Below are 144,179 nucleotides of genomic sequence, written 5' to 3' on the forward strand. Positions count from 1 at the left end.
ATTTAGTTTAGGTAATTTATTTAATGATAGTGTAGTGTTAGGTGTAATTGTAACTTAGGTTAGGATTTATTTTACAGGTAAATTTGTATTTATTTTAACTAGGAAGTTATTAAATAGTTAATAACTATTTAATAACTATTGTACCTAGTTAAAATAAATACAAACTTGCCTGTAAAATAAAAATAAACCCTAAGATAGATACAATGTAACTATTAGTTATATCTTATGGTTTATTTTATAGGTAAGTATTTAGTTTTAAATAGAAATAATTTATTTAATAATAATAATTTGATTTCGATTTATTTAAAATTATATTTAAGTTAGGGGAGGTTAGGGTTAGACTTAGGTTTAGGGGTTAATAACTTTATTATAGTGGCGGCGACGTTGGGGGCGGCAGATTAGGGGTTAATAAGTGTAGGTAGGTTGCAACGACATTGGGGAAGTCAGAATAGGGGTTAATAAATATAATGTAGGTGTCGGCAATGTTGGGGGCGACAGATTAGGGGTTCATAATATAATGTAGGTTGCGGCGATGTTGGGGGCGGCAGATTAGGGGTTAATAAGTATAAGATTAGGGTGTTAGATGTAGACATAAAAAGTCTTTCCCCATAGGAATCAATGGGGCTGCGTTAGGAGCGGAACGCTGCTTTTTTGTAGGTGTTAAGACTTTTTTTCAGCCGAATCAGCCCCATTGATTCCTATGGGGAAATCGTGCACAAGCACATTTTTCCAGCTTACCGCTACCGTAAGCAGCGCTGGTATTGAGGTGAGATGTGGAGCTAAATTCTGCTCTACGCTCACTTTTTTGCGGCTAACGCCGGGTTTGTAAAGACCCGTAAAACCAGCGTTGTCTGTGGTGAGCGGTGAGGGAAACTGTGCGTTAGCACCGCACACCATTACCGACAAAAACTCGTAATCTCGCCGATAGTTTGTTAACCTTAAAGGGACAGTCAACACCACAATTTTTATTGTTTAAAAAGATAGGCAATACCTTTATTACCCATTCCTCAGTTTTGCATAACCAACACGGTTATAATAATACACGTTTTACCTCTGTGATTACCTTGTATTTAAGCCTCTGCAAACTGCCCCCTTATTTCAGTTCTTTGACAGACTTGCATTTTAGCTAATTAGTGCTCACTCCTAGGTAACTTCACGTACGTGAGCTCAATGTTATCTATATGACACACATGAACTAACGCCCTCTAGTGGTGAAAAACTGTCAAAATGCATTCAGATGAGAGACGGCCTTCAAGGTCTAAGAAATTAGTATATGAACCTACCTAGGTTTAGCTTTCAACTAAGAAAACCAAAAGTACAAAGCAAAATTGGTGACATTTCTCCAAGACGCTGCAGAGGGGAAGCTAGGAAACTAGTGAGGAGCCTCGGGACACCTAATACAGTGTAAGCAAGAATTAATACCGAAAGTGCTGTCATAGTGGTGACAAGTATCTTCTTGTCTTGCATGATATTGCAGGAGGATTGTCTTATCCCTGACATTACAGGTAAAACTCGAAAAATTAGAATATCGTGCAAAAGTTCATTTATTTCACTAATGCAACTTAAAAGGTGAAACTAATATATGAGACTCATTACATGCAAAGCAAGATAGTTCAAGCCGTGATTTGTCATAATTGTGATGATTATTGCTTACATCTCATGAAAACCCCAAATCCACAATCTCAGAAAATTAGATTACATGCAATCAATAAAACAAGGATAGTACATAGAACAATATCGGACCTCTGAAAAGTATAAGCATGCATACTGTATGTACTCAGTACTTGGTTTGGGCCCCCTTTGCAGCAATTACTGCCTCAATGCGGCGTGGTATGGGAGCAATCAGCCTGTGGCACTGCTGAGGTGTTACGGAAGACCAGGATGCTTCAATAGTGGCCTTCAGCTCTTCTGCATTGTTCGGTCTCATGTCTCTCATCTTTCTCTTGGCAATGCCCCATAGATTCTCTATGGGGTTCAGGTCAGGCGAGTTTGCTGGCCAATCAAGCACAGTAATCCCACGGTCATTGAACCAGGTTTTGGTGCTTTTAGCAGTGTGGGCAGGTGTCAAGTCCTGCTAGAAAATGAACAGCATCCCCATAGAGCTCGTCTGTGGAAGGAAGCATGAAGTGCTCCAAAATCTCCTGGTAGACGGCTGCGTTGACCCTGCACTTAATGAAGCACAGTGGACCAACACCAGCAGATGACATGGCTCCCCAAATCAAAACAGACTGGGGAAACTTCACACTGGACTTCAAGCATCTTGCAGTGTGTGCCTCTCCATTCTTCCTCCATACTCTGGGTCCTTGGTTTCCAAATGAGATGCAAATTTTGCTCTCATCAGAAAAGAGGACTTTGGACCACTGAGCAACAGACCAGGTCTGTTTTTCTTTAGCCCAACGCTTCTGACGTTGTTTGTTGTTTAGGAGTGGCTTGACAAGAGGAATACGACATTTGAAGCCCATGTCCAGGATCCGTCTATGTGTGGTGGCTCTTGATGCACTGACTCCAGCCTCAGTCCACTCCTTGTGAAAGTCCCCAACACTTTTGAATGGCCTTTCCCTGACAATCCTCTCCAGGCTGCGGTCATCCCTGCTGCTTGTGCGCCTTTTTCTTCCACACTTTCCCTTCCACATAACTTTCTATTAATGTGCTTTGATACAGCACTTTGGGAACATCCAACTTCTTTTGCAATTACCTTTTGAGGCTCCTTATGGAGGGTGTCAATTATGTTTTTCTGCACAACTGTCAGGTCAGCAGTCTTTCCCATGATTGTGATTCCTACTGAACCAGACTGCGAGACCATTTAAAGGCTCAGGAACCCTTTGCAGGTGTTGTGGCTTAATTAGCTGATTAGAGTGGGACACTTTGAGCCTAGAATATTGCACCTTTTCACAATATTCAAATTTTCTGAGATTGTGGATTTGGGGTTTTCATTTAGCTGTAAGCCATAATCATCACAATTATGACAAATCACGGTTTGAACTATCTTGCTTTGCATGTAATGAGTCTATTTCATATATTAGTTTCACCTTTTAAGTTGCATTAGTGAACTGTGAAATAAATTAACTTTTGCACGATATTCTAATTTTTCGAGTTTCACCTGTATACTGGAGTTCTTTGGACTATATGAACTTTTAAATGATGAACTTTTAATGATGAGTTTCTGATTTAAATAAATTGAATTAATAAAAAGTTTGGTCAGATAGATAGCACATACATTAAGTTATCTATGATAGCACCACTGCTCATATTGACTGCATAAGGAAATGTTTCTTTGTGAATGTTTAGGTGTTCGGAGTTATAGAGAATCCCTTTTAAATATATTGCCGCCTTGCAGCACTTTTGATCATCAGGGCCTTAGAGAGAACAATAGAAAATTAACATTTCATTAATCATCTCTTCTACACCCCACTGGGAGAGTAATTTCTTCTGCTGGTTGTGTTCACATTTCTTGTTAATAGCCTAGACTTAAGTATAGAAACTTTGAGTATAGGTGGGGATACCACAAAATCAGGGGAGAAATTTTTTGGGTAAACTGTCCCTTTGGGCCCGATATTCAAAACTTTGCCGGCATGGACAGAAATCACACAAAATCTTTTGGATTTTTTTTTAGACTTTATATTGTAACGTAGTAGTCTCTGTTTCACATAAAGAACACTACATAGCAACATAAACATTTCTCAAGATAACAACAAGGCTTCTTTGATCATCTCACCTGAGCGGAGAGGTTTTGAATATCAGGTTCTCTAACTTTGCTTTTGCTGTCTTTTTATCTAAATTGTTTATTCACCAATGAGTACTTCTCCCTTTTGTAAATATTTCTATTTATGTCAGCTCCTATAACCAAGAGGGCAATGTTGTTAGTAAATAAAAAGTATACCTGTGAAACATGCAACTATAGGGTATTAGACACACCACTGGAAGGATTACAAACTCATAATTGTGTGCTCTAATTTTTTTTTAATTCAAAGCTCTTTCCACTCACCCATGCTTGAAGCTAACACGACAATAATATACTGCTCACAGAGCTTAAAGTCATACTTAGGCACTGCAGGAGTAAAGAGGCTGTAATCAAGCTCTGCAGACAGGAAGGCAAAAGAAAACAGTGCTTACTTTTGTTTTCTTTTTGAGTGACGCTTTGGGGGGTTAAAGAGACATTGTACAGTATTTTTTTGTTCTTCAATATAGGGCTAGATTACGAGTGGAGCTCCCACTCGCACACTAGTTGCGCAAGAAGTACTTTTTTTGCTCACTTCTGGTAATGCTCGTTATACAAGTTGAAAGTAAAAAGTTATCTCTTGCGTGCTAACTCAATGCACCCAAAAATCCATACCCCCCCAACTGTCCTGATTTTCGCGGGACAGTCCCGATTTTAGGGGTCTGTCCCCCTGTCCTGGGTTGCTAGCCATCTGTCCCGATTTGCCCCATGCATTAGAAAAAAAAATAAAAAATGTTTTAAATTCTATTGGGCCCATACTCAGAAGCAGCTGGCTTTGCTCTCACAGGGTTAGATACCTGTTAGATTCCCTGTGGAAAAGGAATGGTGTGTGGGTTAAGCAGGAGTAAGAGGGCTGTATACACTCTGACCACGGGTAATGGTGACCTCTCTAACCTACCTCTGGTAGTGATGATATCTAACCCCTGGTGATAATACGAGCATGCCTTCAGTTTTATACAATGAGCAGTGCTAATACCAGGGTAACGAACAGTGGCAGCCGCAGACTGCCAGCTAATGTGCTTGCCAACCCCATGACCCGATACAATGAATTACAGATACCCATATATGATGTAGTGTGTGTGTCTATCTGTATCCATAACTGTGTGTGTGTATCTGTATGTATAAGTTTATGCTATGTAGTGTGTGTGTCTGCATGTATAAATGTAAGCTATGTAGTGTGTGTGTGTCTGCATGTATAAATGTAAGCTATGTAGTGTGTGTATGTGTATCTGCATGTATAAGTGTGTATCTGCATGTATAAGTGTATGCTATGTAGTGTGTGTGTGTCTGCATGTATAAATGTAAGCTATGTAGTGTGTGTATGTGTATCTGCATGTATAAGTGTGTATCTGCATGTATAAGTGTATGCTATGTAGTGTGTGTGTGTCTGCATGTATAAGTGTATGCTATGTAGTGTGTGTGTGTATCTGCATGTATAAGTGTATGCTATGTAGTGTGTGTGTGTCTGCATGTATAAATGTAAGCTATGTAGTGTGTGTGTGTGTATCTGCATGTATAAGTGTGTATCTGCATGTATAAGTGTATGCTATGTAGTGTGTGTCTGCATGTATAAGTGTATACTATGTAGTGTCTGTGTATGCTGCATGTATAAGTGTATGCTATGTAATGTGTGTATGTATCTGCATGTATAAGTGTATACTATGTAGTGTCTGTGTATCTGCCTGTATAAGTGTATGCTATGTAGTGTGTGTGTATCTGCATGTGTAAGTGTATTTTTTTAAGCCCCGCCCACCACATTTCATTTTTTTGCCGGGGGGGGTCCCTCTTTTGAATTTTGAAATGTTGGGAGGTATGAAAATCCAAAGTTAGAATATCAGTTAACGTATTCCCCCATAAAAGCCAATGGAGCAAAAAAAGGGGGAAAACCCTACTTGAGCTCTAACCCAATCGCATATTCTCAAGTACCTTAACCCTGCATGAAAATATGAATATTTCACATTCCAATGTTATTCAGTAGAATATTTTCTATTTATTCAAAAATACATATTTCTACATATATGTGATGGTATTTTGGTACTATATATATATATATATATATATATATATATATATATATATAAATTATTATATTTAGTTATAGATATATACAGATATATATAGGAATGTCTATTTAAAAATACATAGAACATATTCCCCTATGTGCAGAGCATTGGAATGTGAAATAGTTGCAGTAAATACTTAGTTATTAAATATGAATATTGCATACATGTTGTTTCTTTCATGCTTTTATGTACTTGACTGCAAATGACGCTCCAATGCACCATTTGCATCGGACGCACATCAGGAGAGGGGGTGGTAAGGGGAAGACCACCAAGAGCCAAACGCAGAATGTAATAAATGATATAGTAATCAACCTCAGCTCATACCAGTTGTCAACATTGGAGATCAAGATACTAAATAAAGGCTTGTCATTCATCCCAACAGCTTTCTACAAACCCTTTGATATGTATATAGATATGCAAAAGTTTGAACGGAACTTAAGACTCAAGGAGCATTTTGGCATGGGACTTGGGGATACTACTGTGGAAACTGCTAACATTTCAAAATTAAAACCTAAAAGCACTTATGATTGTTCAAGTACAAATCCTAGTATCAAAACATATAGTAGACTACTATTGGATGACACAGATAAAATGTGTACATCGGCAAAATCAGATTGCAGAAACAACTTGACCAAAGAAGAGAAGAGGACACTGGATAACTTGAGCACAAATAAAGATCTGATCTTTAGGGAGGCCGATAAGGGAGGCGCACTGGTCATAATGGATTATACTTATTACCAGCAAGAAATACTCTCCCAGCTGAGGGACACGGCTACATATAAACAACTGACCTACAATCCTACTATATTGTTCAAGAAACAAATAGATGAAGTTTTGGATCGAGCATTTGGGAATGGCTGGTTGACTAAACAAGAAAGGAACTTTATGGAAGTGAAGTTTCCAAGGGTTCCTGCTTTCTATACACTGCCGAAGATCCATAAGCACCCAAACCGCCCACCGGGCAGACCTATCGTGTCCTCCATAGGATCCCTCTTACAACCGTTAGCAGTATTTCTGGATAGTATACTCCAACCATGTGTCCGCAATATGCCTTCGTTTCTGTTGGACTCTATTAGTCTGATCAAAGAGATCAAATCGTTTCCCACAATCAATCAACCTATCATACTGGCAACATTGGATGTTGTTAGTCTATATACTTCCATCCCACACGATCAGGGGATGGTGGCAGTTCGCAAACAATTGAACCGATACCCATACGTGGGACCACCAGTAGAGTTAATCCTGGAATTATTGGATCTTTGCCTCAGTAGAAATTACTTCAAGTTCGAGAAATCATTCTTTTTACAACTACAAGGGACGGCGATGGGGTCGAACATGGCCCCATCGTACGCCAATTTATTTATGGCGGAATTTGAAGAAAGAGATACGGATCTATTTCTACACCAACACATTAAATATTTCAAACGCTACATAGATGATCTGATCATTCTATGGTCGGGTACGGAGGAAGAATTAGATGATTGGCATAGTGTATTAAACACCATTAATCCCAATCTACAATTCAAGATGACCAAAAGTTCTACATCAGTAGATTTCCTCGACCTGCGAATATTTATGGAAGATGGTATGTTGGGTACAACTTTGTACAAAAAGGAGACGGATAGGAACTCATTGTTGGAGGCTACTAGCTGCCATCCTCCATCACTAAAGAAGGCTCTACCTATCTCTCAATTTAAGCGGGTTATGCGAAATAACAGCAAACAGAGTAATGCCCAGCAACAGTTGATAGAAATGAAAACACGATTCTTACAGAGGGGCTACCAAGAGAAACAGATCAACCAACACTTCCAGAAATTTGCCTCCATGGATCAAGATACAGCTTTACGAACTGTGCCAAAAGGGGATGAAGAGAGAAGGATGATACTGACGACCACGTACACTTCAGACAAGCAGAACCTACAAAGATTGGTAAAAAAGAACTGGAATATTGTGGAAAGTGATAAAAATCTGCCATTCAAGGGTTCTAGATACCCACAAGTAGGCTTTAGAAGATCACGTTCTCTACGGGACATTCTGGTGAAGGTTGACCCTGTACAGTGTTACGAAAAATCTAACTGGCTACAGACTAAAAAACCTGGATGCTATAAGTGTGCGGGATGCACTACATGTAGTGGTTTGTCTAACGCAAAATTCTTTGTTCATCCTACCACCAATCGTAGATATACTATCCGACATAGAGTAACCTGCACGACGACACATATAGTGTATTTATTACACTGTCCGTGTGGGTTATTCTATGTTGGGAAGACTATTGATGACTTGCGCACCCATATGGCCAATCATCGTGCAGCCATTCGACTGGCCATAAAAAACAAGGGGTCTGACCAACCCGTGGCACGACATTTTGCGCTGACTGGCCATACGGTTGCTGACTTGAGATACGTGATCATAGATCACATTCCACCCCCGACTAGGGGGGGTGATAGAGATAGACTCCTGTTGCAGTGCGAGTCCAGGTGGATCTTCAATCTGGGCACTTTGGTGCCCGGAGGTTTGAATACCAACCTGGACTGGCACTGTTATTTGTGAAATAGATTCCTACTTATAACACTATAGTGGCAATTAGAATAGTATTGGAAATAATAAGTAATAAGTTTAGGGAGTATTATCTTATGTTAGTAATAATCTGAATATTGTATTATGATTGCTAACACAGCCATACGTAGTGGTAGGTTTGATATAAGACTAGGAATTAAATCCATACCAATTCCCAGCTTCATAGATATTAACAGTTATGTAACTTTTGAAAGGGATATTAACACGCATCGTTGGGATGTTAAGTGTTTTAGTTATATAACTCTTGAAATAGATAGTAGTACGCATTGTTAGGATGTTAAGTGCATTGAGAATATTGCAACAATTGAATAGCTCTGTATTGTAACCATTTGTATTCACATTTTTTGTTTTTAGTGTACACCGCGGCCGGTTGCCATGCCGACGCTCTGGACATGCGCAGTTTTGCGCACAGGACGCCGGGTGACTTCCGGTATCGCGGTGATAGTCGGTGGAGGGTTTAAAAGAACTGAGGTATGTACACAACTGTAAAGTCTGAGGACGAGGTTAGAATCCTCGAAACGTCACTTTGTTAAAATAAAGCTGTGATTGCTTTAAAGTGTTAAGTCCTGGTGAGTGCTCTCATTTTTTGGATATTTGTGAAGGCACACTGTGGCATTGGATGCACCCTGGGCGGTTGTACAGTGGAGTGAGTGCAGAGTTCATTTGGAATTTTGTATATATATATATATATATATATATGTACATATGTATTTATATGTGTATATATGTCTATCTAAAACTATAATAATAATGATATGTGTGACACATACAATATATTAGTATAGATAGCTGCGCACTCAATAGGAAAGCAATAAGTGAAGGAATCAATATTATGAAAACAAAAAACTTGAATATGCAACAAATTTGCTGTGATATGCAATGAATATGCTGGTATAATGACCCTGTAAGGGTTAAAAACTGCAAACCAAAGATTAAGTCCAAAAATAATGATAATTAAAAAAAGTCTTATCCTTTGGAAGATTCTCTGTGGATTCCTTCTCACTGTGAGGCTGACGGCTGCTTGTTGAAACAAACTCTCAAGGATCCGGTAGAGGGTATTAGCAAATGATATCTAAGAAAACAAGCGCACACAAACACTCCTCATAGTGTAGAAAGTTTTAATCGAATTAAACATATAAAGAAACAGATAACACAATCCCCCTGAGTAATGCCTACTCACAAGATGGGACCTTAATCATATGAGGAAAGGTATGCATCCTGAGTGGTAAGTTTAAAGGTGTCCAGACCGGGCAAACCAGAACAGCAATCTGATGGATCCAGGATACTTGCGTCTGTGTTAGCAAAGCCCTGTCCTTTGATCTGAGAGCACCACAAAGACCAATACTAAAAGCTCAATTGGCAACAATAGTAACACGCTGGAAATCCACAACCGAGCATGGAAAAACAAACCAGCATGTGCTGCAACGTGACATAAGGTGGGCGTGGCCTAACACATTTCACGGAACTCGTCCTCTTTCGTCAGAGGCTTGATAGACACCACCTTACTAGCTGCCTAGTTACGGACGAGTTTGGTCATGCCTCCCTACGTCACTCCAATCCTCCAGCTGCTCACCTTAAAATAGATACAATCACTCAATATGGTGTAGCACAAATGGGGAATAGCAGTAAAAAGTGATGGCAACAGTTACTTATGTGTCTTAGCGAATACAAACAGATCTTACTTGTATACCAACTGATTTAGCTATCTGAGAGTGAAATATAAGTTAATGATTTTTCTACAACTCAAAGATAACAATTATTTAAAAGACACATATTCAAAATGAATTGATAATACATTCATAATACGAAGTATCGAACCTATCTAATAAACATTAAAATTCTACAATTTCTAAAAATATAATTAATAATTAGCAATAAAAATAATAATAAAGAAGAGGTAATTAAAATTACCTATACAAACAGATATTCATGTGATGCTAATATTTCATATTCATGTTTTAGAATAATTCATTTTTTAATAATAAATTTAATTTATTTCATAAACTATAATTGATGCTATCAAAAAAACTTAGATGAAATTAGATCTATACTTAATACTGTCAAATAACCTCAGATTAGGAATGCTTGAATATCCACTTCCCTGTTCATCCCCAGGGGTTTGAGTGTCTGGAGAGTGTGGATCCAGAATGTCACCCTCTGTCTGAGAAACAACATTCTGTCTCCTCTTCTCTCATCCAATACTATCTGCTCTATTGCCTTAAAGCGTAAGCAGGAGGGATCATTTTGATGGAATTCTCTGAAGTGGTCAGTTACCCCATGAGACACATCCCCCCTCTCGATATTTTTAATGTGCTCCATTATCCTTCTTTTGTTAGTCCTCTTTGTTATACCTACATATTGATGTTGGCAAGAACATTCCAAAACATATACCACATTTTTGGAGTGGCAATTCATAGATGATTTTAGTTGTTTCTTAAAACCATTCACTCTAAAAACAATTTGTTTATTGTCTTTGTCAATAATAGGACAGGTATTACAACCCTTTCTATTGCATCTGAAAAAACATAAGTGGACTTATTCAACCAATTTGTGTCTTTGTTGCTCCTTAGGTTACTAGGTGCTAAAATATCCTTTAGATTTGTATTCTTCCTAAATACTACAGATGGTTTCTTATCGAAAGTTTTACCTAGCACTGTCCTGTAGGATATGCCAATGCTTATTAATTGCCCTTTTTATTTTCCACAATTCCTTGTTGTATTTAGTTAGAGATATATTATTTTTCATCCCCTTATTATTAGTGTCCCTTTTGATTTAGTAAAGACGTTCTACTCAGATTCATTGCTTTTTCATATCCTTCTTTAATTATTCTGTCTGAATATCCCTTAGCTTTGAATTTGGTTTTTAAAATCTCAGATTCTTTGTCAACTTTGTGGACTCTCCTCTTTAGTTCACCCACAGGTTTTCTATGGGGTTCAATTCAGGTGACTGGAATGGCCATGGCAGGACCTTGATTTTGTGGTCAGTAAACCATTTCTGTGTTGATTTTGATGTATGTTTTGGACTGTTGTCATGCTGGAAGATCTAAGCACGGCTCATTTTAAGCTTTTTGGCAGAGGCAGTCATGCGTTCATTTCATATCTGTTGATATTTGATAGAGTCCATGATGCCATGTATCCTAACAAAATTCTCAGGTCCTCTGGCAGAAAAACAGCCCCAAAACGTTAAAGAACCACCACCATATTTAACTGTGGGCATGAGGTACTTTTCCATATGGCTACCTCTCTGTGTGCACCAGACCTGATGTTTATTGCCCCAACTCTCTATTTTGGGTTCATCTGACCACAGAAACCAATCAAATTTGAAGTTCCTGTAGTGTCTAGCAAACTGAAGATGCTCGAGTTTGTTTTTGGATGAAAGTAGAGGCTTTTTTCTTTAAACTCTTCCAAACAGCTTGTGGTGATGTTGGATTGTAGTTTTGGAGACTTTGTGACCCCAAGACACAACTAACTTCTGCAATTCTCCAGCTGTGATCCTTGGAGATATTTTGGCCATTCAAACCATCCTCTTCACAGTGCATTGAGACAATATAGACACACATCCTATTCCAGGTTGATTCATAAAATTTCCAGTTGACTGGAACTTCTTAATTATTGCCCTGATGGTGGAAATGAACATTTTCAGTGCTTTTGCAATTTTCCTATAGCCACTTCTCATTTTGTAAAGCTCAACAACCTTGTGCCGCACATTACAGCTATATTCCTTGGTCTTTCCCATTGTGAAGAATGGCTAGGGTAATTGGGACTATGTGTTACCTCATATTTATACCCCTGTGAAACAGGAAGTCATTATTGAACAATTTCCTGTTCCTAGTCACCCAGATAAGCAAGAAATGTAGCTGGGGAGGAGAAACAGACAAGAAAGGAACGTGAAGAGAAACATAGCATTCTTTCCACATATTTGTCTCTTCTGTCTCAGAAAACAAAGCCCTGGCCGGGACTTACCTTTTACAACACAGTCATAAAAATGTGACATAGCAGAAAATAAGCTGCAACATGTGTTTTTCATGTGCTATTTTTTATTAATTATTTTTCATTTTCCCCGTAAAGCATGCAGTTTTAAACAACTTTTGAATTTGCTTCTATTATAAAAAGTGCTTTGTCCTTTTGATACCCTTTGTTGAAGAATAGATCTAGGAAGGCTGATAGGAGCTCAGGAGTTGTCTATGGCAGCAGTGTTTGCATAACATTACTGTAAACAATGTTGCAAACACTGCTGTCAATGACATGCACGCTCCTAATCTTACCTAGGATTGCTCTTTTAGAAAGGATACCGAGAGAACTAAGCAAAAATGATAATAGAAGTAAATTGGAAAAGTTATTTAAAACTACATGATGTATCCAATCAATTTAAGTTAAATTTTTGAATTTGCTGTCCCTTTAACTGTATAATAGCACACCTTTAGAACAAACATCTGTCATGGTCTCTTCACAAACTTTAATTCCTGACAGGTTCATGGCCTTTCAGAATTAGGCCTCATGCAATACAGCCCAAGAGGAGCTCTTAAAAGCTAAATAGAAATAAGGATTTCATATAGAAGTATTATTTTAAAGGAATATTACACATTACATGCATTTTATTAGCATAACATTAAAGGGACACGAAACCCAAATTTTTTTCTTTCATGATTTAGAAAGAGCATTCAATTTTAAACAACTTTCTAATTTACTTCAATTATTAAGTTTGTTTTTTTTGTCTTGATATTCTTTGCTGAAAAGCATATCTAGACTCAGTAGCTGCTGATTGGTTGCTGCACTTAGAAGCCTCATGTGATTGGCTCACCCATGTGCATTGCTTTTTCTTCAACTAAGGATATCTAAAAAAATGAAGCAAAATAAATAATAGAAGTAAATTGTAATGTTGTTGTTTACATTTGTATTCTCTATCTGAATAATGAAAGAACATTTTTGGGTTTATTGTCCCTTTAATGTCATGGGTGCTACCATGTTGAAATCTAGCTTTCACTGCATTCCAGTACTGATGTGTCTGCACATGTGCGGCTAATCGCATTCAGATACCTGCAGTGTAACCTAGGTTACTGTACCATGGCACTTTTGAGACTATGGGCTCTATTAATCAAGGTGCATCTGCAGTTTTGGAGTACCTCTAGTGCAGGGTCACATATGCAAACCTTGTCCGTCCAGCCGTTGTTAAATAGTTCTTGCATGTAACTATGCTATTAAGCCCCGCTACCCAGGCGGACCTATGCAGGACATGGTTGGTAATTATTTGCTATTTGTGTATGCTGCTCTTGTATGGCTTACAGGATGTGTCCCTTTTGCAAGCATTTGTACAACAGTAATATGTTCTAATGTATTAGACCAATTATTGCAATATTACATCTAGACGTGTGCATTCACAAGTTTTTTGATACCTTCAAATGTGGAAGAAGATGGTCCTTCGGCAGTGCCGGACTGGGAATAAAAAGCAGCCCTGGAAAATTTGGAGACCAGCCCTATTTTATGTTGACTCAGTATAATACACACACCATTTTTAGCAAAGGGGATTACTGGGATACTCCTTCCATAAATATTTTATATTAGAATTATATTATATTAGTTTGTATTTAAAAATGTGGCAGATTGTAGCTATAAAAGGTACCCTACAACCCAATTGCATCCATTAATCACCCCTTTAAGTTGTAGCTTTCCAGCCCCAGCTGCTGCAGCCCTCCAGGAAATCTCCCGGTAGGCCAATCCGACCTTGTCCTTCGGCTATTTTTGAAACCAAATTTATACTTGTGAAACAGCAACACACTAAAATCCGTGCAAATCCAGATTTTAATGTGTTGCTGTTTTACAGGTATAAATTTGGCTCTGAAAATAGATAAACGGCACAAAGGGCCACCTTGTTCTGCATTTAGAGATATCCAACACCTCTGACTACATCACTTTAGTCCGTAAGCAAGTGCAGATTGCCACAAAAACCATGTATGACAGGCAATGTTATAACGCTGCGGAATCTGTTGGCGCTCTACAAATAACCAATAAAATGTTGTGCCCTCAGTTATCATTTTCACTGGTTCCCCATATATCTATGTATTGTACTATGTTTTTCTATTTTGTATTTGCTGCTTTATCATTTTGAAGAGTGTGAAGGTTAGAGGCCGGTTTTGTTTCTGCACAAACTACTTGGGCCCATGGCTAGAGGAGCCAGTAAAGGTATAAGCTGTAGCAATATAGGGCGAGGATTGACTTTGCCCCAACACCAGTCTTGCTTAAATACCTCCAACTACTGTATAGGGAATCCAGAGTCACAACTTTATTCTGTGGCTTCCTTACTTTGACTATATATAAATAGTAGGATTTATTACAATCAAATTACAGTTAAAGGGACACTGAACCCAAATTTTTTTCTTTCGTGATTCAGATAGAGCATGAAATTTTAAGCAACTTTCTAATTTACTCCTATTATAAAATGTTCTTCATTCTCTTGGTATCTTTATTTTAAATGCAAGAATGTAAGTTTAGATGCCGGCCCATTTTTGATGAACAACCTGGGTTGTCCTTGCTGATTGGTGGATAAATTCATCCACCTATAAAAAAAAGTGCTGTCCAGAGTACTGAACCCAAAAAATCTTAGATGCCTTCTTTTTCAAATAAAGATAGCAAGAGAACGAAGAAAAATTGATAATAGGAGTAAATTAGAAAGTTGCTTAAAATTGCATGCTCTTTCTGAATCATGAAAGAAAAATGTTGGGTTCAGTGTCCCTTTAAAAGTGCATGCTATATCTGAATTATGAAATAAAAAAAAAGTGGGTTTAGTGTCCCTTTAATATAAATTAAATTGTTTTATTATAGGTAGTAAAATAACTTCATAATATACTTTCATTATTTATTTTGTTCTCCTTTACTGTAATTTAATTCTGAATGTTGTGGGATTTCCAATTCATGTTAAAGGGATACTAAACCCACATTTTTTTCTTTCATGATTTAGATATAGGAGTAAATTTAGAAAATTGCATGCTCTAGGAGCCGGCACATTTTACCTTCAGCACCCTGGATGGGGCTTACTTATTGGTAGCTACATTTAGAAAAAAATTGTGTTTAGTATCCCTTTAAACATAAAGGTGCATACACAGCTATAGTCCACACAGTCATTGCTTGCACACTCTAGTAAGTCATTTATAACCATTCCTAACTGGCATAAGCAGAAAAGGTAACCACAGTTACAATATGGTGGTGCACACTGCTTTAAGAACATTAACTTAACCTTTATTTTTTTTAAATAATATAATTATTAAAAATATGTGTACAAATTATTTTTAGGTTCATTTTTGCTCTGAATACATCATTCAAGCCATTATTTATTTAGTGTTTAATGTCCCTTTAAAAGGAGAATAATAGTGACTGATAGGGAATGAATATTGCCCATATGTCACGTACAAGATCTGTATACGCCATCACAAAAATAGCCATGCTGGCATTTACTAGAAACACAGAACAAATAGCCTATAGCTTTGAGTTTACTTTATTCTTAAAGGGACACTGAACCCAAATTTTTTTCTTTCATGATTCAGATAGAGCATGAAATTGTAAGCAACATTCTAATTTACTCCATATATCAAATTTTCTTCATTCTCTTGGTTTCTTTATTTGAAATGCAAGAATGTAAGTTTAGATGCCGGCCCATTTTTGGTGAACAACCTGGGTTGTCCTTGCTGATTGGTGGATAAATTCATCCACAATAAAATTAAAGCTGTCCAGAGTTCTGAACCAAAAAAAAGCTTAGATGCCTTCTTTTTCAAATAAAGATAGCAAGAGAACGAAGAAAAATTGATAATCGGTATAAATTAGAAAGTTGCTTAAAATTGCATGCTCTATCTGAATCACGAAAGAAAAAATTTGGTTTCAGTGTCCCTTTAAAGTGTTGAAAACATTCACCTTATCCATACGTAGATATTACTTTATTCCAGTGTTGTAACCCAAGTCCTGGGGTCACAATGCAGCCAGTATTTTTCATTTTGTTTTATAGTTCAACATAAATGAGTTTCCATCTATAACCCCTTTGTGCAACACAACACCTAATGATGTTTTGGTTTTATTTGTTTGTGTATATGTAACTGGGTAAATGTAAGTTTAGGGAAATATATTTGTTTATATTTAGATATTCCAATGTTTTCATCAGCTCCACATTTCTTTTGTTTAAATCGATTTGAAAAAAATGGAATATTCCTGATCTAGCTCACATTTACAATATAGATTACTTAAAGCAGGGCTCGACAAACCCAGGAACCAGGGAACCACTGGCTCCTAGAATTTTACCTATGGCTACTAACTTTTTGTATTATTCTCCATATATCTATATACAACTACCACTGTCTGGCTCCTAAATATTCTTACTAGCTCCTAATTTTTAAACAGATTTGATGAGCACTGACTTGAAGGGCCATAATAATCTAAAAATGACATGCTCTTTATCCAGAGCAGAAACTGTAATCAGCAGCACTAGCTACACAGCTGTGACGCGAGTAGTGCTCTCCGGATCCCAAGCAGTACTTATACTATGTGTTTAGTCCCTTTGTGGGGGGTTAAACACATAGTAGAGACACATTTTTCTCTTGTGATTGGCTAGCTAGATGTGTTCATCTTGCTGCCACTAGTGCAATGCTGTTCCTTTAGCAAAGGATAATAAGAGAACGAAGCAAATTTCATAATGGAAATAAATTGGAAATGTGTTTAAAATTGTATGTTCTATCCCAATCATGAAAGAAAATATGTTGGGGTTTCCTGTCCCTTTAATCTTAAAATTACATGCTCCAACAAATGAACACATGCCATTATGGTTATTTAATTTATATTCATTTTTTGGTATGGTTTATTAGCTGTGTTAACTTAGGAACACACAATATAAGCCTCTCACGATGGATGGTTTGGATAAACATAAGTTTTAAAACTCTTCGCTTAAAATTTATAGTAGACGTGTGCATTCCAATCCTTCGTTAGGAACTGAATGCGAAAGAAGGTGGATGCTTGCAGAGATCGACTCTTTTCAGAGCCGGATTTCTTCTTGTGAATTTCCAACACACTAACATCTGGATTTGCAAAGATATGTGCGTTTAACTTTCACAAGACAGCTGGCGCTGAAAAACGCCAGATGCCGCAAGCGGCTGCCTTCTTCCACATTCGGATCCTAACAAACGATTTAAATGCACACGTTTTAACTTATAAGTTTAATAAAAATGGAATTACATGAGAACGAATCTAAAAACTTTTAATTACAGTGAATTAAATACTACAATTAGAAATATAAAAAAAAAAAATTAAAAAATAAATCAATCAGGTTTTGTAAGAATTTCAGATAGATAAATATAAATAAATCACATACATTCAGCGCAACTTGTGCTGCACAGTGCACTTAGAAAATCAGTTAGTAAAGTTAAAGGGATACTAAACCCAAATTGTTTCTTTCATGATTCTTTAAGCAACTTTCTAATGTACTCATTATTAATTTTTCTTTGTTCGCTTGGTATCTTTATTTGAAAAAGCAGGAATGAAAGAATAGAAGCCACCCATTTTTGGTTCAGACCCTGGATAGCACTTGCTGATTGGTGGCTACATTTAGTTGCTTAAAATTGTATGTTATATCCGAATCATGAAAGAAAAGAAATGTGAGTTTAGTATTCCTTTTGCATAATTATTACCTGACTGCTAAAGTTAAGGCACATTGTATAAAGTCATATTTTTTTTTACACATTTATAGATCTAAAAACATGAAATCATTTATCCCCCATGTTATGTATTGGTATTGTCATCAGGACATCTTTTGTATATTCCCTTCACCATGTAGATTGTTACAATTAAATAATATAAATTGGGACAATGTATTTTCTAATAAAAATACAGAGAATAAATGGATAATATTTAAAAATGTGTTAAATAAATATACATATCAACACATACCATATGGTTATAAAAGTAAAAATAAAAAAACAAAGCCATTATGGCTAAATAAAAATGTGTTAAGAGAAATTAGGAAAAAACGTAGGGCATTTAAATTATTAAAAGAAAATAGTACAGACTCAGCATACAATATTTATAAGGAATGTAACAAAGCATGCAAAAAAGCAATCAAATTAGCCAAAATTGAAAATGAAAAATTAATTGCTAAGGATTCTAAGTCTAACCCTAAAAGGTTCTTTAAGTACATAAATAGCAAAAAATCTAAGAAGGATAATATAGGTACATTAAAATGTGTGGAGGGTAGCATGATAAATAATGACAGGGAGAAGGCTGAGGTACTAAACCAGTTTTTTTCTTCAGTATACACAAGAGAAGAACCATTGAATGATACTTTTGAACATAATAGAACATGCCAGTCCATACCACTAACTGGGTTTTGTTTAGAGGATATCAGGAAAAAACTGGAAAATATTAAGGTAAATAAAACTCCAGGCCCAGATGGAATACACCCAAGGGTGTTGAGGGAACTTAGCACTGTTATAGACAAACCTTTACTCTTAATTTTTCAAGACTCATTATCCTCAGGCATGGTACCCCAGGATTGGCGTAAAGCTGATGTGGTGCCACTCTTCAAAAAGGGAAGCAGGGATGATCCAGGAAGCTATAGACCAGTTAGTCTGACATCAATAGTGGGGAAGATATTTGAAGGGATTATAAGGGATTATATTGATGAGCATATTCGTGTAAACAAGATTATGAGTTCTAATCAGCATGGCTTTAGGAGAAATAGATCATGTCAAACTAATCTGATTAGATTCTACGAGGAAGTAAGTCAAAATATAGATAAAGGGGAATCAGTGGATGTGATATACTTAGATTTTGCAAAGGCATTTGATACAGTGCCACATGAGAGATTAATGCACAAAATTAAGGGACTGGGAATAGCTGAAAATGTTAGCTCATGGATAAATAACTGGATAAAAGATAGGGAGCAACGAGTAGTAGTAAATGGATCATACTCAGATTGGACAAAGGTAATCAGTGGCGGCCCCCAGGGATCAGTACTGGGCCCTGTTCTTTTTAATATTTTTATAAATGACTTGGAGCAAGGATTAAATAGCGACATCTCTATTTTTGCAGATGATACTAAGTTAAGTAAGGTCATAAGGTCAGAGCAGGACGAACTGTCTTTACAAAGGGATTTGCTAAAATTAGAACTATGGGCAAGTGAATGGAAAATGAGATTTAATACGGAAAAATGCAAGGTTCTACATTTTGGAAGTAAAAATAAGCAGGCTACGTATTTTTTAAATGGGACAAGACTTAGCCAAACACAGGAGGAAAGGGATTTGGGAGTAGTAATAGATAACAAGCTAAAGATGGGTGCACAATGCAGGGCAGCGGCTTCAAAGGCTAATAAGATACTAGCATGTATTAAAAGAGGTATTGATTCAAGGGAGGAAAGCATAATTCTGTCATTATATAAAGCCCTGGTAAGACCTCACCTTGAGTTTGGAGTGCAGTTCTGGGGACCAATTGCTAAAAAAGATATTGCAGAACTAGAAAAAGTTCAGAGAAGGGCCACAAAGCTAATAAGGGGATTGGAGAAATTAACCTATGAGGAGAGGCTAGCCAAACTGGGTCTGTTTTCTTTAGAAAAAAGGCGCTTGAGAGGTGACATGATTACTTTATATAAATATATTCAAGGCCCATATACAGAGATGGCAGAAGCTCTGTTTATTCCAAGAAAATTGTTTCTGACAAGAGGTCATAATTTAAGGTTGGAGGAAAGGAGATTTAATCTCCTGCAACGGAAACGTTTTTTCACTGTGAGAGCAATAAAATTGTGGAACTCATTACCAAAGGAGGTAGTGAATGCCAATACCATAGATACATTTAAAAATAGTCTGGATAAGTTTCTGTATACTAACAAAATTCATGGATATGATTGCTAGTATTAAATGGGTCACATTTTAATGGGGTTATTTAAGCTTAACTGGAGCTTTTTGTAAGTATTTTAGATTTGTATAGGTTGAACTCGATGGACTTCAGTCTTTTTTTCAACCTTATCTACTATGTTACTATGTTACTATGTTACAATTAGAGCAGCAATGGCTCATTTCCCTCCATGCTTCCTCTGAGCGTTGAGAATAAACCCACATGAGTCACCATGTTGGGCTCCAGAACCCATGCCCACTCCCCCCTTCTTCCAAGCTCCTTGTAGAGTGCAGTGTCCTTTGCATATCCTGCTTTGCAGTTTATTTCATCCAGGTATTTAAGTGTTCGTTTAGCAGAAGCCTCTGAGAAAAGCATAGCAGGAGTACAACACTCAGAAGCAGGAACCACATTGTAAAGGGCAGGCAAGACCCGGCGTAGCTCTAGAATGTAATGGCGTCCCAGTAGTTCTGCGAGTAACATTGCATAGATAGCAAATGCAGTGAACAAGTACCACCTGAATGGTGATTGATGAATTAGATTAGTATATGCAAAAGTTAGCGCAAAGCCTGAAAGTATGCCCAGTCCAATCCACTCAAGTATTCTCATGGGCTCGGGGTTTAAATAGCCCTGCAACCGCTCTGGGTGATACAGTTTAACGTAGAGACCACCACCAAGAGGCTCCTTTGGAAATCGAACATTCACTAGTTGAAAAAAGGCATGGAAGATGTCAATTTGTGGAACTGCATCATCTTCTATAAGCATTACATATTTCGGAGAAAAGGTCTCTAAAGTTTTAGAAAGACAGAAGGCATAATCCTGCTTTTCACGTTCAAAACGGTTTGGAGCCTCCTGTTGCTTAAAGGGGCGATTCACCGAAGGCAAGAAGTGAGACAGGAGACAAGCATCAGTATGGGAAGATGGAGAATCATCCACATTGCAAATAAAAAGACGAAACCCTGAACAGTCTGAGCCACATTCTGAAATTCGGTCAAGAAAGCCATGTGCAACCTGTAAGGGATAGTGATACTCTGGCCTGCGCCTGGTTGTTATAATGGTTATGGCAAGGAGTACAGACTCGGCTGTTTGTGAGCGAAGAAGGTTACTTGTTGCTTTATGGGAACATAGTGCAGAGATGTTTGAGGTAGGGAGTACTTGGTTTTCATAAAAAGGAGTTGAACGCAAGGCTCTTTCGTAAAAGTAGCGAAAGGCATCAACCCCTTCCTGTAAGTTCCTGGAGAGAAACTCTTGACTTAGATGCTTTAAGTGTTTACTGCGGGAAAAGAGTGGAGAATAGAGAAAACCATTGAAACAAAGACGAACTATACAAAAAGTCAGTGAGTAAAGTAGAAAAATATGGAAACCGGGATAATGGAGGAACATTGACAGGCGCATGATGGGTGTTCTGCTTGAGTTGCTACTTCCTTATCTCATTTCCTGCGCATTCTTTCACTGTTCATTTTATTTTAAACTAAGTGTCCCTCCCTTGGTTCTGTATAGTCACGTTCCTTCTCTATTCTTTCGTTCAATGTGTACTCTTCTTCTACTCATATCTTCAGGTCCTTATTCTCCCAACTTTCCTGAAAATAGAAATGAATAAATTTGTCTTGCAGGCACAGAGAGGAGTTTAGGAACAAGAACATATCAAAAGGGATTTTAGTAAAATAATCTCTTAGGGGCCTATCTATCAAGCTCTGTATGGAGCTTGACGCCCCGTGTTTCTGGCGAGCCTTCAGACTCGCCAGAAACACAAGTTATGGAGCAGCGGTCTAAAGACAGCTGCTCCATAACCTGTCCCCCTGCTGAGGAGGCGGACAGAGATCGCCACAATTCAACCAGATCGATTCGATTCTCTCTCGTTTGGCAAACAACATTTCTTAATTTCTCACACTTACTTACAATTTTTTCATATTAAATTATAGTTTAGAAATAAATATTTGATGCTAAAAGAAAGTCCTATCTGTACTAAAAAATAAATAAATATATAATTAGTGTGGGTGCACGCAGTGGCGTATTTAGGTTTTGTGCTGCCCTAGGCATTTATAATTCTGCTGCGCTGTGTGTGTGTGTGTCATTTATAAGATGACAAGCTTTCGGAAGAGTTCCTTCCTTTATCAAGTCTGAAGCAATACTGACCAATTCAATGGAATTTACAGATTATATCTTAAAACACAAAATAGCTAAGAAGACAGAAAGTGTCTTTATAGATATTGATATATAACTTTATGTCAGTATATGCTCTATGTAAGGCTATATATTTCCCCTGTCTGTTCTCCTAAACTGGACACTGTCTGCCTGTTACCTAAGCCCCTGTCTTAAATTAAACCGTCTACCATAGGAATTTGTATACCACGTCACTTCCGGTGACATACAGTCAGCTGGTGGAGGTTTCATTGTGCTGCAAATGCTTACTACACGTGCAAATATACAGATTTAATGTGCATATTAGTTGTATACATAGGAGGGGTGGGGGTGTTGTATTTATTAGAAAACTTTATACAGCAGTGTCTAACATCAGTTTGATGGATCACCAGGATTTCAATAGTCAACTAAATCTGTATATTTGCATGTGTAGTAAGCATTTGCAGCACGATGAGTACTGATCATTACACATACGTCCGCACATACATATTTATCTGTCTGGGTATCCATCACATATTCCTCCTCAGCAGACCACAAGTCTATGCTCAGATCTGGACTAACCCATTTCACCAAAAAGGGAGATGTCTATTACAGTTTATTAAGTCTATAATATTATTAGCTCCAGAGTTATAAGTAACGTGCGCGTGCCACATAATTTATCGTATTCACATCAATTCAGCTCAGCTGTTGTAAGGAGATTCTGCCTCTAGCGCAGGCGCAGTGAGCACCACAAACCTCCACCAGCTGAGAAACGTCACCGGAAGTGATGAGGTTTACACATTCCTACGGGTAGACACATTACTTTAAAACACTACCCTCATGATTTTTACGACACCTCCTCCTCTCCCTGCACTTTTTCTTAGCTATTCTGTAAATTCCATTGAATTGGTCAGTATTGCTTCAGACTTGATAAAGGAAGGAACTCTTCCGAAAGCTTGTCATCTTATAAATGTATAGTTAGTCCAAATAAAAAAGTATCATTGCTCAATGCAATACTCTTGTTATTTTGATATCTTAATCTATGGACTAACACGGTATAATATAATATAATCTATACACACATACATATATTTTTTTTTTGACAGGGTGTAACATGACATTTTTAATGGCTTTTCCCAAACTAAATAAGAGAAGTAAAGAAGGGAGGGAGGAAGAGGTGAAAATGTAGGGAAGAAGATGAAAAGGGAGGGATGCATTTGGGGTGAGTAAACTGTGGCACATAAGTTTAATTATTTGTGAGAACGTTTTTTTTTATATAATGAAAGACTGTACAATGTTATTAAAAGCCTGTCTCACAAATGTCTGATATTATGTATAGGAAGCAAGGAGATGTGTCAGTTACAGCAGTACTTGACAAATATGTCAACAATCTAGGAGCTAGGTATTTTTGGGGTATTGATTTTATATAATATTGTAAAATAAAAGATTAGAAAAAACAAATTTTCTGATTTGAGATAGATATATAGATAAAGAAACCAGGAAATATGTCTTCTTATCTCTTATTTTACAATGGAACAGTAACAAATGTACACAATATTGTTACAGATTTGTTATATTAATGTTGTATTTATCTTTTGAGAGCTAACTTAGGTGAGTTGAAGTAGGAACATCACTATCCTCATTTGATTTCCATCCAGTGGTTAAAAATTATATATCACAAGAAAAAAAACTTTGAGCAGTCCATGAAACATTGGGACTGATTAATGACATTGACACATTTCATGGACAATAGTTTCAGGGTCACTGATTTTATACATACTCTGCACACTTTTGGACTTCCATATGTTGGGAGCAGTTTGAGATGCATCTCCCGCTCAAGCAGGCAGGCTGAAATAACACTGCCTGTCAGAATGTGCCTGATTTGTTGTAAGGTCTCTGTGAATATAAATAAAATCACAGGGTAAGAGGGGGAGGGGCATAAGATGTCAGCCCGCAGCTCAGTCTCACACGCTGAAATAACTTAAAGGGACATTATACACTCATTTTTTCTTTGCATAAATGTTTTGTAGATCTATTTATATAGCCCATAAAGTTTTTTATTGGTTTTTTTAAATGTATAGTTTTGCTTATTTTTAAATAACATTGCTCTGATTTTCAGACTCCTAACCAAGCCCCAAAGTTTTATGAGAATACCGTCAGCTACCTACTCCAGCTTGCTCCTGTTTGTGTAAAGGGTCTTTTCATATGCAAAAAAAGGGGGAGGGGTAGTGTCTTATTTCCCACTTGCAGTGGGCTTTCCAGCTGCCTTTTAAACAGAGCTAAACTGAGAGCTTCTAAGTAAGTTTTTAAACAGTTTTATATTGGATTTTTATATCAGTATCTGTGCATCTTATTCTTTACAGTAGTGTCTATTACATGCAGTTATATGAAAATGAGTGTATACTGTCCCTTGAACTGTTAAAAGCCTAGCCCTCCTTCAGTTTACAGACAGGGAGGCAGTGATTTATTTCCGTTACAGGTAACAGCTGCAGAGTCCTGCTGCAGCTAAAATAAACTGTGTTGTGCACCTCTCTCTAAGTAAATTGCGACCGGATTGGTCTTAAGAAATGGGCAGGATCTCATCCTACATTCTTATTGCATTGTCACTGTAGTCACCCCTTGTCGGCGGCCCTGGCCCCTTAATCCGGGCCACGCTGTACTAACTTTCTAATGATGCCTGCTACATGAGTACAGTCAGTAGACAGCATCACTAGAAAGTTAATACAGCAGCTGCTGCATGGGGCTCAGCAGGTTCACCGCTCCTACTGAGGCTCAAGAAAGTGCCGCCCCCACCAATCTGCCGCCCTAGGCCCGAGCCTTGCCTGCCTAGGCGGTAATACGCCCCTGGGTGCACGTAATGTGAAAGAGGTAAAATTATGGTTGAACAGACATACACTGTAGCTGAAATTCTAGGTTTTGTTTACGTTCAGAACTTGGACAATTGTCTAGATCATGAAAGGGTTATTACAATTAGTGAATGTTTATTGGCAAGCTTCATGCGTAAAGTGTTTGTTTCCTGTTTAACTTCAGGTTGGAAGTTACAACTCTCTCTCCCCCCTCCAGTTATTTATATACATCAGTTTTTTTCTGACCCTCCAGATTCCTACCTAGGCATCTCTTCAAAGCAGAATATCATGGTAATGAAGCAAATGTTATAAAAGTAAATTGAAAACTTTTTTAATTTTTAAAAACTAGAAACTTTTTTTTTTTTTTAAATTGTATGCTTTGTCTGAATCACCAAACTACATTTTTGGTTTAATATCCCTCCTTTAAAGCATTGGTTTTCAAACCTGTCCTCAGACCTCCCTAACAGGCCACATTTTGAGAATATCTGAACTGGAGCACAGGTGAAACAATCAACTGATTAGTAAACATTGTTATTTTACTTGCTCTCATCCAAGGTAATCCTGAAAACCTGGACCGTTGGAGACCTGAGGACAGGTTTGAAAACCAATGCTTTTAAAAAAAAAATAAAAAAAAAAAATACACTAAACACAATTTTTTTTTCTTTCATGATTCAGACAGAGAATGCAATTTCTTTCATGTAATTAGCAAGAGTCCATGAGCTAGTGACGTATGGGATATACATTCCTACCAGGAGGGGCAAAGTTTCCCAAACCTCAAAATGCCTATAAATACACCCCTCACCACACCCACAATTCAGTTTTACAAACTTTGCCTCCGATGGAGGTGGTGAAGTAAGTTTGTGCTAGATTCTACGTTGATATGCGCTCCGCAGCAGGTTGGAGCCCGGTTTTCCTCTCAGCGTGCAGTGAATGTCAGAGGGATGTGAGGAGAGTATTGCCTATTTGAATTCAATGATCTCCTTCTACGGGGTCTATTTCATAGGTTCTCTGTTATCGGTCGTAGAGATTCATCTCTTACCTCCCTTTTCAGATAGACGATATACTCTTATATATACCATTACCTCTGCTGATTTTCGTTTCAGTACTGGTTTGGCTTTCTACAACATGTAGATGAGTGTCCTTGGGTAAGTAAATCTTATTTTCTGTGACACTCTAAGCTATGGTTGGGCACTTTATTTATAAAGTTCTAAATATATGTATTCAAACATTTATTTGCCTTGACTCAGAATGTTCAACTTTCCTTATTTTCAGACAGTCAGTTTCATATTTGGGATAATGCATTTGAATTAAACAATTTTTTTCTTACCTTAAAATTTGACTTTTCCCTGTGGGCTGTTAGGCTTGCGGGGGCTGAAAATGCTTCATTTTATTGCGTCATTCATGGCGCTGACTTTTTTGGCGCAAATTTTTTTTTCTGTTTCCGGCGTCATACGTGTCGCCGGAAGTTGCGTCATTTTCGACGTTCTTTTGCGCCAAAAATGTAGGCGTTCCGGATGTGGCGTCATTTTTGGCGCCAAAAGCATTTAGCATTTATAACTTTCTAATTCACTCCTAATATCATCAATTTTTCTTCGTTCTCTTGCTATCTTTATTTAAAAAAGCAGGAATGTAAAGCTTACCGGCTGGCCCATTTTTGGTTGAGAACCTGGGTTATGCTTGCTTATTGGTGGCTAAATGTCAGCCACCAATAAGCAAGCACTATCCATGGTGCTGAACCTAAAATGGGCTGGCTGCTAAGATTTACATTCCTGCTTTTTAAATAAAGATAGCAAGAGAACAAAGAAAAATTAATAGGAGTAAATTAGAAAGTTGCATGCTCTGAATCGTGAAAGCAAAAAAAAAAAAAAAAAAAAAAAAAAAAATTGTGTTTAGTGTTCCTTAAGTATTCACTAACGCAATACACACCACAACCAGCTCTCTGAGCATGCATGGTGTTTGAATCCTCTAGTATGCAGATCTTCTCTTTTTTTCCTGCTATCTCTACTCTGTCTCTCCCCACTATATCTCAACCTCTTTTTTCCTTCTATGTTTCTCTCTCGCTCTTCTATATCTATAACCACCTATACAGTGAAATAAAATGTTTAATTTATTTAAAAAAAAAAAAAAAAAAAAAAAAAAAAAAAGAAGAATTAAACATAAAACTTTTACATTTTGCCTAAGGCCTCACTAACTCTAGCGCTGCACCTAGCCTGCGCCATCACTGATTCAGGGATAACGTTTGATATGTACATGTAATCTAAAAACCATATACAATGTCCCATCTACGTCTGATGCTAATATCATAAAATCAGAGGGCTACTGTGGAGTTCAAGTTATTTTTTGGTGCAGCCAATGACATGAAAGAATTACAGAATGTGATATTTATTTAAACTCTGAGAAAATTACAAAGCTGGGGCATAACTAGATCCTCACTAGGCCTCACGGAAAAGAATTTGGCAAGCCCCCTATATTAACAGCTATTTGCAATCAGCAGGCCCAGCAGCCACATAGGAGCTATTTCTCTGTGATTATGAGTCACCCTTCCCACTTCATTTAAACCAAAGGAAATAAACTTGTGCAGCCTGCCTGTACAAATATGGTGGCAGGTTTCTCTGTACAAAAGCACTGATGGCCATCTTAGAAACTTTGTAACCATATAATACATAGAAACAGAATTTTACGGTAGATAAGAACCAAAAAGGCCCATCAAGTCTAATCAAATCCCCCCCCCCGTTTCTCAGTGGTTTTGGGCTCCATAGAGCAACCACCATCTCTGGAAGCTGTTTGTTTGCTTTGGTGTTCAGAGAAGAGTTGGTTTATGACCAGGAAAACCCTCCTAGGCTGGCTGGGCTCCTGGAACTCCCGGTCGGCAACCTCACAACGGACACCCGCCCAACCCCTCTCAGGCTGGCCAGGCTCCTGGAACTCCTGGTTGGGCCCAGGACAGCAGAACACCCGCTAACTTTAACCCAGGTCGCTCCAGCAACCATGTGCCCCAGAGCTCCGTTCTTTTTGGGATTAGTAGCCCCTGGGGAGTACAAGGGGTGGTGGAATTGCCGGAGGGGAGCTCCTTTGGGAACCGGGGGTTTTGGACACCCCTAACCCCATAACTTCAACGGACTGTAACTCTGGTCCCCAGTAACGAATCAATTTTTGGACTGTGAAATCTGGGGACCGAGAGCTTTAAAATGACACCCTGGAAGTGCCGCCGCTCCACCGGGATCACCCCGAAACCGCCACCCATATGTATTGGGATTATGTGGGACTGTGGCTCCTATGGAGGTGCCGGGCTGTCTGGAGGGGCGGAATGGCGGGAAAATAGTGGGATTGTCCAGGGTCTTATCAAGATGAGCTGTCTGTATAAAAAGAATTGCATGTTTTCAATAAAATCAGTTCCTGTCTAACCTGAATGCTAGTGTGTCTAGCTAAAATCACTTTCCTGGGCTACATAGCAGCCTGTTCCAGGCAGAAAAAGGATCCTCAGGCAGCGCTATCCAGCCTGGGTAGCTGGAGTCTGCCACAAGGTGGGACCCTGAGTACTGGTGCTGTCGGGCATCAGGGGTGGCTACAGGCTGTGGTCACTTGCCAGCTAGAGAGCTGCAGTCGGCAGGAAGGAAGCAGGACCCGTTAGGCGGAGCTACCCAGTCGGGGTAGCCGGGGGTATCAGTCACATGTACCAAATTTTAAATCATCTGAAATAATAAATTCCCAAGTCCAGTTCCGCTTTAGTTACAGTCAGTATTGTACCATTGAGACTATACTTGGCCTTTGCAGCCTATATGTATCATTTTGCTCTTGGCAATATTATATTTCAGATCCCAATTACTTGCCCAGTCCTCCAGTTTTTTTTTAAATGTAATATCACTGTTCATTTGATCAACCCCTTATGGATCATCAACTGTGTTACAAATTTTTGTATCAGCAAACAAGCAAGCCTTCCCCTGAAGCCCACTTCCAAAATCACTGATGAACATGTTTAACATGTAAAAAATACGATCAGCAAGGTGGTGGGGGTTTGTCTGTGGGGGGGGGGGGGGGGGGGTTGGGGAAGCTACACTACAGAAAAAAAATAAATAAACTAAAAACCACTTTTTATTGCAAACTGGGTACTGGCAGACAGCTGCCAGTACCCAAGATGGCCCCCAATAAGGCAGAGGGGAGGGTTAGAGAGCGGTTTTGGGGGGGATCCTACACAGTAGCATATGTAAGTATGCTAAAAAAAAAATATATATTTTTTTTTTAAAAAACCCTTTTATTTTAGTACTGGCAGACTTTCTGCCAGTACTTAAGATGGCGGGGACAATTGTGGGGTGGGATGTGTCAGATGGGAGGCTGATCTCTACACTAAAGCTAAAATTAACCCTGCAAGCTCCCTACAAACTCCCTAATTAACCCCTTCACTGCTAGCCATAATACATGTGTGAGGCGCAGCAGGATTTAGCGGCCTTCTAATTACCAGAAAGCAACGCCAAAGTCATATATGTCTGCTATTTCTGAACAAAGGGGATCCCAGACAAGCATTTACAACCATTTGTGCCATAATTGCACAAGCTGTTTGTAAATGATTTCAGTGAGAAACCTAAAATTGTGAAAAATGTTACGTTTTTTTTTTAATTTGATCGCATTTGGCGGTGAAATGGTGGCATGAAATATACCAAAATGTGCCTAGATCAATACTTGGGGTTGTCTACTACACTACACTAAAGCTAAAATTAACCCTACAAGCTCCCTAATTAACCCCTTAACTGCTGGGCATAATACACTTGTGGTGTGCAGTGGCATTTAGCGGCCTTCTAATTACCAAAAAGCAACGCCAAAGCCATATATGTCTGCTATTTCTGAACAAAGGGGATCCCAGAGAAGAATTTACAACCATTTATGCCATAATTGCACAAGTTGTTTGTAAATAATTTCAGTGAGAAACCGAAAGTTTGTGAAAAAATTTGTGAAAAAGTGAACGATTTTTTGTATTTGATCGCATTTGGCGGTGAAATGGTGGTATGAAATGTACCAAAATTGGCCTAGATCAATACTTTGGGATGTCTACTAAAAAAAAAATATATACATGTCAAGGGATATTCAGGGATTCCTGAAAGATATTAGTGTTCTAATGTAACTAGCGCTAATTTTGGAAGAAAAATGGTTTGGAAATAGCAAAGTGCTACTTGTATTTATGGCCCTATAACTTGCAAAAAAAGCAAAGAACATGTAAACATTGGGTATTTCTAAACTCAGGACAAAATTTAGAAACTATTTAGCATGGGTGTGTTTTGGTGGTTTTAGATATGTAACAGATTTTGGGGGTCAAAGTTAGAAAAAGTGTGTTTTTTTCCATTTTTCCTCATATTTTATCATTTTTTTTACTGTAAATTATATGATATGATGAAAATAAAGGTATCTTTAGAAAGTCCATTTAATGGCGAGAAAAACGGTATATAATATGTGTGGGTACAGTAAATGAGTAAGAAGAAAATTACAGCTAAACACAAACACCGCAAAAATGTAAAAATAGCCTTGGTCCCAAACGGACAGAAAATGGAAAAGTGCTGTGGTCATTAAGGGGTTAACAAAACAATAGTAACTAACCCCTCATTTGAATGTACTCCATTAATTTAAACCCTCTGCCTTCTATCCTTAAAGTGAAAATCTATCCTAACGCACCCGTAGGATTGGCCATGCAGGTGCGTAGATCATCAATGGTCTTTCCGACAGAATAACCAGCACGGACAATGCAGTAAATACACAATATGTGTAGTTGTGCAGGTTACCCTATGTCGTATAGTATATCTTCGATTAGTAGCTGGATGGACAAAAAAAAAAAAACTTAGCGTTAGACAGACCATTGCACGTAGTACAACCTGCACATTTATAACATCCAGGTTTAGATGTTTGTAACCAGTACAATTTGTCATAGCTCTGAATAGGGTCCACTTTCACCAAAATATCTCGTAGTGATCTCAATCTCTTGTACCCTACTTGAGGGTGTAGTGAACCCTGGAACGGTAGGTTTTTATCGCTCTCCACTATGTTCCAGTTCTTCTTTACCAGTCGCTGTAGATTCTGTTTATCAGAAGTGTATGTGGTAGTAAGAATCATTCTTTCCTTCTTACTTGACGTAACAGCTTGTAAGGCTGTTTCCTCATCGTGCAGCCATAAACAAGGGGTCTGAACAACCCGTGGCACGGCATTTTGCACTGACGGGCCATACAGTAGCAGAATTGAGATATGCGATTATAGATCACATTCCACCCCTAGCTAGAGGTGGGGATAGGGACAGGCTTCTACTACAGTGTGAGTCCAGGTGGATATTTAATTTGGGTACTTTGGTTCCAGGTGGACTGAATACCCACCTGGACTGGCATTGTTTTTTTATAGTAAGAATTGTTCCAAGTTAAACTGATTTTAGCTTGTACCCAAAAATATAAAAATGTCTAGGATAATCTTGTTGAGTATAACATACTGTGGTTAGCACTACAAAACTACATAAGCATTAATATGTTGTAAATGTAAATATGGAAACTCAAATAGGTTAGATCAACAGTTTTTGGGTTTTATACCAATTGTGATTAGTAGGGCTTGGTAAGACACAGTGCTAATTGTTACTGAGCTTTAGTTGAGCATGATGGCTGGTTCGTTTATAATTTCATAATTATAATACAATGCCTCAGAATGTTAAATGAGCACCCACGATTGCATTATTGATGTATATTGTTTGCAAGATAGATAATGAATATATGTGGCTCGCATATTTAATGAGGTATAGATCCTATGATACAAGTGAGATGACACATATCCTTGCTGTAATATTTTGTATTCACTTGTTTTTTTTTAGATAACGCCGCGGCCGGTTGCCATGCCGACGCTCTGCACATGCGCAGTTGTTGACTTCCGGATGATAGTCGGTGGAGGGTTTAAAAGGTGCAAGGTATGTACATTATTGTAAGGTCTGAGGACGGGGTTAAAAAAAAAGTCACTTAATGAAATAAAAGCTTTGGTTGCTTTGCGAAAATAAGCCCTGGTGAATATATATATATATATATATATATATATATATATATATATATATATATATATATATATATAGTTTTTCACTGAAAATAAGTGCACTCCCACGAACAGTGAATTTCAATTTTGCCAGGGTGCTATAGAAAGGTTCAAATATCCAAGCTATAACACAAGCACTCACTGGACTTGATACAGGTGAAATGAAAGTGTTTTATTCCATATAAACAAGTGACGTTTCGGGGTGCTTACCCCTTCATCAGACCAACGTATCTATACGTGTGTGATATCTTTTTTTTTTTTTAAACATTTTACCTTGACTGATAATGAGTCCTGCTCCTGTCCAGGAATCCAATACAGGCATATAGCAGTAGGGGTGGGGGGCTGCTCCTTTTAGAAAAAAAAAAAATGATTACATACATACCCTAAGTTTCAGACTGCAGACGTCCCTAGCGGGAAATATAAGTAAGTGGCTTTCCCTCCTCTTCATTCTACTGCATGGGCTCTGCTTTTAGACAGATTGATTGGCTGCTACTGAGATCACAAACAGGATACATTTGTAGGACGTGAAAGTAAAACAGTCATTTTACAAATGTGTGCTAAAAAAAAAAAAATTAAAAATTGCATACTCCTGTGATTTGAAATTGCGGCAATTTAAAATTGTGATTAATCATGCAGCCCTAATCTATGGTTCCTCCCTAATCTATCAATTAAGTTTCATGGTCAAAGAAATCAATTAGATTAGTCCGACATGATCTTCCAGCAGTGAGACCATGCTTTCCTTTATCTTCTAAGTTGTTTGTCTGAAGGTAAGACACAAGTCTTTAAAGGGTTTCCATTAATTTCCCTGCAGTTGAGGTCAAACTGACTGGCCTATAGTTGGCAGAATCTTCCCTACTACCCTTTATATGCAGATTGACTACTTTGCCAAAATTTCCAGTCTTTTGGAACAACTCCTGTTAACAGTGACTGATTAAAAAAAATAAAAAAATAATAATAATAAAAAATCAGACAATTGGGTAACTATCACAGATCGAAGTTCCCTTACAACTCTTGGATGAATATTATCAGGACCCATAGACTTATTTACTTTTTTTATAAAGTCCTTGAAATCTCTTCTTCTGTAAAAAGAAAAGTACTACTCACATTATTTAAAGTAACAACCCTTACTAGAATCTAACTGCCTTTACCATCTGTTGTAAAGAATAAATAAAAGTAATCATTTAGACATTTTGCTATTTGTTTATCTCCTTCCACTACTCCATCATCAGTTTAGTCTTACTATCCCCCTTTGTTAGTTTTTCTCTTTTCACTGATATATTTATAAAGAAAAAATGTTTTGTTACCTTTTTTTTCTTTTTTTCTACAGATAGTGCTAATTTCTCTTCAGCATCAGCCTTTCTGATTAACTGCATTGTCATCTTTTGTTGGGTTCTCCATTTTTCCTTATCCTCTTCTGAGCCGTAGGGGTAAATTCATCAAGCTCCGTATGGAGCTTGATGCCCCTTTTTTTCGGCGAGCCTTCAGGCTCGCCAGAAACAGAAGTTATGAAGCAGCGGTCTAAAGACCGCTGCTCCATAACTAGTCCGCCTGCTCTGAGGCGGCGGACAGAAATCAACCTGATCGAATACAGTTGATTGGCACCCCCTGCTAGCGGCTGATTGGCCACAAATCTGCAGGGGGCGGCATTGCACCAGCCATTCACCAGAACTAAAGGTGCAATGATAAATACTGACAGCTTATGTGGCGGACATGATACGCTACATCGTATCATGTCCGCTCGTACATTAATAAATTTACCCCAATTTTTTTTATAGACTTTTTTTTGTCTCAACTGCATGTGATACTTCTCTTGAAAACCATATTGGTTTTCTTTTAGTTTTACAAACAAGCCTAATAAAAGAGGTTTACTTGCATTTAGAATAGCATTCTTAAAAAAATAATAAATAAAAAAAAAAAAAAAAGTATACTAAACCCAAATTTTTTTCTTTTATGATTCGAATAGAGCTTGCAATTTTAAAAGCAACTTTCTAATTTACTCCTTTTGTTAAATTTTTCATTGTTCTCTTGGCATCTTCAATTTGAAAAAGCAGGAATGAAAGCTTAGGAACCGGCACATTTTTGATTCAGCACCATGGATAGCACTAAATGTAGCCACCAATCAGCAAGTGCTACCCAGGTGCTGAACCTAAAATGGGCCGGCTCCTAAGCTTTCATCCCTGCTTTTTAAATAAAAATACCAAGAGAACGAAGAAAATTTTTTTTTTTTTTTAAAAAGGGAGTAAATTAGAAAGTTGCATGCTCTATCCGAATCAAGAAAGAAAAAATAAATTGGGTTTAGTATCCCTTTAAAGTATTCCCATTTTTCTTGTATTCCTGTAATCTGTCCACAATACAAAAGGATAGTTCAGCACAAGATCAGGAATGGTGCCAAGCTGCCACTGGGTACTACACCACAACCCAGTAATCACATCCAAGAAGCAAAGAAGGCAGCAGCACTCAAAATAGCAGCTTTAACAGGGTTTATTCAGTATCAAACAGCTGCAACGTTTCGGGTTACACACTCTTAATCAAATCTGTGCCATCCCTTTAAGAGATTTATTTATGTATTTGCTAATGTAAGAAAAATCAGTTGTTCTAAAGTCTAAAACGTTTGTTTTACTATGATTGCACAGTACCTTTGCCTGAATATTAGGGCTGAATTAGACTAGTCGACTAATCGATTAGTTTCTCATTGTTCGACTAGTACGGCATTAGTCGATTACTGATAAATTAAATTTTGCTGGTCAAAACAGCCCGTAGCCAGCCTACCAGCCCGTAGCCTTAGCCTACTACCGATTGTCTCACTTGGCGGCAGTTTTGACGACGTGTTATTTTGTACTCGTAGCAGACTAAACAAATTTTGCAAAAAATGGCATCTTCAACAAAAAGTCCTGCTTGTAAAGATTTTGAAAAACCACATGAAAAGGCAGTTAAGTGCAACATTTGCTGCATGCAATTGCAGTACAATAAATCCACGACTTCCATTTTAAAGGGACACTGAACCCAAATTTTTTCTTTCGTGATTCAGATAGAGCATGCAATTTTAAGCAACTTTCTAATTTACTCCTATTATCAAATTTTCTTCGTTCGCTTGCTATCTTTATTTAAAAAGCAGGAGTGTGATGCATAGGAGCCGGCCCATTTTTGGTGAACAAAGTGGGTTGTCCTTGCTGATTGGACAGCACCAATAAACAAGTGCTGTCCGTGGTACTGAACAAAAAATGTGCTGGCTCCTTAGATGCCTTCTTTTTCAAATAAAGATAGCAGGAGAAAATTGGGTTCAGTGTCCCTTTAAGCCACCTAAAAAACAACCAACCATCTGCATTGGTAGCAACAGAGAAAGAAAAAAGGACAGCAACAAACATCCATTGCAGATTTTACAGCAAGACAACGGCAATGTGACACTGCGTGCTGAAACAACGTCAACTCTGATAGCTAATATGGTAGCTAAGGACATACTTCCTATAAGTTTTGTTGAAGGAGAGGGTTTTCGGAAGTTAATGAAATATGTCGAGCCCGAATACACAATTAACAAGAACAAATTAATATGGACATTGCCAAATAAAAACTTGCTTGGACGCGCTTTGCAGATTTTGTTTTTTTTGTTCACATATTGGGGTTGTTGTGTTCACTAAGTATTAAAAAAAGAACATTTTAAAATTACAGTAAAAATATTTCGCAATTTAATACCTATTTTCTGGCAAGAGAGGGGTGCTTTCGACTAGTAGATTGTAAATATATTAGTCATGCACACCCCTACTAAATATTAAACCATACAGACTAAAGATCACTAGAGCCTAAGGGGCCGATTTATCAATGTCTGGCGGACATCGCTGAATCACCAGAACTGCTTGTGCAATGCCGCCCCCTGCAGATTTGCAGCCAATCGGCCACTAGCAGGGGGGTGTCAATCAACCAGATCATATTTGATCGGGCGGATTGATTTCCGCAGCCTCAGAGGCAGCGGACGAGTTAAGGAGAAGCGGTCTTAAGAAGACTTGCACGGAAACAGGGGTATTTGGCCCCTAAGTTCTCACCCACAGACACTTCAGAAACTAACTGTTTTTAAGTACTAAATCTAATACAATTCCTTTACGTGTTGGTTCTTTTACTACTTGTTCAAGAGATGCCCGTTGTAAAGAGTCTAGAATATACTGACTTCTAGTTGATTTAGCAATGGGTACTTCCCAGTCTACATCAGGCATATTAAAAAGTCACTGAGGATGAATGTGAAGTTTTAGGCCTAGGTTTTGTACCAACTAATAAATTTAATCTGTTCTACACGATTGTGGATGTTAATAAACCGATTCGTAATTTGACTCTAAAAAAATTCTTTTGGAAAAATGAAGCAGTAGGGGACGCCACAGTAAATGATTCTAGGGTGACAGTTGGTGAACTTCCCAAATTATATGACTTGGTTGAGTTTAGTGAGGCTTGTGACTATCTTAATTTCCACGATCTTGCCTTGGAAACCCCCATAGATGAGTCTTTTCTCAAAATCACCCATGGAGGTTTCAGACCCAAGTCCATTTTCTATCCGACTAGAGAGAGAGGACCCTTTCTGGAAGCATTCCATCGGAGAATTGAGGAGGACCTTATTAAGCGCTCTACTGATAGCCGCTATCCCCGCCCTAATCTCACTGTAGCACAGTCATTAGCCCTAGAAACTCTTAAGAAAAGGGATGACATTATAATCAAGCAAGCAGATAAGGGGGGCTGCGTAGTGGTACAGGATAAGACAGCTTACATACAGGAAGCTAAGAGACAGCTCAATGACACTGAAGTTTACCAGGTGTTGCCATACAACCCTACTGACGCATTTGGGAAGCGCTTGATTTCAATTATTGATGATGGTCTCGAACTGGGGATCTTTGACCAGGATACGGCGGATTTTTTTTTTTTTTTATGTGCCGAGTCCTATTACACCAATCTTTCATCACCTCCCCAAGGTGCACAAGTACCTTGGGGAGGTGAAGGGGAGACCCATTGTGGCAGGTATCGGTTCCATTTTCGAGAGCATGTCTACCTGGGTTGAGTCTTTACTACAACCTATAGTTTACAAACTTCCTTCTTATTTGAGGGATACCAAGCACCTTCTAAATTGTTTGGAGCAAATAGTGTGGAATGAGCAAACAGAATGGTTAACGGTTGATGTGGTTAGTTTGTATTCTGCCATCCCTCATTCATGTGGCCTAGAAGCAGTCTCAAACATGTTGGATAAGTTTAGTAACTATGATGAGGTTCTTAAAAAGTTCCTGTTGCAAACACTTGACTTTCTCCTATCTCACAATTTTTTCTTATTTGATGGAGTTTTCTACCTCCAGAGGCGTGGCACAGCCATGGGGGCAAAGTTTGCCCCTGCTTACGCCAACCTGTTCATGGGTTGGTGGGAGGTGTGCCACGTCTTTGGAGAGGGAAACCCATTCAAATCTGATATACTGATGTACAAAAGATACAGACGACCTCCTGTTCGTTTGGACGGGAGGTCGTCGGAGGATTAATGACTTTGTTCACTATTTGAATTATAATAATATCAATCTTCAGTTTACTTATGCATGTGATCAACTCTCGATACCTTATTTGGATCTCCTCTTAATAGGGGATAATGACACCCACAGTGTCAAAACATCTTTGTATCGAAAGCCGATTGCCACTAATGCTGTACTTCATGGCCGTAGCAACCACCCCAAATATACGGGGTTTGGAGTTGCTACAGGCCAGTTCATCCATGTGAAAAGGAATTGCACGGATGAACAAGACTTTGAGAAAGTCTGCTATTGATGAACAACCTGTTGGAGAGAGGTTATAAAAAGAAAGTGCTTAATCGTGCACTTCTAGAGGTTGGTCGCATGGACAGAAAACAGCTTTTAGCTGAAACAAGTCTGAGGACACAGAGGGGCAACAGTTTCAATTCCTCTAGACCTACTTTTATCACTACCTATAGTGCCCAATTTGATGACATTTGTGATATACTATATAGGTTGCTTATTTATACACTTATGTGTTGTTTGATTATTTTCGATTACCTGAAAGGTTGATTATAGCCATATATTATCTTATCAGTTTATGATTTAAGATAGTGTCCTCATATATCCCTCTTGGCTAATAACTTATGTTAGGCCTCCTGGGTTTATATGTTAGCTCCTTTTTAGATGCAAGAGGACCTGAGCTATAGTAAGGTTAAATTATAGATAAGGTTTAGCAGTATGCATATGAGGTAATATTTGTGGTTTATGAACAGTCTGTCAAATTGGTTTTGATCTCTGGTATATACATGTTAGATGTATAAGACAATCTGTCTATGATGCACTACGGAATTAACTTAAATGTGAGACAATAACATTCTATATTGTACTCGATGTTATGCATTTTTTTTTAAAAATGAGTAAGTCCTATGATATATTTCTTAAGTTATACCTATAAGCACATATTCAAGTGTTTAGTCATGTACAGCTACATCTCTCTATATACTATACTCTAATTAATAAGTGTTAGCTATGCCACCTGGGTCAATCGTTTGCTCATTACCACACTTTAATATTAATACTAATGTTGATTCTCATATTTGTCTTTTACTATGTTTTTGTATTAGGCTTTAGTACCATGCAAGTAATTGAAATGTGATAATAATCCATACTGCACATTTTTTAATTATTAACTAACCGATATATAGATATGCACTTTATTAGGTATGAGTTTTGTTAGTTTAGATATCATTCACTGTTCATATCTCTATTTTGTAATATTGTTGATATCCATGTTTGTTTTTTGACTTTGGTTTTTACTATAACCGGTCATGTCCCTTTAAATTTGCAATCTATGGGGTTTTCACACCTGGGGGCTTAGGTGTATTTAAGGAGCTTAGAAACTTCAATGTGTAAGTCCATGAATAAGGCAGAGGGCTGCCGAAACGCGTAGGACCTGTTACTCTATCCTAGATTGCTAGGGTTATAAGCTTTTATGCTGTCTTAATTTTCTCCAATAAAGAACTCTTATGATTTTCTACGTCTTGAGGCTTGCTGGGTTCTTTCGTTGTTATATTAAAAAGTTCCCCACTACTATAACCTTGCCCTTCATTGTAATTTTGGCTATTTCATCAATTAATAGTTATCTGGTGCTTCATCCTGTAATGGAGGCCTATATACTACCCCTATTCTAAACACCCGTTTACCTTCAGTTTCTATAGTTAACCAAACACTTTCTACATTGACACTGGTTTCTAGAATTTCAGTTACTTTAATATTTTCTTTTGTGTACAGAGCCACTCCCACATTTTTTCCTACTTTTTTTTTTTTATATAAATATAACCAGGTATGACTGTTTCCCATTCATGAGAATCATTGTACCATGTCTCTTGTTATAGCTACAAAATCAAATTTATCTTAAATCATTATTGCAATAAGTCCAGGTAATTTACTCACTAAACTGCAAGCATTTGTGCACATTGAACGAAGAATATTTCTAGAATTCTCAAATCCTTTTGCACGGTCAATACATTCCATGCTTACATTATTCAAAGTCTTACTCGTAAACATAGTGTTCTTATATTGTAAAAGACTAATCCATGACCACAACTGTCTTGCGGAATTGTTGTGGGATGGGCGATATGGCGTGCTTCCCCATGGTTTCCCTGTTCCAGGGGACTGCCTAAGCTATGCCCAAAACACATAACCAGGCCCCACCTACAAACAACATCCGGCAAATGTGAGGCGGTATGCAAAGCTATACAATTTACTTTTTCGCAGTGGGCACACAGAGGGATCAGACCAGTAGCAATTCACTACTAATTGCAAGGAGAAAATGGCCCCTAGAGGTGGGGGACAGTCTCATTTGAGACCTCCTGTAGTTGTGACTATTACAAAGATTAATGGCCCAGATTTATTGGAATTATAGCTGTCATATACATTCCACAGAACAGAGCTATACATTTATATAATCTTACACATTACATGGATAGCACCTGTGCTAAAGAGATATGTTGAGTTTTCCCTGCTAACCACTTCTCTTCCCTGTCTCTAAGGTTACTTGGTATTTGCTGTGTATTGACCCAGTGTCCCTTTTGAATACAGCTATTAGTGGCAAATGGAGAGCAAATGTGCAAAATACATTTAGCCTTAAAGGGACATTAAACCCAACCTTTTTTTTCGTGATTCAGATAGAGAATACAATGTTAAACAACTTTCTAATTTACTTCTTTTAGCTTATTTGCTTTTATCTCTTGATATTCTTTCCTGAAAAGCATATCTAGATAGGCTCAGGTGCTGCTGATTGGTGGCTGCACATAGATGCCTCGTGTGATTTGCAGACCCATGTGCATTGGTATTTCTTTAACAAAGTATATCTAAAGAATGAAGCAAATTAAATAATAGAAGTACATTTGAATGTTGTTTAAAAATTTGTATTCTCTGTCTGAATCATGAAATAAAATTTTGGGTTTAATGTCCCTTTAATTGAAAACAGTCACTTTGTATTAATCCCAGGACATACTTGAAAACGAGAGAAATCTCAATGTATCTTTCCTGCTAAAATATTTTATAAATAAATAAATCCCTCCGTTAATTTGCACAGAGCACTTGATTTTTGTTATCACTCTCATCTCTATTTATAATGCCTATTAATGTCCCTTTTGTAGCAAGAAAGCTCAGAATGATCGCCAGGCCTGTTAATTTCTTCAGAATGTCGTGACTACTGCAGAAGGAAAGCGCACATCCTGCTCTCTGCGACATTAAATGGTGCCCTTAGCAATACTCACAACAGGCTACGCATGTCCTTAGTGTCACACTCACCTATGGCTGCCTGTTTGACATCAATATTACACCAGCACCAATGATAACAATAAGGTAAACCGTTTTCCCATCAGTATTACCAGCCGACTTCAAAGATAACACTGAACAGACCCAGCTACCTGTACAGCACGTAAACTTATGGTAATTACTACGGTCTACCGATATTCCACAATTATCCCCGCCCCTAATTTATACAGCCAATCAGCATTATGGCAGATTTAGCCACACCCTATCAACAAAGCGTCCGCGCATAGGTTACTATTTCCTTTTTTTTTAAGTGTCTACGTCATTTCCGCTTCCGACGTGCTTGTGGTGAGTTTATGAAACATTGAGCAATATACAGTTAAATCAAATAATGTATTTATATATTTCATGAAGATTACTTGTATATAAAAATGCCTTGTGCATATGCCAAATGCATATGGCTACTGTATATCCCATTACTGTAATTCTGTGCTTAGTGAAGGAACCGCAGGTGACATAAATGTAGCTATCACATTATAAACAGTGATGTCTAATCTGTATTTTTCACACAAAACCAAATTAAAGGGGACAGTAAATTAAACCTTTACCTATGACATAAGGCAAGTACCAAATCCCTTTAAAACGAATCAGCTTATTGTGCACACAGACTTTTTATTAGCATGTATGTTTTAGAGTGCTTGAAAGTGACATTTACTTAATTTATAAAGCACCAAAATATGCTGCAATGGGGCATGCTTTCTGTAGCACATGACATAATCATCTGACAACATTTTTATACAAAAATGTTTGGCTTACATTTTTTTTTAAAGGAATGATCATTGATATCAAAGTTGTATGGTGTTTCCTTACACATAATATAATATTTATAATGTGCTTTCATTATTCATTTTGCTTTTCTCTAATTATGATTTTGTCCCACTGCTCCATAGAGACTGAGTGCATTCTGCAGGCTCCATAACTGTGACACTTCTGCAACAATGATTGAATGATCAGTACTTGAGTACTTTTATATTTGTCTCTGATTGGCCACAAATGCCTAGACTAGAGGCTTTAAAATAGAAATAACTTTGGAATGACAAATTATACACAATTTTACTAACTAATGACAATTGCAATGCATTTAAAAACATTTATATTGTGTCCATAAACTGTGCAATTTAGTGCTTAAAAGGACAGTTCACCCAAAATTGTTGTCTCCTTTAAATTGTACCCAATGATCCATTATACCTGCTGGAGTACCCCCATTTTTGCATTTGAAATAGCTGATTTAGCCTGTGGTATCCCCACCTATACTTAAAGCTTCTATACTGGAGTCTAAAGCTATTGAATAGCCTAAGTAAACACAGCCAGCAGAAGAAATTACACTCCCAGTGGGGTAAGGGATAGTTAAGAAATAAAATGATAGTTTTTCTATTGTTTTTTTTCTCCGTATTGAGCTTTGGTTTTTCCAGACAAATATAAGATAAGGAAGCATGTGTGTGTACAAAAAGTGATAATGAGATCTGATATTACTTGAAACTCAACCCATTGTAATAGGATGTGGTTTAAAAGCACAAAACCAGCTACTTCATATACACAAATAAACATGATAATGCAATATCTCATACATTTTATACTCTGCAGCTGGTATAACAAATCATTGAAAATACATTAATATGAAAACAATTTTACAGTGCACTATCCCTTTAAAGGGACAGTAAAGTCAATATTAAACATTAATGATTCATATAGACTCAGAGCATGCAGTTTTAAACAACTTTCCAATTTATTTCTCTTATCTAACTTGCTTTGTTCTATTAGTATCCTTCGTTCAAAAGAATACCTAGGTAGGTTTAGGAGCAGCAGTGATGATTGGTGGCTGTACATATATGCCCCCTGTCAGTGGCTCACCAGATATGCTTTGCTAGCTCCCAGTAGTACATTGTTGCTCCTTCAACACTGGATACCAAGAGAATTAAGAAAATGTAATAATCAAAGTAAATTTGAGAGTTGGTTAAAAATGTATGCTCCATCTGAATCATGAAATAAATGTTGGGTTTCATGTTTATTTAACCTTTTAACGCCGTTGCAGCGTTGTATTCCGTCCTCATTTCTCTGGACTTTAACGCCGATGGACAGAATACAACGTCCTAACCGGGTGGCTTTCCTGAAGGCACTGGAGCTTCCCTGATGGGATCGCGGTCTGGAGGGCGTGCCTAGCATCATAGGGACGCCCCCCTGACGCGATCCCATCATTGAAATCTCGTGATCACTTTAACGTTCGCAAGATTTCAAATTGTTTACATCGGAACAGTTGTTCCGATGTAGACACTTTTACCCCGTCAGGAAAGGGTTAATTTCTGATATATTGTATGGATATATATGAAAACGTAACTGTTAAGGCTCCTTTACGTACTCTTGGTTATATCAAAGCACAGAATAAAGGCTGGGAAATGCATGATTCTCATTTACTATCAGTATTTGGACATTTATAACAACTAGTGTTTCATCTTCTAGACCAGTCAATGAATTTGGCATAAAGACTTAAATCCATCAGCATGTCAGGGGCTGGCAGTAAGCGAACAGCAGGGGATGCTGGCTCCTCAGCACCCCCAGAGAAGAAGGCAACAGTGGAGGATTCTGGAACCACTGTGGAGACAATAAAACTCGGAGGTGTCTCATCAACTGTAAGCAGAAAAGTGGCAATTCATGTTTGCTCTTTCCTTTATTTTTCCTTTGTTTCTTTTGGTCTTTGTCATATTTTATTAAGCATATTTTACATTCTTTCTCTTGGTTTTGCTTTCCACTTTTTCTTAACTCTGATGCTTCTTGCAGGAAGAGCAGGATTTGCGCACCTTACAGGTTAAGAACAAGAAACTGGCTGGTATGCTGGATCAGAGACAATCGATAGAGGATGAGTTACGTGATCGTATTGAAACTCTGGAGAGAAGGCAAGCGACAGATGATGCGTCTCTCCTCATTGTCAACCGCTACTGGAGTCAGGTATTGTCTTGTTATTTTATGATCAGTGACTTTTTCTGTTGGGTTTTAAAGTTTCATATTCCCTCTTCATGTCTTTTTTTTATCATATTATCCTTCATTTTTCTTTTTTTTCTTTCCTTCATTGTAGTTTGATGAGAACATTGGTATTCTCTTGGGTCGTTATGATTTAGATCAGGATTTGGGGGAATTTTTAAGTGAACGCAAAGCGTTGGTAATTCCTGAACCTGAACCGGATTCTGACAGTAACCCAGAGCGCAAAGACAGTGAAAGAGAAAGAGGTAATGTGACACACATATTAGGTTTATTGGAGATATAGTTTGTAGCTTTAAAATATCCATAAGTTAATTGGGGATACCTTAAAAGTATAAGACTGCAGGCTTATAGCAGTATATTATTGTATTGTAAGTTAATTTAAAACAACAATAATACCATTCTTTTTAATACTGTTTTTGTGTGGTGTGGAGACTTGTCCTCTTTCCAGCAGTAGAGCTGTGCCAGTTGTCTTTATCAGCAAGTAAATAGCATAGACTTGCCAGAGACCACTTCTCTAAGATATTGTTTTGCATATATCTATTAATTAACGCCGCTTTCTGATCCCCTGCAAGTGTGTAGCTTACTCCCCAATATCTTTTCTGGCTGCAGCATTTGAAACACGTCATGGCATTTCTTTACAGATTTACTAAACTACAAATTTTGTGTGCATTTTTGCTTAAAACTCTTTTAATTGTAATCAAAGTTTTCTGATGTGCTTTTTTTCCCCCATTTTGACTGTAATGTCATTAGTTACCATAATGATCAACCTGTCAAAAAAAAACTAAATCTGAATATGTCCTGTTAATATAGGACTAGAATATAAGTGGAGTGCAGGGCACGTTAATGCACAATCTGGTGTTACAAGGGGATAATTAAATATTTTAACCAAAGTGTCTTAATGCTGCAGAAGCATTTTCTGCGCACCCTGTACTTTAAATAAATGTATATTGATGGGAGTGCTAATTAGGCAGGAGCATTCGGCAGCTTTGTTAGCTGCCTAATGCAGAAGTAGGCTGTCGCTCGTGGACTGTGGCTATTTTCGGTGCTGGTTTTATGATTGTGAAAGATCACCACACTAAGATCTGGATTTGCACAGATCAGATCTTAGTGTGGTGATCTTTCAGAAGTATAAATCTGGCACTGAAAATGGCCAAAGTCCACGAGCGGCAGCCTATTTCCGCATTCCGCAGCAAATGAAGCTGCCAAATGATCATGCCTAGTGCTAAAAGTGCGCTCATTGCACTAAAAAAAAGTGGTTCGTTAAGTGTTATGCTAAATTGCAACCCGAAATACCTCTGTAAAATGTAGTGCTTTTTAAGAGCTGAAGAAAGCCATTAGGCTAGATTACAAGTGGAGCATTAGTTAACGTTCCCGCTCTTGCAGCAAACTCCACTAGATGTAAGGTTCTGAGCCAATGGGTTTGAATTTTTTATAGACTTTGAATTCTTTTACAAACAAGCCTAATACAGTGTTTACTTGCATTTAAAATAGCATTCTTGTTCTATTTATTCATAATACATATTTCTAAATATATATGAAGGTATTTTGGTGTATATATATATATATATATATATATATATATCTCCAACGGAAATGCAGTTTAAAACTTCAAAATTTATTCGATCCAAAGTAGGAATTAAAATGACATATGGAAGGTATCTTACAACAAATCAAAGGGTTCACAGCATAAAAAATGCTAACATGTTTCGGCACTGGGCTGTAATCAAAGCTAATGGGTACACCTGTTACTTGACCTATGTAGCCTACAGCAGCTTATCAGTGGTTAAAAACAACTCATGCTGTCCCCTGTGATTACCATATTTATAGGTATATTTACAACAGACATTAAAGGACTTTGTAAACAGATAAACACACAGATTGAAATGGGAAATGCATGAAAATCACATATGTGTTTAAGTACAGAATATATACATCCGACTTTTTACAAACTAGCAATAGTAATTTAGTGTGTCTATGGTGTACTTAATTATATTCTAAATTACAATCTCACTTGAAAAGTAAACAGCAGTGTACTCAAAAGCTTGACAGCGTAATTTACAAAAAAACAACTCATATTCTGCCCAAACAAGAGAGTTAAAATCGGCTAAATACATGGAACATTTCCAATAATTGATTAAATCGTATTCAGAATTCATTCCAAATAGAACTCTTATGCCCAGCTTGAAGATCCAATACATTTCCCTCTTGCCCAGCAGTCTGTCCCTATCCCCTCCTCTAGGGGGGTTATCACTTTTTCAATAGCTTGCTACCGAAAAGTGGTCAGTGCTTTGTTGTGCTCTCTTACAAAGTGCTGGATAAAGGGGGTAGTGCCCTCTACCGAACTGATAGTTGATAGATGGTTTCTGATGCATGTATTCACGTCATTAGAGGTTAACCCTACATATTGAATTAAACATTCTATACATGTTATTACATAAATAACATATGAAGTTGTACAGTTTAGGCATGACTCAATACGAAAAATCAGGGCATATTCACACGGTCTACATCTTCTCTTGCTGCATCTAAACATGCCCTTGTGCTGGAGCCAGGAGCCTTTGGCCCTGTTATCCATTTTTGGCAAACAGGAGGAGGATAAAAAATTCTCCAAAGTTTTACACTTTCTATAGGAGCATTTAAGCTCCCTGTCAACGCTGCTGACCAGACAATCATCGGCAGCTAGAAGTCTAAAGTGCTTCTTGACAATCTTACAGATATCTTTATATTGGGCACTATAGTCTGTGACAAAATAAGTACCCTCACTTTTCTTTTTTGTGTGTTCAATGTTGGTCATTCTGTTGTCAAGAAGTGTCTTTCTGTCTAAACTAGCCACCTGTTTTTTAGCTCTGTCCAATACTTATTCTGAGTAGCCCCTTTCTTTTAATCTTTTTCTCAGATCTTCACTCTGCCTGCCATAGGCCTCATCCTCAGTGCAATTTCTTTTTAATCTTATGAACTGCCCTTTGGCCACCAAAAATGGCACATGTGAAGGATGACAGCTCCTGGCGTGCAGAAGTGTTTTTCGTGTAATTGGCTTAGGATGGGTATCACTTGTAATATATATCCATTCTTGTCACCTGTCAAAGCCAAATCCAGGAAACAGATCTTATTTTCATGATGTTCAAACGTAAATTTCAGACCCATATCATTGTTGTTAATTTCACTCTAAATTACCCCATCTCGTCTTCTGTACCTTGCCATATGAGCAACAGGTCATCTATGTATCTCCTGTAAAATACAATGTTGTCCTTATATCTGTTTCCATCTCCAAAGATGTGGTCAGCTCCCACCATCCCATGTACAGGTTGGCGAATGGTGTGAACTTAGCACCCATCGCTGTCCCACACCTTTGGAGATAAATCTGCCCTTCAGTAATTGTGGGCCAGGAGATACCTAGTTACCCTGAGTATAAAGTTCCTCAGATTTTCTGTAAAATCCATACAGGTTCTTAAGAAAAAGGATATTGCCTCAAGCCCCTTTTCATGGGGTATATTATAGTAAAGTGCCACCACATCAATCGTTAACCGTCTGTAGCGGCCATCAATCCATTCCTGTTCCCCCAACAAGTTGATAACATGTTTGGTGTCCTTCAAGTAACTGTAAAGTCTAATTACCAAAGGGTTCAGAATGGTATCTAACCATTCAGATAGATGCTATGATATAGAACCAATCCCGCTCACAATCGGGCGGCCTTGTACATTGACAAGGGTTTTATGCACCTTTAGAAGATGGTGGAAGATGGGAACCACAGGGTGTTCAATAAAAAGATAATCCCTTGTGGACAGATGTATGTGCCCATCTTCCAAACCATCATCCAAAAGTGTTTTCAATGCTCCCTGATACAGCTTAGTAGGGTCTCCTTGTAGGGGAACATAATTCATGGTATCCTGTAATTGCCGTAGAGCCTCAATATAGTTTTCTCTACTTAAGACGACTATTGAGCCCCCTTTATCGGCCTGACGTATGACTATATTGTCCATACGTTTGAGTTCATTGAGGGCTTTTCTTTCCCTGCTTGACAGATTGTCTGTTTTCCCCATATCAGCATTCAGAGTCAAGAGATCATTTTCCACTTTTCTATAAAAGGTTTCCAGTATAGTACCGCTATGTTGTATGGGGTAAAATTCTGATGCTTGTTTGAAACCACTAAATTCATTCACAGAAGGAATGTTCTTGATCTCTATGACTCTCTGTTGACAGTGCATTTAATGTATTTAAATCACACGCATCCCTGAAAGAGATAACATTCAAATAATTTTTCATGGAGCATGATGGTGTATCACTAATCATAATTCCCTCACCTGAAACTTAGTGTGTAAATACTTCTGTAAAGTTAGACTCCTTAACAACTTATTAAAATCTAACATTGTTTTAAAGATGATAAATGTGCTTGTTGGAGCAAAATTGAGGCCAAGGCTTAACAGTTTAATACGTTCATCAGTAGAGTTGCAACAACTAATCGGCATAATCGATAATAATCGATTATGAAAATAGTTGTCTACGAATCTCATAATCGATTAGTTGGTTTGCAATTAGTTGGTCTGTGCACAGCACCAGCTGCTTTACTCCAATGAGCTCCTGCACATTGTATTGTGTTTTATGGTTATGCCCTTAGCCTAAAGGACGTCCACAGACCTTTTACTTTTCCCTTTTTTAGGACACTATAAGTTTCTTTTTAAGTTTACAACTACTCCTGTCTTATGTGCAACCCAGAAATAAAATGGGAGTCATAATTTGGATTGTTTATATAAAATTAGGTGATTTGGGACTATGCTTTGCATGATATAGTGCCAAGTTTGTTATTTACACCTAACCCTAGATTGATGGCATTTGTTATATGAATTGATGTCACTATTACTGATGTCACTATTACCTGTTTGCACAATTTTTAGCGGATCGCTTGCTATTGCTGATATACAGTATGTACTCTATAGATAAATGTGTAAGGCTGTGTCCTTTTACTGATATATCGTCTTTAGGCCTTTTGCCTTTTTTTCTATTTTTAATTAATTGAAATATGTACCAAATTCAGCCTCTGTAAGTATATATCTGTTATTTTAAGAGTGGACTAGATATTTCCCCCCCTAACCTTATAGATGGTTATTTACCACTGCATATAGATATTCAAGATATTTTTATGTTAAAATGAAGTCCAGGCTTACTTTGTTGAGAGGCCCCTTGCATTGGTGGATAACTAACAAAGATAAATATCCCACCTTTGTGAAATTGGCAAAACCCTATTTATGCATCTCAGGCACCTCAACACCATCTGAGTGCCTCTTCTCTGCTGCAGGCAAAATAGCTTGCAAAAAAGAGAGCCAGCCTCAGCCAGGAGCATGTGGTCATGTTGACATTTTTGCTTTTAATGAAAAGTTTATGAAAGAGTGAATACCAGAATGTTATAAACAGTGGTCGTTTATCTCTTACTAGTTCTACCTCTTTTCAAACAGTTTGTGGTTTGTTTTGCTTAATTATAAAAATGTGTTCTTCTGCTTAAAAAATTGGACCAACAGTTGTTTCAATGTAATGTTTTAGTTGGAAGTTTATATTTATAACACTTAGTATGTGGATTTTATTTTAAATATAGGAAACAATTAATTTATTTTTTATCCGATTAGTCGATTAATCGAAAAAATAATCGATCGATTATGAAAATAATCGTTAGTTGCAGCCCTATTCATCAGTAAGTTCCATGGAGGAAAGATTGATTACATTATTTATAGGTACTTTGTGCTGGTTTTGTTCCCCTCAATGGGTATCTGTTCTTTTCGTGCCCTATACCTGTTTTTTCTGCGGCCAAACTCCTGTTTGTCCTGATTTATTATGTTTTGCTGACTGTTAGATTGGCTCATCACATATTTAGAACCTTTGTTAGAAGCCATAGCTTGTAATGGTTCCTTGGGCCTCACTACCTTTTTTCTCAACTTGCATAGGTGTTTGAATATTCGGTATCAGAGAATTAACATTACGATTAGTATTGGTTCTAAGAATGTTTACTTGTGTGTTCTGTTCCATATTTGTTACTTGCCCCATGTTTCCATGGTTCCCTTTAGACCTATTCTCATTATCTGAATTGGGGGAAGCTGTCTTAGTACTGCTAGGTGATCTACTATTTCTATTATTCCTTCTGTTCCTACTCCTAGATCTACCCCTGTTATGTAATCTCCTAGTGTTAGTTCTATCTGTCCTATTCCACACATAGACACTATCAGGGCCGCCACTAGAAATTTTGGGGCCCCTGACTTAACTATTGATCAGCCCCACCCCCTTGACATGTGCAATTTTTGACCAAGTGACTAAAACATATATGCACTTTATTCTTAAGTGTCTATTTAAACTTGGAAATGTTGTAAAGGTAGTAACATACAAACACACAGACACACTCATACACTGAAACACACTCACACATAAGGATTCACATATAGACACTCTAGCAGACATGCAAAGAAACACACTCAGACACAGACACCCAAGCAGACACTCAGCTCTTGTTTACATTGACCTGACAAGTAATGAGGTAGACTACATTTTTGTAAAAAAAGGATATTTAGAAAACAAAATATGGAGTTCTGATTATCTTTTTGTAAAGGAAGATGCCAACTAAATGATGACAACAGCATGCAGTGGCTGAAAGGAAGGGCCCTGAACTGCCTAAACAATAATTTAAAGGTTAAATGGTGGATTAGGTGACTTCCGGAAAGGTCTCATTAGTCTCAAAGTCTGTAGAAAGATGTGAATAATCAGTAGTAAGATCAAAATGTCCTAAAAAGGAACAGACAATGGACACACACACACAAACTCAAACTTGCACATACACCCAAGGAAACACCGACAGAGACAGCCTCAGAAAACACACAAAGACATACACACACCCTCACAGAGACACCCACAGAAAACACACAAAGACATACACACACCCTCACAGAGACACCCACAGAAAACACACACCCTCACAGAGACATCCACAGAAAACACACAGACACACACCCTCACAGAGACACCCACAGAAAACACACACCCTTACAGAGACATCCACAGAAAACACAGACATACATACATACACACACACACACACACACCCTCACAGAGACATCCACAGAAAACAGACATACACACCCACCCTCACAGAGGCATCCAGAGAAAATACACAAAGACAAACATACACACACCCTCAGAGACACCCATAGAAAAAGCTCAGACATATGCACACACCCTCACAGTCATCCACAGAAAATGCACAAAGACATACACACCCACCCTCACAGAGAGACCTACAGAAAAAAAATACATATACACTCATAGAGACACAAACCAAAGCACAAAGACATAAACACAGACACCCACAGAAACACTCACAGGAGGAAACATTTATGCACCTTGCATCCCCTAAATCAACAGTGTGTCACATGCATGATAAAAAATGCAGAAATTAAGAGATCACTTTTTAAAGAATCATATTTGTAAATGTGCAAACAAAAATAATTCTGTGAATAAAAAATTGTACATTAATGATCTGGGTAGATGGCTAGATGAAGAAAAGTACTTTTAAAAGATTGACATATGTTTGTTTGTATTTTCCCCAACCAAGAGCACCACTTCAAATATAGTGTACAAATGTTCCCATCTGTCAGCTGTACTTATGGATTTTGAAAATGCTGTACTCTATATGGTCTTTGTGAAACCATAAGCTGTGGTACTCATACCATTAGATCTGGTTAAATGCAGGATTTAGGCTTGTTTGTATGTATTTCAAAATTAAGTCAGCTGTAGTGTAAACTGAACAGTTTTAAGTTACCCTGTCTCATTTCAAACACTGAGCAATCTTAGTCTGAGAGTATAACATATTATGCAGATGTAAAAATCTTAGATAAAATGCCTCCTTGCATCTGGAAAGTCCTTGCATAAAGGGGCAGTAAACTGGAATGTAATATATATATATATATCTGCCGAAAGGGCACCTACCATTTGTGTATTGAGGAGAAAATAAATCCTGCATGGTTTTAAATATGGAATTTCTACAGCATTGTCAAATGATCATAAATACACTGTTGCTAAAAAAAATGTGTTTTTATGGACCCCTGGCCCCACCATACAACTACTACCACACTGAAGTTACAATCCGAAATTGCACAAAGAAATAAAAAACATTTGCTAAGTAAGACCTACCTCCGCTGCAAATGAAAGTGATCTGCCGTCTGACTCAGGCACACATTGTACAAATAAAGTGCCAAGTCTGTCTCACACTGTGCATAATGGTTTAGTGCACACTCAGAAATCCTCTCAAATGCTAATGCTTTACTCCTTGTAATAACATTTCCCATGCTCAATTAGCACTCTGCTGTAGTACCCACTGGTGGCTGCCAAAATGTAAAAAAAATATATATATTTTTTTTTTTTTTTTTTTTTTTTAGTTCTTGCCTCATGGCCCCCCCCTGGCCCATTGGGCCCCTGACAGGAGTCACCCCCTGATGGTGGTCCTGGACACTATTGCTGTCATAATCTGTTTTATCCCTAACATACTTTGTGTGTTTTAAATTAAGAACCAAACTTTTTGTTTCAGTAAGTGAAGATTTTAAAATACTATCAAATTTAGGGAAATCTACTTCATTCTTCCTGTTGTTCATTTCTACTTGTAGTTTCCCTATCTCTTCTCTCACTGTGGCTAGTAATTTCATTTCATAGGAAATCAACAGTAAAGTAAGTCTGATGGAGAATTCCGTTAGAATGCTATTCCATGAATTGATGAAATCTTCATCCTGGACCTCAAAAGTAGGGAACTTGTTCAGTCTAAGTCCCTATGGAATGATATTCAATTTGATGTATCTTTCAAAGGTCCACACATCATATTGTAATTTCAATTCCTTTATAACAAGTTTCTCCATCTCATCAAAGAGACAACTCAGATTGTAATCCGTAATGTTAGTAGAAAAAAAATCTGTTCTAAGTCCATCTGTTACAGGCAAAAGGGGAAAAAAGCTGTCAGTACCTTCCATATTGGAATCGCTCCAAAAAATAGATTGTCAGACTAGAAAACTGTGTTACCAGATGACACAGTAAAGGATACAAAAAGGAATTTGTTCAGTCCAAAGTGTATTTACCAAAGGAAAAAGTTAAGGTAATTACCTAAATGTAATTCACTTCTGAAAAGGTGTATGCTATTCCGATAAAAGAGGTTTTTGTATAATTAGATGTATTTATTTAAATACACAAGATGTATATACAATTAGGTAATGAGACATTCAACCCGGAAAATAAAGACAATGTCCCTTTAAGAGCCAACAGGTATTTTAAAAAGTAGGTTGGGCCACATCAGGTTTAAAAGGCTGTTTGGAGTCGAGGTGATTACAGCCCTAACGAAGCCCCAGCAAGAGACTGCCTGTGGGGTGAAACTCATATGTTGTCGGCTAAGGCTTTTACTTTTTGTTCTTTTTGAGGACTCAAGTCCGGAAATGATTTCCATGTACCTACCTGGACATTCATAGGTGAGAGGTGCTAAGCATTCAGCTTGCTATGTTTGGAACCTGATGCGAAGGCTGACACATAGCCAGTCGCGGTACTTGCTGTGGACACTTTGAGGCTTACCAAGGTGAATACTTTGCCTGAAGGTGACTGTTGTTTTTTCCTGCAGTCTGACATCTCAATCACATAGTGATACAAGAAAAGCTGCCTATAATCCTTGAATTTTGTATCGCTGGAGTGAAACACAGTGACGTAAGAGGAGAAGGAGGGCTTACTGAACGCTAACACGCTACTCGTTTGTATACGAGCTCTCGATGAAGGGAGTCCCAGGAAATGTAAGCTGCTCCATACACGATCACGTAAGCATTTCACACAAAGGCATTGTTAATGTGCCCCATATTAAGGACTATATTCCAGTCCGGTCAGATGTAGAGTGCGGCGAAAGCCGCGGTCATTTACCGGGAAGATTACTCTGGACATTAGTCTGATAGACAACAACATCTTTGTTTCACAATATTGTATGGTACTAATTACACTGAGGAGGCGGTATAGCTTCTAACATCATATGTCCTCTGTATATCACCTAATGTCTGCCTTATTCCTTAACTCTGTGGCCAGGATTTTCAGCTAGTATAGGCTGTGGTGGTTACATTGTATTTAGGATTGCTTTGAGTTTGTATAGGTATACTATGTTTCTTTTATTGGTGTGTCACACAGAACTTCTTTGAATCTGGAAGATTAATAATAAAGAATTTTTGTTTTGAAATTAAAAAGAGTGCTGAATTCCCTTTCTCTTCAAGAGGATATAGCTATCCTCTTTTATGTTTGTATTCACATTTATTGTTATATTGTTATTTCTACTTAAAAGGTCTGCACCTTTACCAAGGTACAGAACAAACATCAGGTTTACTAAACCTCACATGGGTTTAAGTTTTTCTCTCTTTTTTGTAAATGTAATATATATATATCTTTAGACATGTATATGTATGCATCTCTATGTTAAAGCCCTTTGAACTCATATCTTTGAGCCCATATACCTTTTTTTTAATGCAAATTTTATTAATAATGGTTATTAGATCGTGTTATGAGTGTAACTGTATTCTTTAATGTATTTTTTCTCAGTTTTTTTATACTTTTTTTGTTTGCGAAAGTTAACCAGAGCTCTGAGGACGCGGTAATCATTCTAGCGTAAATCACTATTACACTAACACGTTCGTGTTTACTTTCAACTTGTAATATGAGCGCTAAACCCAACGAGCGCAAACACCCGCGATAAACGCCTTTTTGCTTGCGTGTAACTGTTTGCGCGACTCTCGTAATATGGCCTATTATTATTAATAGTATCGCACAGAACTATAGTACTGGTAACCACTCAAGCATGTTACCAGAGGTTCTTATCTGGGCGCTTGGGCCCACCCCCCTTTTAACCACTCAAGCAATATCCAAGAGGAATTTTACTGTACCCCCATGGAAGGCTATTATGTAATTGATTTAGAATGCCCTAACTATCCAAAATGCAAATGTTAGTGTGACTCGCTTTAGACCACTGAAGTCAAAATTAACCTTTCATGATTCAGATAGAGCACACAATTTTAAACAACTTTCCAATTCACATCCATTATACAAATATGCATAATCTTTTTATATACACACTTTCTAAGGCACCAGCTCCTACTGAGCATGTGTAAGATTTACAGAATATACATTTATGCATTTTGTGATTGGCTTATGGCTATCACATGATGCAGCAGGAAGGAAAATAAAACTAACTGAAATTTGTCAGAAAAAAATCTAATACTCATGTGAAATTCAAACGTAAGTGCTTTCGTATTGTCTATTCATTATGCATTTATTGAATACTAGTCCTAAAGCCCGTTCACAATGGCCATTTTTTGCAATACAGCGGTCCCACCCCTTGCGCTCTCTCTCCCCCCTCTCTTTTGCGCTCTCTCTCCCCCCTCTGTTTTGCGCTCTCCCCCTCTCTTTTGCGCGCTCTCTCTCCTCCCCTTTCTTTTACGCTCTCTCCCCCCCCTCTGTTTTGCGCTCTCTCTCTCTCTCCCCCCCCTCTTTTGCGCTCTCTCTCCCCTCTCTCTTTTGCTCTGTCTTTCTCCCCTCTCTTTTGCTCTCTCTCCATCCCTCTCTTTTGCTCTCTCTCTCCCCCTCTCTATTGCTCTCTCTCCCCCTCTCTCTCTCCCCCTCTCTTTTGTGCTCTCTCCCCCTCTATTTTGTGCTCTCTCCCCCTCTCTTTTACGCTCTCTCTCTCCCCCCTCTCTTTTGCGCTCTCTCTCTCCCCCCTCTCTTTTGTTCTCTCTCTCCCCCCCTCTCTTTTGTTCTCTCTCTCCCCCCTCTCTTTTGCTCTCTCTCTCCCCCCTCTCTTTTGCTCTCTCTCTCCCCCCTCTCTTTTGCTCTCTCTCTCCCCCCTCTCTTTTGCTCTCTCTCTCCCCCCTCTCTTTTGCTCTCTCTCTCCCCCCTCTCTTTTGCTCTCTCTCTCCCCCCTCTCTTTTGCTCTCTCTCTCCCCCCTCTCTTTTGCTCTCTCTCTATCCCCCCTCTCTTTTGCTCTCTCTCTCCCCGCTCTCTTTTGCTCTCTCTCTCCCCCCTCTCTTTTGCTCTCTCCCCCTCTCTTTTGCTCTCTCTCTCCCCCCTCTCTTTTGCTCTCTCTCTCCCACCTCTTTTGCTCTCTCTCCCCCCTCTCTTTTGCGCTCTCCCCCCCCTCTCTTTTGCTCTCTCTCTCTCCCCCCTCTCTTTTGCTCTCTCTCTCCCACCTCTCTTTTGCGCTCTCTCCCCCTCTCTTTTGCGCTCTCTCCCCCTCTGTTTTGCGCTCTCTCCCCCTCTTTTGCGCTCTCTCCCCCTCTTTTGCGCTCTCTCCCCCTCTCTTTTGCGCTCTCTCTCGCTCCACCTCTCTTTCTTTTGCTCCCTCTCTCCCCCTCTCTTTTGCTCTCTCTCCCCCTCTGTTTTGCGCTCTCTCTCTCCCCGTTTTGCGCTCTCTCTCTCCCCCTCTGTTTTGCGCTCTCTCTCCCCCCTCTCTTTTGCGTTGTCTCTCTTTTGCGCTCTCTCTCCCCCTCTCTTTTGCGCGCTCTCTCCCCCCTCTCTTTTGCGCTCTCTCTCCCCCCTCTCTTTTGCGCTCTCCCCCTCTCTTTTGCGCGCTCTCTCTCCCCCCCTTTCTTTTGCGCTCTCTCCCCCCCCTCTGTTTTGCGCTCTCTCTCTCTCCCCCCCCTCTTTTGCGCTCTCTCTCCCCTCTCTCTTTTGCTCTGTCTTTCTCCCCTCTCTTTTGCTCTCTCTCCATCCCTCTCTTTTGCTCTCTCTCTCCCCCTCTCTATTGCTCTCTCTCCCCCCTCTATTTTGTTCTCTTTTTCTCTCTCTTCCCTCTCTTTTGCTCTTTCCCCTCTCTTTTGCTCTTTCCCCTCTATTTTGCTCTCTCTCCCCCCTCTCTTCTGCTCTTCTTTCCTATCTCTTTTTGTCTCTCCCCCTCTCTTTCTATTTCTCTCTCCTCTCTCTCGCGCCGACCGTGCCCGGCCACGTCCACCGCCATGCACGGCCACGCCCACACTCCCATCCGGTCACCCCCCCCCCGTCCGGCCACGCCCACTTTCGCTGCATGTCAGGTAAGGCCAGGTGTGTTTGTCGTCGTGCTGTCTCTACTGCGCATGACAGCTTCAGACAAACACACTTGGCCTTTTATATTATAGGATGCTATTCTGTGTTTAGTGGTCCTTTTTTAAAAATTAACTTTGGAATCACTATTGATTCAGCTTGTGCGATTTTTAACACACAGTATCGCTTATATTTTTCTTTATACTAAAAAACTATATTTTTGACTTGTAGGTGAGGGTATATGGGAAGCTCCTCTCTCCTTTCTGGCCACCCTGGCCAGTAGCAGCAGTGAAGAGATTGAGTCTCAGCTTCAGGAACGAGTGGAATCCTCACGCCGTGCAGTTTCTCGCATTGTATTAGTGTATGATCGTCTGCATGCACGGCTGGATCAGCTCTCTGTTAAACTCAACAGCACAGGTAGGTTTTTTACCATGCACCTATGTATTTTTGTATTTGCATGTGTGTTTGTGTATGTTCAACCAAAATGTCACACATAGCAAAATGTAGTGTTTTCTATATATATTTAGGATTTTTCTTATTCTCGCAGTCCACCCACCTCCTTATTGAAACCCTCTTTGCAATAAACTCTATCCCCCCCACTGTTTCTAAGCCTTTACCACCCTAACCACTCTACCATTATGAACATTAACTGTGATCCCTCCGTAATATAGACTGCTACCCCCTAATTAATCTTTTATCAGTCCCAAACCTTTATCACTATTAAACCTATCCACAACGTTTATCACAACAATTAAATAATTTTGGAGAGCGCTTTTTGGTTAATTACCTAAACAATATACATTAAGACTGAGAAACAAATTTCTTTGGGTATGAACTACTTTGGGTATGAACTAGTTAGTTACCTAACCAGTTTGGAGTTAAGGGGAATAATCCAATTTTGTGAATGAACTGAGGTTCTGTGACTTAATTTGAAATTACAGTAACATCAGGACAACGCTGATAATGTTCTAGGCAAAAAAAATTGATATCTACAAAGGTGCACAATTTATTACATTATAATTACTGTTTTCTTCTGTTCAAGAGTACATAAAGAGACATAATACAGTTATAATAAAAAATTATTGTATATAAATGTGTTTAAAGGGACAGGAAAGTCAAAATTAAACTTGCATGATTCAGATAGAGCAAGTCATTTCCAGACACTTTTAAATTCACTTCTATTTTCAAATGTGCTTTGTTCTCTTGGTATCACTTATTGAAAAAGAATATGCACATATCTTACAAGCTGCTAATTGGTGCCTGCCACATTTGTCTCTTGTGATTGGCTAACTAGATGTATTCAGCTAGCTGCCAGTAGTGCAATGTTCCTTCAGCAAAGGATAACAAGATAATGAAGCAACTTTGATAATAGAAGTAAATTGGAAAGTTGTTTAAAATTGTATGTTCTATCCAAATCCTGAAATAACTTTTGGGGGTTTCCTGCCCCTTTAAGACAACTGACTGCCTGCTACACACATATGAATCCCGTTATTGGCTCTTGTCCATTTTCTGCATTGTAGCTACTTTCACTATGGGGGTTTAAACACTTAAATGCAAACAGTAGTGCTGCTCTTTAAGATATATATATAAAAAAAATCATTTTTTTTTTTTACAACAGACCCATCACTAATGGAAGAGGCTGTCAGAGATCTGAACTCTCTGCTGTCAAATGAGAATGTGCGCTTGCAGGAGTTATGCAACTTGCTTCAAGAGAAGCAGCAGAGTATGACTCAGGAGGTGAGTGAGAGTATTAATTCATGACCAGATTCTGTGTTTAATTTCAGAGGTTCGTGTGAATAAGTGAAGAAAAAAATATATTTCTATACTACTAGGCGATAAGAAACAAACCCCTAAGCTACATTTACAAAAAAATAAAAAAAAGTAAAATGACAGCAAAAAATAAACAAAGCTATCCAAAATAAAAAAATTAAACCTAAACTGATACCTCTATAAAAATAAAAATCCCCCCTAATATAATACTAAACTACCAATAGCCCTTAAAAGGGCCTTTTGTATGGCATTGCCAAGATTAACAGCTCTTTTACCTCTAAAAAATACTAAGTCCCCCCCCCCAACAGTAAAAACCCATCACCCACCAAACCCCCAAAAATAAAAAAACATAACACTAAAAGAACTAAACTACACATTGCCCCTAAAGTGTCATTTGTACGGGCATTGCCCTTAAATGCCCAAAAAAAACCTAATTTAAAATAAAAAAACACCCCAAAAATTACATTAAAAAGCCTAAACCTAAGCCCCACATAGGTACTTGCTGTTCCTGAAGTCCGGCAGAGAAGGTCTTTTTCCAGACAGATCCATCATCTTCAGCGGCAGCGGTCCTCAGTGGTGGCGGCGGCATGGAGGCTCTTTTTCATCTGATGTCCGTCGTAAACTGAAGATTGAAAGCAAGGTACCGCAATCAATTTGGGGTACCTTGCATTCCTATTGGCTGAAATTTTTAAATCAGCCAATAGGATTAGAGTTACTGAAATCCTATTGGCTGTTCAAATCAGCCAATAAGATTTCAGTAGCTCTCATCCTATTTGCTGATTTCAAATATTTCAGCCAATAGGAATGCAAGGTAAATATCGGGTACCTTGCATTCAATCTTCAATGTGTTTCCATGCCAAGAGGAGCCTCCACACCGCCGCCGAGGGTCACCACATCTGGGAACACCGCTCCGCACCTCTGATGATGGACCAGCCTGGAAGAAGACCTCCGCTGGACTTCAGGAACCATGAGTACCTATTTGGGGCTTTAGTGTTAGGTTGGTTTTTTTTTGGGGGGGGGGTGGTTAGGGCTTTTTTTTTTTTTTAGATTAGGGTTTTTTGGGCAATTGAAAAAGAGCCTGAATGCCCATACAAATGCCTCTTTAGAAATAATGGGTATTTTAGGTTTTTTTTAGTGTTTTTTATTTTGAGGGGTTTGGTGGGTGGGACTATTTTTTTTTTTTAAGGAAAATAGCTGTTTAACTTTAGGCAATGCCCTACAAAAGTCCCTTTTAAGGGCTATTTGTAGTTTATTCTTAGATTAGGGGGTGTTTATTTTTTTTTGTGGGGGGGCTTTTTTATTTTCATAGGGATTAGGTTTTTTTTCTTTTATTTTGGATAATGTGGTTTATTATTTTCTGTAATAGACTTTTTTTTTATTTTGTGTAATTTTAGATTAATTTAATCTTTTTTATTTTTTTATTTTAATTGTAATGTAGTATTTTATAATTAAAGGGGATAATTTAGGGGGTGTTAGGTTGGGGGCTTAGTCATTAAATTAGTTATTTGGGTTGTGGGGGTTGGCGGTTTAGGAGTTAATAGGTAAATTAGGTTTAATGCGTTGTGGGGGGTTGGCAGATTAGGGGTTAATGTGCTAATTAAGTTTATTGCGTTGGTGGATGGCGGTTTAGGGGTTACTAAATTAATTATTTAATTAGTGATGTGGGGGAATAGCAGATTAGGGGTTAATAGATATATTAGGTAGTTTGCGATGTTGGGGTTGGCGGATTTAGGGGTTAATAATTTTATGTAGTTTTTTTTTCTTCTTAATACTTTGTGCGTGTGGTTATTTATTTTTAATACTTAATGCGTGCGGTTAGGTTTTTTTTAACACTTATTGCGGGCGGTTAGGTTTTTTTTAACACTTATTGCGGGCGGTTAGGTTTTTTTTAACACTTATTGCGGGTGGTTAGGTTTTTTGTTTGTTTTTTAATACTTATTGCGGTTAGGTTGTTTTTTTTTGTAATGCTCCATTTGCCTTCGCTGCATCCCGGTGGATTCTTTCACCACCCTACCATTTTCGGAATCCACCGAAACAAATTAAAATTGATAATAGAAGTAAATTAGAAAGTTGCTTAAAATGGCTTGCTCCATCTGAATCATGAAAGAAAAAAATTGGGTTTAGAGTCCCTTTAAATCCTGCATTAAAAACATATCACATTGCGCTGCTTTCTGCGTATAGAATACAGTCGCCTCTATTTTTGTATGCATGTGCTTTTTTATTTTGCATAATTTGTTTACAACCTTGCCACCTTCTTGTTTGCGAGAAAATACTGACACATCTGTAGGGCATAAATTTTTACAGAAATACGCTTGGACTTGAGAGACAATTTCATACACACCCATGGAACGCCCTTGTTCAGCCCAGTTTATGTTTAAACAACAATTACTCTTTGTATTTTGTACTTATAAGTACGTTTTTCTATGTGCTTTTTGCACATTCAGTGTAATTAAATTAGGATTTATGCTGTGCATATTTAATATGGTTTATTCCTGTGGGATTTACATACAAATTTTCCTTTTTTTGCTAAAATATGATTTTTGGAAAAGATTTTTGGTGCACTTTAACAATACAATTTTTTTCCTGTCTATTTTTGTGTGAATCATTTTGTATGATTTTTAAAATGACTGTTTTCATTGCGCACTTTTGTAATTTATGCATCTCCTTCCCAGTATACGCCCCTTAGCGGGACACCCTATTTTTAGTGTAAAAAGAGGCTTTAGGTAATTCCAACAGGCAACTAGAAGTACTGGCGAGCATTCTTATAGAATCTCACCAGCTCAGAGACCTTTAGATAATTAGGCCCTAAGTATTGGTGTTGGTAAACAGTGAGAGACATGATAAGGAAGACTTTGTTTAAATATCTAGACAGATAAGATAACGAATTATGCTCTCCCTACAAACTCAGCCCATTTGATTGGTTTGTGGGTTCAGTTGGCAGAAACAGCTATGTCATATACAAAAATAAATGCAAAGGAACAATTTCCCATACATTTTAAACTCTGCACCTGGTAACAAGTAATTGGAAACACATTAAAGGGACACTTTGAGATTGTAATATATTAAATTAAAATGTTATTTATATATATATATATATATATATATATATATATATATATATATATATATATAAAACTAATTATTTATTTTGTCTCCTTTTCCTGCAATTTCATTCTGAAATTGTGAGCTTTTCAGTTCCTGTTAGACATGGAAGTGCAGAACACTGTTAAATCCAGCACAACCATTGGCTGCACACTCTACTGACCTATTTATAACTGTCTCTAATTGGCCACAGCAGAGAAGCTACCTAAGTTAAATATAGTTTTTTGTTTTTTTTCAGTTTTCTCAGCTGCAGTCTCGGTTAGAGAGCGCAGAGTCTCGAGTCTCTGTTTTGGATGGTCTCATTGAGGATTTGCAGTGGGACATTGATAAGGTTCGGAAGAGAGAACAACGTCTGAACAGGCACTTATCTGAGGTCCTTGAGAGGGTAAGCAACACACATTAAAGGGACGTTCCGTTCAAAATGTACATAGAATTACATCTTTGAATAGAAACATATTTGAAATATACATGTATTGGCAAAAATGCTTCTTCTAAAAGTTATCACTGTTTTAGTGTTACTATTTTCTGTGCATGTGAAGCATAGCTAGATATTCTCAGTGCACCAGCATTTTAAATACTGCAGCTGCTCAGAGCACCAGTGGGGCTTGTATCCTGTCAGCAATTAACAGTACCAGATGGTACAAACACCTTAGGCTCCCTGACAAGTGTTGTGTATAAAATGCTGGTGCACGGGGCATACTTAAATACACTTTTGAGGCAGCTATAGCTTTTATTAGAAGCATTTTAGCTAATACATGTATATAACAAAAATGCTTCTATTCAAAACTGAAATGCATTCCTGTGGATTCCACGTCTCTCAATGCAACATCATCTTAAAGTCCTGTTCTATTTTCACAGGTAAACTCAAAAGGTTACAAGGTTTATGGAGCAGGAAGCAGTCTGTATGGAGGGACTATCACCATTAACTCAAGGAAGGTGTGCTTTATGTGACTTCACGTTCCCTTCTGCTTCTCTTTCATCATGAACATTTGTGTGTCTGTTTTCTTAGCTTGCACTATCAGATTGGTTTTGTTTTTTGTTTTTTTCATGTGTTGTTTCACCGTCCCCTCTCTACCTATATCAGTTTGAAGAAATGACTGCCGAAGTGGATTTAAATAAGGAGCTGGCTGGGAATCGTCTTCAGGAGCTTGAGAAACTGAAACAGGATTTGCAGGAAGTTACAGCAGAGAACCAAGATCTGCAGGTGACTTTGTCTGATTTTAACCCTTTCCTGGGAATTTCTATGTTGCTTTGGATTAATATCTGCTTAGCCGTTCTGTGAACTTTCTTGTCTTTGTATTTTATTTCTTACACTCCTTCATTCTTTCCTTTCCACTTGATTTGATTTGTATTTCTCTTCTCACAGTCAGAATTAGCAATTGCTGTTGAAGACAGTGTGCGTGTGTCGCCAGAATACCGCTGTATGCAGTCCCAGTTCTCTGTTCTGTACAATGAATCTTTACAACTAAAGGCTCAGCTAGATGAGGCACGGTCTCTGTTACATGGAACACGCAACAATCATCACCGTCAGTTGGAGCTCATTGAGGTTGGTTTACATTGCCTTTGTTTCACTCTCTACAACTGTACATTTACCTGTCTGCACTTTATACTTTCTATGCTCTCTCCATATGTTTTCTACTCATTGCTGTGTACTGAAGTTTATATGTTCTTGGCTGTATCTCAGCGTGACGAAGTGGCTCTCCAGAAAAAGGTGCGCACTGAGGTAATTCAGCTTGAAGACACACTAGCTCAGGTGCGCAAAGAGTACGAGATGCTGAGGATCGAGTTTGAACAAACACTGGCAGCCAATGAACAAGCGGGTATGTCAATGGTGTAACAGAATGTCTATTCCCAGAAAAGTGATGTTTTACTTTCTAGAATTCATGTTTACAGTATGAGTAGAGAATGGTCGTTCTCCAGTGTCCATCTAATGTACTGTGATTTCCTCTCTTTAACTGTAGGTCCAATAAACAGAGAAATGAGACACCTTATAAGCAGTCTACAGAACCACAATCACCAACTAAAAGGAGAGGTGCTACGTTACAAGAGACGATTGAGAGAAATCCAAGGAGATATTAGCAAGGTGAGAAAGGCATAGTGTGAAAAGGAGAAAGCACTAGACCTGAACGTGTTGTAACCGATATTTCCAATTCTACCAGATTCGAGCTCGTACCAGCAGCGGTCTGTTCCTGCTATCCTCACAGTCCAGTGTAGATGAATCTAAAGAAGAAACGGTAGAAATAAAGATAGAGCCTGAAGAGACTGAACCACCTACTCCTACCCCGTCCCAGCCTGAGACCACTGTAAAACGAGAAGAGGAGGAGACACAGCCGGCACCAGCACAGCAGCAGCAGAGGGATAAGCGAGATAGGGAACGAGATCGTGAAAGAGAACGAGGACGCGATAAGGAAAGAGGAGACAGTTCAAAAGAAAAACCAAAGCATGAAACAGAAACCAAACGAAAGGAAACAGAAAATATTAAGCAGTTGAAAGCAGAACTGAAGTGAGATGGCAAGATAGACTGATCATACTGAGTTTTATGTCGAGGGTTCCATCTCTGATATTTTGTTTTTCTTAGGAGAGTGCAAGAGTCTTTGCGAGACATGAAGCTGCTTCTAGACATGTACCGGTCAGCACCTAAGGAGCAGAGAGACAAGGTGCAGCTTATGGCAGCAGAGAGAAAAAGTAAAGCAGAGGTAATGGAATTCCAATTTATTTTATAATGCACTTAAGTATTGAAATGTTCTGTGATGGCCTTGCAGGGAAACGGAAACCTAAACTTTCCAAAATACAACAAAGTCAATCTCAAATTTAAAATGCAAACACTTTTAAAGTACACTCTGCCTGCTGAGGATACCCTGTAGGCTGCATGCACATCCCTGCCTTGCACATGCTCCGAGTTCTGATAATCTCACACATGATGTCACTGCTGGCATTCAGAGCTTGTGTAAGTGTTGCATGTGCATGCCCACACCTTAGCAGTTTATTTACATCAGGTTGTATGGAGAGTTATCACAGAACCTGTAATCAACGTTACAGCCATCTTGCAAAAATTATTCTAGTCAAATATTAAATGCATGGCATTTTATGTCCCTTTAAAGGAGACATTAAGGATTTCCTTTTTTATGTTGCTCTACTATTGTAATGTGTATTAGTTTTATTTTTGAAAAATATATTTTCCTGTGCCATAAAATATGGTTTTCTTGTGCTTTTGGAGTGTGTTACTGTCTAGTAGTAAAGCTGTGTGAGTTTTCCTGATCATCCTGTAAGCTTCTATTTGACAGACCAGCTATGTACAGACGTGTTTCCTGGTCATTTCAAAATAAACAGCTTTAATGGGACAGGAAATGATCTATTAAACTATGGCATATTGAATATAATGTAAATGTTTTGTAATTCTAAACCATCCTCCTATACTTACCGCAATATTTTTTTTTCTGTCCTGGAGTGGGCGGAAATACTACATCAAATTCCAAAAGCATAGGGCTGCGCATGCTCGTCATCTCAATCGTAGTCTTAGTAGAGAGCGTGTCTATGTAAAAAGCTTTAAAGTGGTTGGTCCTCTTCCCATTTGTTGGACTACACCATGCAGTAAAATAAAAAAATAAATAAAAGAAAAAAGCACAGGCTCGGTGGGTGGCCAAATGAGGGAGCCAAAATGAAAAAGGAAAAGGTAAATTTATAAATATATAGTCATTTTTTTTTAAATGACCTTTCCTTATATTTTCAAGTCTGCTTGTTTATTTTACTTAAACTACTAATGCTGACTGTCCCTTTAAATTTAAGTTCTGTACAAACAAAAACAAATATATACCGGTATATATATACATGTTTTGAAATGTTAGTCTTTTTTCATATAGATGATTTTTTTGAGTTTACTGTTCCTTTAAATACAGCAATAGATTTATGCTGCCGTTTATAACATCTTCGGGGGTCTTTCTCTCCTATCTCTTTTCCTACCAGTTGGAGGAGCTGCGTCAGCGTCATAGAGAGCTGGAAGAAAGGGAACGCAGGGATAGCAAAAAAATGGCTGATGAAGATGCTTTACGCAGAATGAGAGCAGCTGAGGAACAGACTGAAGCTTTACAAAAGAGACTATCTACGGCTAAGCAGGTGAGACTGATGATGTTTTTAGTTAAAGGGACATGAAACCCAACATTTTTCTTTTATAATTCAGATAGAGCACAGAATTTTAAACAACTTTCCAATTCACTTCTATTATCTAATTTGTTTAGTTCTCTTGGCCTCTTTTCATTAGCTTACCAATAAGTTCAGCTAGCTCACAGTAGTGCACTGACACGCCTTCAACAACCAATACCAAGAGAATGAAGCAAATTTGATAATAGAAGTAAATTGGAAAGTTGTTTAACCCCTTAACGACCACGATGTACCCTGTGCGTCTGTAGTTTTGAAGGCTTTTTCAGACCATAGTAGCGCAGGACCGCGCTATTATGGCCTCCCTTCCTGCTGCAGGCATCCTCGCTATCAAAAAAGCAGTCCCCATGTAGAGGATACATTGCTGGTCATTAAGAGGTTAAAAATCTATGCTCTATCTGAATTGTGAAAGAAACATGTTGGGTTTCATGCTCCTTAAAAGTATTGGGCTGTTTCTTACTTGTGTACGTAGCACAACATATACAGTAAGGAAGCGTCAGACCCTTCAACTCAGGTAAACCCATAACTTTACAATAACTTAGTTGCCATTGACTCCCATGAATCATTACAGAAGGGTTGGTAAGAGCCATTTACATTACAGATATTTCAGAAAATTACTAATTTAGTTAATAATTATTAAATTATTGGGAGGTGAACTAAATCCAGTTTAATAGGTCAATTGTTCCCTTTATTAGAAGGAGAAAAATAACCATTACTTTAATAATAACAATTTAAACAGTTTTTTATTTAGCCCCTTAACAACTAACATATCCTGTTGTTATGGAGTTTACTAGCACAGCTTTGCCGACATTGGGTAAGCTTCACTAGTACTGCATGCCTTACTACCAGCGGCGTGCAGATATAGCGCGGTCTTGCCGACATTGGAAAGACCTGCACTATGAACGAGGCCGTTAAGAGGGCATTTAATATGACGTTAATGGGTTTACAAAAGAAAAATAGTTACCTATATGTAAACATGTTTGTTTACTCTTGTTCGTGTACACAGTACTTTAACATTTTCAATACTACAAATAAACAGTGAGTATATGTATCTAAATATAAATGTGTATAGTAACTGTTGACTCCCATTATATACTTAATTTATTTAAGGTGTGTCCTACCATACTCCAAATAAAGGCTACATGAGAGTGTCCTTCTTAGACAAAGACTAGGCCAAAGCCTAGTCTATAGTTTTTACATATGTTTGTGTAATCACAGTATAGTTTAAGAATTAACTACTTGAATATTCTAGGGATAAATTTACTGGTTTTATGACACCACAATCCCAAGATGCCATCAAGCCATGAGGAATTTCTCACAAGCAGAGGCACTGTCTCATTCCTCTATCAAAGCTCATACTATGGCCCAACATAGATATGTGATCCCTCATTTGAAAGAGGAGAAGCCCTTCTTTCAAATTTGGATTTACTTGTTCCTTTAAGTTTCAGATGATTTCTGTGAGAAACAGGCAGCATCTCCTACACTAGGCACGTTTACTCTCGATTGACTTTACTGTGAGACCTTCTCTTAGTGGAAGGTCTAAATTGTTTTGTGCGTGGTTTTGACACAAACAAACCAGAAATATTGCATTTTTGAACCTTCGTTCTTGATGTAACTGCAAACGTTTTTATCTGCAGTAATTTGTATTTGCTACTTAAATGGCTCCCTGAACTTGTTACCCCTGCTTTACAGTAAAAAATGCTTTAGATGCCCAGTTATATATATTAAATAATACAAAACAGTTGTGCAGAAATTTGTTATTCTGCATTTGCAGCTCCGGGTTTATTAGTGTAAAAGGGCAAATCCAGATGTTTGTGTGTTGCTCTTTACAATAATAAATCTAGCACCGAAAATAGCTGAATGCCACTGTCTGTTACCATATTTGGCATTTGTTTCAAAAACAAATAACGAATTTATTCACATGTCTAATGCAAAGTATCCAAAAATATAAGATTGTGTGTTCACCTATATGTATGTGTGTGTGTGTGTAGGTAGGCCCTCAGTTTACGCCGGGGTTAGGTTCCAGAAGGAATAGTTGTAAATCGAAACCGTTGTAAATTGAAACCCAGTTTATAATGTAAGTTAATGGGATGTGAGGGAGATAGGTTCCAGGCCCCTCTCAAAATTGTCATAAGTAACACCTAATACATTATTTTTAAAGCTTTGAAATGAAGACTTTAAATGCTAAACAGCATTATAAACCTAATAAAATAATCACACAACACAGACTTTACTTGCATTTTTCTGCAAACAGTTCTTTCTATGCATTCCAATCTGGACTGATTTATAGACAGGAAGATCTTGTTCCTTTGAAATCTGCTCGATAGCTCAGGTCTGGTTAAACTGATTAATTTCAGCTTGCTTGGCTTTGCTGCAACACAAGCGGACAGCTCCACCTACTGGCTATTTTAATAAATGCACTGCTTCTTAGTGCTTTCAATAGCAGTCACATGACTGGAAAAAAAGGTTGTTATTCTGAAACGGTGTAAATTGAACCATAGTAAAAAGAGGGCCACCTGTGTGTGTGTGTGTGTGTATATATATATATATATAGATATGTACACATACTTCTGCTGTAATAACTTTGTGTCATATGTTAGGAGGAGGACGCACTGCTTTCAGAGATGGATGTAACAGGACAGGCCTTTGAGGACATGCAGGAGCAGAACATACGTCTGATGCAGCAATTGAGGGAAAAGGATGACGCTAATTTTAAATTAATGTCTGAGAGGATCAAATCAAACCAGATCCATAAACTGCTCAAGGAAGAGAAGGAAGAACTGGCGGACCAGCTACTCACTCTGCGTACCCAGGTACATACACACATTTAATGTACAATCTGCTCACTCTTTATACTGAACCTAGTGTTTATGTTATTCACTTGTGAATCCTGAACAATAATGAGATAGGAGCCAGCTTTGACATGTGTAATTTTGACCCATTGATGTTTGTAGTATGCTTCTTACATTAAAAAAAATAAATAAAAGAAAAAGGATCCATAAAAACACATATCATTTTATCTTTGTTCACTTGGTATCTTTATTTGAAAAGCAGGAATGTAAAGCTTTAGAGACGGCCCATTTTTGGTTTAGCACCTGGCTAGTGCTTGCTGATTGGTGGCTAAATGTAGCCAGCAATCAGCAAGTGCTACCCAGGTGCTGAACAAAAAATGGGGAGGCTCCCAACCTTACATTCCTGCTTTTTCAAATAAAGATACCAAGGGAAAGAATAAAAATTGATAGTAGGAGTTAATTAGAAAGTTGCTTAAAATTGCATGCTCTATCTGAATCATGAAAGAAAAAATTTGGGTTTCATATTAAGAGAGAACAAATTTGTTAGTATGCTATGAGATTGGTCTTTCAAAATAAGTTTAATATATACAAAGTGAAATAAAATAATGTTCATATTACCAACTCTTTAGCAGTGTAATAAAATATTCATTGCTATTCTTTTTTTATTTTTTTTTTATCACTGATACAGTTTTACTTCAAATATATAGCATGTATGTGAGATCAGTCAATCTCAGTCCACTCAAGGTAGTAATCCACTGCTGAAAGCTTTTTTTGTGGAAGTCTACTGTCACTATGCAAGTTGTTTAAGCCTCCTAGTCCCGAGATAATGCACTAAAATACAACAGAAAACAGCGCACCCATGACTCAAAGGCACTTTAATGTACAAAGAATAAAACCACTCTAAAATGTACTTACTATGTACAAGGTAAGATTCTTATGTCACTGTAAACTGCAGTCTCTGAGAGTTCCTTGATCCTCCAGCATTCATGGCAACTCCATAGTGATTATATGTAGCTCAACATCGCCTAGATTACAAGTGTTGTGCTAACCGCAACGTAAGTGCAGTATGGTTTTTGTTAGGCTCCTGCTAGTGTTTTCAGCCTCGCTAGCCTCACCAGTCCTTATTTTGTTAAATATTATTTAGGCAGTGTCTTAACCGCGGTCCTCAAGTACCCACCAACAGGCCAGGTTTTCATTATAGCTGAACCAGTGCACAGGTGAAATAATCAGCTGATCAGTAACACCATGGTTACTAACCTGCTCTCACCCATAAACTGATTATTTCACCTGTGCACTGGTTCAGCTATAATGAAAACCGGGCCTGTTGGGGGTACTTGAGGACTGTGGTTGAGAAACAATGCTGTAAGGAACTTTCAGAGTCTGTAGTTTACTACAGTGACAGATGAATCTAACCTTGTACGTAGAAAATGCTGTTTAAACAACTGTCCAGTTTACTTCTATTATCAAATTTGCTTGATTCTCTTGGTATCATTTGTTGAAGGAGCAGCAATGCACTACTGGTTGCTAACTGAACACATGAGTGAGCCAATGACAATCCGTGTATATATACAGCCACCAATCAGCAGCTAGAACCTAGGTCCTTTTTTTAATAATTGTCCTGCACTTTTAAAATATTATGGCTATGTCAGGTATTTATTAATTGAGTATTAATTTGTAGTTGTTTTCCGATTTTTTTATTCATAGTGTTAGAATATGTATCTTTATTTAAATAACAGAATATTTCTCAGATGCTGAACATTAGAGGGCGCTCCCTCCATGCCTATTTAAGCCGTAGATTCTGTGTGTTAGATATTAAGTCTGTATTTTAAAATTGATACCCTTGAAAAAGTCCGGCCGAGACACGGACGAAACGCGTAGGGTTGTGGGACTTTTCTCTGGAAACTATTTTTGACCGCCAGTAGTTTGTGGAGGCATTGCGCTTGAAGGGGGACGCTCCGGAATCCTTGTTATCCTTTGTGACGTCAGACGCCGGTCCTCTGTGGATCAGCGTGGTGGGAACTCAGACGCCGAGTGTATCGAGTGAGACTCAGACTGCTGTTGCGGTTCATCCTGTATTGACTGGGGGAATGTTACAGCTTACTTCTGTGTAAGTTACTATGGCCTAGATTTGGAGTTTGGCGTTAGCCGTGAAAATCAGCGTTAGAGGCTCCTAACGCTGGTTTTAGGCTAACTCCGGTATTTGGAGTCATTCAAAATAGGGTCTAACGCTCACTTTTCAGCCGCGACTTTTCCATACCGCAGATCCCCTTACGTAAATTGCGTATCCTATCTTTTCAATGGGATCTTTCTAACTCCGGTATTTAGAGTCGTTGCTGAAGTGAGCGTTAGACATCTAACGACAAAACTCCAGCCGCAGGAAAAAAGTCCGTAGTTAAGAGCTTTCTGGGCTAACGCCGGTTCATAAAGCTCTTAACTACTGTACTCTAAAGTACACTAACACCCATAAACTACCTATGTACCCCTAAACTAAGGCCCCCCCCCACATCGCCGCCACTCGAATAAAAAATTTTAACCCCTAATCTGCCGACCGCCACCTACGTTATACTTATGTACCCCTAATCTGCTGCCCCTAACACCGCCGACCCCTGTATTATATTTATTAACCCCTAATCTGCCCCCCACAACGTCGCCTCCACCTGCCTACACTTATTAACCCCTAATCTGCCGAGCGGACCTCACCGCTACTATAATAAAGTTATTAACCCCTAATCCGCCTCACTCCCGCCTCAAAAACCCTATAATAAATAGTATTAACCCCTAATCTGCCCTCCCTAACATCGCCGACCCCTAACTTCAAACATTAACCCGTAATCTGCCGACCGGAGCTCACCGCTACTATAATAAATGTATTAACCCCTAAAGCTAAGTCTAACCCTAACACTAACACCCCCCTAAGTTAAATATAATTTTTATCTAACGAAATTAATTAACTCTTATTAAATAAATTATTCCTATTTAAAGCTAAATACTTACCTGTAAAATAAATCCTAATATAGCTACAATATAAATTGTAATTACATTGTAGCTATTTTAGGATTAATATTTATTTTACAGGCAACTTTGTAATTATTTTAACCAGGTACAATAGCTATTAAATAGTTAAGAACTATTTAATAGTTACCTAGTTAAAATAATAACAAAATTACCTGTAAAATAAATCCTAACCTAGGTTACAATTAAACCTAACACTATACTATCATTAAATTAATTAAATAAAATACCTACAATTACCTACAATTAAACCTAACACTACACTATCAATAAATAAATTAAATACAATTCCTACAAATAACTACAATGAAATAAACTAACTAAAGTACAAAAAATAAAAAAGAACTAAGTTACAAAAAATAAAAAAATATTTACAAACATAAGAAAAATATTACAACAATTTTAAACTAATTACACCTACTCTAAGCCCCCTAATAAAATAACAAAGACCCCCAGAATAACAAAATGCCCTACCCTATTCTAAATTACTACATTTCAAAGCTCTTTTACCTTACCAGCCCTGAACAGGGCCCTTTGCGGGGCATGCCCCAAGAAATTCAGCTCTTTTGCCTGTAAAAAAAAACATACAATACCCCCCCCAACATTACAACCCACCACCCACATACCCCTAATCTAACCCAAACCCCCCTTATATAAACCTAACACTAAGCCCCTGAAGATCTTCCTACCTTGTCTTCACCCTACCAGGTTCACCGATCCGTCCTGAAGAGCTCCTCCGATGTCCTGATCCAAGCCCAAGCGGGAGCTGAAGAGGTCCATGATCCGGATGAAGTCTTCATCCAAGCGGGAGCTGAAGAGGTCCATGATCCGGATGAAGTCTTCTATCAACGGCATCTTCAATCTTTTTTCTTCCGGATCCATCTTGCAGACCTCCGACGCGGAACATCCTCTTCTCCCGACGCCTACTAGCCGAATGACGGTTCCTTTAAGGGACGTCATCCAAGATGGCGTCCCTCTAATTCCGATTGGCTGATAGAATATTCCTACCTTAATTCCGATTGGCTGATAGAATCCTATCAGCCAATCGGAATTAGAGGGACGCCATCTTGGATGACGTCCCTTAAAGGAACCGTCATTCGGCTAGTAGGCGTCGGGAGAAGAGGATGTTCCGCGTCGGAGGTCTGCAAGATGGATCCAGAAGATTGAAGATGCCGTTGATAGAAGACTTCATCCGGATCATGGACCTCTTCAGCTCCCGCTTGGATGAAGACTTCAGCCGGATCATGGACCTCTTCAGCTCCCGCTTGGATGAAGACTTCAGCCGGATCATGGACCTCTTCAGCCCCCCGCTTGGGCTTGGATCAGGACATCGGAGGAGCTCTTCAGGACGGATCGGTGAACCTGGTAGGGTGAAGACAAGGTAGGAAGATCTTCAGGGGCTTAGTGTTAGGTTTATTTAAGGGGGTTTGGGTTAGATTAGGGGTATGTGGGTGGTGGGTTGTAATGTTGGGGGGGGTATTGTATGTTTTTTTTTACAGGCAAAAGCTGAATTTCTTGGGGCATGCCCCGCAAAGGGCCCTGTTCAGGGCTGGTAAGGTAAAAGAGCTTTGAAATGTAGTAATTTAGAATAGGGTAGGGCATTTTGTTATTTTTGGGGGTCTTTGTTATTTTATTAGGGGGCTTAGAGTAGGTGTAATTAGTTTAAAATTGTTGTAATATTTTTCTTATGTTTGTAAATATTTTTTTATTTTTTGTAACTTAGTTCTTTTTTCTTTTTTGTACTTTAGTTAGTTTATTTCATTGTAGTTATTTGTAGGAATTGTATTTAATTTATTTATTGATAGTGTAGTGTTAGGTTTAATTGTAGGTAATTGTAGGTATTTTATTTAATTAATTTAATGATAGTATAGTGTTAGGTTTAATTGTAACGTAGGTTAGGATTTATTTTACAGGTAATTTTGTTATTATTTTAACTAGGTAACTATTAAATAGTTCTTAACTATTTAATAGCTATTGTACCTGGTTAAAATAATTACAAAGTTGCCTGTAAAATAAATATTAATCCTAAAATAGCTACAATGTAATTATAATTTATATTGTAGCTATATTAGGATTTATTTTACAGGTAAGTATTTAGCTTTAAATATGAATAATTTATTTAATAAGAGTTAATTAATTTCGTTAGAATAAAATTATATTTAAAGTGAAGGTAAACTTAATCACTCTTCTATGAAAAAATCGATATAGTATTAAAATTGAATAGGATGTTCATTCATGATTTTTTCTATTTTTCTATAGTACCTTTGTTTTCTTGGTTAATTTGCTCCGATTTCGCTTGGCAAAAAACAACCCGTCTTTTTTTTTTTTTATATATATAAACAACGATCACGTTGTTTATACAGCCAATTGATTTTCTGGCCGTTAGGCGGCCGTCAATTGACGTCACAAGCTGATGCTTGATTGTGCGCATGCGCGAGTAATTATATATCCTCCTTGAAAGCGAGCGCGTCCTCGTTTTGCTTATGCGCATTAGGCGTTTCAATTGTTTGCTTTTGCGAGCGATCATTTTGTGCGCATGCGCGGTAAGCAGAGAATAGATGTACACGAGTGTAGTTCTGACGTATAGAGCGGGTGGGACCGCTCTATACGTCTATGTATTGAAAACACAGAACTGCTGGATGGGAGTGGATTACGATCGTAAGGAACAGTAAAATAACGGTTAGTAAATATGGTCAAATAAAAGTTTTTTTTTAAAATAAACCTAGCGACTACCTTGTAAGTTAGAAAATGAAAATAAAGAGCTATTTGTATTAGAATAACTTTACCTTCACTTTAACTTAGGGGGGTGTTAGTGTTAGGGTTAGACTTAGCTTTAGGGGTTAATACATTTATTATAGTAGCGGTGAGCTCCGGTCGGCAGATTAGGGGTTAATGTTTGAAGTTAGGTGTCGGCGATGTTAGGGAGGGCAGATTAGGGGTTAATACTATTTATTATAGGGTTAGTGAGGCGGATTAGGGGTTAATAACTTTATTATAGTAGCGCTCAGGTCCGCTCGGCAGATTAGGGGTTAATAAGTGTAGTTAGGTGGAGGCGACGTTGTGGGGGGCAGATTAGGGGTTAATAAATATAATATAGGGGTCGGCGGTATTAGGGGCAGCAGATTAGGGGTACATAAGGATAATGTAAGTAGCGGCGGTTTACGGAGCGGCAGATTAGGGGTTAAAAATAATATGCAGGGGTCAGCGATAGCGGGGGCGGCAGAATAGGGGTTAATAAGTGTAAGATTAGGGGTGTTTAGACTCGGGGTACATGTTAGGTGCAGACGTAGGAAGTGTTTCCCCATAGCAAACAATGGGGCTGCGTTAAGAGCTGAACGCGGCTTTTTTGCAGGTGTTAGGTTTTTTTCCAGCTCAAACAGCCCCATTGTTTCCTATGGGGGAATCGTACACAAGCACGTTTTTGAGGCTGGCCGCTTGCGTAAGCAACTCTGGTATCGAGAGTTGAAGCTGCGTTAAAAATGCTCTACGCTCCTTTTTTGGAGCCTAACTCAGCCTTTTTGTGGACTCTCAATACCAGAGTTATTTTTATGGTGCGGCCAGAAAAAAGCCAGCGTTAGCTACGCGGGTCCTTACCGACAAAACTCTAAATCTAGGCCTATGTGTTGTTATTTTATCCGTTCTTAATACATTTTTCAAGTTGCTTTGCGCTTCTCCTATTTTTTCTTTAGTTTCAATCAGCAGCTAGAACCTAGGTCCTTTGCTGCTCCTGATCTTACCTAGATAAACCTTTCAGCAAAATGATAACAAGAGAAGGAATCCAATTAAATAATTGAAGTAAATTGGAAATTTGTTTAAAATTGTATGTTCTGTCTAAATTAGGAATGTCTAATTATGACTTTACTGTCCCTTTAATTTTCAATTGTGTGCCCTACTGACAAGCTGAAGCCTTAAAGGGAAATAGTAGTCAAAACTGAAATATGAAATAAGTGCATTTCAGAGGTATATGTACGTATGTTGCAAATGCCCTGTCTACTGGCATTCCTATATCACACCTGCTCAGAGACTCAGCAGTCGCTTGTATTGGCACAACAATGACTCTCTCAAAAGGGTTTAAATGCATAGATAACGTTGTGCACCCAGGAGCTATGCATTGCCACTTCTGTGAATGACCTGACTGGTTGACCAACCAGGAGTAGCTTACGTACGTATCCACCAGTCACCAATAGTATTCTGCTTGGGAGGGCACAGGGAGTAACCCCTGTGTGTCCAAATGTAACCCTATGTTTAAAATTAGTATTTTATTTTTGTTCTTTAATGTTCTTTACACCATATGATTTGAAACATTTCTTATCCAACCTCGCTTGTGTTGGTTTTTGCTTCTTAGGTTGATGCTCAGCTGCAGGTCTTGAGGAAACTGGAAGAGAAGGAACACTTACTCCAGAGCAGTATAAGTACGGGGGAGAAAGAGCTAACTCTGCGCACGCAGGCTCTGGATCTTAGTAAACGCAAGGTAACCTTACTGTGAATTGTACTATTGTCTGCCCCTGTGTGGTGTTATATAATCATCTTCTTGAGTTTAGTTTTAGTTTAATTCCATTTGTTTATACAACTTCTATTCTTCATATTCTTTTCCTTTGCTTCTCAAGGCAACGGAGGCTTCTCAGCAAGCGGAAGAGCTGCGCTCTCAGCTGGACATTTCTCAGAAGAAGTTGCGAGAGTTGCGTGACGAAATCATAGAGAACAGTTCAAGCAGAGAAAAGGATTCATTCAACTACAAGAGGGCACAGGTAATACACATTCTAATTTTATTGAGGGTTTTCGTTCATTCACTCAATTCTTTCCATCCGCTTTACATATATCTAGTGTCCTCCTTCAAGTTAGAGGCTTAAAGGGACTCAAAAGTGCAGAAAGAAAATACCCTGTGTTACAGCATTTTATTATTACACTATTGCTGGAATAAAACTCTGTTTCTCCAACATAGGTGTGTCCGGTCCACGGCGTCATCCTTACTTGTGGGATATTCTCTTCCCCAACAGGAAATGGCAAAGAGCCCAGCAAAGCTGGTCACATGATCCCTCCTAGGCTCCGCCTACCCCAGTCATTCTCTTTGCCGTTGCACAGGCAACATCTCCACGGAGATGGCTAAGAGTTTTTTTTGGTGTTTAAATGTAGTTTTATTCTTCAATCAAGAGTTTGTTATTTTAAAATAGTGCTGGTATGTACTATTTACTCTGAAACAGAAAAGAGATGAAGATTTCTGTTTGTAAGAGGAAAATGATTTTAGCAACCGTTACTAAAATTGATGGCTGTTTCCACACAGGACTGTTGAGATGAATTAACTTCAGTTGGGGGAAACAGTGAGCAGACTTTCAGGGGCGGACTGGGCCAGGGGGCAGAGAGGCAATTGCCCCCCAGGCTGCCCTAAATCATGTTAAAAACGGCTGCTGCTTTTTTTTTTTTTTTTTTTTATTGTAATTTTAATAATGGCCAGCAGGGGGAGCAGCTGTACACACATAAGCAGCAGTGGAGCAGCCTTTCTCTCTATGGCACTGAAACTGAAAGGCCATGTGCTGAGGGGGAAGGGCTTAGTGCAGGCTTTCCCTAGTCAAACAGAGAGCGCAGTCTCAATGAATGGATGGAGGGAAAGGCATCAGTGTGAGCTGCTAGATCATGTGGGGCCACCTCTACTACTAAACAGTAAGTACATAAATGTGCTGTCAGCAAGTGTGTGGGGTTTCTTCAGGGGCCGGGCTGCAGTGAAATCATCATGTAGAATACAGCTAATACTGTGGCTTTGCAGTAAGATCCTCATGTATAATACAGCAAATACTGTGCAGCTTTTATTTTAGCTGAAGCATTGGGATAAGACATTTCAGTTTATGTTGTATCCTACATGGGGAAATAATAATAATAATAATAATAATGTTTAACTGTAGGTAACATTCCCTTGCTAGGCTGCACATTTATATACAGTTCTGCAATGGGAGTGTACTGTATGTGTACCCCAGAGCTAGTGAGCAGGGCTGCATGGAAATATGGAAGCATATTATCTTTTAAAAGCATTCTGTGTTATTGTTAATAAAGATAAACTGTGTCTATGCTATGTTTTTTTTCTAAGTTAGTAATTTCATGGTTTCTAGGAGGAATTAGCTAAAAACAGGCTTCCTGAATCATTTTTATTAAAGGGACATGAAAACCATCATTTTACTTTCATGGTTCAGATAGAGCACACAGTTTTAAACAACTTCTTAATTTACTTTTATTATCTAATTTGCTTAGTTCTCTTGGTATCCTTTGCTGAAAAAGATAGATAGATAAGCTTAGGATCTGGGAGCTAGCTACTTATTGGTGGCTGCACATATATATCTATTGTCATTGGCTTAACAATGTGTTCAGCTAGCTCCTGGTAGTATATTGCTGCTCCTTCAATAAAGGATACCAAGAAAATGAAGCAACATTGATAATAAAAGTACATTGGAAAGTTAAAACTGTATGCTCTATCTGAATCTTAAAAGAAAAAAAATGGGTTTCATGCCCCTTTAAGTTATTAAACATGTACATGCATTGTGGAGCTTTTAATTGCATTTGCATTCTTGCAGTATTATTAAAGGGATATGAAACACAAAATTTGTCTTTCATGATTCAGACAGAACATACAATTTTAAACAACTTTACAATTTACTTCTATTTTCTAATTTGCTTTATACCTTTGAAATGATTTGTTGAAAAGCATATCTAGATAGGCTCAGGAGCTTGGAGCTAGCTGCTGATAGGTGGATGAACTTGTATGCCCATTTTAATTGGCTTACAAATGTGTTCAGCTTTCTCCCAGGAGTGCATTGCTGCTTCTTCAATAAAAGATACCAAGCAAATAAAGCAAAATTGATTAGAGAAGTAAATTGGAAAGTTGTTTAAAAATGTATAATCTATCTGAATCATGAAAGGAAATGTTTGGGTTTCATGTCCCTTTAATCTGTAACTTTAAGAGACATGAAACCCAATGTTTTTTTTTCAGGATTCAGATAGAGCAAACAGTTTTAAAAAATTATTCCAGTGGACTTACAGTTTTTTATCAAATTTGCTTCATTTTCTTGGTATCTTTTCTTGAAGGGGCAACATTTCTCTACTGGGAGCTACATAAACACATTAGGTGAGACAATGACAAGAAGCATATATACAGCCACCAATCAGCCTCTATTTCCCAGTAGTGCATTGCTGCGCCTGAACAAGCACATAAGCATACAAGCCCAGCTGCTTTATAGATCACCTTCATGAGAGCTGAATTGCAACAGTGCAACTCTTGGTAGGCCCCTTACCCATTTGTCTCGTAAAAATGAATATTATAGCTATGTTTATAGGGCTGCAGAATATGTTGACGCTCTACAAATAATAATAATAAAGGATACCAAGAAAACAAAGCAAATTTGACAATATAAGTAAATTGCAAAGCTGTTTAAAATTGTAAACTCTATCTGAATTGTGAGAAAAAAAAAATGGGTTGCATGTCCCTTTCAGTGTATTAAGATTAAACTAAAGGACTCTTGTTTTACTATATGTATATATATATATATATATATATATATATATATATATATATATATAGTAATTTAAATAGGAAAGCAACATGGCTTTAGGTGTACATGAGGGCTGCACACACTCCATGCAGCATGAAAAATAATAGGTAATGTGTGATCGCTCTAACTGTAGCTTATTTAGTTTAGAATACATTTTAGATGTTTTCTTATTTAGTTGTTAATCTGGTGTGTACACACCTACAATTCTACCAGCCTACATGGTCACCATATTTTTAAAGAGGCAATGAATGTGCTAAAAAAAAACATTTAAAAAAAAATCAGTGGTTTAAAGTCATTGCAGAAAAAACTGCTCAAAAGCTTTCCTTTAACCCCTGGAAAAAATCCCCAAGGCTGGCACATTCCACCAGCCCACATTTTTTAAGGAATGTAAACACTTTGAGAATACAACATTTTAAATAAAGTCTAGTAAAACACCTTTGCAATAAACTTTCATTATTTTGCACCATTTTCTGCAATTACACTTTGAAAACAAAGTTTTTTTTTTTTCCAATTCCAAGAATTGGAAGTGATCATGCACTATCTAATCCCAGTTGGCTTCAGTAAAGGTTATTCCTGGTGGGTCCTGCTGGCTATGGGTCCTGTGGTGGGTCCTACTGGCTGTGGCGTGCTGTGGGTCCTGTGGCTGTGAGCTGATTTGTTGGTGCAATGGGCCACTTGACTGGATTTGCCCCCCAGGCCTAAGGCTGCCAGCCCTCCCCTGCAGACTTTTGCTGCTTGAGGTATGACACATTTCTAACAAGACTTGGTAATGCTGGAAGCTGTCATTTTCCCTATGGGAACCGGTAAGCCATTTTCTTAGTTTAGTATAAGAATAAAGGGCTTCACAAGGGCTTTAAAGACTGGTAGACATTTTTCTGGGCTAAAACGATTACTTTATAAGTATATTTAATGGATGTTAACTATAAATAGTTCTTTTAATCTTGGGGATGTATTAAAAAAACGGCAGGCACTGTATTGGACACCTTTTTCACTGGGGGCCTTTTCTAGTCATAGGCAGAGCCTCATTTTCGCGCCACTAATGCGCAGTTGTTTTTGGAAAGCAAGGCATGCAGATGCATGTGTGAGGAGCTAAGAACCACTGAAAAAGCTTATTGAAGGCGTCATTTGGTATCGTATTCCCCTCTGGGCTTGGTTGGGTCTCAGCAAAGCAGATACCAGGGACTGTATAGGGGTTAAATGTAAAAACGGCTCCGGTTCCGTTATTTTAAGAGTTAAAGCTTTCAAATTTGGTGTGCAATACTTTTAATGCTTTAAGACACTGTGTTGAAATTTTGGTGAATTTTGAACAATTCCTTCATACTTTTTCACATATTCAGTAATAAAGTGTGTTCAGTTTAAAATTTAAAGTGACAGTAACGGTTTTATTTTAAAACGTTTTTTGTGCTTTTGTTATCAAGTTTATGCCTGTTAACATGTCTGAACCATCAGATAGACGATGTTCTGTATGTTTGGAAGCCAAGGTTCCTCCCCATTTAAATATATGTGATGAATGTGACTTAGTGTCCAGACAAAGTAGGGACAATGATGCCACTGATAATGATGTTGCCCAAAATGATTCTTCAAGCGAGGGGAGTAAGCATGGTACTGCATCATCCCCTTCTGTGTCTACACCAGTCTTGCCCACACAAGAGGCCCCTAGTACATCTAGTGCGCCAATCCTTCTTACTATGCAACAATTAACGGCTGTAATGGATAATTCTATTAAAAACATTTTGTCCAAAATGCCTACTTATCAGAGAAAGCGCGATTGCTCTGTTTTAGATACTGAAGAGCATGAGGACGCTGATGATAATGGTTCTGACGTACCCTCACGCCAATCTGAAGGGGCCAGCAGGGAGGTTTTGTCTGAGGGAGAAATTTCAGATTCAGGAAAAATTTCTCAACAAGCTGAACCTGATGTTATTATTTTTAAATTTAAATTGGGACATCTCCGCGCTCTGCTTAAGGAGGTGTTATCTACTCTGGATGATTGTGACAATTTGGTCATTCCAGAAAAATTATGTAAGATGGACAAGTTCCTAGAGGTCCCGGTGCCCCCCGATGCTTTTCCTATACCCAAGCGGGTGGCGGACATTGTAAATAAGGAATGGGAAAGGCCCGGCATACCTTTTGTTCCTCCCCCTATATTTAAAAAGTTATTTCCTATGGTCGACCCCAGAAAGGACTTATGGCAGACAGTCCCCAAGGTCGAGGGGGCGGTTTCTACTCTAAACAAACGCACTACTATCCCTATAGAAGATAGTTGTGCTTTCAAAGATCCTATGGATAAAAAATTAGAGGGTTTGCTTAAAAAGATGTTTGTTCAGCAAGGTTACCTTCTACAACCAATTTCATGCATTGTTCCTGTCACTACAGCAGCGTGTTTCTGGTTCGAAGAACTAGAAAAGTCGCTCAATAAAGACTCTTCATATGAGGAGGTTATGGATAGAGTTCAAGCACTTAAATTGGCTAACTCTTTTATCTTAGACGCCACTTTGCAATTAGCTAGATTAGCGGCGAAAAATTCAGGTTTTGCAATTGTGGCGCGCAGAGCGCTTTGGCTAAAGTCTTGGTCAGCGGATGTGTCCTCCAAGAACAAGTTGCTTAACATCCCTTTCAAAGGTAAAACGCTATTTGGCCCTGACTTGAAAGAGATTATTTCAGACATCACTGGGGGAAGGGCCATGCCCTTCCTCAGGATAGGTCTTTTAAGGCTAAAAATAAACCAAATTTTCGTCCCTTTCGCAGAAACGGACCAGCCTCAAATTCTACACCCTCTAAGCAAGAAGGTAATAGTTCTCAAACCAAACCAGCCTGGAGACCGATGCAGGGCTGGAACAAGGGTAAGCAGGCCAAGAAACCTGCCACTGCTACTAAAACAGCATGAAGTGTTGGCCCCCAATCCGGGACCGGATCTGGTGGGGGGCAGACTCTCTCTTTTTGCTCAGGCTTGGGCAAGAGATGTTCAGGATCCTTGGGCGCTAGAAATAGTTTCTCAAGGTTATCTCCTGGAATTCAAGGAACTACCCCCAAGGGGGAGGTTCCACAGGTCTCAATTGTCTTCAAACCAAATAAAAAGACAGGCATTCTTACATTGTGTAGAAGACCTGTTAAGAATGGGAGTGATTCATCCTGTTCCATTAGGAGAACAAGGGATGGGGTTTTACTCCAATCTGTTCATAGTTCCCAAAAAAGAAGGAACATTCAGACCAATTTTAGATCTCAAGATTCTAAACAAATTTCTCAGGGTTCCATCGTTCAAGATGGAAACCATTCGAACAATTCTTCCTACCATCCAGGAAGGTCAATTCATGACCACGGTGGATTTAAAGGATGCGTATCTACATATTCCCATCCACAAGGAACATCATCGGTTCCTAAGGTTCGCCTTTCTGGACAAGCATTACCAGTTTGTGGCACTTCCATTCGGATTAGCCACTGCTCCAAGGATTTTCACAAAGGTACTAGGGTCCCTTCTAGCGGTGCTAAGACCAAGGGGCATTGCAGTAGTACCTTACTTGGACGACATACTGATTCAAGCGTCGTCTCTGTCAAAAGCAAAGGCTCATACGGACATTGTCCTAGCCTTTCTCAGATCTCACGGGTGGAAAGTGAACATAGAAAAAAGTTCTCTGTCCCCGTCAACAAGAGTTCCCTTCTTGGGAACAATAATAGACTCCTTAGAAATGAAGATTTTCCTGACAGAGGCCAGAAAATCAAAACTTCTAAGCTCTTGTCAAGTGCTTCATTCTGTTCTTCTTCCTTCCATAGCGCAGTGCATGGAAGTAATAGGTTTGATGGTTGCGGCAATGGACATAGTTCCTTTTGCACGAATTCATCTAAGACCATTACAACTGTGCATGCTCAGACAGTGGAATGGGGATTATACAGACTTGTCTCCGACGATCCAAGTGGATCAGAGAACCAGAGATTCACTCCGTTGGTGGCTGAACCTGGACAACCTGTCACAGGGAATGAGCTTCCGCAGACCAGAGTGGGTCATTGTCACGACCGACGCCAGTCTGGTGGGCTGGGGCGCGGTCTGGGAACCCCTGAAAGCTCAGGGGCTATGGTCCCGGGAAGAATCTCTTCTCCCGATAAACATTCTGGAACTGCGAGCGATATTCAATGCTCTCAAAGCTTGGCCTCAACTAGCAAAGGCCAAATTCATAAGGTTTCAATCAGACAACATGACGACTGTTGCATATATCAACCATCAAGGGGGAACAAGGAGTTCCCTGGCGATGGAGGAAGTAACCAAGATAATTCAATGGGCGGAGAATCACTCCTGCCACTTGTCTGCAATCCACATCCCAGGAGTGGAAAATTGGGAAGCGGATTTTCTGAGTCGTCAGACTTTCCATCCGGGGGAGTGGGAACTCCATCCGGAAATCTTTGCCCAAATAACGCGATTATGGGGCATTCCAGACATGGATCTGATGGCCTCTCGTCAGAACTTCAAGGTTCCTTGTTACGGGTCCAGATCCAGGGATCCCAAGGCGACTCTAGTAGATGCACTAGTAGCACCTTGGACCTTCAACCTAGCTTATGTATTCCCACCGTTTCCTCTCATTCCCAGGCTGGTAGCCAGGATCAATCAGGAGAGGGCTTCGGTGATCTTGATAGCTCCTGCGTGGCCACGCAGGACTTGGTATGCAGACCTGGTGAATATGTCATCGGCTCCACCATGGAAGCTACCTTTGAGACAGGACCTTCTTGTTCAAGGTCCATTCGAACATCCGAATCTGGTTTCCCTCCAACTGACTGCTTGGAGATTGAACGCTTGATTTTATCAAAGCGTGGGTTTTCAGATTCTGTAATAGATACTTTGATTCAGGCTAGAAAGCCTGTAACTAGAGAAATTTACCATAAGATATGGAAAAAATATATCTGTTGGTGTGAATCTAAAGGATTCCCATGGAACAAGATAAAAATTCCTAAGATTCTATCCTTTCTACAAGAAGGTTTGGAGAAAGGATTATCTGCAAGTTCTCTGAAGGGACAGATCTCTGCGTTATCTGTTTTACTTCACAAAAGGCTGGCAGCTGTGCCAGACGTTCAAGCGTTTGTTCAGGCTCTGGTTAGAATCAAGCCTGTTTACAGACCTTTGACTCCTCCCTGGAGTCTTAATCTAGTTCTTTCAGTTCTTCAAGGGGTTCCGTTTGAACCCTTACATTCCGTAGATATTAAGTTATTATCTTGGAAAGTTTTGTTTTTGGTTGCAATTTCTTCTGCTAGAAGAGTTTCTGAGTTATCTGCTCTGCAGTGTTCTCCGCCCTATCTGGTGTTCCATGCAGATAAGGTGGTTTTGCGTACTAAGCCTGGTTTTCTTCCGAAAGTTGTTTCCAACAAGAATATTAACCAGGAGATAGTTGTACCTTCTTTGTGTCCGAATCCAGTTTCAAAGAAGGAACATTTGTTACACAATTTGGACGTGGTCCGTGCTCTAAAATTCTATTTAGAGGCCACTAAAGATTTCAGACAAACATCTTCTTTGTTTGTTGTTTATTCTGGTAAAAGGAGAGGTCAAAAGGCAACTTCTACCTCTCTTTCTTTTTGGCTTAAAAGCATTATCCGATTGGCTTATGAGACTGCCGGACGGCAGCCTCCTGAAAGAATCACAGCTCACTCCACTAGGGCTGTGGCTTCCACATGGGCCTTCAAGAACGAGGCTTCTGTTGATCAGATGTGTAAGGCAGCGACTTGGTCTTCACTGCACACTTTTACCAAATTTTACAAATTTGATACTTTTGCTTCTTCTGAGGCTATTTTTGGGAGAAAGGTTTTGCAAGCCGTGGTGCCTTCCATCTAGGTGACCTGATTTGCTCCCTCCCATCATCCGTGTCCTAAAGCTTTGGTATTGGTTCCCACAAGTAAGGATGACGCCGTGGACCGGACACACCTATGTTGGAGAAAACAGAATTTATGCTTACCTGATAAATTACTTTCTCCAACGGTGTGTCCGGTCCACGGCCCGCCCTGGTTTTTTTAATCAGGTCTGATGAATTATTTTCTCTAACTACAGTCACCACGGTATCATATGATTTCTCCTATGCATATTCCTCCTTTACGTCGGTCGAATGACTGGGGTAGGCGGAGCCTAGGAGGGATCATGTGACCAGCTTTGCTGGGCTCTTTGCCATTTCCTGTTGGGGAAGAGAATATCCCACAAGTAAGGATGACGCCGTGGACCGGACACACCATTGGAGAAAGTAATTTATCAGGTAAGCATAAATTCTGTTTTTTGTTTAAATTATTTTTATTAAGTTATAAGTGTGTCATTTTACAATAACTGGTGAATAGAATAGAAAACATTTTAAGTAATTTCCAAGTATAATACAAAGTCATTGCCAGTAGGAGTCTTATTGATAACACTGCATTCTTACCTCTTTATCTTGGAGAGAGAGAGGTTATCAGTTATATCTAGCTCCAATTCTTATAATAGCAAAACAAATTGTATGATTGTAGACAATGTCTAGAACATGATGTATGTCAACACAAATTTAACTAAAGAGTGGAGAAAAAAGAACTAAGAGAAGGAGAGAACAGAAAGGAAAAGAGGGGAGGTCGTTGTCTCGCCGGATTATCAGGTTATCGCAACAGGGGGGGTATATGTTTGCCGAAGTCTCATGGTTATCTTTATGTACAAAAATCATATGTTGTCTGCTATATGGAAAGTCTAATGAAGAGGGTGGGAAAGTTTCTTTATTTAGGGCTATATAATATATTCTGTTACCCTAACACTGCGCTAACTGACCACCGCTGCAGAGACTAATACCCACTATTTTGTATCTGGCTGTACTCTGCACACTTGACTGGTTACAAGATTAAAATACAAAGCAAGATTCACAATGAGAATTGTCTACGTGAGCTGAACACTAAGCACTCCTTGTTACATAGATGTACTCTCAGTACCGTTCTTTATACCAATATCAATTATATCTATTTAACTCTACATATATGTTTCAGGCATAAACTATATAATTTCTGGCAAAGAGTAACACCTATTTCTTGTCAATGATACCTATAAATAACACCTATAAATAACAATCACAATAAACAATATTAGAAATCAATTGAATTCCAAGTGTTACACGGTACTCAAAAAAATTATTGACACAAAAAAACTAAATATGATAGCATTAAAAATGCTACCTATCTCACCTCGATGTCCCCAGGAGTATGGTAAAATCTATTATGTGTTCTGGTGCTTGAATGAGAATCCTCCTGACTCTGTAGCTGAGAGCAGTGCTGCTTTACTGATCGTTGGACGCTGAAGAGCGCCCAAGCAACTGGTAGCTGTGAACACAGGAAAAGAACAGAGCGCAACCGCAACTCAAGGTAAAAGTTTTATTACTTTTTCGAGCGCTAAAAACAAATTGCACTTACAAGAAGTTGGCAATATTCAAGCCTTTAGGTTTAACAATCCACTGGACCGCAATCTCTCTGATAGCCCTCCACGCTGGATTCAGATATGGCGTCTCCGGGAAGTCCGCAGGCTTAGATGTTAATAACCAAATAGTTAATGGTAAAAAGTACTTGCAAAAGCAATAAGTATTAATGTCTTCAACAGTGTCCCTTTGTACAGTCTACGCGTTTCGTCCTCTTTATCGGGACTTTCTCAAGACTCAGGGTTTAATGTCCTAGTTCGCGGGGATCCTCTTCTTAAAACTCCAGCTACATTTCTATAGGTTGGAATATGGACCAATCACGAGCGCCAATCTGACACACCCACTCTCAATCCATTTCTCTCAGTTACGGTGAGTCAGACTGGAGTCGCCGGTCTCCACACTATTATTTTCATTCAGAACAACTATATACTTAATACACATTTTACTATTAAGCCGAATGAATATACATAAAAAATACATAAATAAATACATACATATAAACACAAACTTATCATAATAATTTGCTTAAACATAGCGGCTGTGAGGCTTCTACCTAAGATACACATTGCTAAATGTTCTTAAAGGGATATTATCATTTTCTTAAAGGGATATTGACATTACCTTCTCCCTTCTACTACCTCCTATTACTGGTAATAGCGATGTACCAACACCAATCTTGATACTTAAGTGATATGTGCTAGCCTAAAGATTTAAAAAATATTTTTAGAAATATTTGGGATAAAAAAGATGTTGAAACTTTAAGGATATTTAATGAGTTAAAAGACACAAGAGAGGTAGAAAATGGTGTGAACCCAGAGTTGGAGGATTTGTTAGAATTGAGTTTACACGATTCTGAGGTTGAAATTAAACATAGTCATTTTAAACGCACATCATCCTTTAATCCCACGTCTACACAAGGAGAATACATTCCAGTGTTTAATACACTAATGACTGAAGAATTAAATAAATATTTTGATTCAGGTACCTTTAAGAACAAATTTAAATTCAAAGATAATCTAAACCAGCAGGAAAGAATATCTCTCAATAAGTTGAAAAATGATAAACAGTTGGTCATAAGACAGGCGGATAAGGGCGGGGGGATTATTGTCCAGAATAGGGGTGATTATTTAAATGAAGCTTTTAGACTTTTGGGAGATACACAAACATATGAAAAATTATGTAGAGATCCCACAGTCGAATACAATAAACAGCTGTTAAACATCTTGAGTGAAGCCAAAAATGAATCAATCCTGAACAATGATGAATTTGGATTTATATATAATCCCCATCCAAAAATACCTATCTTTTATCATATTCCCAAACTACATAAAGACCCCTGTAATCCCCCTGGTCGTCCCATCATTTCAGGGGTAGAGTCTATTACTAGTAATTTATCGACTTATATCGATTTCTTTATGCAGCCAATTGTGAAAAAGATCAAATCTTATATTAAGGATACGTTGGATGTTATCACACAGTTAGAAGGTTTAACATGGAAAGAGGACTATGTGTGGATAACATGCGACGTATCATCTTTGTATACTAGTATTCCCCATAAAGAAGGAATAGAAGCTTTTAATATTGTGGGTGCAAATAGTGGCATATCAAGCAAACATCTGGAGTTTTTAATTAAAGTGATAGACTTTATATTAAGTAAGAATTACTTTAATTTCCAGGGTAATTTCTACAGACAGATCCAAGGGACGGCCATGGGTACTCCGATGGCGCCCTCTTATGCCAATATATACATGGCCCAGTTTGAGGATGTGAAAATATGGAACAATAATCCCTTTGCAAAGTATATCGTCAAGTATCTGAGATACATTGATGATATTATTATTATTTGGCAAGGAGAAGAAATATTGGCTACAGAATTGATCAATTATATGAATACCAATACGTTTAATTTATTATTTACTAGTAAAATGTCAAAAGTTAGTATTGAATTCTTGGACGTGGAATTTTTTAGTGAAGGTACTCCGAACACTATAATGGTAAAAAATTTCCGCAAACCCACTGACAGTAACGGATTCTTAAATGCCAATAGTGGCCATAAGAGATCATGGATACAAAATATCCCATATGGGCAGTTTCGTAGGGTACGTAGAAACTGTACCAAAATAGAGGATTTCAGTAAGGAAGCTGATGTGTTAGAAAAGAAGTTCCTAGAGAAGGAGTATGACAAGAATCTGATAATAGAAGCAAGAAATAAAATACAGTGTGCAGTAGAGATGCACTGTTATGCCCTAAGGAGAGAACAATTAGTGAAGGGTCTGAGCATAATACAATCAGGTTTATAACCACGTATAATGAAGGTGCTGGTTTCTTTAAGAGAATCCTGAACAAACATTGGGGTATTCTGCAGGCAGACCCCCTACTTAGGGATGCAATTAAAGACAAACCCAATATTGTTTACAAGAAAAATAGGAACCTCAAGAATATCCTAGCCCCCTCCAAATTGCCTATGTTAGAAAGTAATAAACAATGTGGCCTGGGAACATTAGACCATTGGGCTAAAGGGAAACCAGGGACCTTTAAATGTGGTCGAAAAAACTGTTGCATGTGTCCCTTAATTTGGAATAGGGACTCCATCAAAGACACTAGTCATTCCAAAACATTTCCCATTAATTCACGAGGTACCTGTCAATCCACATATGTGGTATATAGCTTAACGTGCAAATGTGGGTGTGTCTATGTAGGGAGGACGAAAAGGAAAGTGAAACGTAGATGTTATGAGCTCATTCACAACATAGAACAAGGCCTCATAGTGTGTCCGATCACTTTAGAGTATTTCATAACAAGGACCCCAGTAGCCTTAAAATCAGTATCTTAGAAACAGTATCTGTGACTACTAACCCTCATCAAAGACTAACAGAATTGAGAAAAAGAGAAACAAAGTGGATCCAATCTTTAGATTGCTTGGCCCCAAAAGGGTTAAATATAGATTTGGACCTCCAAGCATTCATGATTTAATTTCATGAAATAAATAATTCCTATAAGCGCAAAATAAATCCATGTAAGTAGTAATGATTTTAATTAGAATAAAATAACAATTATTAATTTTTTTAAACAATATCTATTATTATTATTTTGTAAATCAATGTTTTAAATTTTTAAAGCAATAAAATTTTTTTAAATCTTTAGGCTAGCACATATCACTTAAGTATCAAGATTGGTGTTGGTACATCGCTATTACCAGTAATAGGAGGTAGTAGAAGGGAGAAGGTAATGTCAATATCCCTTTAAGAAAATGATAATATCCCTTTAAGAACATTTAGCAATGTGTATCTTAGGTAGAAGCCTCACAGCCGCTATGTTTAAGCAAATTATTATGATAAGTTTGTGTTTATATGTATGTATTTATTTATGTATTTTTTATGTATATTCATTCGGCTTAATAGTAAAATGTGTATTAAGTATATAGTTGTTCTGAATGAAAATAATAGTGTGGAGACCGGCGACTCCAGTGTGACTCACCGTAACTGAGAGAAATGGATTGAGAGTGGGTGTGTCAGATTGGCGCTCGTGATTGGTCCATATTCCAACCTATAGAAATGTAGCTGGAGTTTTAAGAAGAGGATCCCCGCGAACTAGGACATTAAACCCTGAGTCTTGAGAAAGTCCCGATAAAGAGGACGAAACGCGTAGACTGTACAAAGGGACACTGTTGAAGACATTAATACTTATTGCTTTTGCAAGTACTTTTTACCATTAACTATTTGGTTATTAACATCTAAGCCTGCGGACTTCCCGGAGACGCCATATCTGAATCCGGCATGGAGGGCTATCAGAGAGTTTGCGGTCCAGTGGATTGTTAAACCTAAAGGCTTGAATATTGCCAACTTCTTGTAAGTGCAATTTGTTTTTAGCGCTCGAAAAAGTAATACAACTTTTACCTTGAGTTGCGGTTGCGCTCTGTTCTTTTCTTGTGTTCTATATAATATATTGTGTCAATTGTTATCATGTAGCATCCAATAAAACCATGTCTTTTGAAAGTTGTCTGTTCTGACATTTTATAGATGAATGTTATTCTACCCAGTATTTCCTCCCATGTGCGGGGCTCTTTTATTCCAGCATCTTGCAATGCATATTCTTGTAGCTGTACAGGTGATTCTTAAGAATTGATTAATATGGGTATTATATTTAGGGATCCTTTCATGCGCCTGTGGCGCAGTCAATTGTATCGGCTCGTCTAATAGTCTGCCTAAGAAATTTGAGAATCTATTCCAGATCCTGGCTATATCTTGGCATTCCCACTACATGTGAAGATATGTACCTTCTAATCCACAGCCTCTGTAGCACTGTTTTAGTGTGAGAGGTAATAATTGGTGTAAGGTACCATCTGAATGTTGTTTTAATAGTATTTTCCCTCATGTCAGCGCTGAGTAATCCTCTATGTGATTGAGAAAAAATATCCTTCCATTTGTTGGTGTCATGTTCTATTCTTAAGTCTCTTTCCCATCTGTCTAGCAGGTTTGATTTATCACTCATTCACAGCTTGAATTGCAATGTATAATTGGGTAATAGTTTTTTAAGTCTAGTTTTGGAACTACAAATTTTCTCTAGAGTGTTTGGGGTTCCCAGTTTGGTGTCTGAGACGTATTCTTTAAAAGCGGAGTTTAATTGCAGGTACAAGTACCAATGTAAGCCTATTGGGTCTAGTTTATCTCTTAGTTGTACAAAGGTCATTAGTTTCCCCTGTTCTACTACATCTGCAACTCTGTAAAGCCCTTTGTTCTCCCATTTCCTTAAAACTGTTTGTGGTAAGAAAGGACAGATATATTTAAGGGGGAGGTTTTGTGTATGGCTAGGAGGTAATTTTGAGATTTTAGTCAGTGTGGTCCTTTGTGTTATCGTCAGATTTATTATGGTGTACTTGGATTTCTGTTGAGGGCGTTTAGCATGGTGAGTCCATAATATATCCCCCTTGTTGGTGAAATCACCCAAGTCAGATTCTAAAGTGGTCCATCTGATCTCCTCAGTTTCATGGATCAGTGCTATTTGTACAAGTCTTGCTGCCCGGTAATAGTCTCTGAGCTTGGGTGCTCCCACCCCTCCCAGTTGTCTATGTTTGGTCAATAATGTATGGGGAATTCTTGCTTTTTTGTTACCTCTAATGAAACTATTGATTTCGCTTTGAATATTGTCAAGATCTTTGTCATCTCCTGCTATAGGGAGAGCTCTAAAGTGGTAGAGGAAGCGCGGGAGGATATTCATTTTGACTGCAGAAAGACGACCGTACCAAGAGAAGTTGTTTTTTCCCCATTGCATAATATCTCGTTTCATCAAATTAAGAAGGGGTTTATAAAGTTCTGAATAGGATTTTGTTAATTTTATTCCTAGAAATTGTAAATGTTTTTCTACCCATTTAAATTCAAAGTTGATTTTTATTAGCTTTTTAGTGTGTGGTGGGACGGCTAGATACATTGCTTCACATTTCTCTAGATTTACTTTGTATTCCGAGATAAGAGAAAAATCTTGGAGAGTTTTGTATAAAATAGGGAAGGAGGTCAGTGGTTTGGTCAGAGACAACAGCACATCATCGGCATAAAATGTGATTTTATATTCGTTGTTATGTAGTGTTACTCCTTGTATATCCGTGTTGTTTCTGATATGTAATGCTAGGGGTTCAATACAGATTGCAAACAGCAGGGGGGATAGTGGGCAGCCCTGTCTGGTGCCATTTTAATATTGGTATGCGAGCGGTTTGGTGCCCTAGTGTTCTAATATATGCTGTTGGTGTAGAGTATATTCCCTGTAAGGCTGTGAATATAACTGTGTTTAAAGGGAGAGTCAAGTCCAATTTTTTTTTTTTCAGGATTCAAATAGGGCATGTCATTTTAAACAACTTTCCTATTTACTTTTATCACCAATTTTGCTTTGTTCTTTTGGTATTCTTAGTTGAAAGCTAAACCTAGGAGGTTCATATGCTAATTTCTTAGACTTTGAAGGCCGCCTCTAATCTAAATGCATTTTGACAGTTTTTCACCACTAGGGGGCGTTAGTTCATGTGTTTTATATAGATAACATTGAGCTCATGCATAACATTGAGCTCATGCACGGGAATTTACTGAGGAGTGAGCACTGATTGGCTAAAAAGAACTGAAATAAGGGGGCAGTTTGCAGAGGTTTTGATACAAGGTAATAACAAAGGTGAAACGTGTATTATTATAACTGTGTTGACTGTCCCTTTAACCTCTGAATAGGGATTAAATGCATAGTTAATTCCAGAGCAGCAATGCACTACTGGGTCCTAGCTGAACACGTGCTGAGCCAATATTAAGAAACATATGTGTGTCACCACCAATCACCAGGTACCTCCTAGCATGGGTGTCCACAGGGAGGGACAACGGGGTCAGACCCCCCCACCCTTGATTTTTGCCCCTTACAGTCAAACAAATTAAGCAGCCACAACTGTTACCTCTAGGTGTGCACTTATGTGCTCGCACACCTTATCTGGGGCCAGCTCACAGCTTGATTTATAATGCGCACAGCTGGTTCCCTGAGTCAAAAACCTGGCGCCTGCCCATGTGTGAGAAGAAAAGTGAGCGCACAGAGTGTACGATTCGTACACAGCCCCTCCCAGCCCACAGTCTCATCCTGCTCTTGCAGGAACTGCCACCATCCATCCACCTGCAAAGTAAAACTGAGCTGTGGAGTCAGAGTAGGTACAGTGTTTCTTTCTTTTTTTTTCTTTTTTTTGTGGGGGTTGAAACAAAATGTAATTACAGAAGTACCCTAGAACCGTATAAGGATAAAAATGGTAATATAATTGCAACCTACATTAACAGAGTATATATACACACAACTACTCATTTTGAAGTGCCTTATGAATATAACCACAAAAGGAGGTATTTTTTACTTTAAGGGACAGTCTAGTCCAAAACAAACTTTCATTATTCAGATAGGTCATGTCATTTTAAAAAAATTTCCAATTTACTTCTATCACCAATTTTTCGGTAATGAAAGTTTGTTTTGGACTAGACTGTCCCTTTAAGCATTTAAGCACACTGAAGTTACAAACCGAAATTGCACAAAGAAATAAAAAACATTTGCTAAGTCCTACCTCCTCTGCAAATGAAAGTGATCTGCCGTCTGACTCAGGCACACACTGTACAAACAAAGTGCCAAGTCTGTCTCACACTGTGCATAGTGGTTTAGTGCACACTCAGAAATCCTCTCAAATGCTAATACTTTACTCCTTGTAATAACATTTCCCATGCTCAGTTAGCACTCTGCTGTAGTACCCACTGGTGGCTGCCAAAATTTAAAAAATAATAATTTTTTAAAAATTTCTTTTGTAGTTCTTGCCTCATGGGGCCCCCCTGGCCTATTGGGCCCCTGACAGGAGTCACCCCTGTCACCACCTGATGGTGGCCCTGCATGTGTGTATGTAGGGATGTGTGCGAGTTATGTTGTGTGTATGTAGGGGTGTGTGCGTGTGGTCACGTGTGTATGTAGAGATATGTGCGTGATGTCATGTGTGTATGTAGCGATGTGTGCGTGTTGTGTCGTGTATATGTAGGGATGTGTGCGTGTTGTCGTGTGTATGTAGGGATGTATGCGAGTTGTGTCGTGTGTATGTAGGGATGTGTGCGTGTTGTTGTGTGTGTGTATGTAGGGATGTGTGCGTGTTGTCATGTGTGTATGTAGGGATGTGTGCGAGTTGTCGTGTGTATGTAGGGATGTGTGCGTGTTGTGTAATGTGTGTATGTAGGGATGTGTGCGTGTTGTCGTGTGTATGTAGGGATGTGTGCGAGTTATGTCGTGTCAGGTGAGAAAAGGATATACAAGGCGCTGCAATAAAAATTATGCGTATACAGATTTTCGTTGTGTAACGTGTAATACAAAAAGATTTACACAATAATATTCTCTGTATATAGCAATACTCAAAATCAAGATCAATATTAAGTAGTCACAAAGTCTGCTTATAAACCTCCACGTAAAACGGAAATGATATACAACCCAATACTCAGTCCATATATGTGGATACAGTAATGTTCCAATAGTGGTTGTTTATGGATATAGACGGCTGTTCCTTTAAAAGAGTCCCATCACGAACTCTGCGTAGCAAACTGTAAAAACAAAATAGGAACAGGAGCGCACATCTAAGTGTAGAAGAAAAAACACCTTTAATAATGTAGTGCCCTATAAAGAAACGCTCTCACAATTTGGCAAATATAAAATAGCAATAATAACAACAGTTTATGAAACTGCAAACCCGCTCTGGTGAGTTGTTTAGTGTGTATGTAGGGGTGTGTGCTTGTTGTCATTTGTGTATGTAGGGATGTGTGCATGTTGTCGTGTGTATGTAAAGATGTGTGCGTTTTGTGTAATGTGTGTATGTAGGGGTGTGTGCGTGTTGTCGTGTGTATGTAGCGACGTGTGCGTGTTATGTGTGTATGTGTGTAGGTAGCGATGTGTGCGTGTTGTGATGTGTGCTTGTTGTGTCGTGTGTATGTAGGTATGTGTGCGAGTTGTCATGTGTGTATGTAGGGATGTGTGCGTGTTGTCGTGTGTATGTAAAGATGTGTGCGTTTTGTGTTGTGTGTATGTAGGGATGTGTGCTTGTTGTGTTGTGTGTATGTAGGGATGTGTGCGAGTTGTCGTGTGTATGTAGGGATGTGTGCGTGTATGTAGGGATGTGTGCGAGTTGTCATGTGTGTATGTAGGTATGTGTGCGAGTTGTGTCGTGTGTGTATGTAAGGAATGTGTGCGTGTTGTCATGTGTGTATGTAGAGATGTGTGCGTGTTGTGTGTATGTAGGGGTGTGTGCGTGTTGTGTGTATGTAGGGATGTGTGCGTGTTGTCGTGTGTATGTAGCGATGTGTGCGTGTTGTGTCCTGTGTATGTAGGGATGTGTGCGTGTTGTGTCCTGTGTATGTAGGGATGTGTGCGTGTTGTTGTGTGTATGTAGGGATGTGTGCGAGTTGTGTCGTGTGTATGTAGGGATGTGTGTGAGTTGTGTTGTGTGTATGTAGGGATGTGTGCGTGTTGTGTCATGTGTATGTAGGGATGTGTGCGTGTTGTGTCATGTTTGTATGTAGGGATGTGTGCGTGTTGTTGTGTGTATGTAGGGATATGTGTGTGTTGTCGTGTGTATGTAGGTATGTGTGCGAGTTGTGTCGTGTGTGTATGTAAGGAATTTGTGCGTGTTGTTGTGTGTGTGTATGTAGGGATGTGTGTGTGTTGTCGTGTGTGTATGTAGGTATGTGTGCGTGCTGTCATGTGTGTGTGTATGTAGGGGTGTGTGTGTGTTGTGTCGTGTATGTAGGGGTGTGTGCGTGTTGTGTCGTGTGTATGTAGGGGTGTGTGCGTGTTGTGTCGTGTGTATGTAGGGGTGTGTGCGTGTTGTGTCGCGTGTATGTAGGGGTGTGTGTGTGTTGTGTCGTGTATATGTAGGGGTGTGTGCGTGTTGTGTCGTGTATATGTAGGGGTGTGTGCGTGTTGTGTCGTGTGTATGTAGGGGTGTGTGCATGTTGTGTCGTGTGTATGTAGGGGTGTGTGCATGTTGTGTCGTGTGTATGTAGGGGTGTGTGCATGTTGTGTCGTGTGTATGTAGGGGTGTGTGCGTGTTGTGTCGTGTGTATGTAGGGGTGTGTGCATGTTGTGTCGTGTGTATGTAGGGGTGTGTGCATGTTGTGTCGTGTGTATGTAGGGGTGTGTGCGTGTTGTGTCGTGTGTATGTAGGGGTGTGTGCATGTTGTGTCGTGTGTATGTAGGGGTGTGTGCATGTTGTGTCGTGTGTATGTAGGGGTGTGTGCGTGTTGTGTCGTGTGTATGTAGGGGTGTGTGCATGTTGTGTCGTGTGTATGTAGGGGTGTGTGCATGTTGTGTCATGTGTATGTAGGGGTGTGTGTTGTGTAGTGTGTATGTAGGGCCAGGTGTGTGTGTGTTGTGTCGTGTGTATGTAGGGGTGTGTGCATGTTGTGTCGTGTGTATGTAGGGGTGTGTGCGTGTTGTGTCGTGTGTATGTAGGGGTGTGTGCATGTTGTGTCGTGTGTATGTAGGGGTGTGTGCATGTTGTGTCGTGTGTATGTAGGGGTGTGTGTTGTGTAGTGTGTATGTAGGGCCAGGTGTGTGTGTGTTGTGTCGTGTGTATGTAGGGGTGTGTGCATGTTGTGTCGTGTGTATGTAGGGGTGTGTGCTTGTTGTGTCGTGTGTATGTAGGGGTGTGTGCGCGTTGTGTGTATGTAGGGGTGTGTGCGTGTTGTGTCGTGTGTATGTAGGGGTGTGTGTTGTGTGCGTGTTGTGTCGTGTGTATGTAGGGGTGTGTGCATGTTGTGTTGTGTGTATGTAGGGGGGTGTGCATTTTGGGTCATGTGTATGTAGGGGTGTAAATTTGATAGTGTAAGTAAATTGAAAAGTCTCTTAAAACTGCATGCTCTATCAGAGCCTTGAAAGTTCAATTTTGACTTTCATGTCCCTTTAAGAAATTGAAGTTAAATGATGATTTTATTTTTTTCAACAATTTATTTTAATGCAACCTAAGATATGTCTGATTAAAATGAAACTCTGAAATCCTCATCTGTTACTGATTTTTTGTTCTCTGTGTATTTAAAGACATGTATTCTATTGGTTAATACCGTTATCATGTAATATGTCTGGAAATCTGCCATTAGGCTCTTATCTTCTGTATTTCAGTACTGATATTTAATTGTGTCAGTTGTTCTCTGTGAGACAAAAGAAATACAGACCAATAATGACAAGCTCTTCTCTTCTTTCAAGTCTGCTGAACGTCTCCCATTGTACAGCTGAATAGACAGGTTACACTTTGGTTTCAGCAGTTATTCTTTTTTTTCAAAATAGAATCAGGCACAAACTTCTCTGTGTTTATCTCTTCATATTTGTAGGAGGATCTTTCTCGTCTTCGGAAGAAACTGGAATCCACTAAAAAACCTGATCTGGTGCCAACTTGTGATAAGATACTGATGGAAGAAATAAAAGAATGCAAGGTATATATATATAAATTGTTTAATATATGAATCTATATATCTAATGAGAGTATGCATCACTTCTGTTTCCCATTTTGTCTTTCTGTCTATCTATATAGAGGTGGCTAGAGCCTTTTGACTACTACTATAGTAAGAAACTCTTCTTTGAGGGGCTCATCCCCCTATATAGCGCTTCCTTTATTGCTTGAGCTAGTACAATTTCTACCATCCCATTTTTGTAGAGATAAACTAAGATTTATAACTCCTCTTGGTACAGTATGTTTATTTTTCAATGGTCCACCCACCCACCTACTGGGTGACCCCTTCTTTGACCTTCCATGGGTTGCTAACATAAGGCACCCCTATATTTGTAAGGATGTCCTCAACATCCCTATACTTGTAAGGATGTCCCAGTACCCTATACTTGCCGGCACCCCTATACTTGTAAGGATGTCCCCAGCACCCCTATACTTGTTAGAATGTCCCCTGGGGTTCTCACACTAATTTTTATGGACTTTGGTTTGCAATCAGATGGGATCCCATTCTGATTTCGCCTATCTAATACAGTATGATCCTGCAGGGACAGTGCTGGTTTCTACAATTTACTGCTATACACTGTGCCCAGATAGATGCTCCAGCCTTTGTTTTAAATACACCTTTGGGAATCTATTGGTATGTTCCTTTATATTTACATGAGTCACTGTGTAGAGTACATATATTTGCTAAATGTTCAAGTGTGTATCTGCTATCTATTTGTTTTCCCATCCTTTTTGATGCTGACTCTCTATTTCTCTATTTGGAACAGAAAATTCTCAGAATTTGGAAAACATTTTTATGTTTTTGTGACATTTTCCCAATGGCAGTTTTACTTTACAGTGCAAAACTTCTATCTTTGTCCTGTTGAACTGTAAACGAGGTAGTGTAGGTGCCTTTATTTGTGTGACATCATCACATTCTGATCAACATAATGACTTTCTTTTGGAATTCCTCATATTTCAGTTTACCATAGTCTCCAATTTCACTCGTGCCTGTTTTATATTCCTGTTACCAATAAGTTCAGTTCAGGACCATTTACTGATTTAGCCTATTTGCTAATTGGCATTATACTTTATGACTCTTAATGGGGTGCAGATTATTGGTATACCGGCTTCTCCTGTAGATGATAAAAACATGTGGAACACATTCATTATTTGTTTTACCTCCTTTAGCTGTAATTGACAATAAACACTGTGCTTTTATTATTTCCTGTAGATAGGATAGTTACATATACATCTGAAACATTTGCCTTATCCTGCATCATTCTACCTTGCTTAGTTCAGTGCATTTAATTCTTTCCCAGAAGGCAGGTTGAGACTTTTTCATAGAGCTTGATTATGAGATACCTGGTCAAACTAAATAGTCTAAGATTTCCTCTTCCAAGCTGTATTACTTCTAAGCTTCCTTGAAACCTGTTGAAGTGGAAACGTTTTTTTTTTCCTTTCAAGCTGTCCTTCAAGATCCATTATATTTTGAAGTAATTTCTACTGTTTCCAATCAGGAGCAGGGACAAGGGTTTTATTCCAACCTTTTTCATTGGTACAAGGCTAGCACAGGGGCGGAACTGCCATTGGTGCAGCAGGCGCATTGACACCAGGGCTCAAGGGCTGGGGTGTAATGCTTATGGGATATTCCACTATCAGACTGAACTTGGCCAGTAGTCTTATCCCGGTGTCAAGCTGGAATGATAGGGAATATCCCAGAGCAGAGAAAGTAAAATGAGGTAAACAGTACTCACACTATGCAGAGTAGTCTTTGGCGGCAGTAGGTAGGTTATGCGGTTCAAGGGTAAACCACTTGAAGGACTGAAACAGACAGGATAGTCTCTGACGGCAATAGGTAGGGAATCCAGCGGTAAGGCAGTTCAAGGTTAAACCAATAGAATGGTCAGGCAGAGTTCGGCAACAGAATGGCAATCTAATATTTTAGGGTTTAAGCAAGCAGAGTAGTCAAACAGGCAGAGTTCATCAACGGTAAAGCAATTCAGGGGTTAAGGCAAGCAGCATAGTCAAACAGGCAGAGTTCATCAACAGTTAAGAAATCCAGCAATTCAGGGGTTAAGGCAAGCAGAGTAGTCAAAACAGGCAGAGTTCAGCAACAGTTAAGCAGTCCAGCAATTCAGGGGTTAAGGCAAGCAGGGTAGTCAAACAGGCAGAGTTAATCAACAGTTAAGCAGTCCAGCAATTCAGGGCTTAAGGCAAGCAGCGTAGTCAAACAGGCAGAGTTCATCAACAGTTAAAAAATCCAGCAATTCAGGGGTTAAGGCAAGTAGAGTAGTCAAAACAGGCAGAGTTCAGCAACAGTGAATCAATACAGCAATTCAGCATAAGAAATACAGCACCCAGGAGCACAAGAAGAAACACCTATACTTGGGCACAGGTTAGAGAGACTGAGGCCTTTACATAGGGAAGACACCGTGCTGCAGTTACACTGCCATATCCCTAGCAAGAGGAGGAATGCCTGTGTCCTTGGCAACGGCCACAGCAGAGTAGAGAGCAGCGTGACAGGGGGGGCCCTGTAGCAATCAGTCTATAAATAGGCTTGTGCAGAATGTGTACAATCCTAATACAGGTGAGCCTTTTATTAGTGCAGGTTGCAGGTGTAGCTACCAATTTATCAATCCTCAAATTCATTATACAGAGTTACCTTTTGGGTGGCCCAAATGTTTTTTGCACCAGGGCCCTCTGTTGTGTAGGTCCGATACTGTACAAGCATATAGATTTTGTTCTTTGTTACATGTAAAATTCTAAATATGTTTAGGTCTGCTGCCTTTAGGCTATGCTTGACAGCCTTATAAGGTAGCCATTAATCCCAGGATAGTACCTTTAAAAAATAGTAGCTGATGCTTGAGACCCTAAGTCATGTGTAAGCAACCTTAGCATCCCAGATGTTTTAGAACTATATTTCCCATGACAATAATAAATTGAGATTATTGGGGAGCATGATAATGTATTTAAAAGTAAATACAATGGTACAATATAAATAATATAGAGAAGAATACAAAACACATTCCTGTTGCTATGACTGTTCATTATTATTTATACAAGGAGCAGAATTGCAGAAGTGTGCCTGAAGAGCTACACGTTTTTTGTTGTTCATTACACAATAGAACTCGTTTTTCTGTTTGCCGGTTCCATAAAACTTTGTCATTATATAGCATTTTTGGCTATTGTTTAGGCTAGTAAAAGCAGTCCAACTTTGGGGTCTTTTCAGGCTGTTAAAGTTATGGTAAATACTACTGTTTTTGAAACGCTTGGATTATGGTAAATACTACTGTTTTTGAAACGCTTGGATTATACTTCATGAATGGGACTTTCCTTCATGAAGTATAAAAAACTTCATGCCTAAAGTACCTTTATTTGCAGCAAGTTTATGCCGAGCTTAGCCACCCACCGCAAAATGCTAATTCCTCAATGAGGTGATGTTTCCACCTCTTAACCAATAATCGTGTGAACCAATTGGCATTATGCTGTATGGCTCGCATGCCATTGGCTAAGAGGACTCTATTGACAAAGAGGAGCTTTGCCAAGGGTGGCTGGTGGCACCCAGCTTGGCATAAATTTGCTGCAAGTAAAGGAACTTTCAGCATGAATTTTTTTTTATACTTCCCTCCCTCCTGCAGGCTTGCTAAAATATCTAAAAGCCACCCACATAGAAAGTGGTTAAGGTGTTAATATTTTTTTCCCTTCAATCATGTCCAAAATCTAACATCCTAATTCCTTTTTCTCAGGCCCGGCTCACTTGTCCATGTTGCAATTCTCGGAAGATGGATGCTGTCCTTACAAAATGTTTCCACGTCTTCTGCTTTGAGTGCGTGAAGACTCGATACGACACAAGACAGAGAAAGTGCCCCAAGTGCAATGCAGCTTTTGGAGCGAATGACTTCCACCGCATCTACATTGGTTGAATTAACTCAAATGGCGTTAATAGGCACATTAATGAGTTTTCAAAACCGCACAACATAGGTCACTTATAAGCAACCTCTCAACCTCAGAGATGTGCTCCGAGTTTTAAAGAAAAGCTGCCTAGGACATAATATCTAGTTCAAACAAGTTTCTCATTACGGGGAAAAAAAAACATCTTGTGGAGTGCCTCCATTTAACACATGTTCCCGATTACTGATGCTTGGAATTAGACCAGAGTGAAATCACACAGTCAAAGTCGCTAGCAATGAGTGGGTTCGTTGAGTATCTACATGCAGTGAAATAAATGGTTACCCATTAGTGACGTTTTTAAATAACTAGTGGGTTAGAATTCATACAAGGAATTTTTGAAGCTGCCTTTACTTACTTTATGAGCATTGGGTATAACGAACTATAGTTATAGAAGGTTCTGCTAGTCTTTGTATTTGTGGTTTTATAATTAATTATCTGTGTATTGAAAATTAAATGAATTGGATAGGCCACCCCACATGTTAAATGCCTTTATTTACCAATGTTCAGGGTTGTCTCTGTTTGGGTATAGATGGTTAAAGGGACAGTCAACACCAGAATTTTTGTTGTTTTAAAAGATAGATGACTTTCATTTTATCCAATAAGTGCAGTGTCTGCCACAATCCACGGGCGTGCTCACAATGTTATCTATACGGTTTACCTGAACTAGCTCTCCCCTGCTGTGAAAAGCAAATACAAAAGCATGTGATTAGAGGGGGCCTTCAAGGGCTTAGAAATTATCATATGAGCCTTGCTAGGTCTAGCTTTTAACTAAGAATACCAAAAGAACAAGCAAAATTGGTGATAAAAGTAAATTGGAAAGCTGTTTAAAATGACATGCCCTATTTGAAACATTAAAGTTTTTTTGGACTTGACTGTCCCTTTAACCAATCAGTATGCTATTAATATCCCCTGACCTACAGAGTTGCTATTCTACATGACATGGGGTCATTTGGGGTCAAAAGTCATTCCTCACTACTTCATTTTTCACTGGAATATTTATATTTATGAATTATTTTTCATAAACTATCAATACTGTTTTAATTTTTGTTTATTTTGTAACATAAAATCTTAAAATGCCCATATGTCTTCTGATCACATCAGCTACGCAGTTTTATACCAAAAGATTCACTGAGAAATGTGTGTGCTGCCAAATACTCTATGCTTGTAATACAGGCGAATCCTGTCCGGTGCCGGATCATACACGGAGATGATACTGTACATATAGCAACGGTCTCCATGGGACAAACCCTGCAACAGATAACAAATTGTTTAGCTATAAATACCTACTACTGGGATTCCCTTTACAAATTAAAGGGACAGTAAAGTCAAAATTAAACATTCATGATACAAGCATGCAAGTTTAAACACATTTCCAATTTGCTTTGTTCTCTTGGTATTGTTTGTTGAAAAGTAAACATAGGTAGGTTAATAGGAGTGTACATGCGTCTACAGCAACTATGTATAAAATTGCAATAAACCTTGTTGCAAATACTGGTGCCAGATGGCTGAAGACTCTCGCCTGCTCATGAAGCTCACCTAGGATTACTCTTTAAAGGGACATAAATCCCAACTTTTTCTTTCATGATTAAGATAGAGAATACACTTTTAAAATGTTCTTTTTTTTTCTCGTTCTCCTTTGTTGAAGAGCAGGAAGGTAAGTGTGCACGTGCCTGCAGCACTATATGGCAGCCATTTTGCAGCAATGTTGTACATTAGCAAGAGCACTAGATGGCAGCACTATTTCCTATCATGTAATGCTCTAGGCCTGAACACTAACTATCTAGATATCTCCAACAAAGCTGAGACAAACATGAGAACATAGAAATAAAAGGTTTCTTTCATGCCAATTCATTTAATTTTGAGCTTACTGTCCCTTTAAGGCATAGGCTGATGATCGGGAGCCCGTCACATTCAAATTGCTGCTTATGGGGCTTACGAGTTCTCAGAATGGTCCTCCTTATGTTTTACCGATTCTATTTGAGCCACAGCTGAAGTGTTTTAAGTCCACTGTATCATGAGAGAGATATTAAAGGGGCGACGGTGAGTTGAGAGGGAAAGCAGATGTTTTTGGAGTAAAACAGAGGAAGTGTATATTTTGGGATATATTTTATAATAGTGAGCTAAGTGCTGCCGCTGACAGTTACCCACTGCTGACCTAGCTATATTTTTAATAAGATGAAAGTATTTCACCTTCTCTCATTTCATTTTTCCTTGGGATACTGTTCCCCAGTGTGTAATATACATTCTATACTTGTGGGTTATACTGGATTTTTGTGTATTGGTGTAAAAGTTAAAGCCAAAATTAAACTATCACTATTGAGATAGACCATGCAATTTTAAACGACTTTCCAATTTACTTGTATGATGACATTTGCTTCATTCTCTTGGTATCGTTTGTTGCAAAGCATACTTAGGTTGGCTCAGGAACAGTAATGCACTACTGGGAGCTAGCTGCTGATTGGTGCTGCACATCTAAGCCTTGTGTCATTGGCTTACCTAGTGTGTTCAGCTAGCTCCCGGTAGTGCTGCACCTTCGACAAAGGATTCCAAGAGAATGAAGCAAATTTGATAATAGAAATGCTGTTAAAATTGTATGTTCTATCCAAATCCTGAAAGAAACATTTTTTGTTTTTCATGCCCCTTTTTATCTGTTTTTTAAATGCCATATTTGTTAAAGTTACCGAAAAGAGTTGGCTAAAATGTTATATATTTCTTCGTTATTCTCTGTTGGTTTCGTATAAAAAAAAAATGTTGACAGTGAAAGAGGAAATTTTGATAGTTCTTACCTGTAGCAGCCGATGTCTCTCTTCAGTTTTTGGAATTCGAATATTTTCCATTTTCTGAATGTTTTTCTTTGTTTGTCCAGAAGCCTGAAATTGTCCAGAATTACTGGAAATCACTATATACTGCAACCTAGTGATAGTTACACTAATCAAAATGTCATTATAGAGTAACGGCTATCTGTAGTTCACTTGCATTCTCTCAAAATCCATTTCTACCATACAAATTGTCAGTATACATTTAAATCTACATTTCCTCCTGGTTTCTAAACCTCAAGTGCTGTAAGTTTGTAGATTCTGGTTAAAAATAATAAAATAATATAATGCTACACAGTACAAATCAATGGTAAACTAAATATACACAACAAATGTACCCAGCAATTAAATGGCACAGAAAGCTACAAACCATAGTGCGCCCTTGTTTGCTTTGTTGCTAAACTGCCTGGTTGTCAGTGTGTAACCAGAAACAAAAAAAAGGTGTTAACGAGAAAGCTTAATGACTAGGTGTGTTTTGAAGGCAGAAGTGTAAAACGAAAGGACCTGCTTAACTAGATGGGTTTGCACACGGCTGACAGTTTTCGGAACTTAACGGGACACGGACACTGAACCCAATTTTTTTCTTTCATGATTCAGATAGAGAATGTAATTTTAAGCAACTTTCTAATTTACTCCTATTAGCAATTTTTCTTCATTCTTTTGCTATCTTTGTTTGAAAAGGAAGGAATCTAAGCTAAGGAGCCTGCACGTTTTTGGTTCAGGACCATGGACAGCACTTGTTTATTGGTGGTGTCCAATCAGAGGACAACCCAGTTTGTTCACCAAAAATGGGCCGGCATTACACTTTTGCTTTTCAAATAAACATACCAAGAGAATGAAGAAAATTTGATAATAGGAATAAATTAGAAAGTTGCTTAAAATTGCATGCTCTATCTGAATCACAAATGAAAAAAATTGGGTTCAGTGTCCCTTTTAAAAGAAAACAGAAAGCATTACTAGTATATCTAGGCCACTGGTTTTCACACTTGTCCTCGGGCCTCCCTAACAGGTCAGATTTTCAGGATTACCTTAGAATGAGAGCAGGTAAAATCACCAGGTTTACTAATCAGCAGATTATTTCACCTCTGTTCTAGTTCAGATATCCACAAAATGCAGCCTGTTCGGGAGGCCTGAAAACCAGTGATCTAGGCCCATCTAGCAGTGATTGGAGACAGCTTTGTTTACCCTTTAATTAAATAATTTATTTTAATTAAATTATTTTGTAAATGGACGCTATTATCTTTTGGTTCAGTGTTAAATGTTGTATTAATGTTGACAAAATGTTTTTCAAAACTGGATCATCATAATATCAGATTTGTTTCACCCAAAAAATACAATCAAATATAACAAGCCTCACAAAGGACCATGCTTAAAGGGATAGTCTAGTCGAAATTAAACTTTCATGATTCAGATAGAGCATGCAATTTTAAGCAACCTTCTAATTTACTCCTATTATCAATTTGTATTTGTTCTCTTGGTATCTTTATTTGAAAAAGCAAGAATGTAAGCTTAGGGGCCAGCTACATTTAGCCACCAATCAGCAAGCGCTACCCAGGGTGCTGAACCAAAAATGGGCTGGCTCCTAAGCTTACATTCCAGCTTTTTAAAATAAAGATACCAAGAGAACGAATAAAAATTGATAATAGGAGTAAATTAGAAAGTTGCTTAAAATTAGATGCTCTATCCGAATAATGAAAGAAAAAAATTGGGTTTCATATTCCTTTAATGTTATAACTATTTTAACAGTTAAAGCGAGTGGGGAAAGATTTAATTTATTTCAGCCAGTCACTGACTTTACCAGCCCCTCTGACTTAAATAGGTGCTATGTTTTGTGCAACTGATTCACTATGATTAACTTGTGCAGAAACTGGTGAAGTTGAATAGACCATTAATTTCCAGCCATGTTGAAATTTAGCTTTCGCTGCATTCCTCCTTCCTGCAGTGAAACTTAGGTTCCAAAATGGTGGCACCCATAATTAGAGGGAGGTGCGTGAAATATGCCCCTTTCAAAATTAGCCTAAAAGCACATAAAAGTTAAGTTATTTACTTGAGGTTTTTTTCACGCTAATGAAAGGGGATATGGACTTTTTAGTTCTAGGTGGAAGATGAAAAAAATGTATGAGCCACGTTTAAGCATAAACAAAACTATAAGGAAGAAGATTTGTGTAGAGAACGTGTATGTGAGCATATTTCACCTATATCTAAGGCGTCAAGTGTTTAATTTGGTATGTGATGCAATTTTGGAATGGAAAACGGCTGTAAAGTTTAATAAGTCTCATTATAAAATTTGACACAAATGCAATTAAATTGTATTACAAATTATTTAGCTACATCTCTTCTGTCTTGGTAGTTAACCACAAAAATCTGTAAGCAGTGGGATTATACTTAAAGTGAATGTTAAGTTTGATGAATCAGTGCCCGGTTTTTAACAATCCTCTTAAAAACAGGGGCATTTTCATTCATTAAACTTTACATTTCACTTGTTTTGTTAAAATACTTACCTTTTAATCTTGAAAGCCACTCCAGCGCTTCCCCTGCCCGTTGCAAGCCTCTTCATATGTCAAAAATGACGAATCAGGCTTCCTCCAATCACAGCGTTGCCTCTGGCAATGATTCCCCTGGGGGGGAAGCCGTGATTGGAGGATGCCGTATTCGTCATTGCTGACGTATGAAGTGACGAGCGGCAGGAGGAGGAATCGCTGTAGATGCTTTCAAGATTAACCCCTTAATGACCGAGGACGTGCAGGGTACGTCCTCAAAAAAAAGGCAGTTAATGCCTGAGGACGTACCCTGCACGTCCTCGGTGTGGAAAGCAGCTGGAAGCGATCCTGCTCGCTTCCAGCTGCTTTCCGGTTATTGCAGTGATGCCTCGATATGGAGGCATCCTGCAATAACCTTTTGAAGCCATCCGATGCAGAGAGAGCCACTCTGTGGCCCTCTCTGCACCGGAGATCGGTGGCTTCCTTCGTTGGTGGGTGGGAGCAGTACCGGGAGGCGGGTGGCGGCCATCGATGGCCCTGGAGATGTGGAGGGGGGCGGGATCGTGGGCGGGGATGCCCAGGGGCGCGCACGGGAGGGCGGGGGCGGGCGCGTGCACGGGGAGGGAGCGGGTGGGAACCGCTACACTACAGAAAAAGGCAATCAGTTCAAAAAATGTATATAAAAAAAAATACGATCAATGAGATGGTGGGGGTTTGTGGTGGGGGGGGGGTGTTTGGGGAAGCTACACTACAGAAAAAAAATACATAAGAAAGAAAAATAACACTAAGAAAGAAAAAAAAAAAGCCCTTTTTTGTGCAAGCTGGGTACTGGCAGACAGCTGCCAGTACCCAAGATGGCCCCCAATAAGGCAGATATGGAAGGGTTACAGAGCTGTTTTGGGGGGGATCAGGGAGGTTGGAGGCTAAGGGGGGTCCTACACAGCAGAAGAATTATTTTTTTATTTTTTAAAAAAACCTAAACCCCCAAAAAGCTTTTATTTTAGTACTGGCAGACTTTCTGCCAGTACTTAAGATGGCGGGGACAATTGTGGGGTGGGGGAGGGAAGGGAGCTGTTTGGGAGGGATCAGGGGGTCTGATGTGTCAGGTGGGAGGCTGATCTCTACACTAAAGCTAAAATTAACCCTGCAAGCTCCCTACAAACTTCCTAATTAACCCCTTCACTGCTAGCCATAATACACGTGTGATGCGCAGCAGCATTTTGCGGCCTTCTAATTACCAGAAAGCAACGCCAAAGTCATATATATCTGTTATTTCTGAACAAAGGGGATCCCAGAGAAGCATTTACAACCATTTGTGCCATAATTGCACAAGCTGTTTGTAAATGATTTCAGTGAGAAACCTAAAATTGTGAAAAATTTAACGTTTTTTTTTTATTTGATCGCATTTGGCGGTGAAATGGTGGCATGAAATATACCAAAATGGGCCTAGATCAATACTTTGGGTTGTCTACTACACTACACTAAAGCTAACATTAACCATACAAGCTCCCTACAAGCTCCCTAATTAACCCCTGCACTGCTGGGCATAATACACGTGTGGTGCACAGCGGCATTTAGCGGCCTACTAATTACCAAAAAGCAATGCCAAAGCCATATATGTCTGCTATTTCTGAACAAAGGGGATCCCAGAGAAGCATTTACAACCATTTGTGCCATAATTGCACAAGCTGTTTGTAAATAATTTCAGTGAGAAACCGAAAGTTTGTGAAAAAATTTGTGAAAAAGTGAACGATTTTTTGTATTTGATCGCATTTGGCGGTGAAATGGTGGCATGAAATATACCAAAATTGGCCTAGATCAATACTTTGGGATGTCTTCTAAAAAAAAATATATACATGTCCATTGATATTCAGGGATTCCTGAAAGATATTAGTGTTCCAATGTAACTAGCGCTAATTTTGAAAAAAAGTAGTTTGGAAATAGCAAAATGCTACTTGTATTTATGGCCCTATAGCTTTCAAAAAAAGCAAAGAACATGTAAATATTAGGTATTTCTAAACTCAGGACAAAATTTAGAAACTATTTAGCATGTTTTCTTTTTGGTGGTTGTAGATGTGTAACAGATTTTGGGGGTCAAAGTTAAAAAAAGTGTGTTTTTTTCCATTTTTTCCTCATATTTTATAATTTTTTTTATAGTAAATTATAAGATATGATGAAAATAATGATATTTTTAGAAAGTTAATTTAATGGCGAGAAAAACGGTATATAATATGTGTGGGTACAGTAAATGAGTAAGAGGGAAATTACAGCTAAACACAAACACCGCAAAAATGTAAAAATAGCCTTGGTCCCAAACGGACAGAAAATGGAAAAGTGCTGTGGTCATTAAGGGGTTAAAATGTAAGTATTTTAACAAAACGAGCGAAATGTTTGATAAATGAAAGTGCCCCGGTTTTTAATAGGGTTTTTAAAATCCGGGCACTGATTCATCAAACTTGACATTCACTTTAATATAAACCATTGCCATATGTATTTATCATTTTAAAATTATTTAACTTTTTTTTTTTTTTTAAACTTCAGTTGAGAAGAGTCTATTACTTTGTTACAGCCTCACAAGGGGGCTATAGTCTTGCAGAAGGCAAACAAACTGCTTTTCTGTTGAAGTGTTACTAGTAGACACACCCAGTAGAGGACTTTTGCACAAATCATGTGATAGTAGAATATAAGTTCCGTCATGGTAGCACCCTTATCTAGCTGCAGGTAGTGGCTACTTATAAATTATCAAAGTGCTCACTTAGCAGGATAACAAGTAAGTTGTTTGCTGTTTCTTCTATAAAGGTAAGACGAGTCCACGGATTCATCCTTTACTTGTGGGATATTATCCTCCTCCTAACAGGAAGTGGCAAAGAGCACCACAGCAGAGCTGTCTATATAGCTCCTCAGCTCCACCCCCCAGTTATTCTCTTTGCCTACTCTAAGTACTAGGAAGGGTAAAGGGAAAGAGGTGATAAAATATTAGTTTTTTAATTTCTTCAAGCAAGAGTTTGTTATTTTAAATGGTACCGGTGTGTACTATTTACTCTCAGGCAGCAGATGGATGAAGACTGCTGCCTGGAGGATGATGATCTTAGCATTTGTAACTAAGATCCATTGCTGTTCCCACAGAGGCTGAGGAGTACAGGAAACTTCAGTATGAGGAACGTTTTCATTCTATGCAGCAGTGAGGTATGTTCAGTCATATTTTTCTGGAGAGACTGTGTATTTCAGAAAGGCTGACATTATACCCAGGAGGGTAAGGGTACGCAGTAATCCTAGAGCTAATAAGAAGGGCATTACTAAGCTTGCATGAGGGGCCAATTGCAAATATGGTTGACACTGAATTGTAAATGTTTGTGGGCAAACGTTTTTATGAACTGGGAGTGCTTTAACGTTTTGTGGGCAATAACGTTTTGGGTAACTTTATTGAGGGCACACACGGCTTAATTTCTTGGTCTTAGAACCCACATGGCTAGTTATAACCGCTCTGGTGCGGTTCTTTGAGGCTGGAGACATCGAGTGAGATGGGCGGGGCCTATTTTCATGCCTCAGATGCGCAGTTAGTTTCTCGCAGCAAGCTCTAACTCCTGAGGGCCCTGGTGGATGTTTTGGGCCAAATCGAAGCTTTAACCCCACATTTACTATCTCTGAGGGCAGGTAGGGCCACAGCAGGGCTGTGGCAAGGTGCTGAGGGTGTTTTTTTCCGGATCTGGGCCTATTTTCAATCCGGTTTGCACATTAAAGGGTTAATTGTTAAAATACCTTGTGGGGCAATCTTGACTACATATATTGTGTCTGCTTACAAAATTTTGAAAAATTTGGTTCATGTTTAGGCTGTTTTGCAGAACGTGTATGCTTTTTTTTCTCTTAAAGGCGCAGTACCGTTTTTTAAGCTTGTTATTTTTTTCACTAAATAAAGTGTTTTCATGCTTGTTTGTAGTCATTATTAGCCTGTTCAACATGTCTGACATTGAGGAGGAAAGTCAATGTTCAATATGTTTAGAAGCCATTGTGGAACCTCCACTTAGAATGTGTCCCTCATGCACTGAAAGGTCAATAAATTGTAAAGAACATATTTTAGCTACTAAAAGTATGTCACAGGATGATTCTCAGTCAGAAGGGAATCGGGTTATGCCATCTAATTCTCCCCAAGTGTCACAACTGTTAACGCCCGCACAAGCAACGCCAGGTACTTCTAGTGCGTCTAATTCTTTCACCCTACAAGATATGGCCGCAGTTATGAATACTACCCTCAAAGAGGTTTTATCTAAGCTGCCTGGGTTGCAGGGGAAGCGCAGTAGGTCTGGTGTGAGAACAAACGCTGAGCCCTCTGACGCTTTATTAGCCATATCCGATGTACCCTCACAATGTTCTGAAGTGAGGGATTTGCTGGCTGAGGGAGAGATTTCTGATTCAGGAAATATGTTCCCTCAGACAGACTCAGATATGACGGCTTTTAAATTTAAACTAGAACACCTCCGCTTATTGCTCAGGGAGGTTTTAGCGATTCTGGATGATTGTGACCCTATTGTAGTTCCAGAGAAATTGTGTAAAATGGACAGATTCCTAGCGGTTCCTGCCTACACTGATGTTTTTCTGGTCCCTAAGTGGATTTCGGAAATTGTTTCTAAGGAGTGGGATACACCAAGTATTCCGTTCGCTCCCCCTCCTACTTTTAAAAAAATGTTTCCCATATCAGACGGCGTGTGGGACTCGTGGCAGACGGTCCCTAAGGTGGAGGGAGCTATTTCTACCCTGGCTAAGCGTACAACTATACCTATTGAGGACAGTTGTGCTTTCAAAGATCCTATGGATAAAAAATTAGAGGGTCTCCTGAAGAAAATATTTGTTCATCAAGGTTTTCTTCTCCAACCTATAGCATGCATTGTTCCTGTAACTACTGCAGCGTCCTTTTGGTTCGAGGCTCTGGAAGAGGCTCTTCATGTTGAGACCCCATTAGATGATATTCTGGATAGAATTAGGGCTCTCAAGCTAGCTAATTCTTTCATTACAGATGCCGCTTTTCAACTGGCTAAATTAGCGGCAAAGAATTCAGGTTTTGCCATTTTAGCGCGTAGAGCGTTATGGCTTAAGTCCTGGTCTGCTGATGTGTCATCAAAGGCTAATCTTTTAGCCATCCCTTTCAAGGGTAAGACCCTATTCGGGCTTGAACTGAAAGAGATAATTTCAGACATCACTGGAGGAAAAGGCCATGCCCTTCCTCAGGATAAGACGAATAAGATGAGGACCAAACAAAATAATTTTCATTCCTTTCGAAACTTCAAAGGTGGTCCCTCTACCTCTTCCCCTGCCACAAAGCAAGAGGGGAATTTTGCTCAATCCAAGTCAGTCTGGAGACCTAACCAGACTTGGAACAAGGGTAAGCAGGCCAAGAAGCACGCTGCTGCCACTAAGACAGCATGAAGGGGTAGCCCCCGATCCGGGACCGGATCTAGTAGGGGGCAGACTTTCTCTCTTCGCTCAGGCTTGGGCAAAAGACGTTCAGGACTCCTGGGCTTTAGAAATCGTGACCCAGGGGTATCTTCTAGATTTCAGAGATTCTCCCCCAAGGGGGAGATTCCATCTTTCTCAATTGTCTGTAAACCAGACAAAAAGAGAGGAGTTCTTACGCTGTGTAGAAGACCTATATACCATGGGAGTGATCTGCCCAGTTCCGAAAACAGAACAGGGGCAAGGGTTCTACTCCAATCTGTTTGTGGTTCCCAAAAAAGAGGGAACCTTCAGACCAATTTTGGATCTCAAGAGCCTAAATATTCCTCAGAGTCCCATCCTTCAAGATGGAGACTATTCGGACTATTTTGCAGATGATCCAGGAGGGTCAATATATGACCACCGTGGATTTAAAGGATGCGTATCTACACATTCCTATCCACAAAGATCATCACCAGTTCCTCGGGTTTGCCTTTCTAGACAAGCATTACCAGTTTGTGGCTCTTCCCTTCGGGTTAGCCACGGCTCCCAGAATTTTTACAAAGGTGCTAGGGTCCCTTCTGGCGGTTCTAAGGCCGCGGGGCATAGCTATGGCGCCATATCTGGACGATATCTTAATCCAGGCGTCGACTTACCAACTAGCCAAGTCTCACACGGACATCGTGTTGGCTTTTCTAAGATCTCACGGGTGGAAGGTGAACGTAAAAAAAGAGTTCACTTATCCCTCTCACAAGAGTTCCATTCCTGGGAACTCTGATAGATTCGGTGGACATGAAAATTTTTCTGACAGAGGTCAGGAAATCAAAAATTTTATCCATCTGCCGAGCTCTTCATTCCATTCCTCGGCCGTCAGTGGCTCAGTGTATGGAGGTAATCGGCTTAATGGTAGCGGCAATGGACATAGTTCTGTTTGCATCTCAGACTACTGCAACTTTGCATGCTCAGACAGTGGAATGGGGATTATGCAGATTTATCTCCTCAGATAAATGTGGACCAAGAGACCAGAGACTCTCTTCTTTGGTGGTTGTCACAGGATCATCTGTCCAAGGGAATGTGTTTCCGCAGGCCAGCGTGGGTCATAGTGACGACGGACGCCAGCCTAATGGGCTGGGGTGCAGTCTGGAATTCCCTGAAAGCTCAGGGTTTGTGGTCTCGGAAGGAGGCTCTCCTCCCAATAAATATTCTAGAACTGAGAGAGATATTCAACGCGCTTCAGGCGTGGCCTCAGCTGGCGTCGGCCAGACTCATAAGATTCCAGTCGGACAATATCATTACTGTAGCATATATCAATCATCAAGGGGGAACAAAGAGTTCTCTAGCGATGATAGAGGTTACCAAAATAATTCAATGCACAGAGACTCACTCTTGCCATCTATCAGAAATCTATATCCCAGGGGTGGAGACCTGGGAAGCTGATTTTCTAAGTCGTCAGACTTTTCATCCGGGGGAGTGGGAACTCCATCCGGAGGTGTTTGCACAATTGATTCAGCAATGGGGCACACCAGAATTGGATCTGATGGCGTCTTGTCAGAATGCCAAACTTCCTCGTTACGGGTCCAGGTCAAGGGACCCTCAGGCAGTACTGATAGATGCTCTAGCAGTACCCTGGTCGTTCAACCTGGCTTATGGGTTTCCACCATTTCCTCTCCTTCCTCATTTGATTGCCAGAATCAAACAGGAGAGAGCTTCTGTGTTTTTGATAGCATCTGCGTGGCCACGCAGGACATGGTATGCAGACCTGGTGGACATATCATCTCTTCCACCATGGACTCTGCCACTGAGACAGGACCTTCTGATTCAAGGTCCGTTCCAGCAAATCTAGTTTCTCTGCGGCTGACTGCTTGGAGATTGAACGCTTGATCTTATCCAAGCGTGGGTTCTCGGAGTCGGTCATAGATACCTTGATTCAGGCTCGAAAGCCTGTCACCAGGAAAATTTATCATAAGATATGGTGTAAATATCTTTATTGGTGCGAATCCAAAGGCTACTCATGGAGTAAGATCAGGATTCCTAGGATTTTGTCCTTTCTCCAAGAAGGATTGGAGAAGGGGCTATCTGCTAGTTCCTTAAAGGGACAGATATCTGCTTTATCAATTCTTCTGCACAAACGTCTGGCAGATGTTCCAGACGTTCAGTCGTTCTGTCAGGCTTTAGTTAGAATCAAGCCTGTGTTTAAACCTGTTGCTCCGCCATGGAGTTTGAATTTAGTTCTTAAAGTTCATCAAAGGGTTCCGTTTGAACCTATGCATTCCATAGATATTAAGCTTCTATCTTGGAAAGTTCTGTTTTTAGTTGCTATCTCTTCGGCTCGAAGAGTTTCTGAACTATCTGCATTGCAATGCGACTCGCCTTATCTTGTTTTCCAAACTGATAAGGTGGTTTTGCGTACCAAACCTGGATTCCTTCCTAAGGTTGTTACTAATAAGAATATTAATCAGGAAATTGTTGTTCCTTCTCTGTGTCCTAATCCTTCCTCTAAGAAGGAGCGTCTATTGCACAACTTGGATGTGGTTCGTGCTTTAAAGTTTTACTTGCAAGCGACTAAAGATTTCCGTCAAACATCTTTTTTGTTTGTTGTCTATTCTGGAAAACGTAGAGGTCAAAAAGCTACGGCTACCTCTCTTGCCTTTTGGCTGAAAAGCATCATCCGTTTGGCATATGAGACTGCTGGACAGCAGCCTCCTAAAAGAATTACAGCTCACTCTACTAGAGCGGTGGCTTCCACATGGGCTTTTAAAAATGATGCTTCTGTTGAACAGATTTGTATGGTGGCTTGGTCTTCGCTTCATACCTTTTCCAAATTTTCCAAATTTGATACTTTTGCTTCTTCGGAGGCTATTTTTGGGAGAAAAGTTCTTCAAGCAGTGGTGCCTTCTTTTTAACCATCTGTCTTGTCCCTCCCGTTCATCCGTGTCCTGTAGCTTTGGTATTGTATCCCACAAGTAAAGGATGAATCCGTGGACTTGTCTTACCTTTATAGAAGAAAAGTAAATTTATGCTTACCTGATAAATTAATTTCTTCTATGGTAAGACAAGTCCACGGCCCGCCCTGTCATTTTAAGACAGATTATATTTTTTTGATTTAAACTTCAGTCACCTCTGCACCTTGTAGTTTCTCCTTTTCCTTCCTGTACCTTCGGTCGAATGACTAGGGGGTGGAGCTAAGGGAGGAGCTATATAGACAGCTCTGCTGTGGTGCTCTTTGCCACTTCCTGTTAGCAGGAGGATAATATCCCACAAGTAAAGGATGAATCCGTGGACTCGTCTTACCATAGAAGAAATTAATTTATCAGGTAAGCATAAATTTACTTTTTTTAACACGGTCTGTTTCTTTTTATGTTTACTTTGATTTAACATATTTTTTATTACTGTTTCATATCCCTTCTGGGCACAGATCATATGAAAATGGTATATTGGGAGATCTACTGGTAACTACAGTACAACTTTTGTAATAAACTGGAAATAGAGTTCAGAGTATATTAAATCACAGTATTTTTTAATTCTAGCCTGGACACTTATACTGTGTGAAGAAGGAAAATAATATATGTATGGTGACATATATAAACAACGCTTATACTGCCTGAAATGTTAGTTTGATTGCAGATATGAAACAGAAGGCCCAGGTAATCTACCTATTTTCCTGTTAAATTAATGCTTAATTAATCCAATGAATATCTGGTTTTGGAATAAATGCAGTATATTTTTTCCTATTTATAGCCCTTTAACCCCTGTAGATCAGGTTATACCTAGCACAGAAATGATATCAAAATATAACTAATGGATATATGGCTTTCTATTTATCTCTGTATAAACTAATTTAAGGGATACTGAACCCAATTTTTTTCTTTCATCATTCAGATAGACTAGCAATTTTAAGTAACTTTCTAATTTGTTCCTATTATCAATTTTTCCTTGTTCTCTTGGTATCTTTATTTATAAAGGAAAGGAATTTAATCTTACGGACCAGCCCGTCTTTGGTTTAGCACCCGGGTAGCGCTTGATGATTGGTGGCTACATTTATACAATGATGTCTCCTAAACTTAAATTCCTGCTTTTTTTTCCAATAAAGATACCAAGAAAACGAAGAAAAATTGATAATAGGAGTAAATGAGAAAGTTGCTTAAAATTGCCTGCTCTATCTGAATGATGAAAGAAAACATTTGGGTTCAGTATCCCTTAAATTAGTTTATACAGAGATAAATAGAAAGCCATATATGTCCATACTTCCACATTTAAAGGAATAGGAAACCCCAAAATTTCCTTTCATGATTTTGATAGAACATATAATTTTAAACAACTTTCCAATTTACTTCCATTAGTAAATTTGCTTTGTTCTTATGTTGTCCTTTGCCTAAGGAACAACATTGCACTACTAGCAGCAAGATGAACACATCTAGTCAGCCAATCACAAAAGACAAATGTGTGCAGCACCAATTAGCAGCAGCTTCCACTAGTGTAGGATATGTGTGTATTTTTTTCAACAAGGGATACCAAGAGAACAGAGCACATTTGAAAAAAAAAAAGTGAATTTCAAAGTGTCTTAAAATGACATGCTCTATCTGAATCATTCCTATCCCTTTAATTGTGCCTTTAAGATGTTTGCAGAGCCTGGCCCATCTACATCCTATGTGGATAATTGTTATTCCTCCATCTAGAAGACTAAGGGCCTAATGATGAAAAACTCGCTGGCATGGAGAGAAATCACATAAAATATTTGGCATTTAGTTTTAGATTATATATTGATATATAGGAGTTTGTCCTTTACATAAAGCAATTTTCTAATTTACTCATCAATTTTTCTTTGTTCTCTTGCTATCTTTATTTGAAAAAGCAAGAATGTAAGCATAGGAGCCGGCCCATTTTTGTTTCAGCACCTGGGTAGAGCCTGCTAATTGGTGGCTAAAATGTACCCACCAATTAGCATGTGCTACCCAGGTGCTAAACCAAAAATGGGCCGGCTCCTATGCGTACATTCCTGCTTTTTCAATAAAGATAGCAAGAGAACAAAGAAAATTTTATAATAGGAGTAAATTAGAAAGTTGCTTAAAATTGCAGGCTCTATCTGAATCATGAAATTAAAAAAAATGGGGTTTGTGTCCCTTTAATTCAGTTCCATTATAAATTGGTCTAGTTTATCCGATCATTAATCCAGGTATTACACATATTGACTACCTAAAGTGGATGTAGTGAATACCCAAAAATAGTATTTCTTTTAATAAAATTGATGCTTTTTGAGATCAAGTCTAAATAACGGTTTGTTTAATGCCATATTTTGTATCCTCTATTGGTAATTTCTCCTGAATTCAAAGCTTTAGCTTCCTGGTCAGCAAATACTGAATGAGAGATTTTGATTGGTGCACACTATCGGGTATTATTGAATTCTGCCTGGTTCTTTCTTTTCTGTTCAAGACTTAAAACATTACTAAGAGCATGACCCTAGAAAATATTGTGTGAATTATGGGTCATACTAAAAGATTTAAGTGAGTTATTGATTAGGTGAGTGCAGTGTAAGTTCTGAATTTGTATTAAGAGATTAGATAAACCTGTAATTTTCCTGACTTTATATATATAAACATTTTCCAAGCATTTAGGACTATGCTTCTTCTCCAAAATCAAGTAGAATTTCTAAGATGGAGTAATCATCTGTGATAATTGCATTTTTTCAAATGGGTCTTAAAGCTATAATTTGCTGCTTGAGATTATCATTTGGCGGAAGTTTAGTTTTAAAATATGGTTCGATACTGAGTTTTTATACAAGCCTATCCAATTCCACCATTTCAATGATTCCAACGGTTTCTCAAGTTCAAGCCGTATAATGCATAAAATATTGCTATCTTCTCATAATGGCCTTGGTGACCATAGTTCCTAATGCTGCAAAGCCTTTCAACAGATGTACTCTAGAAGAATATCTCCTAATGCAAAGTTCTCTGTTCCTTTTAAATCTGAACCCCCTAAATCTGATACCCTGCATAAGTGCCAATGGTTTTTAATGATCTCCCACATGTGGTGCAGAAAAAGCTACTGACTTCATTACTGCAAGGGGAAATTATGTTAGAAGCTTGTCTGTCAGGGGAGTGGAGACATTTATATACACTATACTAATAAGTCACCCCCCCCCCCCCACATACAGATGAACACCTTGACTGTAAGGAACATGGTTTGTGGTAGGGTAGACACAGGCTCCTGTTTTGTTTTTATTAAACATACGCTGGCCCTGTTTTGGGGGTGTCTAGATAATTTATTCTTATTGCCTTTTATATTATGATTTTTTATATCATTAAAAATGAGGGAAATGCTATGTGATGATTTCACATATTTTGATTTATGTATCGCTTTCAGATGTATTATTTGTTTTTATTTTTCCCTCAATAAAAAAAATAGTAAAATTAAAAATACATTTGATAGCCTGGAGCTTTAGTGGTACAGACACAAGAGAGTTTGCTGCTAATTATACTCTACTAAAGGTTTAGAAATTGTCTCCTTGTATGTATTATAAAATCAGGAATGCCTTTTTTACTTTGATATGTCTCAGGAATTTCCTGTTGAACTTACATGCCATCCATAACTTTCTTGAGTTTTAGGTGTTATTTTTTTATCATTATTTTTGGACCTGTAAACTAAATGACCCTGTATTGAGGTTTGTTCCAGCAATGGAAATCTTTAGTGAAATTATTAAATATCCATTCACTTTGTTGCATTTGACTTTGTTTATTTAATATCTTTTTACGGTTTATGGAGCTCCATATATATTTTATAAAGTGTGATAACTTCAGATTTTTTAAATTCAACAAATAAACATCTATTTTAGTGGAGAGCTAAGATATTTAGTGGAACTGTGTTCACATTGCTCTAGTGCAATCCATAGCACTTCTATTTTTGCACTCATTCCAACTCCAAAATATAGCCTACCTAGGTTTAGCTTTCAACAAGAGAACAACCTACGCATCAGAGGCGGGCCAGAGTCGGTACTACCAAGAGACTTCCCAGTCTACCTTCAAGCCTTATTTCAACATTTGAAAGACCCCTCTTTCCCAGCAGAGATTCCATGGTTTAGAGCACACATGACTTTAAGACCAAAACCACCTGACTCAGCTCCACCTAGAGACATTGTAATTCGATTTCTAAAATTTCAAGAGGAGATTCTCTTAACTCAATCCCAAAAGAATCAGCCTGTAAGATTCAGGGGAAATGTTCTGCAATTCTTTCAAGACACGTCGACAAGGACCCTTTAGCAGAGGAAATTTTTTACCACTCACCACTTTGTTACAAAACAAAAAGATACCCTATTGTTGCGGATTCCCGACGCACATCTGGACCATCAGGAACAATTCCCACCTCATCTGCAAATTTCCAGAAGATATCCCAAACGTTTGCTCCACGTTAGGACTGAACCCCCCCTCAGAGTCACTCCCACTTGCCCACACCTCAACTCCTACACCTAAGAGACCAGGACTTCCAGCCGAATTGTGGCATACTGTTACACTTAAGAAGAATAAGCCAACAGAGGCCTCACATCAAACGGCCTCTAGTCCTACTTCTTCGACAATGTGAGAGGTGTACTCACTTTTGTGAGATACTGTATGTATATATATATATATATATATATATATATATATATATATATATATATACATACTGTACATTACTAGTATAACCATAGCAAAGTTTACATTATGTATATATTTATATACACATACATATATACACATACTGTACATAACTAGTATAAACATAGATAAGTTCACATTATGTATATATTTATATATACACACACACATACATACATACACATACTGTACATAACTAGTATAACCATAGCTAAGTTTACATTATGTATATATTTATACAATTTTAAGAATTATTTTTTTGAATTAAATAACTGAATGACAGAACTGAGATTTTATTTCCAAATGACAGATGAAGGGTGAGTGCCAACTTTTGAGCTGGAAACAGAGAGGCAGAAAGTGGGAAAAAAAGAATTATGTTTAAAAGGACCACAAGACTTCCAAGTTACCTCCCCAGTTAGGAATTATTCAAAACTACTTATGGTCATAGACAGACATTGGAGTCATAAATTAAGTTTATATCAGAAAGCTCTCAATATGGATGTGAGCTAACCACGACTGATGTTGCTGGCAATTACTATAATACTGGTTGGATATGGCTGATCGGCTGGATGGCAATTACTGGAATTCAGGTGGAATGGCTTTGCGAGCGGCAAAATTATTAGAATAAAAAATAATTAATATTTACATTTTTTAAAAAGAAGATGGAGGGGAGGAAGACAAACCGTGATGTAAGTCCATCTGAAGGAATTAGGAAAACTACTACAAAGAGACGGGTAAAGGGAAGAAAATAAATTAAATATGAGAGAAATTGATTTTTTTAAGATTCTTTTTAATATACTTTAATTCCACTATTTTAAAGGGACAGTTTACTCAAAACATTTCTCCCCTTTAATTTGTTCCCAATGAGCTACTTTACCTGCTGGAGTGTATTAAATTGTTTACAAGTATTTCCATTAACCTTATATTGGCATTTGAATTAGTTTATTTAGCCTGTGGTCTCCCCACCTATTCTAAAAGTTTTTGGCCTCAAGGCCAAGCTATGTTAACACAGCCAGTAGAAGAAATTACACTCCCAGTGGGTTATAGAAGAGATAAGGTAATAGAATGTTAATTTTCCATTGTTCTCTCCAAGTATTTGTGATTAGTTTATGGACAGATATAAGATAAAGAAGCAGGTATATTTACACAATGTGATAAAGTAATGCGATCTGATTACACCTACAAGCTCAACCGATTTTATTAGGTTGTGGCTTCAAAACACAACATCAGCTAATTCATATACACAAATAAGCCTTACAAAAAGCAAATCTCATACATTTTATACTCTGCAGCTGGTAAAAAAAAAGTATTTGGAAACACTATACTGTCCCTTTAAGCCAAGACTATACCAACTTCTGCTGGCTTTATAATGGAAGCATCTTTCTCTGAGCAGCCCGCCGGGCGGGAGGAGTTAAAAATACAATCTAGCTACGCATGTTGCGCAGTACTATGCAACGTGCGTACGGAGATTGTAATTTAACTTCTCTGCCGGTTTTAACTGATGTCCAGCCAGGCACTGTAGGGAGTTATGGCATGACAGGGGGACACCATCAGAGGAGATTAATTCCTGCTTGATGTTGTCAAGGACCACCAATATCTTCTTGTGGACCACCAGTGGTCCATGGACCACTGGTTGGTGATCGCTGCCCTACGTCATGGTCTGACCATTCGGCAGTAAAACTCCAACTATCTTGGCATAACACACCCTTAACACTATATCAATGTAAACTGGATGAAAACCTAATAAATAACCCAGACACAGTTACACAGCTCAACAAAACCATTGAAGAATACTTCAATCTTAACCTCCACTCTGTTGATAGCAAATACACCCTATGGGAAGCACACAAATGCGTGCTCAGAAGAGAACTGATCAAACTCAAAGCCCAACACAAAAAAATACACCGACAGACATATAAAGACTTATCAAGCTCATTTGCCCATCTAGACTTAGCCCACAAGCTGACCCTAACAGATCCCCTCATAACAACCGATTTACAAAAAGCTGGACTCGCGTTGGACAGCTTCTTACAAATTGAGTATCAGATGCTGCGCTCAAAAACAAACAGCATGTTCTCCTATGAAAGCAACAGATTCGGCAAACTATTAGCTAGGGCACTGAAAAAGAAGAGACTAAAGTCACACATTTACGAAATCCAACAACCCAACTCCTCAACTACACTTAAAACTACCAAAGATATCCTTCAGTCCTTTCAGGGTTACTACTCCCTTTATGATATCCAAAAGGACACGCCAACACAAACAGCCCCCTTGTCCATGACTGACTATGTTAACCATACCCAGTTACCCACAATATCATCTGACCAACTTAAAGATCTTAATAAACCCATCTCCCACCAAGAACTACTTGCAACCATCAAATCATTAAATAATGGGAAAAGCCCAGGCCCAGATGGCCTTTCTGGTAAATACTTTCATACATTTTCATCACTACTTATACCTCACCTCACACATCTTTTAAATGAAGTGTCCCATAATAATCCCTTCCCACAATCCATGTTAGAAGCACAAGTCGTCGTAATCCCCAAACCAGGCAAACCACCAACCATACCTGTGAATTTTCGCCCGATATCCCTCCTAAACACATATATTAAACTATATACAAAGATACTAGCCACCCGAATTAACGCTATTCTACCATCTTTAATCCATCTAAATCACGCAGGTTTTACCCCTAATAGAGAAACTAAAGATAACACTATCAAAATCCTACATCTAATGGAATACACCCATAACCACAAAATACCCTCTGCATTCATCTCTATTGATGCAGAGAAAGCCTTTGATAGGCTAAAATGGCTATTCCTGCAAACGATACTTAAAAGATTTGGCTTTGACCAGATCTTTATAGGAAAAATCCTCTATCTACAACAACCCACAAGAAAAAGTCAAACTAAATGATACCTTATCCCACCCATTTCAGATCTCCAACGGCACGAGACAAGGTTGTCCCCTCTCTCCCATACTATTTGTTCTCGCCATGGAGGTTCTGGCCTCCCACATCAGAAATATTACTGCTATCCAAGGATTCAAATTCGACCAATATGAATACAAAACTTCTCTATACACAGATGATATCTTCCTTACACTCACACAATCAATCTCCTCGATTCCCCCCTTATTCAAACGCTCCGCACCTACGGTTCCTTCTCCAACTTTTAAATCAACATTTCCAAATCGGAACTACTTCCCAATAGACTTAATGATGACGAACTGAAAACAATACAATCACTAGCTCACTTTCGCACGCAGCAACACTCTATCAAATACCTGGGAATCCATATATCCCCTTACAAGACTACATTATTAGATGCAAATTTCAAAGCCATATCTACTGTGACACATGCTATTTTACACTCCTCTCTCATGGATAGGTAGGATTAATGCTGTCAAGATGATCCTCCTCCCTAAACTAATATATATTTTCCAAACCCTCCCAATCCCTTTACCGACACCATTAATACACAATTTACAAAAATCTATCACAAAATATATATGGCAACACAAGCGACCCCGTATTGCCACCACAACACTATACCGCCCTAAAGACTTGGGAGGATTAGCTACCTTCCTCACCAGAATCATCAATTGGTGCAAACACTTATCTTTTAGAACATCACCTAACCAACACCTGCTATCTTGGCAGTAAATGTTGGCTACCCCCGAAAACTAGGCACTTACCGACTCATCTTTTGATGATTTCCCCTTTCAACAACCAGCTCAAGCACTATTGATACTTCATATAACTAAGTCTATTCCTTGTCACATTCTTATACATAATGGAAAACCCAAACCTCAAACAGAGATTATCCCCCTTTTAGGTAACACATATGACAGTTGATTATATCGGAACCAGTTTTCATATTTCCTCATGAGACATCAACATAAGATCCAACTCATGAGCAATTTAACCAATTTTGAAAACATATGTTTCCGTGACACTCTGCATAAGTAATTGATATGTGGTTTATATGAGGCCTTTATTTAAACACATACTACTTCACTCCCTTCCTACGTAGATAAGTGGGAAAAATAAATCGATAAACATCTAACCCATAAAGAATGGCTATGAATCTTCTCCTCCATGACCAAATCTTCATCCTTTATATACACAATGGAGATGAAGTCAAATTGCTTTACAGATGGTATATACACTATTCCGTTTACACACCATCTTTCCCGCACTCTCACCAGAGTGCTGGAGAGGTTGCAACACAGAAGGCACCCCCACTCACATTTGGTAGGCCTGCCCTATCGCTCAATCCTACTGGTTGTCGATCAAGACTGAAATTGAAAAAGCACTCTCTATGTCCCTTGACCTAAACATTTGGTTCTTCCTCTTCAATAAATTCACCAAGGTAAAGTGTAAATTAAAACTCACATTACTGACCATTATGGTCAACTCAGCAAAAAGGCTTATTCCGCAAAAACTGGAAATCTCAGCACCTCCCATCGGTTAATATTTGGAGAGAGATAACCTCCCAATCCCTCCAATTAGAAAAATATCACTACACACATAGTAAGCGTTTAAATGATTACCATTCCATTTGCTTTCGTTGGGAAGAATACTTGAATCACGAGAAGCCTCCTACAAAAATTAGTTCAGACCACTCAGGTCTCCCCTTACATCCACAACACTAAAATTCTAATGTACACACAACTCCCCTATCTTCTGCTCAGCCGTCCGAAATTCAGGTGACATATTACAAATTACTAATACGATAGATGGGTGATCATCCCCCTCATTGTTAGCCCGCTACTTATTCAAACTCCTACACAGCTTATATCCACATATCTTCCTGCGAGAACTATGTTACATGCATTATATCTGGTGTAGTTTTTGTTCTAATTGTAACACATTGTTTATTAACAAACAACTTTGTTATGCAAATTCTACTTTGATTACCTTCATGAAAGAAAAATACTGTAACTCCTATGCTTGCATACTACCTGTGACACAAGTTTATCTGATATGATTTACTTTATTGTTTGTACTGTTTATTTAATCTTCAATAAAGCTTTTTAAAACATAAAAAAAGAATACCAAGAGAACAAAGCAAATTTGATGATAACAGTAAATTGCATGCCCTGTCTGAATCATGAAAGTTTAATTTTGACTAGACTCTCTCTTTAACTCATTACTTGTAATACAAAGTTCAATGAGCTCTCTAAAATCACTCCCTGCGTTATCTATTAAAAGTATAGGATGCGCTAGAGAAATTTCAGCTGCATGAAGATGATCAGGTTACATTTTTTTAGCCATCCACTTGTAATAGCAAATAAGTGTGTTATTCTTAGTGCAAGACTGATCATAAGGTAACCCACCTTTAGCTATCAATTGCGCTATACTTGTAATCTAGCCCTTAGTGTATCATAGAACATATAAGCCCATATCAATAACTATTTTATCTCTAGATCATATCAGGAAAAGCTGTATAATATCAGGGTAAATAAAATTCCAGGTTGTGATGGAATACACTCTAAGGGAACTTAGCACTGCCGTAGCCAAACCTATACTGCAATAATACCCCAGGACTGGTGTAAAGATAAAATCATCCTTTGAATCAGAACATAGAAAATGCAGATGGTGGTGGATAATGATACCTTCTCTAAAACCAAACTGTGGAACTGTGGACAGACAAGGTCCCCTGCTCTGAGATGAGAGGAGAGTTAGCAGGTCAACTCAGAGGATCCGGCCTCCTCAGCTTGCACTACATTTTAGTGCTTCATCCCAAGTGAGTGTATACAATCCTGCATTTGATGTCATATACCCGCACAGAGTTATGCTATGTGGCGCCTTCTCTACTCTTTTATAGGATTACTTTGATGTGGATGGCCTTACACCCGAGGAGAGATGCCTGTTTGATATCGGTTTGATATCTATCCGGTGAGGTAGCTCAGTTGGTAAAAATGCCCTGACTACAAAAGCCTGTTCAAAGATCCAAAAGGTCACAGGTTCAAATCCTGGCAGGGCCGACTCAGCCCTTCATCCTTCCGAGGTCGATAAAAAGAGTACCATTAAATTGGGTAATAATAATAACTATTACTATTTAGCTGCCGATTTGGTTAATTCTGAGAGCGAGAGCGGAAAAAGTTCTTTGAGTCCCACTGGGAGAAAGGCACTATATAAATACTAGTTATTATTATTAATATTATACTAGTTATTATCTAGCTGATCACATTGTTCTTCATTAGACTGTATAGACATAACACGCATTAATTACGTTTATATTGTGTACAAGTGTCATATTCCATAGGTATTATATATCTGATTTACATTTGCGGTTAGCGTCCCTATTAACACTTTAGGGTGTTACTTGTTTTATGAGTTCAAATAAGCATGCTTGTATGAGAAATAGATCATGTCAAACTAACATGTCAAAAGCTTTCTCTTTTTCGTCAAGCCTGGATACGCGATGTCCCAGACCCTTGGGCGGTGGACATAGTATCTCAGGGTTACAGAATGGGATTCAAGTCTTGCCCTCCCAGGGGCAGATTTCTCCTGTCAAGATTTTCCTCAAATCAAATAAAGAAGGAACCCTTTTTAAACTGTGTAAAAAAAACATTCTCTCTGGGAGTTATCGTTCCTGTCCCTCTAGCAGAACAGGGTCTAGGATTCTACTCAAATCTATTTGTGGTTACCAAAAAGAAAGGAAATGTTCGACCCATTTTAGACCTCAAGTGTTTAAACAAGTTCCTCAGGGTTCCGTCCTTCAAGAAGGAAACTATTCGTTCCATTCTCCCTTTGGTTCAGGAAGGTCAGTTTATGATGACCATAGACCTGAAGAACGCATACCTTCACGTTCCCATACACAGGGAACACCATCAGTATCTGAGGTTTGCCTTTCTGGACAAGCACTTCCAATTTGTTGCACTTTCATTTGGTTTGGCCACGGCTCCCAGTATCTACCAAAGTGTGTTTCCTTTTGCTCAGTTCCATCTTCGACCGCTGCAACTTTGTATGCTCCATCAATGGAATGGAGATCATTCGGATTTAGCTCAAAGGATAAATCTGGACCTTCTGACAAGAGACTCACTCTTATGGTGGGTGTCACAGGAACATCTGTCTTGGGGCACATGCTTTCTGAGACCTTCTTGGGAAATTGTGACTACGGACGCCAGCCTGTCAGGCTGGGGTGCTGTTTGGGGCCCTCTAAAAGCTAAGGGCCTGTGGTCTCGGGAGGAGTCCTCTTCCCATAAACATTTTGGAGTTGAGAGCTATCTTCAATGCCCTATTAACATGGCCTCAACTGGCATTGGTCCGGTTTACAAGATTTCAATCGGACAATATCACCTCAGTGACTTACATCAACCACCAGGGAGGGACTCAGAGTTCCTTAGCCATGAAGGAGGTGACTCGAATTCTGCAGTGGGCGGAAGCCCACGCTTGTCTCCTATCTGCCAGCCACATTCCAGGAGTGGACAATTGGGAGGCAGATTTTCTGAGCAGACAGACATTTCATCCCAGGGAGTGGGCTCTCCATCCGTAAGTGTTCTCTCAGATAACCCTCAAGTGGGGGGTTCCAGAGTTGGATCTGATGGCATCCTGTCAAAACGCCAAGGTTCCAAAGTACGGTTCAAGGTCAAGAGATCCTCAGGCCGTTCTAATAGATGCTCTAGCGGTTCCTTGGAGGTTTTCTCTGGCTTATCTGTTTCTTCTGTTTGCTCTACTTCCATGAGTTATTGCTCGTATCAAACAAGAGAGAGCATCTGTCATTCTAATAGCTCCTGCATGGCCTCGCAGGATATGGTTCACGGATCTGGTGAGGATGTCTTCTTTACCTCCTTGGAGGTTACCTCTGAGGAAAGACCTTCTACTTCATGGTCCTTTCCTCCATCCAAACCTAGATTCTCTGAAGCTAACTGTGTGGAGATTGATCGCCTAGTTCTGTCTAAGCCTGGTTTTTCTGAATCTGTCATTTAAACTATGATTCAAGCTTGGAAGCCAGTTACTCACAAGATTTACCATAAGATATGACATAAATATCTTTATTGGTGTGAATCTGTTCTCCTGGAGCCGGGTGAGGATTCCCCGGATTTTGTCTTTTCTTCAGGATGGACTGGATAAAGGTTTATCGGTCAGTTCTCTAAAGGGTCAGATTTCAGTGTTATCTATCCTTTTGCACAAACGTCTCCGTTTGAGCATATGCAAGTTGTTAATATAAAACTATTATCCTGGAAGGTTTTGTTCCTTGTGGTCATTTCTTCCGCTCGCAGAGTGTCTGAGCATTTTTAACTCTGCAGTGTGACTCCCCCTACCCTATTTTTCATGCTGATAAGGCATTCCTTCGTACTAAAATGGGGTTTCTCTCTAAGGTAGTATCGGATTGGATCGAAACATTACAGGGAGTGCAGAATTATTAGGCAAATGAGTATTTTGACCACATCATCCTCTTTATGCATGTTGTCTTACTCCAAGCTGTATAGGCTCGAATGCCTACTACCAATTAAGCATATTAGGTGATGTGCATCTCTGTAATGAGAAGGGGTGTGGTCTAATGACATCAACACCCTATATCAGGTGTGCATAATTATTAGGCAACTTCCTTTCCTTTGGCAAAATGGGTCAAAAGAAGGACTTGACAGGCTCAGAAAAGTCAAAAATAGTGAGATATCTTGCAGAGGGATGCAGCACTCTTAAAATTGCAAAGCTTCTGAAGCGTGATCATCGAACAATCAAGCGTTTCATTCAAAATAGTCAACAGGGTCGCAAGAAGCATGTGGAAAAACCAAGGCGCAAAATAACTGCCCATGAACTGAGAAAAGTCAAGCGTGCAGCTGCCAAGATGCCACTTGCCACTTGCCACCAGTTTGGCCATATTTCAGAGCTGCAACATCACTGGAGTGCCCAAAAGCACAAGGTGTGCAATACTCAGAGACATGGCCAAGGTAAGAAAGGCTGAAAGACGACCACCACTGAACAAGACACACAAGCTGAAACGTCAAGACTGGGCCAAGAAATATCTCAAGACTGATTTTTCTAAGGTTTTATGGACTGATGAAATGAGAGTGAGTCTTGATGGGCCAGATGAATGGGCCCGTGGCTGGATTGGTAAAGGGCAGAGAGCTCCAGTCCGATTCAGACGCCAGCAAGGTGGAGGTGGAGTACTGGTTTGGGCTGGTATCATCAAAGATGAGCTTGTGGGGCCTTTTCGGGTTGAGGATGGAGTCGAGCTCAACTCCCAGTCCTACTGCCAGTTTCTGGAAGACACCTTCTTCAAGCAGGGGTACAGGAAGAAGTCTGCATCCTTCAAGAAAAACATGATTTTCATGCAGGACAATGCTCCATCACACGCGTCCAAGTACTCCACAGCGTGGCTGGAAAGAAAGGGTATAAAAGAAGAAAATCTAATGACATGACCTCCTTGTTCACCTGATCTGAACCCCATTGAGAACCTGTGGTCCATCATCAAATGTTAGATTTACAAGGAGGGAAAACAGTACACCTCTCTGAACAGTGTCTGGGAGGCTGTGGTTGCTGCTGCACGTAATGTTGATGGTGAACAGATCAAAACACTGACAGAATCCATGGATGGTAGGCTTTTTAGTGTCCTTGCAAAGAAAGGTGGCTATATTGGTCACTGATTTGTTTTTGTTTTGTTTTTGAATGTCATAAATGTATATTTGTGAATGTTGAGATGTTATATTGGTTTCACTGGTAAAAATAAATAATTGAAATGGGTATATATGTTTTTTGTTAAGTTGCCTAATAATTATGCACAGTAATAGTCACCTGCACACACAGATATCCCCCTAAAATAGCTATAACTAAAAACAAACTAAAAACTACTTCCAAAACTATTCAGCTTTGATATTAATGAGTTTTTTGGGTTCATTGAGAACATGGTTGTTGTTCAATAATAAAATTAATCCTCAAAAATACAACTTGCCTAATAATTCTGCACTCCCTGTAATCAGGAAATTGATGTTTCTTCTCTTTGTCCTAATCCTTCTTCTCAAAAGGAACGTCTTTTGCATAACTTGGATGTTGTGTGGGCTCTAAAGTTTTACTTACAAGCTACTAAAGATTTTCTGCAATCTTCTGCCCTGTTTGTTGTTTTCTCTGGAAAGCGTAAGGGTCAGAAGGCCACTTCTACTACTCCGTCTCTCTGGTTGAGAAGTTTGATTTGTTTGGCTTATGAAACTGCTGGACAGCAGCCTCCTGAGAGAATTAAGGCTCATTCCACTACGGCTGTATCCTAGTCTTGGGCTTTCAAAAATTAAGCTTCTGTGGAACAGATTTGCAAGGCGGCAACATGGCCCTCTCTGCATACTTTTTTCCAAATTCTACAAATTTGATACTTTTGCCTCGGCCGAGGCTTCTTTTGGGAGAAAGGTTCTTCAAGCGGTGGTGCCTTCTGTCTAGGTCCTCCTGCCTTTTTTCTCCCTCCCTGTTCATTTTGTGTCCTCTAGCTTGGGTATTGGTTCCCACTAGTAATTGGAATACCGTTGTGGACTCTCCATGTCATAGGAATGAAAACAAAATGTATGCTTACCTGATAAATTTATTTATTTCCAGACATGGAGAGTCTACGACCCCGCACTCTTATAATTCGGCAGTTTTTTTGTGTAAACTTCAGGCACCTTTTCACCCTTGTGTTTCTTCCTTTTCCATTTCCTTCGGCTGAATAACTGGGGGTTATGGGTAAGGCAGTTACACTTAACAGCTTTGCTGGGGTACTCTTTGCCTCCTCCTGCTGGCCAGGAGTTGAATAGCCCACTAGTGATGTCGTGGACTCTCCATGTCTGGAAATAAATACATTTATCAGGTAAGCATACATTTTGTTTTAGAGCAACATATGCTGCCATCCAGACGTTGTCTTTTCCAGGGATGTCTCTGCATTTTCCAGCAAAACCACATTCTGCCCGGATTACAAGCGCATGGTTGTGTAAGCAGAGAGTGTGGGTGCTAGCATGGCCTGCCTGCAGTCCCGACCTATCTCTGGTTAAGAATGTGTGGTGCATTATGAAGCACAAAATAAGGCAACAATGGCACCGTACAGTTGCGCAGCTGAAGATATGCATAATGTATGAATGGGGGAAAATTCTGCTTGCTAAACTTAACCAACTGGTTTCTTCAGTGTCCAAATGCTTAATAAGTGTTATTAAAAGAAAAGGTGATGTTACACAGCTGTAAACAGTCTACTGTCCCAACTTTTTGGGAGAGTGTTGCAGTCATTAGATTTGAAATGAGTGTATATTTTTAAAAATATATTAAATTCACAAAGTAAAACTACAAATAATCGGCTAGATTACGAGTTTTGCGTTATGAGGAGTGCGGTGCTAACTTGCACGTTATTGTCCCCACTCACTAACCTACAGGGCTGGTATTACAGGTTTTTATAAACCCGGCATTAAAAGGCAAGAAGTGTGCGTAGAGCAAAATTGTGCTCCATACCGCACTCCAATACCAGCGCTGCTTAAGTCAGCGGTGAACTGGTTTTACGTGCTTGTGCACGATTTCCCCATAGACATCAATGGGGAGAGCCAGCTGAAAAAAAGTCTAACACCTGCAATAAAGCAGCGTAAAGCTCCGTAATGCAGCCCCATTGATTCCTATGGGGAAACTAAATTTATGTTTACACCTAACACCCTAACATGAACCCCGAGTCTAAACACCCCTAATCTTACACTTATTAACCCCTAATATGCCGCCCCGACATTGCCGTCACCTGCATTATACTTATTAACCCCTAACCTGCCACTCCGGACATCGCCGACACCTACATTATACTTATTAACCCCTAATCTGCTGCCCCCAACATAGCCGACACCTACATTATATTTATTAACCCCCTAATCTGCCGCCCCCAATGTCGCCACAACCTACCTACACTTATTAACCCCTAATCTGCCGCCCCCAATGTCGCCGCCACTATAATAAACATATTAACCCCTAAACCGCCACAATCCCGCATCGCAAACACTAGTTAAATATTATTAACCCCTAATCTGCCGTCCCTAACATAGCCGCCACCTACCTTCATTTATTAACCCCTAATCTGCCGCCCCCAACGCCGCCGCCACTATACTAAATTTATTAACCCCTAAACATAAGTCTAACCCTAGCACGCCCTAACTTAAATATAATTCAAATAAATCTAAATAAAAATTCCTATCATTAACTAAATAATTCCTATTTAAAACTAAATACTTACCTATAAAATAAACCCTAAGCTAGCTACAATATAACTAATAGTTACATTGTATCTAGCTTAGGGTTTATTTTTATTTTACAGGCAAGTTTGTATTTATTTTAACTAGGTAAACTAGTTACTAAATAGTTATTAACTATTTACTAACTACCTAGCTAAAATAAATACAAATTTACCTGTAAAATAAAACCTAACCTGAGTTACACTAACACCTAACCTTGCAGTACAATTAAATAAATTACCTAAATTAAATACAATTAACTAAATTAAATACAAATACCTAAATTACAAAAACAAACAAACACTAAATTACATATAATAAAAAACAAATTACAAGATATTTAAACTAATTACACCTAATCTAATAGCCCTATCAAAAAACAAAAACAAAAAAACCCTAGCCTAAACTAAACTACCAATAGCCCTTAAAAGGGCCTTTTGCAGGGCATTGCCCCAAAGAAATCAGCTCTTTTACCTGCAAAAAAAAATACAAACAACCCCCCACAGTAAAACCCACCACCCACACAACCAACCCCCCAAATAAAACCCTAACTAAAAAAAAACTAAGCTCCCCATTGCCCTGAAAAGGGCATTTGTATGCGCATTGCCCTTAAAAGTTTATTTAGCTCTATTGCGGCCCAAACCCTAACCTAAAAATAAAACCCACCCAATAAACCCTTAAAAAAACCTAACACTAACCCCTGAAGATCCACTTACAGTTTTGAAGAGCCGACATCCATCCTCAACGAAGCCAGGAGAAGTCCTCAACGAAGCGGCAAGAAGTCCTCAACGAAGCCGGGAGAAGTCTTCATCCAAGCCGGGAGAAATGGTCCTCCAGACCGGCAGAAGTCTTCATCCAGACGGCATCTTCTATCTTCATCCATCCGGCGCGGAGCAGGTCCATGTTCAAGATATCAGGCGCGGAGCATCCTCTTCCAACGAAGTCTTCTTCCCGAATGAATGTTTCTTAAAGTGACGTCATCCAAGATGGCATCCCTTAGATTCCGATTGGCTGATAGAATTCTATCAGCCTATCGGAATTAAGGTTGAAAAATCCTATTGGCTGATGCAATCAGCCAATAGGATTGAACTTCAATCCTATTGGCTGATCCAATCAACCAATAGGATTGAGCTTGCATTCTATTAGCTGTTCCAATCAGCCAATAGAATGCGAGCTCAATCCTATTGGCTGATTGGGGTAAACTAGGCTGCATCGTATCACACTGAATACACAGCCATCAGACTGTTTAGCTAAAAGACTGTGTTTACCCACTTGTCTATTTAAGCATGCAATACATGACACTTTTTTTTCAGTATCATTCGGTCATTGCATAGTTTTATGGGAGACGTCCCTATGATTTTATTCCTTTTTTTACATGAACAGTGTATTTATTTCCTAATTTAATATTAAAGCAATATTTTTTTTAATAAACCTCTACCTACCCATCTCTCCTGCTATATATCAGTGTTTTCTAGCGCTGCCTCATCTGTTTGTTTTGCATTCATTTTAGTTTCTTTTGAGGGGTTTAACTGAGTAGTTGCAGGATAGTTTTTTTTTTCTTAGGCGCTCCTATCCTTTTCCCTATAGCATTGTATACTAATCTGTGCCTTTTAATTCTACCCTTTTGCTTTTATGCTCCTTTAAGATAATTTAGAAATTTACTAGCTTGCTATAGTGTGTTTAGAGAATATAGATTACCATTTCACAAAACCCTGACTGCTTAAAAACATTTTTTTTGTGCCCTGCTGCAGTGTGACCCTGCAACCAGCTGCAAGGGTGCTCTAATCTGTTCTGCCTTATAGCAGCAATGGCCCTGCTGTAAAAGGAAACTATAAGCAGAAATAAACAGATATAAGATACCATTGTCCAAAAAAGATTTTTTTTTATAATTAAAAGTACTGTAACACCAAGATCTCCCTTTTCTCAACTGACCCGGGCTAGTAAATTCACCTGCCCACCCAGACCACTTGAAAGGAACACTTTACCCCAATTTTTTCTCCACATTAATTTGTTTCCAATGATCCATTTGAACTGCTGGAGTGTATTGAAATGTTTATAAATAGCTCCTTTTACTTTATTTTGGCATTTAAAATAGCTGACTTTTCCTGTGGTATCAATATATTTTCTGAAAGTTTCTATACTTAGGTATAGGTTAAAGGAATGAGCAAATATGTTACCAGCAACTCCAGCACGCATAGCCCCAAATGGGAAATTTGGAAATCCTGACAACGTCACCCACACAAGCACAAACTCCTGGAATGCCGTAGCTTAAATACGGTGAACCACTCCACAAAAGAATGTATGAGGACAAAAAAGTAGCAGGCACTGCAAACAGGTGCAAGGAAGTCCTTAGTTTTGTTAGCAATAAAAAAGACAAGAAGTCAAAAATGCAAAAAACGAAGGACACAAACAAAAGGATAACAAAACAGACCATGGAGGTGGACAGTGACAGGTGTCTGACACGTTTCGCGCCGCCTACAGGCGCTTATTCATAGACGTGATACGTACAAACAATATTGTGCTATTTATACCCTACACCAGGAATCATTAACCTATGCTGAACCAGTGTGAATTAAAAAAAAACAGACTTGCATAACGCTATCTGTATATTATAAGAAAGCACAAAAAATTTGAATGTACTAGCTGACCATAAGAGATGGAATTCATTAATTAAATCTTAATAGTAACATTGCCAAAGTAAAAAAGACGATAATGAAATAGCTGTATAAGAAGCAGAAGAAATGAAAAAGCTGAAAATAGCCCAAAAATAATATATAAGTATATAAACAAGGCAAAACAGCTACCATCTATAGCATTATACTCAAAATAAACAAGTAACTGAGGACAATAATTTATTAAATTCAGATAGAGAATGGGATACCTAGTCTGTGAATAATTTATATCAATTAGTTAACAGCCAACAGTAAAATATGATATGTCAACTTAATAATGCAAACAGATAAAATAGTCATAAAGGGACAATAGCATGAAAGTTTGAGACTACTATCAACCCAATGAACAATAGAGATTACCTGTGTTGGAACTAATCACAGCCGTAGGCCTCGGTGCAGGTAAAAAACAACTTTATTTCCAGTAGATTAAAATTCACAGGGTGAAACAGACTCAGGGGTACACTGAGAACAAACGTCCAACGCATTTTCTGCCTGGAGGCACTTCGTCAGGGACTTACTTAGTCAAAGCACCTTTTGTGCTTTGACTAAGTAAGTCCCTGACGAAGTGCCTACGGGCAGGAAACGCGTTGGACGTTTGTTCTCAGTGTACCCCTCAGTCTGTTTCACCCTGTGAATTTTAATCTACTGGAAATAAAGTTGTTTTTTACCTGCACCGAGGCCTACGGCTGTGATTAGTTCCAACACAGGTAATCTCTATTGTTCATTTAATCGTATGTTTTGATGCCGGAGGAGTGAATCCATACCTGGTATTGGGACGGCCTGAGGGGCATGACAGAGTGCGGCAAGAGCGGTGAGATCATACCTGTTTCACTTCTAAATCTGTAGTTCTTAATAGGAACCATTGCAAGATTGAACGTTATTACTGTCACCACTTGCCAGCAGCACGACCTTATCCTCTCAGTTAAATTCATTGGTCTATTACTTTTCACTGATTATATGTTACATTTGGTATGGTACAGCTTCACTTGATAGAGAATACAAGCAATACGCTACCTACTTGTTGTACATGTAAAACCTTTGTATACTCAATCAGTGATTCAAATCATGACGTGCAGTTTTCGCAAACTTTGTGTGTTATTTTTACTATCAACCCAAGGCATATGGAACTTTAGTGGGCATGGACAGGGAAATGGGACAAAACTACTTAGCTGACCTGCTAAAGACAATTAACCATCAATAAAAAAAGTAATGTCACATTCCCTATTCATGCCCAATGGTCTGCATGTTTTTAATTTTAACATCCAAAATATCTCCTTTCTCTCCAAGATTTTATATCTATTTCCTCCTCTTGGGGGCACTACCGCTAAGTCTATTACCTGGATGGTTACATCAGCTATATTAGTAAAATGTTCGCTATTAAAGTGATTTGCAACTGCAGATTCTTTCACGTAATATTTAACATCACGAGTTTGCTCCCCAAAACGTTTTTTAACGTCTCTAGAGGTTTGACCCACATATTGGCTTTTGTAAAGGTTGCAGGTAAGTAAATAAATGACAAATACACTACCACAGTTTGCATAGTGGTTGATGTTATAACTTTGTTTAGTACTGCTACAAATAAATGTATTACCAGGACCAATATGGGCACACATGTGGCAGTTTCTACTCGTACATTTGAAGTTACCCTTTTTGTTGAGCCAGGTTTTACCTGATGTCCTATCCCTAACGATAGCACTGGGGGGAAGACTCTTTGCTAACGTCTTGGGTTTCTTGGGTACAAATTTACATGTTTGTATTAATGGATTCAGAATTTCATCACCCTTAAGTACATGTAGATGCTTCTTCAAGGAACATGAAACCCAAATTTTTTCTTTCATGATTTAGATAGAGAATACAATTTTAAACAACTTTCAAATTTACTTCTACTATTTAATTTGCTTTCTTCTCTTGTTATCCTTTGCTGAAAGGCTTATCTAGGCAAGCTCAGGAGCAGCAGAGAACATAGATTCTAGCTGTTGATTGGTGGCTGCATATACTGTATATATCGATTGTGATTATCTCACCCATGTGTTCAGTTAGAAACCATTAGTGCATTGCTGCTCCTTCAACAAATGATACCAAGAGAATGAAATAAATTAGATAATAGAAGTAAATTAGAAAGTTGTTTAAAATTGTATTCTCTATCTGAATCATGAAAGAAACAATTTGGGTTTCATGTCACTTTAAGGATTCTCACTATTTCTGGATATTGTCTAAAATATTCAGTAGTAAATACTATGGAATTCTTAAAGGCATCATTAGTGTCCCTATTACCTATTGAAGTAATGTGAGTGCTCCTATAGTCTTTAACTTCATTGCAACATCTTTCCAGTTTATTTTCATCATATCCCCTAGCAATGAGTCTCTTTTTAAGTTCTATGGACTGTTCTTCATAGATATTTTCAGCTTAGTATTTATTTTTTAATCTAATGAACTGTCCCTTTGGGATAGCTTTAATAAGATGACTGGGGTGCTGGGACGTAGCATGCAATATTGTTTTGCCAGCTGTGGACTTACAGTATGTTTTTGACACAATATGATTGTTTACTATGTAAAGAGACAGATCTAGATAACTGACTTCTGAACGATTGTATATTCCTGTGAATCTCAGATTCATAAAATTGTTATCTAGGATTTCCAAACAATTAGTAAATACTTCATCATTCATAGGTTTGTTCATGATAACCAACAGGTAATCAATGTACCTATCAAAAAGGAGTATATCCTCCAGCCATGGGTTTAGTGTGCTGTATATGTAGGTTAATTCCCACCGAGAAACATACAAATTTGCAAAGGCCAGGGCAAATTTTGCCCCCATGGCCGTACGGCAAATTTGACAGTAGAAACTGCCGTTGAACATGAAGAAATTATGGGAGAGTAGAAATCTAAGGACATCTCCAATATATTTCTGTGTCTCATGTTCCAAACACAGTTCTCTTTCTACACAAAATTCTACCGCCTGAATGCAAAAATGTTGGGGTATGGAAGTGTACAAGGATGTGACATCCACCACAAGCCTAGTATATTCCGGTTTCCAAGACAAGGTTTCTAAAGTTAGTAGTAAGTGGGAATTATATTTTAGGTAGGACAGTTGTTTTGTGGCCAAAGGTTGTAATATGCTATCTAACCATGCCCCCAAAGGTTCAAACAAGGACCCCACACCAGAGACAATGGGTCTGCCCGGGGGGGTGGTGTAAATCTTTATGAACCTTGGGGACATGGTAAAAGATAGGAATAAGAGGGTTTTGAGGTACAAAGTGTCAACATCTGATTCTTTAAAAATAAACAAACGAACACCATCCAACAGTAAATGTCTGAGCTCTACTTTGTACTTCATTGTAGGGTTGGACGTAAGTTTCTGATAAACTTTATTGTAAGACAGCTGCCTATTTGCTTCTAAAAAATAGTAATCTTTGTCCAAAACTACGATGCTGCCCCCCTTATCTGAGTTTCTAATGACTATGTGTTCATTGTCCTGTAAGGATTTAACCGCAAAACGTACTTTGTAGCTCAGATTATGGGGGGCAGCAGCAGTACCAAGATCACTTTCCAATTTTAGGATGTCTTCTTGGACCATCCTTTGATAGGCATTAATATGTGGCCCCCTAAAATGTACCGGATAAAAATCTGATCCACATTTCTTTGGTTTTGTTAATTCACAAGAAAGAGTTTCCTTTCTCTCACCACTATATAGTTCAGCGAGATTAACTACAGTACAGGCCTCACTGAAAGGTAAATGTGCTCCAGTAAAAAGCAACTGTGTATCATCCATGGGTTGATAAGATGTATCTGTGGAGTCTTCGTCAGAACCACTGGTGAGGGAAAAGAAACGTTTTAAAGACAATTTTCTTATAAATTTATTAATGTCAAGCAAGGTATTGAAACTAGAAAAGTTGGAAATAGGGCAAACCCTAATCCCTTAGACAGTACTCTATTTTCATCAGGGGTAAGAGTTTGTTTGGATAAGTTAAATACACTATGTCCCTCAACAGTGTGCTTGTGAGAACAGTCCAACTGTGGGATGGAATCATAAGGAATTACTGTCCTTCTTTTTCTTTATCGGCTTTATCTTTTTGAATTATTAAGTTGACATATCATATTTTTACTGTTGGCTGTTAACTAATTTATCTGATATAAATTATTCACAGACTAGGTATCCCATTCTCTATCCGAATTTGACAAATTCTTGTCCTCAGTTACTTGTTTCTTTTGAGTATAATGCTATAGCTAGTAGCTGTTTTGCCTTGTTTATATACTTATATATTATTTTTAGGCTATTTTCAGCTTTTTCATTTATTTTGCTTCTTATACAGCTATTTCATTATAGTCTTTTTTACTTTGGTAATCTTACAATTAAGATTTAATTAATTCCATCTCTTATGGTCAGCTAGTACATTTACACTTTTTGTGCTGTCTTATAATATACAGATAGCGTTGTGCAAGTCTGTTTTTTTAATTCACACTGGTTCAACATAGGTTAATGTTTCCTGGTGTAGGGTATAAATAGCACAATATTGTTTTTACGTATCACGTCTGTGACGGATACCCGGCTACCCCGACTGGGTAGCTTCGCCAAACGGGTCCTGCTTCCTCCCTGCCGATTGCAGCTATATAGCTGGCAAGTGACCACAGCCTGTAGCCACCCCTGATGCCGACAGCAATAGTACTCAGGATCCCACCCTGTGGCAGACTCCGGCTACCCAGACTAGGTAGCTCTGCCAGAGGGTCCTTCCTCTGCCTGGAACAGGCTGCTATGTAGCCCAGGAAAGTGATTTTAGCAGGAGCCCACCCAAATAACTAGACATACTAGCATTCAGGTGAAACAGGAACTCTTTTTATTGTAAAACATACACTCCTTTTATACACACAGCTCATCTTGATAAGATCCTGGACAATCCCACAATTTTCCCGCCATTCCCGCCCCTCCAGACCGACCACTTCCAGGTGTCATTTTAAAGCTATCGGTCCCCAGATGCCACAGTCCAAAAATCAGCGTGATTCGTTACTGGGGACCTGAGTTACAGCCCATTGAAGTTATGGAGTTAGGGGTGTCCAAAACCCCTGGTTCCCAAAGGAGCTCCCATCTGATAATTCCCCCAGCTCTTGTCCTCCTGAGGGGCTACCAATCCATAAAGAGTGGAGCTCTGGGGCAAAGGGCTGCTGGAGCGACCAGAGGTAAATTTAGCGGGTGTCCTGCTGTCTTGTAGCCAACCGGGAGTTCCAGGAGCCCGGCCAGCCTAGGAGGGTTTTCCCGGTCATAGACCAGCTCTTCTCTTAACAAGTTTAGAACACAAAAACAAGCCAACAAAAAGCTTCCAGTGATTGTGGTTGCTCTGAGGAGCCCAAAACCACTGGGAAACAACAGGGGTGAAGTTGTAGGGGGTAGGGGTTTAACCCTTGCAGCCCGGTATCCATGACAACTCCCCCCTTTCCAGTTCGGCAGACCCAGCTAGATCCTTAATGGGTCGGCTTGGGGTTGTACGATGGTGGTTATCCCATCTCCCCTGCGCTTGAGGCACCCTGGGGGGGTTTCTGCTGGCATTTATCCCCTGCGCCCTGGGCGCAGGGATAGTCACACAATGCAAAGTACCAAACAAGTTTGCCAAAGCCACACCCAAACAGTTGCTCTCCCACAAGTTCCAGTGTCTTTAAGTTCCATGGTCATACTGCCTCCCTCTGTGACACTCTGTTGAGTACTGGCTGACCCACCCACAAATAAAGCCAGTGCCGGTTTCCCAGCTGTATTCCCACCCCAGACCGGAGGGTGAAGTTGCTCCTTGGTGGGGCAGGCAAAGCTTGGGTGCCCAAACATGGCAACAACTGCATAAGCTTTTATTCTCCTTGCCCAATGCAACGCCTGCCCCCAGTGAGAAATCCTCCTGGGCGCTAAAAGGGTAGATATCATGCCCAGCTACTGGGGAGAGAGATGGGCTGTCTCTCCTCCTGGGAAGGGGATCTGCTGCTGGGGAGGGAGGCTGACTACTTCCGCTCCCTGAGAAACTGTGCTGCCACTGGGGAGGGAGACCGACTGTCTCTGCTCCCTGTACGGGGTTCTGCCGCTGGGGAGAGAGACCAACTGTCTTCTCTCCCAGAAAAGGATTCTGCCACTGGGGAGAGATATCGATACCCGTCTCTCCCTGCAAGGGGTTCTATGTAAGGGGAGGGAGGACAACTACCTCCGCTCCCGGGGGATGGCTCTGCTGCTGGGGAGAGAGACCGACTGTCTCTTCTCCCTGCTCCTGGCTCTGCCACTGGGGAGAGAGACATACTGTCTCCTCTCCCAGGAAGGGGTTCTGTGTAAGGGGAGAGAGGACGACTACCTCTGCCCCCAGATGATGGCTCTGCCGTTTGGGAGAGAGACTGACTGTCTTCTCTCCTGGGAAGGGGTTCTGCTACTGGGGAGAGTTATCGACATCCGTCTCTCCCTGCAAGGGGTTCTGCTTACGTGGAGGGAGGACGACTACCTCCGCTCCCAGGGGATGGCTCTGCCACTGGGGAGAGAGACCGACTGTCTCCTCTCCCGGCTCCTGGCTCTGCTGCTGGGGAGAGAGATCGACTGTCTCCTCTCCCAGGAAGGGGTTCTGTGTAAGGGGAGGGAGGACAACTACCTCCACTCCCAGGGGATGGCTCTGCCTCTGGGAAGAGAGACCGACTGTCTCCTCTCCCTGCTCCTGGCTCTGCCAATGGGGAGATAGCCCAACTGTCTCCTCTCCCGGGAAGGGGTTCTGCTGCTGGGGAGAGTTATCAACATCCGTGTCCCGCTTCTGTTGAAGAGCCTCTCACCAGAGGTCCCGGGGGATCAGGTCCCTCTTTTCCAGCATGTCCTGTTGGCTACTGTGGCCCTTCTCCTCTGTCAGCAGGAATCATGTGAAAGAAGCAGATCCCACTGCTGCCAGCCAATGTGACGGATACCCCGGCTACCCCAAATGGGTAGCTCTGCCAAACGGGTCCTGCTTCCTCCCTGCCGATTGCAGCTATGTAGCTGGCAATTGACCACAGCCTGTAGCCACCCCTGATGCCCGACAGCACCAGTACTCAGGGTCCCACCCTGTGGCAGACTCCGGCTACCCAGACTAGGAAGCTCTGCCAGAGGGTCCTTCCTCTGCCTGGAACAGGCTGCTATGTAGCCCAGGAAAGTGATTTTAGCAGGAGCCCACCCAAATAACTAGACATACTAGCATTCAGGTGAAACAGGAACTCTTTTTATGGTAAAACATACACTCCTTTAATACACACAGCTCATCTTGATAATACCCTGGACAATCCCACAATTTTCCCGCCATTCCCGCCCCTCCAGACCGACTGGCAGCTCCATAGCAGCCACAGTCCCACAGAATCCCAGTACCTAGGGGTGGCGGTTTCGGGGTGATCCCGGTGGAGCGGCAGCACTTTCAGGATGTCATTTTAAAGCTCTCAGTCCCCAGATGCCACAGCACAGCGTGATTCATTACTGGGGACCAGAGTTACAGTCCGTTGAAGTTATGGGGTTAGGGGTGTCCAAAACCCCTGGTTCCCAAATGAGCTCCCATCCGATAATTCCCCCAGCTCTTGTCCTCCCTAGGGGCTACCAATCCCCAAAAGAGCGGAGCTCTGGGGCAAAGGGCTGGGGGTAAATTTAGCGGGTGTCCTGCTGTCCTGTTGCTGACCGGGAGTTCCAGGAGCCCGGCCAGCCTAGGAGGGTTTTCCCGGTCATAGACCAGCTCTTCTCTTAAGTTTAGAACACAAAAACAAGCCAACAAAAAGCAAACAAAAAGCTTCCAGAGATTGTGGTTGCTCTGAGGAGTCCAGAATCACTGAGAAACCACAGGGGTGAGGTTATAGGGGGGTAGGGGTTTAACCCTTGCAGCCCAGTATCCGTGACAACGTCTATGAGTAAGCGCCTGTAGGGGGCGCAAAACACGTCAGACACCTGTCTCTGTCCACCTCCATGGTCGGTTTTGTTATCCTTTTGTTTGTGTCCTTCGTTTTTGCATTTTTGACTTTTTGTATTTTTTATTGCTAATAAAACTAAGGACTTCCTTGCACCTGTTTGCAGTGCCTGCTACTTTTTGTCCTCATAGGTTAAAGAAACCCTATGTGAAGTTGAAGAAATTACACTTCCAGTAGGAGATAGAAGAGATAAGTCAATTGTTCTAAGTATTGGGCTTTAGTTTACTGGGAGAGGCATGTGTGTAGCTACCAATCACCTGCTAGCAGCACCCAGTAGCACATTGCTGCTGTGCCTACCTAGGTATGCTTTTCAACAAAAGCTACCAAGAAAATAAAAATCTTAATAGAATTAAAATGGCACATCTGATCCCTGAAAGTTTAATTTTGCCTTTCATGTCCCTTTCTAAAAGGACAGAATTACTTTAGCTAAGGAAACTTCAATTCCCTTAGAATACAACACTTCATTCAAGGACATATTTATAATACTTGTTCCATATTGGCTAAGAGGTAACCTCTAGAGTGACAGTTCACCTCTGTCTCATTGTCTGTGGTTAGAGGTTGTGAGTTACCATGGAGCCTGTGATGTCACAGAGGAGCTTTTCCTCACAAACAGGTATCAGCTCTTGAGTCAGTGATTACATCACACTTGCTCTGACAATGGATAGGACGTTAGTAGCTTATAGAAAAGCTTTTCAGCAGGCTGTTTTTTTTGTCTTCAGACCAGCAGTTTGTGGTGTTTGAGTAGCAGATGCTATAACTTTATAGTGTGACTCTTTATCAGAGATGGTCTCTGAGAAGATTTCACTGGATAAGATTCAGGATCGTCCGTAGATGATTAAAGTTGCCAATACTTCCTTTTGTGATGCTGTTGTGGAAATAATCTTCATCAATGCCAAAATGCAGCTTGGCCGTTTAACTAGAAGAGCCTGGTGGTTAAAATCTTGGTCGTCAGATATGGTTTGTAAAGGCAGATTTTGTCTCCTTTTCAGGGGAAGATTTTATTCAAACCTGGATTGTACACATGCATTTCTATGCCTGTTTTTGAGGTTTCTGATTCAGCCATTGACACTCTTCTTCAAGGTAGGAATCCTTTGTCTAGGAAGATTTATAATAAGGCCTGGAAATGTTTTCTTCCCTGGTGTCACAGTAAGAGTTTCCTTGGAAAACTGAAATATGTTACAGCATTCAGAGTATCCAATACAGAAGTAGTAGATGACTAGGTAATCACAGTAACTGAGATATGTTACAGGGGTCAGAGTATATAATACAGTTGTAGCAGATAATTGCAGAGTCAGGATATACAATATTGGTGTATACAGTTTTAGCA

At 39.1% G+C, this 144,179-nt stretch overlaps 2 protein-coding genes across 3 annotated transcripts; one reads left to right on the top strand and one right to left on the bottom strand.

Annotated features, from left to right (window-relative positions):
• Nucleotides 1-20,376: 20,376 nt before the first annotated feature.
• On the bottom strand, nt 20,377-41,182 carry PGAP4 (post-GPI attachment to proteins GalNAc transferase 4). 2 transcript variants are annotated; one of them, XM_053692314.1, is made up of 3 exons: nt 41,011-41,182; nt 24,115-24,230; nt 20,377-21,793 (listed from the first exon to the last, which is right to left on the bottom strand). In XM_053692314.1, exon 3 carries the CDS (start codon nt 21,606-21,608, stop codon nt 20,379-20,381), a length of 1,230 nt encoding a protein of 409 aa, XP_053548289.1. In that variant the 5' UTR covers nt 21,609-21,793; nt 24,115-24,230; nt 41,011-41,182; the 3' UTR covers nt 20,377-20,378. The 2 variants fall into 2 exon arrangements, with proteins under 2 accessions (XP_053548289.1, XP_053548288.1); XM_053692313.1 differs by lacking the exon at nt 24,115-24,230.
• A 114-nt stretch (nt 41,183-41,296) lies between these two features.
• On the top strand, nt 41,297-102,193 carry RNF20 (ring finger protein 20). Its single transcript, XM_053692315.1, has 20 exons — nt 41,297-41,322; nt 43,492-43,661; nt 43,810-43,977; nt 44,105-44,255; nt 57,293-57,478; nt 58,680-58,798; nt 62,172-62,318; nt 62,792-62,869; nt 63,018-63,137; nt 63,300-63,479; nt 63,618-63,753; nt 63,895-64,016; nt 64,093-64,436; nt 64,512-64,629; nt 65,897-66,046; nt 68,689-68,901; nt 76,238-76,363; nt 76,500-76,640; nt 97,672-97,773; nt 101,519-102,193. The coding sequence occupies exons 2-20, from the start codon at nt 43,533-43,535 to the stop codon at nt 101,693-101,695; spliced, it is 2,907 nt and encodes a 968-aa protein (XP_053548290.1). The 5' UTR covers nt 41,297-41,322; nt 43,492-43,532; the 3' UTR covers nt 101,696-102,193.
• The last annotated feature ends 41,986 nt before the right edge of the window (nt 102,194-144,179 follow it).

This window comes from Bombina bombina, chromosome 9 (assembly GCF_027579735.1).
Source record: "Bombina bombina isolate aBomBom1 chromosome 9, aBomBom1.pri, whole genome shotgun sequence".
NCBI classification, from domain to species: Eukaryota; Metazoa; Chordata; class Amphibia; order Anura; family Bombinatoridae; genus Bombina; species Bombina bombina.

Coding starts and splice junctions, on each gene's coding strand:
- PGAP4 (XM_053692313.1), bottom strand. CDS start 21,608: ATGCGCCTGTCAATGTTCCTCCATTATCCCGGTTTCCATATTTTTCTA.
- RNF20 (XM_053692315.1), top strand. CDS start 43,533: ATGTCAGGGGCTGGCAGTAAGCGAACAGCAGGGGATGCTGGCTCCTCA. Junction 43,662..43,809: donor TCGGAGGTGTCTCATCAACT/GTAAGCAGAAAA, acceptor TGCTTCTTGCAG/GAAGAGCAGGATTTGCGCAC. Junction 43,978..44,104: donor TCAACCGCTACTGGAGTCAG/GTATTGTCTTGT, acceptor CCTTCATTGTAG/TTTGATGAGAACATTGGTAT.